The sequence below is a fragment of the Furipterus horrens genome, unplaced genomic scaffold (assembly GCF_987537825.1).
Source record: "Furipterus horrens unplaced genomic scaffold, mFurHor1.1.pri manual_scaffold_4, whole genome shotgun sequence".
NCBI classification, from domain to species: domain Eukaryota; kingdom Metazoa; phylum Chordata; class Mammalia; order Chiroptera; family Furipteridae; genus Furipterus; species Furipterus horrens.
The window spans coordinates 55,271,818-55,397,144 of NW_028327174.1; the positions used below are offsets into that span (position 1 = coordinate 55,271,818).

A 125,327-nucleotide genomic window follows, 5' to 3' on the forward strand; every position below is an offset into this window, starting at 1 on the left:
AGAATATGAATGTGATTGAGGGGAGCATCTGGGGAAATGACCACTCTGATCTTTGAGGACCCAAGGGAAACCCTTGCATCTTGGGGAGAGGGACTAAGAGATCACTTCCCACAGGGAGCCATTTAAACTGTCTCAAGGGCCCCCTTTCTTTGAGCACTGGCTTCAGACCAACGCTTGGAACTTGGCCACACCACCAACGGCCCCCCTCTTGAAGCCCAGCCAGATTTCCCAGTATGAGAAGCCTTCTAAACTCACGCCATGTCCTCCCTCAGTCCTCACCCAACCCCTAACAATTCAGCAGCTTCCGGCCCTGACGTTTAGCCTAGTCAGTCAGCTTGAAGCTTGCTAATTAAAGCTAACCCTGAAAGAGACCTCAAAAGAACAGAAAAATGAGTGGAGAAAAAAAGCATGGAGTTACAGTCATCCATGCTAAGAGAGAATAAACTCAGTGGGAGACTATAAGGAGAGGTGAGCAGAAAGAGATTTCAAATATCAGGACTCATTCTCCATATATGCATGCAGTTTTCTCCATCTCTACCAAAGGCAAGCGCGGCTGAACTTAAACTGCAGCAGAAACTGAGGTTAGACAATAAGCAAGGACCCAGAAAAAGAGCAGCTGGAAGATGACTCTGGAGAGATCAGCTGCAGTCCCCAGATATAGGTGCCCATGTCCTCTGTCCAGCTCTAGGGCAAAGGAACAGCCAGTATTCAGGAGAAGAGGGAGGGGCCGGTGTCTGCAGAGTCCTGGCAATCTATACTGATTGTGAAAATGTCAAATGGTTGTGCCAAGCAGGGTGAGGGTAATACAGCATGGGCCTGGCACTCTCACTAAATCAGCCTAATCTTAACATTTACAGACTCTCCACAGAAACCCCCAATACCAACCTCCCTCATTAGCCCCTGCCCCAAGTCATCATTCTCTGGTACCCCTTCCAGCCCCCGCCCTTCTTTCCCAGGCCCCACAGCTCTAGGAGTGAGACACCAAGCATCTTCCAGTCTGCCTCTATTTTGCTTGCTCACTGCAGTTAGAAGCTGGAGCCAGAGTTGGGGGAGGACTGGACCAGGCAGCCCTGTGATGCTCATTCTTCCCGCTTCTATTGATCAGCTTCTCTCTGGAGTGGAGCCTCTTCCCAAGCACTCCTCCCCTGCCAGGATCCCCTTCAACTGATGCCCAAGCTGGAAGGGCATAGTGGCAAGAGACAGGGTCTCCCCTCCTGGGGTTTCTCCCATGGTGTCTGTAGTATAGTGCTGTGGTTACAATCAGGCTTTGGAGTCAGATACCCTAGATTTGTATCCTAGCTCTACTTGTTGTAAGCTCTGTTACTTCACTGTTCTGTACCTGAGAGTATTCATCTGCAAATTGGGGGTGACAATTAAAACACTTTATAGGATAGTTCTAAAGATTAAATTAATTAATACATGTAAAGTGCTGGAGTAGAGGTTCCCTGGACTCATTGAAATTCTTTTCCTTCCTGGCCTTTCCCTCCTGGCAGTTCCAGCCAGTTCTCAGTTGATTCTCAGCTCCTTCCCTCGAGGAGGGACCTTCAGAATTTTTATTTTGGCACTTAATGCCCTGCTTTATGCTGCCACTTAACCATTTCACTTACTAATCCTTTGATGGTCACACATCTCCCAGGATTTAAGATGCTATTCTGCAAATAGCTAAGTGAATCAAGCCATGAGCAGTCCTCAACTCTTCCTCAGAAAATTAAGGATGTTTTATTCTAATTCAGTCAGTTCCCATTTCTCCTCCCTCTGCAAGTAGATGTGATAAAGTCAAGTTTCAACTATGTAACTGACACAAAATAAGAGAATACCAAAGTTAGAGATAGCTTTAGATATGGTTTAGTCCAGTGATTCTCAACCTTTGATGCATTTTAGAATCACCTGAACAAGTTTTCAAAAAATACTTATGCCTGGACTCCACTCTAGGGCCAGAGCACTTTTTTTTTAAACTTCCCCCAGGTGATTCTAATGTTTAGCTAAGGTTCAGAATCACTGTTTTAATCCAATCCCTTTATTTTACTAAGGAGAAAACCCAAATCCAGAGTGGGTAAGCAATTTGCCCAAAGTCACCCAGCATATTAGTGCACGGTATAGCAAGAGAGACTGTGGCAATAGCAAAAATATGTTGATGATGTTTATAATTTTTTCTTCTTGGAGTTAATCCCGGAAGCATTTTTCTGAGTTCAGAGAGGGGTTATATAATTTACCTTTTACTTTGACAGCAGCACTTATTCTTCTGTTAAGACTGAAATGGGTTCGCATTCCCTGACCACAGAAGGAGAGAGATGGAATTGCATGCACATTACCGTACATAGCCAGTCAAATTAGCAAAGCTCCCCAGGAGGCCGCTTGAAGTGCTTAAAATGCTGCTTCTCTACAAAGATCACCCAGCGCTGAAGGACCCTGGCGGCGGTGAGTAGAGAGAGGGCTGGAAAGGAAAAGAAAAGAAAGCAGTCCCTCCTAGAAGGAAGAAGTGCTAATCAACTGAGAACCGCCCGAGCTGCCAGGAGGGAAAGGCCAGGAAGGAAAAGAATTTCAATGAGTCCAGATAGCCTCTGCTCGAGCAGCCCGGCAACACCAATTTCCCTCCCACCCCCGGCGCCCCAACCCACATCAGGGAGCTTGAGATCCAAAAGAGATGTTAAAAACTGTCTCTGCAGTATGAGTGCTAAAGAAAACTTCTTCCAACACTCACTAAAAAAGTGAACCCTCAATAAAGACAAGAGCTCACCGCCACCAACCCTCTACTACTCCCTTTCTTCCCAGGCAAGATCTCCACTACCTGCCAACCTAGTCTCAAAAAGGGGGCGGTTTCGGGCATCACGTGACAGTGCGGTCACGTGACCCGGGGCCGGGCAGGAACGTTGAGACTTTGGTTCAGCTCCGGGAGTCGGAGGGGCCCGGGTGTGTCCCGCCTCCCAGCCCCCAGCCCGACGCGACCATGCTGTCCCGCCTGCTGAAGGAACACCAGGCGAAGCAGAATGAACGCAAGGAGCTGCAGGGTGAGCCGATCTCGTGTCTGCCGTTTTCTCTCCTGCCGCGGCCTAACCTCAGCCCGGAGCCCGGGCCTCGAGTAACGGCCCAGATCCAGGAAAGAGCGCGGGCTAGTGGGCACAAGCTTCGGGAGGAGGGTAGGGGGAGCTTTTTGGTGCCGACGGGCTCTGGTCGCTTTAGCAACACTCAAGCCCACCTCGCTCGGAAGCCCTGGCCTCCTAGCCCCACCCCCTGCTCATGGAACGCTGCGCGGATTGGTCCGGGCCGCCTCCCGTTCTGGAAGTGGGAAGGGACGCTCCTGAAGGGAGGAGGGTGTTGAGGACTGGACGAGGATGGGAGTCTTGGAAGTCTGAAAACAACGGAACCGACGTGGGGAGCTTGTTTGCTGAACCCGGGCTTGGAATCCCGGATTTAGCAATCCTTAGGCCAAGAAAAAGGGGAAAAGAGTGCCTGGGAGTCTGGAACCCTGGACGCTGCCACTGGCAAGTCGCTTCCCCTTTCAGGTACCAGTTTCTTCACCTCCAAAATGAAAGGTGTTTATGTTTGGCAAAGTTCTCTTCAGCTCTTGCACTCTGTGAGATTAATTGAGATGTTCCCGGAACTAGCAGAATAGCCATGAATGGGTGGGAAACCTTCAACATCACCCCTTAAAAAACGAAGTCGCCGCTCCAATGCCTTTCCTCGTCCCCCCAGAGAAGAGGAGGCGAGAGGCTATCTCTGCAGCGACCTGCCTGACAGAAGCTTTGGTGGATCACCTCAATGTGGGGTATGAACCTCTTCCCATCAACACGAGCTGCCCCCTCGCCCCCAGGTTTAGACACAGGCAAGGTCTAGTCGGCAGACTGCTCTTGAAGGGATGAGATGTTCCACCCATTCTCTTACCTACCCTTCCCCCACCCAGTTAAAGTTTATGGAGAGAGGCTTGAGTCAGCTCTGACCTATAACATTGGGCAGGGAGGAGCAGCTGCAGTGGTTTGAGAAGCAGCCAGATTTCCCCCTCCCCAAAATAACTTCCCTGGTGCTCACAACTTGGTGCCATCTGCCCACCTCCCCTCACCCATCCAAGTCCAGCTGTCACTTTGGTGGGAGGGAGGGTGCCCTCCTTCACCACAGCTTACCACCTCTCCTTCACTGCCTCCCACTCTCTGGCAGGCCTGGGGAGCAGCTGGCAGGAAAGAGATGGCACAGCTGGTGAGGGTGAGGGGAGAACCTATGCCAGGAGCTACAGCAGAGCCAGGCTGTCTCTGCCCTTCCTGCTGGGTGTCCAGGGACCACCTCCTGCTCCAGTCCTAACTGAGAATGCCAATAACAACCGAAAACTTGGGAAGGAGCAAAGAATATTGTCTCTTGACCCTGAGTGATCAAAGAGAGTGCAGAGATGATGATTGGTAGGGCAAGTAGAATGGCACAGTTATGAATTCAGAGACTGAGTCACCCAAGTGAGCCAAGCAGGGGCTTTCATTTTTGTTACTCATGTCTGGGGAAAATTAGGGGAAGACAAGACTGTGGTTGGGGCCTGATCTCCCTCCCCTCCAAGCCTCTCCCTTCACTCAGTATGAATAATGGAAAGCAGGAAATCAATAGGAAAGACTGAGATTTCAGGAACTCCCAGTGGAATCTTGAAACATTGGGAGCCCCCTACTCTTACTGTGTCAGCTCCTACACCACCCACCACCCCCTACTGTGGCCCAGCTGTCCCCAGAGGGAAGAGACAGGGTCTACCCCCTACCCTCCCTCCCACGTTGGCGCCTCCTGGCTCTATTGTGAGGTTGGCCCAGGCTTCTCCCTCTCTTCTTCCTTTGCTAGGGGCCACCCGACTTTCAGTTTAGAGGGCAGCTAAGCCAAAGCCAGATTAGAAAGGGTTTTGTGTTGCTGCCCACGGCTCCTCTCATTCCCCGGAAAGAAACACAAAGGCCCTGTCTATCTCAGCCCCTGTCAGGTGTCCTTCCCACTCTCTCTTCCCCCCTCAACCCTGTGCCCCATCCAGCCCCCACAGATTCCAGTGGGTGGGAGCACCGGATGTCGAGTCTCCCAGCTGACCTAGAGCTTTGGGGTGGAGAATGAAAGATTCACCAGCCAATAAGAGAGAACAATTATTGCAAGAGGGTTAGGGGGAATTGGGGAAGGTGAAGAGTTGAGGATACCAACCTCATGGCAGTAATGGTAACTGCAGCCAGTACCTTGACTGAAGAGGAAAGAAAAACTATTTCATAGAGCAGAAGGAAGGGAGAGAGTGCACGTATGTTTTTATTCACTGTATGGGCAAAAGGAGAAGGGTTGGGAGAGATACTGAGAGCCCAGAAGCGGTCCCTGGGAGATCTTCTCTCCACCCTGAGTTCCTGGGGAGGGGGTTGCTCTCACATCCCACCCCAGATTCAGGGAGCGGCCCAAGTTCCCAACTTCTTGCACAGATCCCTGGGCTTCCAATTGCTGCCAGATGTGTGCCTGCTACTGGATTTTCCCAGCTTCCTCGCACCCCCTTTTTCTTCCCAGCATCCTACCTCCTAGCAGATTAGGCCTAACTTCCTGCCCCCACCCCAGCTTCAGGAACTCCTTTGAGGGGTAGGAGATAGTATGTTTCTAGTTAGCTCCCACCAAGGGTCTCCTAGGAATCCTGGGAATGGGAGGAAGGAGCTGGGTTCATCTGCATGTACTATTTTGCATCCCATAATGGTCAGAGTCTTGAGGCTTTCCCCAGCCTGACCCCTGGCTGGCCTCCCACCCTTGCAGTAGGATATTAGTCCTGGAAGCCACTCCCACTAGTTGGGTAAGCTGGCCTCTCCCCTGTTCCACCCTCTAGTGTGGCCCAGGCATACATGAACCAGAGAAAGCTGGACCATGAGGTGAAGACCCTACAGGTCCAGGCTGCCCAGTTTGCCAAGCAGACAGGCCAATGGATCGGGATGGTGGAGAACTTCAACCAGGCACTCAAGGTGGGCCACACTCCCTACTTCACCAGCCCCATCCTGGGCTCCCACTGACTGCCTCCAGTAGGGTCCCCTCAGGCCTGGGGTTAAGGAAGATGTGGGCATGGCCTTAGAAATCCCACCTGTGGCTCCAGTGTCAGAGAGGGTAGAGAAAGAGGTAAAGGGAGTTGGTGGGTCCAAGCAAAGCCCTTTGTAGGGGATGAGAGCAAAGTGCCCCCATCCATCCTCTAGAGCCACACTACCCATACTGATTTGTGGACTCCCACCCCTTCTCTTTCGCAGGAAATCGGAGATGTGGAGAACTGGGCTCGGAGCATTGAGCTGGACATGCGCACCATTGCCACCGCCCTAGAATACGTCTACAAAGGACAGCTACAGTCTGCCCCGTCCTAGCCCTTCTTCCCTCCCCCTCTACCCTACTCCTACCCCCTCTACCTCCCAATGGGGCAGGAGGGAGGCTGACAGGCCACAAATAAAACACAAGTTTCCATTTCTCTTCGGTACATTTCAAGGAACAACTAGCTCAGCATCAGTGGGGTGGAAATGGCCAGGTCAAAGACTTGTTTCCTTAAGGGACAGGCACCTTTTGGGTAGAGGGTGGAACTAGTTTGCTCTTACTATCCCAACTCTCTTTTCTCCCCTGGCCTGGTACAGATGTCTGTCAGGTAAGCAGAGGTTGGGAGTTTCCCACACCTTCCCAGAGAAGGTCCCCAGCATCCTAACTCAGGACTTCAGTAGACAGGGAGCAGGGCTGGTTCTGGCTCTGGCGCTCTGCCTCTCCACGTGCTCATGACCTCTCCCAGCCTGGTGCTAAGCCGTGTCATGAGTCTGGAGCAGGCGGGAGATTAACTCTTGGGCATGGGGGCACTTTTGGGCTGGGAAGGAGGAGGAATGACCGGTCCAAAGTCACCAACAGGGAGGGGCAGCTGCCACACTTGATAGATCCCTCCTCCTGGGAGTCCATGGCAGAGGTAATCAAGAACCCCAGCTGGAAAAGGTAGCCAAGAAGAGGCTCTGAATATGCCTGGCCTGTGCCAAGCTAGCAGGCTTCAGCTTCCCTGACTCCTCCCAGTCCTCCCTCACATACTCTTAATACTTCTGGCACCCAGTCCACCTGCTGCGGACTTTGGCCTTAGCTGTAGTTCATGTGAGAGCCTGGGAAGACTGGGAGCAAAGTCTCAAACGAAGCAGAAGCGGAAGCATCCGGTGTTATAGTACCCGCTAGCTTTCCTGAGAGGAGGTAAGCAGGGTACTGGGAGCTGAGTGCTAGGAGAGGACTTGCAATATATTACATGTATTGATAACTCAAAGCTTTAAGCTTTTAATGTGCTTCCTCACACATTTTCCCCTTTGATCCTCCACAACTGCCTAGTGGTCATGGTGGGTATTAGTCCCACTTGGCAGACGAGAAAACAGGTTCAGAGATCCAGTAAGACACTCAGATAACACAGTAAGTTTGGAGTTGCCAGGACTGAAATGCAGGGTTCTTTGCCCCATATGTGTTTCCTAAAACAAGGAAACCTGATGTCCCTGGTTTATCCAGAGAGAAGAGGTGAAGACAAGATCTTTCTCCTCCCATACAGCCGGGTTGCACACGGGACCTGGCTCATCTGGTTTTCATTAAGTTACCCACAAACGTAGGGTCTTCCCAGATCTTTGCTTTTCCTAGATAAGGTATGATTTGCCATTGATCTGCAAGCAGATAATTTTTGAAGAGACTTCCAGCTAGAGAGGCTGTTACGGGCAAGGGTTTGAGGGCCAGAGTAAATACACAAGTTTTCCTGCCCAGCCTTGGTTGCCACCTGCAGATCACTTGGGCTCCAGCTATGTGGCTGCCTCTGCTGCTGGGGGTCTTATTCTGGGCAGCACTGTGGTTGCTCAGGGACCAGCAGATCCTACCCCTCAGTGATGTTTTCGTCTTCATCACCGGCTGTGACTCTGGCTTTGGACGGCTTTTGGCACTGAGGCTAGACCAGAGAGGCTTCCGAGTCCTGGCCAGCTGCCTGACTTCCTCGGGGGCAGAGGACCTACAGCGGGTAGCCTCCTCTCGCCTCCACACTACCCTGCTGGATGTCACTGACCCCCAGAGTGTCCAGCACGCAGCCAGATGGGTAGAAACACATGTTGGGGAAACAGGTGAGTATGGCTGGGGCCACTGGGAACATGGTGCAGGATGTTCACTCACAGGAGCTGTGGGAAGCCCAAGGGACTAGGAGGGGAAGCTCTCAGGTCCTCCCAGGAAGGAGAGGGGCCATTGGAATGCCTCACCTACCCTCAGTGTGTCCTGCCTCCCCACAGGGCTTTTTGGTCTGGTGAATAATGCTGGTGTGGCTGGTATCATTGGGCCCACACCGTGGCTGACGCAGGATGACTTCCATCGGGTGCTGAATGTGAACACACTGGGTCCCATCAGGGTCACCCTTGCCCTGCTACCTTTGCTACAGCAGGCCCGGGGCCGGGTGATCAACATAAGCAGCGTCTTAGGTCGCCTGGCAGCAAATGGTGGGGGCTACTGTGTCTCCAAGTTTGGCCTGGAGGCTTTCTCGGACAGCCTGAGGTAAGGGGGCAGGGCCCCAAACTCCCAGGACACTCACAAAAGAACTAATGTCTATCCTGCAGAGGTGATTAAAAGATGTAATGGAATATTCAGAGGAGACAGATTAGGGCTCAGCATGGTTTAGACTAGAGGCATGGGTTCAAATCCCAGCCTCATGCGAGCTTTGTGACCTTACTAGCTTAGTTCTCTTTACCCCAGGTTATTCCTCATCTGTTAAATCAGGATGAAAAAACCTACCTTGTGGGTGTTGTGAGTGAAATGAGGTACATGTAAAGCCTCAACAGTACCTACTGCATAGAATATGCCCCCAAATTTTTCTATCATTGTTAGTGTTATTATTAATAACAGCTATTACAATGAGCTGGTATCTTTACATAACATTTTGTATTCTCCCAGCAACCCTATCCAGTAGATATTAGCACCCCTGGAGTAACATAACTTACCCAGGAGCACTGGAACTGTCTGCTTGCCCACTGAGCCTGGTCATTCTGTTCTGCTGTCCCTCATCTTTAGATAGTAATGTTCAAAGTCCCATGAGAGCACAGTGGAGACTTGACAAGGGCAACACAGGAGCAGGTCCTGAATTCTGAGCTGAAGTACAAGTCCCAGAAGCCAAGCCCACCTTCTGAAGGAAGCCTGCCATTGTCACCATCACTCAGCAAAGAATTTCACTATCGACTTTTGTCCCTATCCCTCAGTCTTTTCATTTTCCAATTGGCATCATGGAACACATACTTTATACTTGAATTTCTATATCTGAGCCAGTGTGGTTGCATGTATCCCCACTTTCCTCCCAGCATATACCAGCCTGCACCTTCCTCATATCCAGCACTCAGTACTTAACCCTCTGTTTTGGGAGCTAAGGAATGGAGTTCTAGGTCTGGAGTTGTCAAACTGTGATTCTCAGGCCAGATCTGGCCAGCTGCCTATAAGCCAATAATGGTTTTTACATTTTTAAATGGTTATATAAGTACCTATATAACATTAATATGTAATCCTGCAGTACCAAAAATATTTACTATCTAGCCTTTTAAGAAGTTTGCCGGCACCTGCTCTAGGTAGTAGAAGAGAATACAGAGGAAAACAAACTTCAAAAATAACCTCCCTTCCTCTGTCCCCACTAGGCTCTCATCCCAAGACAGCAGGGTATACCTTATCGGCAGGACCCCTGTCCCTGGTCCGATACCTTTCCTATCTTAGCCTCCCCCCACTCCATGTCCCTGAACATCCCCTCCATATAAAGGCAAAAACCCAGAAACCTCCCCTTGCCCACACTCCAGGCGGGACATGGCCCCTTTTGGAGTACGAGTCTCCATCGTGGAACCTGGCTTCTTCCGAACCCCTGTGACAAATCTGGAGAGTTTGGAGAACACCCTGCAAGCCTGCTGGGCACGTCTGCCTCCAAGCACACAGGCACTCTATGGGGATGACTTCCTTACCAAGTGTGAGTAGCTGGGCCCATACGGAGGGAAGTGAGAAAGCCAGAAAGGTCAGTCCTGTACCAGCCTGCTGGGAGGAAGTAGGCAGGGCAGTCAGGGAGTGGGTGAGGGTGAACGGGATGCTATACAACACCCAGGCCATGTGGAGCCTGCCCATTCCCCACTCTGGGGACTGGGGCGGCACTAATGACCCCTCTCACTTCTGCTGGGCAACAAGCCCCAGGACCCAGAAGAGGGTCCAAGATGGGCTGGAGTGGGACAGGGACACTGATTGCAACCACCCACTGGGCTGCAGACCTGAAAGTGCAGCAGCGTGTCATGAATCTGATCTGTGACCCAGACCTGGCCAAGGTGAGCAGGTGCCTGGAGCACGCCCTGACTGCTCGTCACCCCAGAACCCGCTACAGCCCAGGCTGGGACGCCAAGCTGCTCTGGCTGCCAGCCTCCTACCTGCCAGCTAGCCTGGTGGATGCTGTGTTCACCTGGGTCCTTCCCAAGCCCACCCAGGCAGTCTACTGAATCCAGACACCCAGCAACCACTTTATTTCTGTCCCCACCTTGATACTGCCTGGTGCCTGGCACAAAATAGGCACTTAGTAAATGTGTGTTTTAAAAATAAAAGTAGCCCTGGCTGATGTGGCTCAGGGCATTGATCATTGACCTACAAACCAAAGGGTTGCCAGTTTGATTCCCAGTCAGGGCACCTGTCTGGGTTGCGGGCCAGGTCCTCAGTTGGGGGCATGAAAGAGGCAACCACGTGTTGATATTTCTCTCCCACTTTTTCTTCCTTCCTTTCCCTCTAAAAGTAAAGTTGTTTTTTTTTTAATTTTTAAATAAATAAAAATAAGAGTAGGTGGGCAGAAATGAAGGTGCTCCATGTAAGTAGTGCTGTAACCTCAGCCAACTTACTGCCCAGGGTCGCCTGTTCGGTGCCTGCAGAACTAGCACCCACTAGAGGGCGAAAGGGAGCTGTCTTGGGTCTCAAGATAGTCTTTGAAGTTGCAACTAAGCAGCCACCAGGGGACACTATCGGACGTCTCCTTTATTTTCTACATGGAGTTACAATTCCTGAAGTGTTTGGAGTAGGAATGGCTCTTATATATTTTTCTTGGGGGACAAGGGAAGGTGGTAAGGAAGAATTAGGGTCACGCTGGGTAGTTCCCATAGAAAAACAAGGCAACACCCACTTAAATTCTATTATCATCTTAAGTCAAGAAGGATGACTGGTCACACAGGTGTCAGAGTAATTTATCACCACCCTGAAAGGAGACAGACTCCTGCGTGGAGGAGGAAGTTGGCTGGGCCCTGCGTTGGACGGAAAGCCAGGGAGATGTCCATAGTAGATGTGGGCTGGCCTCTCACAGGTAGGACCTTTGTAGGGAATACTTTTGATTTCTGCAGGAGATGGCTTCATGAATGTTGCAGCACTGAGCCTGGCAGCGCAGGACTAGGAGACTGAAAGCAGTGGGCCACAGCCTCCTCCCAGTCCCCACTTCCAAGGCCAGCCCAACCAACACCTTTCCCAAACCCCCAAAAATAAGCCTTTCTCTCCTGGAGGTGCAAATAGAACAAGGTCCCAGAGTACAGGAACATGGATGAGGAAGGAAAAGGGATAAAGTATCACTCATTAAGACAAACAGAGACTGTCTTTTTGGTCTGAAAAAATAATCCGTTTAATTGAAAAATGTGGAGTATACTACCCACTCTCCGAAATGAGGGGCTGAAGAGACCAGACCCTCTACATCACTTCATAGCCACTTTGGATGCTCTTCACAAGGCAGCAGGCAAAGACAATTCCCAGGACCTAGAAGGAAAGACAGAAAGGGGGGTTGAGGAGTCAGAAGGACATGGTACCCCCAACCACTCCAGACCCCAAACACACCCAGAGCTCCCCTCCCCAGACCAGTACCTCCTGCTCAGCACTCTCCTTCCCACAGCCCCTACTCCTCAGATGCCCTGGAATGAGTCCCACAGGCACCTCTCACCTCCACAAAGGCAATGCCCAGGGCTGCCCCAGCCACCACCAGCACTCTGTTCCTCAGCCAGAACCCAATCTTCTCCACACAGCCCTGAAGGGTGGCAGGCACACAGGGCAAGAACATATAAGAAACTTCCCACCCCCTTCCCTGGTCCATCTGTCTCTCCACTACCATCTGCACCTTTCACCCACCCTTAGCATTCCCAGATGCCCCCCCACCTCATCCCTGGTCCCCAACTTCTGAGCCCCAACCCTCTCCACCTCCATCCCTGGTTCCACTCACACCGTGAAACATCTCCCAAATCCCCTGCTATCTCTTCTCAGCCTCCTCCCTACCTCAGGATGGATTTGCTTCACATTGAAATTAATCCCACAGCCCTCAGTGACATTGATGCAACAGGAGTCAGGAACACGGCCCTTGGGCTCAAGAGGGATTGTCTCCCAATCTGTGTAGTTAGCAGCCCCACAGCACTTGAACTGGGAAAGAACATATGGGGGAGGTTGTTAAGTGAACCTCTACCTTCAATAATGGAGATGTGAATCTTCTTCCCCATTACCCCTGCTCCCAACAACCCTACTCACATTTTTCTGCATCTCATCCAAGAACGAAATTGTCTGGTTCTGTTTGGGGTAATTCTTCATCTGCTGCCGGAATTCCTCATTAAATTCTGACATCACCTGGAAGTAGGGAAGTTGAGGTCAGAACTCAGGGAACCTTGGTCCTGGAACAGCCAGGCCTCTGAGGCAGGGCCCACCCCTTATTCCCTGCTTACCTTTTCTCTAAACACATAGCCAGCAATGGCTGCGGCCACCTCCACAAGCATGATAAGGGAGAGGAATATGACAAACTGCAGGCACAAAGAACAAGAGTCAAGTTTGGAGTCTGGGTGAGAGAGGCCTGCTGTGGCCCAGCCAATCTCTGGAACACTCACAAAGATTTTCCTCACCTGCCCCTGCCCACCTCACTTCACCCACCCTCCTGAGCCCCCTCCACAGAAGTGACCTTCCAGAAGTTCCACACACCCACACTGGCCCCACAGCCCACTCACCGTGATCATAAGACAATGGTTCTCCTTGCAGGCCCCACAGCAACCCACAATGGCCACCAGGAAGAGGAAGGTTCCCACTGCAATGATGACCACAGGCAAAACGGAGCCAAGAGTGGCCCCTTGGCTGATAGTCTGACTGAGGATGTACTGGGCCCCAATACCCACAGCGATCAGTCCCACCGCACAGGCCTGCAAAGAGGACAAGTCAGGGTTAGACCAGACCCACAGCCCATCATGGTGGAGGGCAGAGGGTGTATCCAGGGAACAGAGGAGAGAAAGAGACTCATCCCTCTGGGAAACTTGACTGTGGGGGAGGAGGATGACCCATCCTTGCCCAGTTTGATCAAATGCCAAAAGAGAAGTTCCCAGAAAGCCTTGATCCCAGGGCACATGTTCCTAACCTAGAGCAGTGCTTCCTAGGGGCCTCATGGGCCCCAGAACTGCCCTCTCATCATCCTCAGTGCCTAACTCATAGCCATCAGCTGTGAATAGGGTTCCTTGAGCCAGCGAGGCCAGGGAAGAGAAGGAGGCAAGAGTGGTGTGCCCTTCCCTGGATAAAGGGGCCTTTCGGGGCAGGAGCCCACACCAGGAGCAAATTGAGGTGAACAGAGCCCTTCTCCACCCGAAAGCAGCTGAAAGGGGTGAAGAGGGAAGATTTAATGGAGAGGAAAGAAGAGGTGGGGAGAGCAGGGTAGCCCTGTGGCATAGCGATAGCAGCGGCCGTTGGCTGGTTGCCCCACTGCCCCTATCACAAGTGGTTGGGTCATCAGACAGGAAGAGGGGTTAGGGTGAGGGTGCTGCGCCTTCACGCTGACCATTCTCATCCCTACTGGCCTCAGAGGTCCCTGAAGGCTGGAGGAGGAGGTGGCCGTGCGGTCTTCGGCCGTCCCCCGCGCTTTCCTTTCACATCTGGTCTCCAGCTGCCTTCATTCCTGGCTCCTCAGCCCTCATACTACAAGCCAGGTCTCCCTGCACCCTGCCAATGCGCCCCCTTCATCCCGCCACCGCACTCACACAAAAGGCCAGCAGAAACACGTAGAGCAAGATCTTGACACATTTCATGCCTCCTTCCACCGCCATGGCTGCCGGGCCTGGGGCAGAGGGGAGGGCAGGGGGATTAGAACCGGCCGAGGGGGCCCTTGGTTTCCGGACTCCCTGCCGGCCCTCGAAGCATTCCTTGCTCGGCCCCATTCCCGGCCCCGCCCACCCGGAAACCGCGGTCAGATCCACGTCTCCCAGCCCCCTCTTTTCCCTGCGCAAGAAGGGTGGGGGCGAGCGCCGCGCAGCCCGGACCCGCCGCCCCCTCGGCCCAGGACAGATCGAGGGTGTGGGCAGGGGCGGGAGCCTGCCGCCCACCGTCCGCCGCCAGCCCCAGGCTCTAAATACCTCCTCCCCGCCAGACCCGTTCCGAAAACGGTCCTCAGCCCAAGCCCGACCGCCGGTCACTTTCCCCGCACTCTGACCGCCCCCCAAAATATAGGTGCGGCCGGCACCCCCACCGCACCCCGCCCCGTCGGGGCCTCTGGAACTTTGCAAAGTTGTAAAGTTGCGAGAGCCTCGGAGCGGCGGGAGCTCGGCGGGTCTTGGCGGACTGGGGCAAACCCGGAGGGGGGCGCTGCCAGCGACCCCTCCGACGAGCAGCGGCCCTGACCAGCCGCCTCACCTGTGCTCCTAGAGGTTACGCGCTCCTCTCCCGCCGCCGCTCCGGGGCTCTCTAGCTGCGCCCCCCGGCTCCGGCCCCGCCTGCCGCACGGCCCCGCCCCGGCCCTCGGCCCCAGCCCCTTCCCCCCCCGCCGAGCGAGTGGACGCCGGCCTCCCTCATGTGACGCCGGAGCAGCTGCGGCCTGACTCACCCAGCCGCCGCCGAGCCGGGGGCCGAGCCCCGCGCTGGGTGTGGGCCACGTGGACCCCGACTTGGAAGACAGTGCCCACCCCCGGCCGAGGGAGGGCCCCAGGGGCAGTACCTCGGGGTGCCTAGGGCTCTTCTGGCGCCCCCAGCCCCGTGCCAACTGGGATAGGAGAGCGGAACGCCTGCTTCTCCCTGGGTCAGGGGAGCAGAGGAGGCGTGTGAGAGAGCCAAAGCAGGGACGAGTGCCCTGGCCGGGTGGCGGAGCTGAGGCAAGGCGACAAGATGGTCGGCCAGAGGTCTCCTGGCCCTCCACCCAGAGCCCACTCCCTTGCGAGGGCTCCATCTTCGCTCAAGCCGCACCCCATCCCCAACTGCAGAGGACGCTGTTGGCTCCCCGCAATCGGGTGGGGCAGAATAAACACCCAGGAAGTCCCCAGTCTCACATCCTGGGAGTCCCCCAACATTCCAGAATGGGTGTACCTGTCCCACTCTGTTAGTCCCTTCTTCATTTTCAAGGGCTCCTGAGTAGTGTGGGCTGAGAAGGGGAGGAACCCCTTCTCCGGTCTATGCCACCCAGTCAGTCATGATCCTTCACAGTGGGGTCCCTCCCTCTGGCAAAGGATTGACAAGGTCTGTGTTCCCACTACCCCTGGATCAGCCTGTCGTGACAGAGGCGTGGGGATGGACATTAAGGCAGGCATGGCATATATCCCCTGCGTTTCCCTGTCTCAGCCCAGCAGATGGCCCTTCTCATCCCACGGGGCAAAGCCAGGTGAGGGCTGGTGTTAACAGGCCAAGGCTGGAACCAACCAGCACATTTCCACTCCCCTGGCCTGGGCCCCACCCCTTAGGTTCCTAGATTCATGTCTCAAAACCACTTTCTGAAAGAAACGAAGTGAAAGGAAGGAAGTCTGGGCTGGCCTGGGCTGGGCTGGGAACCAGTTCCCAGGATTACAATCTTCTAGCAAGACACACCAAGCCCATTCTGGACCTTTCTCCCCCGTTATCACAGCACGAAGGCTGCGGAGGAGGATCGGATCTAAGATGCTGAAGAAAAGGGTATTCAAGGGTTTCTTTATTTTGCTGCCTGCCTGTAGATGCCAAGCATGTGTTAGGCACCGGGGTGGGTGCACAGCAAGGCGGGGAGGACAGTGGTCCTGCCCTCTACCAGCAAGCCCACACTCAACAAGGCAGAAACTCTGGTGTCAGCTGGATGAGCTCAAAGGGAGGGACAGGTGATGGCAGCAGCCCAGGGAGGAAAAAGGAAAGGAAAGGATTTCACAGAGGTGGGTGGTGCTCTCTGAAGTGACTTTAGAGAAGGAGTAAGCTCTCAGTTTCAGGGAAGAGGAAAGACCAAGTGTAAACAGAATTTTGCAACTCCATGGCAGGCTGGGACTGAATGGCTCAAAGGCCTCAGGAAGGAGGTAGTGGTGGTGAAAGAGGAACAGGAGGGAAGGTGGTCTGAAGTCAAGATTAAGAAACGTTAGACACATAGCAACCAATTATAATGCTTGGTCTTGATTGAATCTTTGAACAAGCCAACTGTGAAAGATATTCTGGGAACAACTGGGAAATTTGAATATGAACTGAGCATTAGACATGAGAAAATATTTTTGTTAGCTATGATGATAGTCTGATTATATAGGAAAAGTTATTCTATTTTTTTAAAGATGCATACTAAAATATTCAAGGGAGAAATATCATATCTGTAATTTGCTTTGGAATACTTCACAAAACACCAGGTGAAGCACAAAGAAAACAGTCTAGGTGACAAGACTATTGAGAACATAGAAGGCTATGTTGAGTATGTTCTAAAGAAAATGGAGGGTGGAGGTGGAAGATGGAATAAGGGGGATAAATGGTAATGGGAAAAAAATACAATAAAAATGAATTTTTAAAAATAAAGTCAATGGGGACTGGCGGGTGAACTATCTTGGCACTGGGCCTACAATGAAATGAGGTGGAATGAATGTCAGGAGGCCTGGAAGAAAGCTGGCACCACACTGCCACGGTCCAACCGAGAGCGTGAAGGCTGGAACCACAGAGAGGAGGGAGGTCTGAGAGGGCATTTCAGAGGCAAAACAAAGGACTGCTTACCCGTGGGAGGGGGAAAGGAAGTAGGAAGAGTCCCAGATGACGCAGAGGAATACCCTTGCCCCTCCCCACACAACAGAACCAGGCTGCCACCCTAACCCCTCCACCCAAGGCCAGCAGTAGGGCATGGTGGCCAAAAGTGTCCTAAGTGAGGGTGGTGCCATCCGAGAGCACACAGGCATTGGCCAGAGCCAGTGCAAGACACAACAGCCTGTAGCCAGTGCGTGAGACCTCCTGAAGCCCATATCCATACAGGGAGCCAGGACTTCACCCCTCCGCTCAGCAAGGCCCCTGGGCCCCCTGCTCTGCCCCACTGGGGGGTGGCTTGCTCAGAAAAGTGACTCACAGGTGCCCTGGTAAGAGGCCCTGGAACTCAGAACTATCACATGCAAAAATAAGGGCAGGAGTGAAATGGGATTGGGGGGCGGGGGGCAGCAAGGGGGAGGGGCATGGGAAAGGAGAGGAGGAAAGAGAAAGAAAGAGAAGGGCTGAGGGAAGCTCAGAGAGGGGTGAGGAGATAGAGGAGATAATACAGGGTGGAAGACATGGGATATGAGAGGGGAACATGGGCATGAGGGAAAGGAGTTGTGAGAAGGAAGAGGAGGAGACCAGAAAGGGAGAGAGAGGAAATGAGGGGTGCACCTGCATCAAGGCCATCTCACCAGAGAGGTAGGAAGGGTGGTGGCTGCAGCTTAATGTCAAGAGGTTGGGTCTGAATTAGGGGCCTGAGATTTAAGTCTAGAGTCCCCAGTTTGATATGAGGAAGCATGGGTGCTTGATGGCAGCCCCCAGATGTAGAGTTAGATTAAAACCTATGGCTCTGCAGGTTCTGCTGGCAGAAAGGCTCATGGACCACCCCAGCATAGGCTCCCGAGGGAGTCAGTGATAGACCCCGATGTGCACCACAGCTGAGCGCAGCCCCAACAGGAAGATATGGAGCACTGGCTCTGTGGGGACAGCACCACTGAGATACTGGTTGGTAGAGTCATGGTGGGCAGCTCTGACTTCCCTCAGCTGTCTGGGCAAGACTAGGTCACGTATCACACCACAGTACACAAGAGGACATCATCACTGCCAAAGTCACCTTACATCCTTGCTTCAAGGAAAGTTAGGCTTGAAGAGATTAAGCCACTCACTCAGAGGCAACATGAAGGAAAGAACCAGGGTCTTGACACACGAATTCCAGTGAAGCGTACCAGGCACACTACCAGGAAGAAGCGCTCTGAGATCAGCAAGAAGTGCGAGACAGGTTCTGCCCCTCATGCACCAGGTGGGGTGACTACTAAACTCTCACCTTCCCTGAGCCTTCCTTTCCTCGCCTCACAGGAAGGTTGAGAATCACAGAAGAAATGAAGAGGATCACCCTGACCGGTGTGGCTCAGTTAGCTGGAATGTCATCCTGTAATCAGCGGGTAGGGTTACAGGTTTGATTCCCAGTCAGGGCACATACCTAGGCTGCAGGTTCGACGCCTGGTCCAGGCACATACAAAAGGCAACCAGTCGATTCTTCTTTCTCACATCGATGTTTCTCTCTTTCCCTTCCTCTGCCTCAAAAAAAAAAAAAAAAAAAAAAAAATTGGAAGTAAATTAAAAAGCAAAGAAATGAAGGGAATCAGTTTTGTTACCTTAAGAAAAATAAAAGCTTTATCATACCCTGTTTTTAGACATATAGGAATTTAAATGATTTTGCTTTGAGAAATATCTGGGCTCTACCCTTCTTAAGGTTGCCAAGGAAAGGGTTGAGAGGGGCAATCTGGCCTCCTTCACCCTTTTCTACCCAGTTTGGCCTTAGCCCAGAGCAAGCTCCCGTTACAGCCCCACCACGCCCCACCCCCACTGCCAAGCTGGGTCCTCAGTTCTCTGCCTTCCTTCTTGCCCTTTTCCTTTCCCTACTCCTTGGGACCCCAGCCTCTGACTTCTGTCCCCATGTTCTCCCCCCCACTCTCTTGCCTGGCTTTTGTCCCAGCTTCTTCCCAACCAGTGTCACTATTACCCATGGAGTTCAATCTAGGTGCCCCACGGGTGACTGAGCAGGGAAAGCAGCTCTAGCCCATGGCCTCCTGGTGTACCGCTGGGATCAGGAGCTCGGCTGCTGTGTGGTTCTGGTCCAGGACTGGCTCCGGAGTACAGCAGTCTCCACTGAGAGTCACAGACCCGCATAATTAAGGTTTCTCCTGGGATGAAGCAAAGATGAACATGGGAGAAATGAGAAAGAGGCAAGGCTGGGGAAGGATGTTTACCTCAGCTTTCTGTTCCTTGGGGCTGAGAGGAACAGGACCTCTGCATAACCAGGGGCTGAGGAAGAATTCATGCACTCACTCACTCATTCATTCATTCATTCACTCATCCCATCAATCCATTTGTTTACGGAAAACCTAAACATGCCAGGCACTGGGACTATACAGAGATGAGTAAGGCATGACCTTGCCTTTAAGGTGATTACATCTGTAAGCACAGATTTTAAAATGCAGCTCGGTGAGGGCTATGACAAAGAAAAACTCTGGATGCTGGGGGCCATTTAGCACAAGTTGGGGGGGGGGGTTTACAGCAGGACATCGTAGGCCTTGGGCGCATTCACTTAGACTCCTCTCCATGAATGTGGTTTTGCAGCTGATGGAACTAGGGATGAGAAGATGAAGAAGGGTTTGAATGGAGGGGGGTCACAGACACATACCCACACCCTTCATCTGGCAACAACCTTGACCTTCACCGCCCTGTGCTCTCTCCTGGAGATTAAATTCACCCTGAACATGCCTACCTCCACCTCCCCTCTGCTCCCCACCAGCTCCCCTCACCTGGCAACCCAGGTCATGCTTTGTCATCTCTGGGGTCAACACATCTGCCAGTGTTTCGAAGTCCCTGAAGAAGACATTATACTCACACTCCTCCTTTTCTTGACCAGCAGCTGGAATAGTAGTTTCTCCTGTCAGCGTAGCTGGTCAATGGGGCCAGCTTAGACTGATGGCCCCAAGCAGCCCCAGCAAGGACCTGGAAAGGGAGCAGTAGGTGACAAAGACAGGCCAAGGTGGGGAGGTCTGCCGAGTGAAGAATGAAGGTGGAAAAGAATTGGAGGGCTGGGCCTACCCTAAAAGGATGAGTGGGAAAAAAGTGATGGGGGCTGGTGTCTTCCTGAAGCCCAGAGGCAAAGGAAGATGTGACTCCAAATGATTCTAAGAGTTCCCCATTTGTATCCCACCTCTCCCCCAATGCAAACTCTTTGGCTCTCTCCTCCCAGTCTCCAACTTCTCTTAGAGGGCCTTGGTAACAGGGTGGATCCAGGCAGGATAATTATAGGATTTAGAATGTGGTGTGGAGAGGATGGTAATTAGTGAGGTCCTGAAGGGGGGGCGGGCAGGTTCCTTCAGGGTTGTGGGCAGAGATCTGGAAGAGGTCCACTCCACCAACAGAACACCCCCAGCTCAGAAGTCTCCTTCCCTACAGCACATTTGCACAGGCTTATGCTGAGTGGGGGAAGCAAGCCTTGTAGGGAAGACCCTCTTCCCTCTGCTGCTGCTCAGTGACCCAGCCTATCCCCTCCTTGGAAAGACCTGCCATGCCTGGGGACGAGTCCACTATCCCTAAAAATAGGGCTTTCGGGAGGAAAAATGTAGAAGAGAGAAAACTAGGTATTCTGAGTTACTCCCCATTGAGTCCAGCTCTGATAAACTGACAGTTTGGGCGTGGGGATTGGCCTGTGTGGAAAGGGTTAAGGAAAACAGGAGTCCCTTCTCCTCACTGTGGTTCCCCTTTCTGGGGTCAGCTCTGAGAGTGGCCCAAATGTCTCTGGCTTGAACTCTGGTGACTGGCACCCAGGACCTGAAGTGCCTCTTTCTGAAGGTGTAATAGACCCTGTACCCGGAGCTATACAAGACACTCCTTCCTTCAGCAGCTCCTGAAAGCTGATTCCCTCCCAATGAAACCCTCCCGCTTCTCTCCCTTCATCTCACTCTCCAAACCTCAAATGCCTCCCTTAGGCCCCGACCTACATTTTCTATGAACCAGTCAGGACCTTGAAGGAGGTGGACCCGAAGGTTGCTTGGGTAACGCAAGAAGAGCAGCACCTCTGGCAGGATGACAGTTGCCAGGGAGATCAGGGCAGTGGGCGTGGCCCCGAACCCTGGTTAGCTTGTATTGGGATAAGGAACGATCTAAATGTCCAGACCTCTCCCAATTCGTCTTCCGTAAAGGCAGCGGGGCTCTCTCCTCGGGACTGGGTCTAGGGAGAGAGGAACAATACTTAATGCATTATTATTATATATAGCTTCTTGGACTAGAAATCTAAATTGAAAATATGTGAAGTATGCAAAACAAAAAGAAAAAAAAGGCTTTTAGTCCCACCGCCAAGAAGAGGAAATTCCAGATTCTGCCACCAGATGGTAGTCTTGCCCATTCATTGGATTAGGTGCCGTCTTAGACCCCTTGAGGCGGAAACTAGGAGATGGAAATCTTTTCCTTCTCAGATTGTGCCTGACTTCTGGTATTTGTAGGTACCTGTAACTCCTCACGACCAGAAATATAGTTTTCTCTCCATAACCTGGCTCTGACCAAATCCAATCAGCAGGATTCATTCACTCTTTATTCAAAGAAGCTAAGGACTAGAATACTTTGGTGAAAAAACTAGGGTGGGAAATTGGAGTAACGGTAATAACTAATGAACTCTTTTGGGCCTGTGTGTCAGGCAGTTCATCCTCATAACCTTATGGAATAGGTACAATATTGTTTTCCCCATCTTGTACATGAGAAATCTGAGGCACAGAGCCAAGTTCACAGTCATAAAAGGGGGTGCGCTGGGACTTGAAACAAGGCAGCCTTGTTGTAGTCTAGAAGTTATGTGATTAACCCCCATATCACACAGAATGTGCAGACAGAACTAAGAGGAGCACCTCCTCTAGAAACAGACTCCTGGAAGACACACCTAAAATCTCATCTGCACTGTGAACTAAAGAAAGAATGAATTTGGCCAAGAAACTCTGTGTGGGGGAGAGTGGAGCTAGGAGGGAAAGTTGTTCCAGGAAGAGAAAATAACTTGTACAAAGACTCAGAGATGATCAAGAGAAAGAAAATGAAGGCCCCCTACATCCAGGTTTCTGTCCTGGATGATTGAGTGTCATTCACTAAAAATGAACATCAGGATGGGGACAGATTTTAGCAGGACAGGAGTTGTCCTCTATTTATCCTGTTTAACTTAGGATGCGTGAGTTGCTTTGTGACTTTCTGAAGGAGATATCAAGGAGGTATCTGGCCTGGAGCTTCGGCCAGGACTGTTCATCTAGTGTCCTTTCTAGTCTGTGTGTCCCCTAAGGAAAGAGGCTGTCTTATTTATCTTTGCATCTTTCCTAGACTTACACTAGATACATGTTTGGTGGGGAAACAAAGGATGGGACAACTTCTCTGAGAAAGGAGAAGGAGGTGACACCACTTCTTCTCTCAAGGAGTTTGCGATTTTGCTCAGGAAATGACATCAGAGGAACATTTTGTGGGACAGGATATGCAAGAATATGTGTTCAAGGCAATCACTGCTCTGGGAGATCAGGAAAGAAAGGGGAAAAAATCATGAGGAAGAAGGAGCCCATGAAGGCCACCGTTGATCAGTAACTATGTAATCCTCACGATCAGTTGAGGGTAGGTAGGCAGTGTGATCCCCATCCTATAGATGAAGAAACTTGATGAAAGGTTGAGATGCCCATATCTTAGACCAAAGCAAGGAAAGGAATCAATTGTCTAAGCTGTTGTGGGTTTTTTCCCCATTCTGCTGCATAGAAATGTTCCTGTCCTCCATAGAAATGTTCCTGTCCTCCATAGAAATGTATCATCTCCTTATAGCTTCCCAGCGTGGTCCTCTTAATCCCTACCCAACTTTCCTCCTTCATATCTGGAACCCTAGTTTCTTCCTCCGATCCATTCCAGTTCCCCAGTCCAACTCTGTTTTTACACGTAATGCTCCATCAGGACAACTTTAAGACACTGTATTGGGCTCTAATCCACAGAGGAAATGAGTATCGCTCCCTTCTGCCTGCCCAAAAATGTTCTTCCACTGATTCAATAAACATTGTGTATGCCAGGAGGCCAGCAAGATCCAGTCCCCTCAAACTTTTTCAATCTATTGGTTTTCTATTGACCTCTACGGCTTCAGACTCAAGAAATAAGCCTGGAGAAACCGAGGTCTGGGAAGAGGTATCCAGGACTAGAAGCATTTCAGGAGCATTTTAGTAACTTGGCAATCTTCTACTCTGCCCTCTGGTTGTACCCAGGGTCACACTTGAAAGTTAGGGTTGGTCCCACATCTGGGTTTCTCCCTTTACAACTTGCTCTCTCCAACTCGGGCATCTGAGGGCAAACCACTCTCTTCTCACCCCTAAAACTACTAGTTCCTTCTCAGATTTCTAAGACCTAAGAACCTGCAGACCCAAAAGTATAGTTCAAAATGCAGAGATCCAGATTCGTCTGTAAGTATAGTGGTCCTCACCCCTCCTTGTTCCCATTCAGTCCCCAGTGGTCCCCAGTCCCTGCATCTTCCAACCTGCTTGTTACCTTATCCCTTTCAAGTGTCAGTTTCAAGCTCATGAACTCTTCCCAGCTCTAAGTCTTCCTCTTGTCTCAGGGCTTCCCACCCACCTCTCCACCTTCTCGGATTGTCCCTGTCCAAAGAGACTCCTAGTCTCCCTAACTAACCAACTCCCCACCTCCCTCCCCGCATCCAATCCCCTCCATCTCTTTCGTTTCCTGATTCTGCCCGAGGCTCCCACCATGACTTATTTAAACAGCTTCTTTGGGCACCCCTTGGTATCTAGAGCTCTTCTGGGCTCAGATTCTCCACCTCCTCCCCATCAGGCTCTCCGTGCTCCCGCTAAGGCTGACTCTTGTCACTGTGCTGCCTCTTCTTCCCTCAGGAGTCTGTCTCCTCATCTCTGCCTTCCCTTGATCTTCTGTGTGGGCCTTCCTCAGGGGCTCCCTAGGTATCTCAAGTCTGCCCCTCTCCCTCCGGTCCCCCTTCTCTTTCCCAGGGCTCTGGTCCCAGTCCCATTGGTTCTGCCTCTGCTCATCTTTCTGCACACCTGACCTCTTGAGGTCTGGCTCTGCTAGACCTGCCTCTCCCCCTGTCTTAGCCATACCTGTCTCGTCCCTCGAGTCTCGCTCCTTTATCTTTGTCTCTGACCGTCCCCACTCCAGCTCTCCTACTAGTTGTGCCTGTCGCCTTCTTTCTCTGTCTCTGCCTCTCCAGCGAAGTCCCTGCTCTCTGCCTGTCCCCCTCTGACTCTCTTATTCCCGATCCCCTTTGTCTCTCTCCTCCTCTTCCTGCTACTCTGCCTATCTCTGGGTCTCGGATCTGCCTCTGCCCTCTTTACCTCGATGTTTTTCCTTGGTCTCTCTGAGTCTCTCGCTCTCCCTCTCGCTTCCTCTCCCCCACCCCAATATCTCGGTCTCCCCGTCTCTCTCTGGGCCCTCACTCCCTCCCTCTCTCTCTTTTCCACGGCTCTCTCCGGCTCCCTCTCTCGCCTCGGATGACAGCGCTGCCTCTTTTGTTGGCTCCGCAGCCAATCGCGGCCGCTGACGACACGGGGGCCGGGGCTATAAAGCGCCTGGCCCGGGCTCGGGCCCCCCCAGCCGCCCGCCCCGGCCGCCCGCCCGCCCCGCCCGCGCGCCCGCCGCCCCCGGCCCCCCCCCGGGCCCCCCCCCTCGGCCGGGCAGCCCCCAATCCCGCGCCGCCGGGACCCCCTCCTCCTCCCTCCCTCCTCCCTCCGCCCCCTCCCCGCGGGACTCCGGCGTCCCCGCCCCTCAGTCCTCCCTCCCCTCCCCTCCAGCATGGTGCTCGCGGCCCCGCTGCTGCTGGGCTTCCTGCTCCTCGCCCTGGAGCTGCGGCCCCGGGGGGAGGCGGCCGAGGGCCCCGCGGTGGCGGCAGCGGCGGCGGCGGCGGCGGCGGCGGGGGTCGGGGGGGAGCGCTTAAGCCGGCCGGCCGCGTCCGCGGCGCCCGAGCCCGACGGCTGCCCCGTGTGCTTGTGGCGGCAGCACAGCCGCGAGCTGCGCCTGGAGAGCATCAAGTCGCAGATCTTGAGCAAACTGAGGCTCAAGGAGGCGCCCAACATCAGCCGTGAGGTGGTGAAGCAGCTGCTTCCCAAGGCGCCGCCGCTGCAGCAGATCCTGGACCTGCACGACTTCCAGGGCGACGCGCTGCAGCCCGAGGACTTCCTGGAGGAGGACGAGTATCACGCCACCACCGAGACTGTCATTAGCATGGCCCAGGAGAGTAAGTGAATGGCTGGGCGCGAGCGGTGGGTGCTGACCCGGACTCCCGGAAAGCGAGCGCCTCCCGCTCCGAAGCGGGGCGCTCCAGGTTGCTCCTGCCCGGAAGCCTTTTCTGCAAAAACTTGACGGACTGGGGGGCGGGGGCTGCTCCCTAAAAGTTTTTCGAGCGGTGGAAACGGGCTTTGGAGTTGTGTGCACGCCTCGTTCCTGGAGCTGGGGGGCGGTAAATCGAGAGGGTTGCCTGATACCGCCTTCTAACCCGGGATGTGCGAGAAAGACCTGCGTTACCGGGAGTCTGGGAAAGCCGGGGCCCGCCGGCAGCGGTGGGGAAGGGGCAACACCTGAGTCCTGAGGCGTAGTGTTAGAGAGGCTGGAGACCGGAATCGGGAGGCTTCCGGACCCCCGCAGGACTGGCAGGGCTGCAGAGTTCTCGCCTCCCAACGTCCCCGGCACCAGCTCTCCAACCCCCTTCCACCCCGGGCTCCGCAACGCGCCCACCGGGCTACAGAGAACTGAGTGCCCCTCTTCGTCTCCCAGAAATGAGATCCCAGAGCCCCGTATCTCCCGGTACGTAGCCCAGTTGGCACGCATTCCACTCGGAGACCTCTGACACCCGGTCTCCCGAAGGGACCGAAAAGCTGTGCCTTCTCGACACTGACGGAGCTCAGAGAAAGCTCCATTTGCGCTGGGGGATTACGGGCATCCGTTTGACTGCTCAAACCTTAGTGTTCTCTCCCTTATTCATCCTCCCCTACTGCACACAGACTTGGGGAGAGAGAGGAAGACCTAGGGAGAAAAAGAAAGAAATAGACGGGGAGGGTGAAGGAACCCAGGCATCCAAGCCCCTGGCCAGATGGAAGATGAACACGTTAATAGACTTAAGCTGCTTTGAAATTTTATGACCTGGAAAATCCAGGCCAACACTCCCCCACAACACCCCCAAACTCCTCGGTCCTCCCTAGGGTCAGATGACTACCTTTCCCCTCCCCCACTGCAGTCTCCCCCAGCTCCAACTCAGGGGAACCAGGCCCTCTCTTATTCCCTAGAGGTTTGGCGAAGTGCCCCCCCCTCCGCCCCCCACACCCGCCAACACACACAACTGCTTGGTTTTATGGCTCTGAACAGAAGAGGGGGGAGACTTTTATTGGCAGACGGGTCATAAAACTGGGGGCTGAGGGAGTCCTAGTGGCCCACCCCCAGGGGAGGCACAGGAACCCAGGTGCGTATCTGGGAGGCAGAGTGCCTCATACTGCCACCGATTTTTCTACAAATCCGAACTCCGCAGTACTTGGTCAGGGCTGTAAAGAAAGGAGAACTCAAAGAACTAAAACTAATTTGGGAGTAGGGTGGAGGTGAAGTCCTGGGATCTGATCTTGGGTTCCCTCAGTATCCCTTCTGTTCTTAAGGCTTCTGCTTTATAGAGGCTAGGTTAGTCTGCGATTGACTGAGGAAAGCTTGGTGGGGGCAGGGGGTTGTGAAACGGAGTTGGTAAAGAATTTCTGAAGAAGAGTTTGCTAGAAAATGAAGGGTATGGAGGGAAAAGATCCTCTACTCTGTGTGGTATAGTGTATGTGAGGATTTGCCGATGGGCGATAAAGCTCTGGGCTTCCCCTTGCCCCATTCTGTCCTCAGCATCCTTTAACCAGCGGGCTTGAGTCCGGAGTTAGCCCTGGTAATGGGGATGCGGGAAATGAAACGGACTCTGCATGCCTGGATTGGGACGTGCAGGATAGGCTGGGTGGAAGGGAAGGGAGAAGGACCACAGCAGGTGGGGTTCCACCCCAGCTTCTGCCCTCATGCCACCCCAGGACTTGGATAACTAGAGACTGGGTCTCCGGCCAGGTATTGTACGTCCCCTTTAAGAACCTAGCTGAGCTCTTATGAAAGGGAGGGGGAGCGGAGCGGAGGAGAGGAGAGGGGAGGGAGAGAGGGGAAAAGGAAAAAGAGACTTTTATAGTCTAATCCCCAGGGACCCGCTTTAATAAGAGACTTGTGCTCCGCTAATCGGGGGAGGTGTTTGTCAGCAGAGATGGCCTCCGATCCCCTCCCCCTTCCTCCCCTCCCCCAACTTCAACCCTGGACCCCAGCCCCCACCTCTCCTAGGCTGCAGTGCCTGCCCTAGTTCCCTCCACCATCTCAGGCTCTCCCACCCCAGCCTTCATCCTGGGAACCCAGCCCCCTTGCCCTTCTGGGAGCCAAGCCCAGCCCCTCAGTTTCTCTCTCCTCCCTACACCAAGAGGCCCCTGTCCTCTCAGCCCAACCTCCTGCCCCTAGGCCTTCCAGCCAGGGTAAGAAGAGTGTGTATGGGGGTGGGGGAGAGGGCGAGGTGGTGAGCAGTAGGGGGTTGGGCTTTTGCTGAAAATAGTGCAATGACCTCTCTCCAGACCAGCACCGCCTACTAAACCTGACCTGCCGCCTGCCACCGACCCGATCGATCCAGCACAGATGTGGCTCCTTCCCTCCCCTGGGAGCTGGGCCTATGCGTGTGTTGGGGACTCTCCGAAGCCCCTTGTTTCCCTTTGGCTCTACCTGCTTCTCCTTTGTTCCTCCCTGTGTATCCTTCTATCCTTTCTATTTATCCCATTAGGTTAGCTACCACTCTCCTTTTGCTTTGTAACCTCCACCCACTCTTTAAATTCCCTTTTCTCCCAGTGTTCTCTAAATTCCTGTGATTTCTTCTCCTCCTACCGTGATCTTCCCTCACTTCCTTCTCTCCTCTACCATTGTCTCCTTGTAGTACCTGACTGCACCCTCATCCACTGGGTGAGAAGGGTATGGTGATTCCCTGGGGTAGGGGGTGGGGGGGACTTAGAGGGATGGGGCCCTGGGGCCCAGTCTCCTATCCAAAGCCTTGGGTCAGCTTAGAAAACTAACAATAAACCAACATTTATTGAGAAGTTCCTATCATTTTCACATTCTTTATTTAATGCTCAGCACTACTATGGAGCAAGGATTATTATCTGTATCACTGAGAAGTTTGGTGGGTAAGGTCAGATGCTGGCTAATGATAAGTCAGAGAGTGATTAAACCCACTTCAGTTGTAGTCAAAGAACAGTGTTCAGATGGCAGGAAGAACTTTCAGGCACTGGCTAGTATAATTTAATATTGGGAGCTAGGGAGTCCCTTCAACACATTTATTGAGCACTGCGGTAGGCACTAAAGCAGTGATGAGCAAAACACAGTATGAAGTGTCCACACTCACTGAGATTAGTACCTAATGGTGAAGACAGGCAGGAAAATAAGATGATTCTTATGCTGAGATTAGGCATAGTATAATTTGGATTGTTGTTTGCACTCCCCCCAGCTTCCCTGCCCCCGCTCTCCTGGCCTCTGAATGTCCACTCCACAAACCCTGCCCCACTGCACCATCACTGCAGCTCCAGGAGGAGGGTAACTGGGAGGATGACCAGTGCCCTGGGGTCTCAGAGAAGAACCAAGGGAAAAGAAGCTGCAGAGGAACCTGGTGTCTCATGTCCTGAATATATGAAGAGCAGTAAGCACTTTCCTCCCCATCTCATTTGGAGGATCCTCCTTCTCCTGGAGTGGAGATCAGGAAGTGCTGATGGGAGACTGCAAATGCAAAGCCCACTGTTATTATGCAGAATACAGAGACCTGGGCATGATACATAAGGGCCTGCACTTCCTAATCATACTTCCATGGCTCAGGAAGCTCCTTCCTGATTTGTCCTCTCTTGATTTATTTAGAGTGAGAATGGGTATTCCTGTCCAATGGAAACATGATTTAAGGCATTCCCAACTAATTTAAGGGATTGGAAAGGGGAACTGAGAGGAGCTGCAATGGAAGCAGAGGCAGGTATTAAGAGTCATCCTTTAGAGCCATGAAGGGTCAATTTATATCCAGAACAAGGGAAAATAGGCCAAAATGTAAAGTTGGCATGTTAAGCCTTTGTGAAGACTTACTGGCACTGGACAGGAAGCTCAGGGGAGAAAAGAAGACTGATTACAGCTTATCTGGTGTGTTGAATATTATTTCTGATGCTTTGGGCAAGTAGGAGGAAACCACATAGAGCTAGTTTTTCCCTTCCTCAAAAGCTGAGGTAGTAATGGTGATGAGGGAGGAGCTGAGGAAACTAGTTTTCGGGTTAATGAAAGAGTCAGGTGCACAGTAGTGCTTGAACAGGTACATTCTCCTGGGACTGTTATTTCTAGAGGAAATGATGCCGAGAAACTTAGATCTGAATTCTGGTTTATTTCACAGAATAAGTTTGGCCCATGCTCTCATCTGGACCCTAAGTTATCCACCCTCAAAGGCCATCTTTTGTGTGTGTGTGTGTGTGTGTGTGTGTGTGTGTGTGGCGGGGGTGGGGGTGTGGGGGGCAGTACTATTCCAGGCTCCACCTGGCCACCAGACAAAACAGATAAAAAATGGGGAAAGGTGACCTGAGGAAAGCAGGTGTGATAGGAGGTCTGGCTTCTATGAAGAGCATCAAAGGTTCAGAAGAAGTTGGAGCCCTGCACATTGGGAAAAGTTGGAGAAGAATTCGCTAATAACTATCTTTGCAGGTCATCTGGTAGAGGAGAACCTGTGTGTTAGGATGAACAGATTAGGGAATGGATACAGATCAGTAAAACCTGAAAGAGCATTCATCCTTAAGGGAAAGAGAGGAGACACTGTTCTGGGTACCAGTGACATGGTAGTAAACAAGACAGGTATGGGAAAAGGAGGAAGAACTGGAAAACTTGTGCTGAGGAGCACAAGTTGCCAGTGCCACCCAGGGCTGCTGACCCTCTCCACAAACACCCTTTGCTGACCCTGTACCCCCTTTTCTTTTATCAGCGGACCCTGCAGTGCAGACAGATGGCAGCCCTCTCTGCTGCCATTTCCACTTCAGCCCCAAGGTGATGTTCACAAAGGTACTAAAGGCCCAGCTGTGGGTGTATCTACGGCCCGTGCCCCGCCCAGCCACAGTCTACCTGCAGATATTGCGACTGAAACCCCTAACTGGGGAAGGGACTGCTGGGGGAGGGGGCGGAGGCCGACGTCACATCCGTATCCGCTCACTCAAGATTGAGCTACACTCACGCTCCGGCCACTGGCAGAGCATCGACTTCAAGCAAGTGCTACACAGCTGGTTCCGCCAGCCACAGAGCAACTGGGGCATCGAGATCAACGCCTTTGATCCCAGTGGCACAGACCTGGCTGTCACCTCTCTGGGGCCAGGAGCTGAGGGGCTGGTGAGCAGGGAGCCTGAGATGGTGGCGGATATGTGTAACCTGGCTCTGAGGAGGTGGGATGTTGGGAAAGGTAGACCAGGAATGTGAAAGGGGTTGGGGACCAGCATTATGTACCTGGGGCCAGGAACTATTTCTAGAGGACGAGTTTGGGAGGGAAGAAGGGGAGTAGCAGCTATCACTTTTCAGTGATCCAAGCCAGGCAACAGCTGACAACTGCATTTGGGGTGAAGGTATGAGTTAATGGGAGATACATGGGAATACAAAAATGGGCTGTTGATGAGGTCCTGGGCCAAGGGGCTGATGAGGGTTAGGTTGCCAGGAGAGGAACTGTAAAGGTGAATTGAAGGAGAGATGGCCAGGTAGCAAAAGAAGTGGGTAGAAGATGTGGGCTGGGAATGGGAAAGCTGAGATGTCAGTGGTCTCTGTTCTCATGCCCCCGTTGAGGAGCAGGTGAGAAAGGAACATGGAGTAGGAACCCTCCAGGACTCTCATCACATCTCTTTCTCCTCTTCCATCCCAGCATCCTTTCATGGAACTCCGAGTCCTAGAGAACACAAAACGGTCCCGGCGGAACCTGGGCCTGGACTGCGATGAGCACTCAAGCGAGTCCCGCTGCTGCCGATACCCCCTCACAGTGGACTTTGAGGCTTTCGGCTGGGACTGGATTATTGCACCTAAACGCTACAAGGCCAACTACTGCTCCGGCCAGTGCGAGTACATGTTCATGCAAAAGTATCCGCACACCCACTTGGTCCAACAGGCTAATCCAAGAGGTTCTGCTGGGCCCTGCTGTACCCCCACCAAGATGTCCCCAATCAACATGCTCTACTTCAATGACAAGCAGCAGATTATCTACGGCAAGATCCCTGGCATGGTAGTGGATCGCTGTGGCTGCTCCTAAGGTGGGGGACAGAGGATGCCTCCCCCACAGACCCCACCCCTAGATCCCAGCCTTGACCCCCATCCCCTCCAGGCCCTAGATCTCCCTCCACCTCTTCTCATGAACATCACACCTTGTTCCCTGCCCAAGCAGTGTGCAATACAACAGAGGGAGGCAGGTGGGGGTTGAGGGGTGAGGGGTTTGGGGGAAAGGGAGAAGAGGAGGGGGCAGGTCAGGTGGGGAGTGTTTGAGGTTTGCAGGTGAGAAGGTTTGGCAAGAAGACAGAGAGGCATAGAGACAGAGGCAGAACACTAAGCGCAGCAGCGAGAAGGCAAAGGGATAGAGAGGCAGAAGAGACAGAGATAGGCAGAGAGAAACAGTGAGAAAGAGACCGAAAGGGAGTAATAAGAGAAAGCCCCATAACAAGCCTCTTTCTTTCACTGGCAAGGTGAGAGGCTTGGTATGGTTTGGGGAGACCCCCTGACTACCATTCTCAGTAGGAGAGGAAATCAAAAATCCATTCTTAGTTTCTTCCCTTCCTCTCTCCAGCAGTGGCCTGGGGAAGGGAAGTGAGAGCAGGGGCAAAAGTGAGGATTTTGGAATTTTATTTATTTATTTATTGTGACTTTTCATTTTTTGGTATTTGGCTTTACTGAAATAGAAGGGCCCCTGCCCACTGTGCCCCGTTTGTCCCTTATTCCCCAAACCCTGTTATCCCTCAATACCCACCTACTTAAGCACTTGTATAAAGCCTCCAGGGTGGGGAATGGGAGTAATGGCAAGAGGGCTGACATATGGTGAAGCTTCCAATCCATAATCACCCTACTTAACCTTCCTGAGCCAAAGGGGTTGAATTGAATTCCAGTGGTCACGGAAACAGTAAGAGGTTAGGGTTTAGGAGCTGGCAGTTGGGGGACCAGCCCTCAACATCCAGGATCTATATGAGAGCCACTAAACTAACCCTCAGGTCCACCCTCATAGAACTGAGTTATTTAGCTAGAGGGTGTGGCCTGCTTATCCCCAAATTCCCCCCAGCCGAGAAAAGAGACCAAAGAGCCTGTGGAATGCCCCTGCTCCCAGCCTTTTTCTTCAGGTCAATAAAAAGAAGAGTATGGAGATCCCAGAGTTCCTGGGTCTGGGGAGGATTAGGAGTGGTCAAGAAAGGAGTAGTAAGGAGGCTGGTGGTTACAGGGCATTTGAATCCAAATCACTGCTCTGGGCTAGGGAATAGACCAGCAGACCAAGGTGGAAGGGATTCTTGGAGGGGGGACATTTTAGTCCTCTAACCCCAAAGCTCAGGGTGGAAGGGAAGAGAAAAGGGAGCAGAGTGTCTAATTATTTTTATGTTTTATTTTTGGAATCTAGCAGTACCTGGTATCAGGGATGGGGACAATGCAGGGGGGGAGGGAGTATCTAACAAGGCCAGTTAAGAGCAGAGGATGGGAAGGAAGGAGAGTCCCTGGTTTGGAAGGCTAGAAAGCAGGCAGGGGCTGGTTACCATTCCAAGTCACTAGCTGGGCCTATTCATGCCTCCCACAATCCTGACCCACCCTCCTCTGGACTCACTGTGCCTCAATTTCTTCCCCTCGATGGAATGGAAAATAGCAGCACCCGCCACAGCCAAGAGATGAATTCTGAGCACTTACCACGGGCACTTTATGGACATAAAAAACCTCTCGCTGTGGGACAGATAACCAGGGCACCGGAGTAGTGGTGAAGAGATGTGAGGCTTTGAGGAGTCGCAGGCTTCAGAATATAAGTTTCCCTCTGCCTCCCAGCTGGACAGTGCCTGAAGCCAAGGAGCAGAGAATCTCCTGATCCATACCCTATCCATACCTCACCACCAGACCTCTTGGCTCCAGGCAAGAGCCTAGAGGGTCATGAGAAGAGGGGGAAACAACCTTCAGTAAAATTGTTATTCTTAAGTAGAACCAGCAGTTACGGTTCTGATACAAATGGTACTGAACTCAAAGTAAGCCCTAGCTGGTCAACTGGCTAGGAGGGCTTGTTCTTCCCAAGAGCATGACTCCCACCTGGCCCAGCCAGTGGAAGGGGCAAAGGTATGTGACCACCCTTGGGCAGGTGATGTTGGTGAGCTTTAGCATCTTATTCCCATTGTGAGAAAGTGAGATAAGGTGTTTCAGTATAGGAATAGGCAGGGGCTATTAAGCATTTCAACTAGCCTCATCCCATACAGCAGCTATGCTAACCCCCACCCACCCAACCTCTCCTCTGACCCTATTCTTCATTTTTCTGGCCCAGTCTTGGAGAACCACCAACACCATTTACCTTTACTTGGTGCAAGGAGAGGAACAGAGAAGTGAAAAGAAGATGCCTTCTCCAAGGTCAATTGCCCATATCTATTGATCTTGGCACAGTTTGGGCAATAGGCATCAGGAGACTTCTCGCTACAAATTCTAGAGAGCTGGAGCATTAGACTTGGGGACACTTAGAATGTGCCCCTTTCATACCACCAAATAAAGACCTTTGGGGGAGGGTCTTTCTCTTAGACATAAATCTGTGAGTTGAAGTCTCCTTTCCCAGGTCCTCCCCACCCCCAAAGAGGCTGGAGGCATAGCCCCGTGGCTTAGTGGGAACTAGCACCACCCCCCAACCACCTTAAGATGTGTGTGGACCTCACCAGTGCCCTCAGATCATAATTAGTGTCATTATTTACTTTATGTATTTGTTACACTGTGTGTGAATGCCTTTGTTAAGGGTGTCTGAGAAGTACGGGGCTGACAAAGGCACTGGAATGCCGGGAAAGGACTTTTTCACTGAGATCAAGGATTCCTGGAGGGAACCATTGCAAAAAGGCCATCAGGCAGTTTTCAAGTTATGTGACAGAGGGCAAAGATGGCCATAGGGTGCTCTGAGTTTTGGAATGGTCACATGACACAATCCAGCACTTGAACCTGAAAAAAGAAAAATAAAAGCAGTCAAAGAATTTGGAATTCAGTGATGAGCTCTTCTCCCTAATCAAGTACTACATTAATACCTCAGAAACCAGGAACAGAAGAGGATCTGAGGATGAAACCTTACACTCAAGAACTAAGAAGACTGGGGTCTTTGGGGCAAGGGAAAAACACTAGGGTATCTGGGATGAGGGCTGGGACGTGCAACCCAAGGGAGGGGACCTAGAACACCTCTCTAGAGCGCTTGATCCAAAACTGTCCCAAATATTACAAAAACCCTCCTAGCTTCCAGGGGACAGAAGATCTAAAAGTTCTCATGACCCACCTAATGTCTATCCTATTCTGCAGTTCCATGATCCTAGGTTCCCTTAACAGTTTTACCAACATCCATAAACCAGACCTTGCCAGTATACCAAGAATGGTTATCTCAAAAATGTCTCCCATGTACCTAGAGCACACTTCCAAGGCATAAGGGAGTTGGGTGTACCCAAGGAATCTTGCTTTTTTTATTTTTTTAAAGGAAAGCTATTGTAACATTGACCTGATCCAGAATAAGGGGACAGGGCCATTGAGGGTTCATTGTGCCACCATGCCTTCCCTGTCCTATCGGTTCTATGGACAGGTTGACTCCACCTCAGAACAACAAGATCGAGGTAGAGGACAAAAGTGCTACATGCTGTATCCTCCCAAGCAACTGCTTTACTCATACCTACCCCAAGCTTTTTACCTGAGCTAAAAATAGGTTGTCTCCCCTCCTGCTCGTTGTTTCCAACTTTGAGAAGACACCCAGAAGAAACTGCAAGACGACTTAACCCCAAACAGCCTACAACCCAATGCATGAGTAGCTATCCTATCCTCTGTTCATTATTTGGATGTCAGGTGCCCCAAGCTAAGTACCAGCAGGCAGTGGCATTTACAGCCTGTGCTCTCCAGTGAGGCAGAAGCAGGCAAGTCTTACCCCCAGGCAACAATGTCAACTTTCCTGCCAAGAGCTAGGGTAAGGCAGCAATTAGAATTCCTCCCACCTCTCCGAACTCTGAACCTCCCAATATACTTGCACACGTAATGTGCATGCACGTACATACACACACAAATTTCACTCAACCCCCTACCCTCTAGTTGGAACCTACTCAGGGTAAAGAAAATCTTCCCACTGTGTATCACCTAGTAAGATTAAGAACTAATATTTATTGAACGATTACTATGCAAACTATGGTAAACAAACTGCCAAGTATATAATAGAACAGTTCTGAGTTGCTAGAAATCATATGTAAGTAGTTGCTACCTAATATTCCATTCTAATATATTCTATTATGTGATCTGAGCCCTGGCTGGTGTGGCTCAGTGGACTGAGCACTGGCCTGTGAACCAAAAGGTCACCAGTTTGATTCCCACTCAGGGCACATGCCTGGGTTGTGGGCCAGGTCCCCAGTTGGGGGCGCGAGAGAGGCAACCACACATTGATGTTTCTCTCCCTCTCTTTCTTCCTCCTTTCCCCTCTCTCTGAAAATAAGTAAATAAAAAAATTTTAAATAGTGATCTGAGAGGTGGAAAAACTAATGGCAGGGACAGCTGAGAAAGGAAAAGAATAAAATTGGGAGCACCCTGGACCAAAGGGTCTGCCAAGGGTGTGAAGACTGCCATTATTTTGCAATTCCTTTGGAGTTTAAAAACGAGTGTGGACATGTAGCAAGAGGCAGAGGTTAGTTTTTGATGGATTTCAATGATCAGGTGAGTGACTGCCTGTCAGAGGTCCTCACAGAAGATAACAGAAAAATAGTTAAGTTCCTTCCTTCCCCTTCGTTTGTTTCTCATTTCTGACGTTGCAACAGGACTCAACACCAAGTCCTGTTCTTATTCACATCTGCCTTCCTATACCCCTCACAATCACAGAAGCGTCTAGCCTCATTATCTTCCGAAGTTCCTGGGAGTTGGGGAAGGGCAGTTTAGAATAATGTTGGAGAAAGAGAATGATCCTGAAGAACCATAAAAAGTTGCAGATTTATAGCTGAGGAAGCCAGTTCCCTCCACATCTTTTATAGACTCCCTCATTAAGAGCTTCCAGGTATGCAGAGAATGTCACAGCTTCAGGACAGGAAAGAGAAGCCTCAGTCAGCTAACCACACCTAGATCTTGGATGAGCTACATTAGTGAGACTAGGGTATAGGAAAGAAGGGTACCAGATTCCAGATAAAAGAATTGGAGGCCTGTTAATACCTTTATAAGGGGCTTACTATTTAAAGACTAAATTAATTTAAGAAGACAGGCATCTTGAACTATTCATGCTCAAAATCTATGTGTAGCCCTAGCTGGTGCGGCTCAGTGGACTGAGTGCTGGCCTGCGGAGTAAAAGGTCGCCGGTTCGATTCCCAGTCGGCACATGCCTGAGTCACAGGCCAGGTCCCCAGGAGGGGGTGTGTGAGAGGCAATCCATCTATTTATCTCTCACATGTACATGTTTCTCCTTCTCTTCCTCCCTCCCTTCCCCTTTCTCTAAAAATAAATAAATAAAATCTAAAATAAAATTACACAATTAAAAGAAAACCTATGCATAGAATGACTATGAGACAGAAAGAGAAGCATTTGGTGATCACCCTTAGAGGTGAAAGACTTCTGACCAACGTAAGAACAGCTGCTGGAATGAGATGAAAAAATCAGAAAAAAATCGACACTATTAAGGATTTGGGGAAAGTGAGTTCAGTTGGGGAAAGAATGATTAGGCTTTAGGAAGAGAATCCTCAGGGGAAGACTAAGTGCTTTTATGGAAGGTTATAGAGGAGGCAAAGTGAAGAAAATTTTTAAAGGATCCACTGCTCCACTCCAAATCACCATCTGTTCCATTCCTTTACCTATTACTTTTTATCATCCTTGGGTAGAAAACCCTTACTGAATCTATAACCTCTCTCAAGCTGCAAGACAGAACTAATTCTCTTGGTTCTGTTTTGGAGTAGAGAGAGGAAAAGCTAGCCTCAAATTAGGGTCTGGAAAAAAGAAAAGGGAGGCAGGCAGAAGAGGCCAGAAGAAAGGAAAAGTTTAACCAGGAACCCCTTTTGTTTACTTTCCCAAAGTCTCAGAATAAGGCAAAATTGACAACAAATAGGCAATCTTTGGATTTGCTCTCCAAGGTAGTTTTCCTAAAGTGTCTAAACCTAGGTCCCTGCCCTCCTCAACAACCAACCAAAGAGACTTTGTGGAAAGATATTCTTGTTAGGAAGGGGATCAAACCATTGCCTATTAATCACAAAACAAGGCAGAAGGTTTTAGCAGAAATGGGAACAAGGAATTACACCACAGCAACATGGGATCTGATTATGGGACCAGTCTTCAGTTAAGGTTCCAGGCTCTTCAGATTAAATAGCAGGTCTCAGATCTATGTGAAACTTCAAATGCAAACAAGCAGCCTACTTAGAGCAAGCCAAACCTTTCTAAGTAGGAGGCTCGACAAGTATAATGGATTTCAGTAATATCTAAGAAACGTTAGCACCAAAACTGCAATAGTATACTTCTGTAACAGCAGACAAACTAGCAAAGGGCTTGATTAGAAAGTAGAAGCCTCCAGTCCACTGCTATGTTCCCAATGATCTAGCAACAATGTTGAACACCCCTGACATCCTGTCAGGCTTTGAATCCCTCCACTTTCTTCTAGCTCTGAGGGGTACCCAGCCCATCTCCTTTACTGAACTGCCTAACCAACAGGGTCCCACATATTGGCTTTGGCTGAAACCAGACAGTTATCACACCAGGTCACTTTCAAAAATAGGGCCCTTTAGGACTCCAGAGAGGGACTCTGGACTCAATTCTATAACAGACTACCTATCATTAGCCCTTGTATTTAAATCCTTTGCAACTCCTGAAACCCACAGTGTTCTCTCTATTTCATCTCAATGGATCACATGAACTTGCCAAAGCAAAGACAGGGTTACAACCAGAAGTTCCAGAAAATCAAACTGCATGGAAGTCCAGCAAACAAAGATATGAAGAAGAAATATTTATCCAGACAGACATCAGCAGCTGTAGCTCCTGTTTAACCAAGGAAAGGACTGATCACAAGAAATTGGGCAAGTGTCAGCGACTCCTATCAGAACCAACAGAAACACTGCCTGCGCATCCTGTTCCCAGATACCAGCAGTGAAACTGCGGATGGAGCGATGACACTACATGATGACAAATGCAGGAGATAACACTGAAACCACCCAAGAGTAGAGCTGAGAAACTGCATGGTCCCCCTATATAAACTAGCTAATATGCCTAAGATGCTAAGATGGGCATTGAGATGAGAATCGCTCATCTTCCAGGTTGCCGGCACCTGAATAAAGCTACCTTCCCTTACATTAAAAAAAAAAAAAGAGACTCATGGTGAAACCTGGCCCCTTCAGGGAGGATAGAGGGAAAAGGATGCCTGTGAATATGAGAATATAAATAGCCTAAAGGGATGGACTCTATCCTTTTTCTTATCTTCTTTCTAACGGGTAAAAAGGTATTATGGCTAACTCTCTCTATCTGTCCCTGAAGCTCCCCATATGTGATCTCATTTGGCCCTAAGAACTCAAAGGAGCACTTAATAAAACACACTGTTTTCTATTTTTTTTATTAACAAGCAAAATAATAATAAAAAAACAACAACACAACAACAACAACCTTAAAGTTGGAACAGCAATAAGTCAAACTGTTACTGTAGCTCATAGGTATGCCTGGGGTACATGCTCTCTTCTCATGAGGCAGGACCTCAGCACATAACTGTGTATTTAGGTATATACGTGACTAAGAAGAATCAGAGAGATGGAAACCACTGGAGAACAGAAAACATTAAATCTCTGATCAGGCAATCCCAAAGCGCTCTGCTCTTTTCCTCTTCTTTGCCTATAAGGAAGCAAAAAGAAAAAAAAAAATTAGATTGTAAGATGACAGTGGCCTGGGTTCCTGGCTGCTTTAATCCAAACTCACATAGATTGTCACAAGGTCCAAGAAGGAGGGAAGGCCCGGGCTTAAGCTTGGCAGCCAAAGATTTCATTCCTGAATTTTTCTTGTTTCCCACTTAAGTGCTGGGGGAAGTTTGGTGGAAAAGGAGTATGAGAAGAGGAGAAGATTATAAGGAGTGAGGGTGAGGGTGTGGGAGGGAGAGGAGGAAAATAGTGGTAAAAAATGGAAAAATTCTCGAAGAAGAGAGGGCCACTCAGCCTTGTAGCAGCTAGCTTGGAAACAATGGACTCCTAAGAGGCTAGGGAAAATCTAGTCAGTTAGGAGATGGAAGATTTCACAGGACAAAGGGTGACCAACACTGTTTCGTGGAGGTGAGGGGAATGCCCTTCTGGGCCCATGCAGCACCTATTCCTTAGGCCTACAAATCCAAAGAGACATAAAATACCAACATAATAAATTGGGAGATGAGGGAAGTCCCCAACTAGGACCTCTTAAGGGAGAAAGCATTTGAGAGAGGGTACAAAAGGAGTGGGGAGAGAAAGACCTATTTGTTCTAAGAGTGACTCAAATAGCACTGAATCCATCTTTACTCTAACCACTGCCCCCAGCAAAGGGGAGCTTCTTTTTCATTCTATTCACACAAGAGGTTTAATTTAGATTAAAAAGAAAAGCTGAGCCCTGGCTGATGTGGCTCAGTGGATTGAGCACCGGGCTGCAAACCAAAAGGTCGTCAATTCGATTTCCTGTCAGGGTACATGCCTGGGTTCCAGGCTGGGTCCCCAGTTGGGGGCGTGTGGGAGGCAACTGATTTGTTATTTCTCTCCTCTTTCTCTCTCTCCCTATTAAAAAAAAAAAAGGAGGAAAGAAAAGAAGAGAAAAAAAAAAAACAAAGAAAAGAGAAAAGCCAAGTGTTTACAGGCCCAGACCATTTAATCTGGATTATTAACACAATTCTTTAGAATCAAATGAAAGTTGTTTTCTTCCTTACGCACACGGACTCTCTCAACAAAAGCCTGATATTCCTTGTCACTCAACAAAATCTTAAATCTGCCTTATTTGGAGAGGCCAAATGAACCAGCTTAGTGACCATGTCTAGTTTAACAACAGTTCCCTTGGGAAAAAGGGAGTAATTTTAACTAGAATTAAAACAAACCTAGGTATATGGTTTACTTCTAGCTCATTCTGGCTAGTCACTAAGTAAGCAGGTACTTACAATAGGTAATGATTTATTCTGAATTAACACAAAAAAAAACCACAAACCTCTCTAGTTTTTAACTAGTGAAGAATGTGAACTGATCAGACTCTAAAATTTTCAGGGTTTATTTTTATTATTCATAAAGAAACTTTTTAAGATTCTGAGTGTGTGAGGTAATAGAATTTCAGAGGGTATCTCCAGAGGTAGATGGAAAAAAGGAAGTAAACCTCTCAAATGAGAGAAAAAATATTACAAATTCCTCACCAACCAAAAAATCTCCATAATTCGAAACATATTCATTATTTCAAATGTTCCTTATGTACACCTCAGGTGACATTTGGCATCCATTATAATGGGTTGGCCAAAAAGTCCATTTAGTTTTTTTCTATAAAATAAAAAACACATTTTGCATTTTTACCAATAACTTCATTGATTTGGATATTTTGAGTATGCCAGCTATCTCCTGCTATTGGCTTCTAGTGGATAAATGCCAGGGGTGCTGCTCAACATCTTCCAATACATAAGACAGCCCCACAACACAGAATTATTTGGCCAAAATGTCAATAGTACCAAGAAACTTCGCAAACCACTTTCAACACATTCAATCAGTCATAGCAACTTCTCCATACACTGCACAAATCTTTTCTGTGGGTTTCAGCTGCGTTTTTACCTTTCTTGAAATAATAAAGCATAATACACTTAAAACGTTGCATATTTTCTTCCATCTTCAATATTAAAATGGCTGCACAGAAATTCACCAATTTTGATAAGTATTTTTAAAAATGCATGCTGATAGACTGTGACAACTGTCCTAACAAAATTGTCTCGAATGAAGTCTTTAAGCATTACTAGAGCCATCATACGGAAAATACTAAACTAACTTTTTGGCCAACCCAATATATACTCTCAAATCAGCACCTCAGTATTGTCTGTCAATACTCTGAGCAGTCTTCCAATGCTTAACAGTCTCAGTCAATGTGAGTTACTCCAGGGGAAGCTGGGATATGGATGAATACATCTTAAAAACAAAAACAAAAAAAAGGAGAGACTTCTGGGCAAGATGGTGGCATAGGCAGAAAACCACATTGAAATTACGACTACAATATAGAACAACCATCACTCAGAACCATCAGAAATTGAGTTGAATGGAAGTTTGACAACTACAGAATTAAAAAAACCACATCCATCCAGACTGGTAGGAGGGACACAGATGTGAAACGGGCTGGTCCCACACCCACTATGTAGTGGGATAAAAATCTGAGAGGTATATCTTGAGAGTGAGGAGTCCTAGCCCCACACCAGACCCCCCACCCAGGGTTCCAGTGCCAGGAAGATAAGTCCCTACAGCTTCTGGCTGCAAAACCCAGGAGGGAGTGAGCCAGTGGAAGAAACCTCTGGAGCCCTAAGCAGTTCCTCTTAAAGAACCCACATGGACTCATCTACTCAGACTCACTCCCACTGAGCTCCAGCACCACAGTAGCAGCTTGAAAGGTACAGTGGCATGCTGGGAGAAACTAAAGTGTCTGGCATCAAGGTGAGCAGAGGCCACTGTCTTTTCTAAATCCTCCCCCTCCAGGTGCTGTACCTAAGATTCCATCAACCTAGCTAACACTGTTTGACCCACCTTGGAGATCCCCAGAGGCTCTGCTCCACCCAACTTACTGGCCCATCCAAGCTGCTTTTCCATATGAGTGGCAGGTCTTGACTCTTGCTACACAACTTCCTAAATCCAAACAACAGCTGGCCTCAGTGAGCCCCAGGCCCAGTACTCACAGCAGTCAGCCTAGATTCATAGCTTGGCTTTGCCTGGAAATCTTCAAGTAACAGTCATCTCAGATTGCTTTATAGCTCAGGTAGCGTGGTCCCAAGCAAAACACAGGTGGGGGCTGACCTTGCCCTGCACCACCAAGGAAACCCTAGGGCCAGCGCACGCAGTGGACAGCTAAAGACCACGCTGGAGCACCACCACCCTGCCCCTGCATAGCTGATCTTCCATGGAGAGTAGAGTTTGGTGGTCAGTGATCACAGCCAGTCCTTGCAGCTGACTGGCCTGGGTAAATCCCTCCCATTCACCTGCCAACAACAACCAAGGCTCAACTACAAGAGGAGGGTGCACTCAGCCCACATGAAGGATACACCTTGAGTACCCAGCTTAGGTGACAGGGGAGGCTGTGCCACTGGAACCTATAGGACACCTACTACACTAGGCCACACTACTAAGACAGGGAGTCATAGCAGCTCTACCTAATACATAGGAACAGACACAGGGAGTTGCCAAAATGAGGAGACAAAGAAGCATGCTCCAAATGAAAGAACAGATCAAAACTCCAGAAAAAGAGCTAAACGAAATGGAGACAAGCAATCTATCAGATGCAGAATTCAAAACACTGGTTATACGGACGCCCAAAGAACTTAGTGAGAACCTCAGTAGCATGAAAAAGATCCAGTCAGAAATGAAATACATTAATTGAAATAAAGAACAATTTACAGAGAAACAACAGTAGAGTAGATGAAGCCAAGAATCAAATCAATGCCTCAGAACACAAGGAAGAAAAAAACATCTAGTCAGGACAAAAAGAAAAAATAATACAAAAAAAAAAAGAGGATAGTATAAGAAGCTTCTGGGACAACTTCAACAGGTGCAACATTCACATCATAGGGGTGCCAGAAGAGGAAGAGCAAGAAATTGGAACTCTATTTGAAAAAATAATGAAAAAAGACTTCCCTGATTTCGTGAAGGAAATAAACATGCAAGCCCAGGAAGCATAGAGACTCCCAAATAAGATGGATGCAAAGAGGCCCACTGCAAGACACATCATAATTAAAATGCCAAAGGTTGAAGATAAAAAGAGAATCTTAAAAGCAGCAAGAGAAAAGAAGTTAGTTACCTGTAGGGGAGGCCCCATAAGACTGTCAGCTTATTTCTCAAAAGAAACTTTGCAGGCTAGAAAGGATTGGCAAGACGTATTCAAAGTCATGAAAAGCAGAGACCCACAGCCAAGAGTGCTTTACCCAGCAAAGCATTCATTCAGAATCGAAGGACAGATAAAGAGCTCTCCAGACAAGAAAAAAACTAAAGGAGTTCATCGTGACCAAACCATTATTATATAAAATGTTAAGTGGACTTATTTAAGAAAAAGATCAAAACCATGAGCAATAAAATGGCAGTAAATACATTAGCTTTCAACAATTGACTCTAAAAATCAAACTAAGCAAACAAGAACAGATACAGAACCATGGATAGGGAAAGCGTTCTGATGTTTGCCAGATAGGAGGGGCATGTGGTGGAATGGGCAAAGAGGTAAGGGTATTAAAAAGTACAAACAGGTAGTTACGGAATAGCCATGGGGAAGTAAAGTACAGTACAGGAAATGGAAAATCCAGAGAACTTATACGCATGACCCATGGACATGAACAATAGTAGGGGTATTGCCTGAGAAAGTGGGGGTGTGCTAGGTGGATGGGGGGCTAAGGGGAATAAATCAGAACAACTGTAATAGCATAATCAATAGTTTAAAAAATTTAAATAAATTAAAAGCAAAAAAAAAACAGACACATACACACAAAAACCACTCTTTCCTTTTAAGAAACTTTTTGTAAACAAAGCAATAAAAACAGGAGTTTCAACTTAGTCCACTGTCCTATTCCAGAGGGGACTTAGGCACAAGTATATCTGTTTCTGGGTTGGATACAGCCTCCATTAAGTGACCAAAGAAATATGCCTGGCAGGTTATCAGAGACATTACTACTTATTGAATATTCACAGTATGACAGGTGTCATCATGTCAAACATTCTACATGGAATCATCCCTTTTTACAGAGAAACATTTCATGCTTAAAATACCACCTCAAGGTAGGTATTTCTATCTCTACATCCCAGATGATGAAACTGAGGCTAAGAAAAGTACCATAATTTGTAAATATTACTGTAATACTAAGTGGCTGAGCCACTTTTCAAACCCAAGCTTATCTGATTCCAAACTCTGTGCTCCTTCCTACTAGATTAACTGGCTCTAACATTGAATAAAGTATACTAATAGAATTCTGTGGCCACTTTATCCAGAAAACAGCTATCAAGCAAAGGACAAAAGATTTTTGTCATTTGGGCACTTAAGAAGTAGGCCAGGGAAATAATAGTGTTTCTCCACTGAGTTTGTTCACCCTCATTTCCCTTCAAGGGCTCCATGAAGCATTTAAGTATATTTTTACCTCTGTATCCTCTGTGGTTCCTGTTCCAGCTGAACTTGTGACAATTCCAAATCGCTCCTTCCTCTTTTTCAGTTTCTCATCATCTTCAGACTGTTCAAGGACAAAGAAAAGGGTTGAAACAAGCTAGCCTCTATTCACAAGGGAAATGGGAATTAAACTAACTTATGGATCACAATATGCCAGCCGACCTTGTGATAAGAACTAAGGATCACACAAACAAACAAAAACAGACAAGAAACTGAATAAGTTAACATACTGCATGTTGTTCCTAGAATAACTAAAAACTATTTTAAGAAGGGCCTCAGCCCCGGCTGCTGTGGCTCAATGGACTGAGCGTCAGCCTGCAAACCAAGTGTCACTGGTTCGATTCCCAGTCAGGGCACATGACTAGGTTGCACGTCAGGTCCCCAGTTGGGGGCGCATGAGAGGCAACTACACAGTGATGTTTCTCTCCCTCTCTTTCTCCTTTCCCCTCTCTCTAAAAAAATAAACAAACAAACAAATAAATAATTTTTTTTAAAAAAAGAAGGGCATCGAAGATGGTGGACGACCCCAGTGCTGCTGACAGGAACCTGGAGATCAGGAAGATCAAGAAGCTGATTAAGTAAAAGCTTGCAGGCGGCCCTCGGCAAAGGCACAAGCCATGATATTGATCATTCCTTCCAAAGACCAGACTGCACGAATTGCAAAAATGTTAGCAGGTGCGTTTGGAACTGCTGGTAACATTAAGTCACAGGCAAACTGTCTGGGAGCCATTACATCTGTATAACAAAGACTCAAACTTGAAAACAAAGTACCTCCAAATAGCCTGGTTGTTTACTGTGGTACAATTTTGTAAAAGAAGGAAAGGAAAAGAAAGTCAACATTGACTTTGAACCTTTCAAACCGATTAACACATTATTGTATTTGTGCGACAACAAATTCAATACAGAGGCTCTTTTGGCACTACTTTCATATGATGGTAAGTTTGGATTTATTGTAATAGATAGTAGTGGTGCACTTTTTTGGCACACTCCAAGGAAATACAAGAGAAGTCCTGCACATATTCACTGTGGATCTCCCAAAGAAACATGGTGGAGGTCAAGACAGCCTTGTGTTTTGCCCGCTTAAGAATGAAAAAGTGACATAACCATGTAGGAAAGCAGCTGAGACTGTTGTGCAGCGGTTTATTTCTGGGGACCAAGTGAATGTGGCTGGTCTTATTGTGGCTGGTTTCATTTTGGCTGGATCAGCTAACTTTAAAACTGAACTAAGTCAATCTTATGTTTGATGAGAGGTTGCAAGCAGAAGTTTTTAAATGAGGTGACATATTCTACAGAGATGAAAATGGACTCAACCAAGCTATTATCTACTGAAGTCCTCTCCAATGTGAGATTCATTCAAAAGAAGAAATTAATAGGATGATACTTTAATAAAGTCAGCCAGGACATGGAGAAAATTCTCTAACCCCAGAACAAGAGAAGGATAAATTTCATTTCATGTACAAAAAGACAGGACAAGAACAGGAACCAACTGAGATCATGCTCCTGAAGGACTGGTTTGCTAACAACTCTAAAAATTTTGGAGCTACAAGGAAAATTGCCATAGGTAAGTCACAAGAAGGATCCCAACTTGTGAAAGTATTTGGTAGAATTGGAGGTATCTTGCAGTACCGAGTAGATTTCCAGGGAACTGAATACCAAGGAGACAATGAGTTTTTTTACCTTAATGACTACCACGAGCTGACATGGGTCTAGCAAAATGTGCCTCACCTTCCAGGATCCAACCCCAAGGAGCATACCCATGGTGGAATCCAAACAAATCCCTTCCTTATTATAATTGGAACATTTTCAGAACTTAATCCATGAATATTGGACATTGAAAAGAAAACCAAAACAAAAATCCAATCCAACCCTACTCTTTGGTTTGTCATGGTATCAGCATAGCAGTCTACTAAATTCCTAAATATGACTTTGGACTAATTTAAATAAGAATCCCAGTTGTTATTTAGTCAATGGTGAAAATGGTTGCTTTTGTATTTTATGAAAGAAAAAAAAATTTTTTAACCTTCATACACAGAAACAAAAATAACTGCTGTAACCTTCAAAACTTAACAGAAACAAGATTTTTTTAAAAGGTAGGGACTTGGTAATCACAAGATGAGTAAAAACAAGAAATCCAAACAAAACAGTAAGAAATATCCATAAAACAAATTTCTATGTTAAAGAAATTTTTGTAGTTCAGAGAGCTGGGCTAATTAGTTAAACAAATTGAACAAGGAAAGCTGTATAGTTGCCCTGCTTTTGACTGAAGAGGTGGGTCGTCTGATCATAGGAGCAAAGGCAACTTCTTGATTGGGGTCAATAGTAGAGGTATTTAAAAATTCCTGTTTTTGTAGATCTTGATTGCCTTTCCTTTTGATTCTGTGAATTTTGGGACACCTAGACACAGTCTGCCTGCAAACTTCAGAAATATGAACTCTTTGGGGTTTTAAAAAAAATCCAGGTCAGGATTGTTCAAAATTTTGTTTGGGCCCTGGCTGGTGTGGCTCAGTGCACTGAGTGCCAGCCTGCAAAAGAAAAGGTCGCTGGTTCAAGTGCCTGTCAGGGTTGCGGGCCAGATCCCCAGTTGGGGGTGTGCAAGAGGCAACGAATTGATCTATGTTTCTCTTATACATCAATGTTTCTCTCCCTCTTTCTCCCTCCCCTCCCCACTCTCTAAAAGTAAATAAATAAAATCTTTTTTTTTTTTTTGAGTTTATTTGGTCCTGGCCAGGTAGGTCTGTTGGTTGGAGTGTTTCCCCGATATGTCAAAGTTGCAGGCTTGATCCCTAGTCAGCCCACATCCAAGCATCAATCAATGACTGCATGAATAGGTCGAACAAGAAATTGATGTTTCTCTCTCCCTAATCTTCTCTCTAAAACCAATTTTTAAAAAAGTTTGAAATCTTTTGGCCTGACCTTATGTTGGTTACAAAGAAACCAATACTGAGGGTGGGTATGTGTGTATGGATTAGAGGGTCTCTTGAGGTATATGAGAGAACAGATTCTTTGTCTAGTTGTGGCAAGTTCGGGAAAAGGTTTGTGGTGGGGAGAGACAAAACACCCAGGAGCACACCTAAGTCTAGATGTTTGCTAATCCTAGGGCTGGGCTTTTGATTACCGGTGAGTAGGTGTGCAGGGAAGGTGGAAAATGAGAAAATATCTGTTAAAGTGGGATAAATAAAATGGCAGGTTTCAGGCTCTGATGGGAATACGTATGAGACTCTTACACTGAACAGTATTCGACGTGAACAGTAGTAGCTCATCTTTATAACAGTTCTAAGAGAATAGCCACCTTCAATCCTAATTTAGTGAGCTGAAAGATCGCCTCCAGGTACAGGGCAGACATCATGAGTCTCTTGAATGCTTGGAAAAGATCCAGAGCATTTGTCTCTTAGAGTGATGACTGCAGCTGGTTCCTTGACACACCTTATTTCAAAATCCTTTCAAACTATTCAGAGCTCTTCCAGCTGGCGAAACATGTTCATTTTCTCCATTTTGCTGCACCTGCCTTCTAGTGAGTAAGAAAAATCCTACATACAAGTTATCATTTAATTATAATGTATAACTAGAATAGAATATAGCCTACATAGTTTTTCTGCCTTTTTCATGTATAACCAACAGCAAATCCATAGTGGCTGCATAATTAATGTAATCTAAATTATTATAAAATATTGAGCCAGGTTTCAAGAAAAAAAGTATCTTATCTTTAACTTTAATAATCACAAATTAAAATAATTATTATAGCCACTAACAGATGAGTGCTTACTATGTGCCAGGTATTATATGAAGTTCTTTACATGCAATATCTCATTTACTTCTTACAGCAATCTTAAAAATAGTAGGTACTATGACATACATAGTAGGCAGGTACTATGACTAAATTCATTTCCTAGGTAAGAAAACTGAGGCTTAGAGATTACACAATTTGCCTAAAGCCCCACAAATTGTCTTACAAAATAAGTGAGAGAGGCAGGAATGGAACCCAGGACATTTTAGCCACTTTCTCAACTATACCATCTCCTCAGGTATCTCGCATAGGCATTTCTTTGGAACAGTAGTAGCAGAATGGAAGAAGTGCTTAATTCCCAAGGGACAAGGGTTAGTAGGACTCTGAGCTAAAAGTAGCTGTAGACTATTTCAACAACTTCCACATCATTCAATGCGACTTCATGCTAGGATCCTATCCCATTTCTATCATACCAAATGCCTCCTTTGCAACTAGTAGGCATCTAAGGATGTAGGGATCTAAGGAAAGGACTGTTGTTAGTAATCTTACACTAAAGATTTTTCTCAACTAAATTTGTTTCTAATTCTGGCAATTCCATCTACTGAACTGTAATAAAAAAATTAGGAGGGCCCTTGCTGATGTGGCTCAGTGGATGCGAATCAAAGGGTCACTGGTTTGACTCCCAGTCAGGGCAGATGCCTAAGTTGCAGGCCAGGTCCCCAGTTGGGGGCGTGCGAGAGGCAACCAACCACACATTGATGTTTCTCTCCCTTTCTCCCTCCCTACCCCTTTCTATAAAATAAAATAAAATCTTTTTAAAAAAAATTAGGAGGGTTTCCAATGAACAGAGGCCTCACTACATTTTTCCTTACCTAAGGCAGTAGGAAAAGCTTTGTCTACCTCCACTAAGATAAAAGCGAGTAAGTAATGGAAATGGAAATTTCAGAATAAAAGCCTCTAGAGAATACTCTAGCTATAGATAATGTGTCTTCATTTCACTGTCTCCAGGACAAGCAGCAAAGTTTTAAGGGAAATAAAAAGAACGTTCTATATTCTTCTTGGGGAGAGGCAGGACTAGACCGTATCTTTCTAAACTACCACACTATGTACTTTTTTTCATTCAATGCTAGGGGCACTCCAGTAAATTCGAATTACAGAGGGAGATAGTACCCGAAACCCAGCCATTCTCTCAGCACAAATCCTGGGGTCACTCTCTTCACAAATCTCCATTCAGAATGTGTGGGACAACCTTTATTTTGGTTCCCTATCTTGCTATATCCTGAAATGGGAATTTTGATTTCTAAATTAAATTTCCTATGTTTCCGTTTGAGCTCAAAGGTGAGGCAAGAACAAGGGAGGAAAAAGAATGGAAGGAGGGGAGAATATATTTCTCTAGCCATTAGGGATAGTATCAGAGATCTCCCCATGAGCTTCCTTCTTTTTTTAAATCCTCACCTAAGGATATATTTATTGATTTTTTTAGAGAAAGAGGAAGGGAGAGAGAATGAAACATCGATTAATTGCCTCCCATAAGCACCCCAACCAGGACTGAACCTGCAACGTAGGTATGTGCCCTGACCAGGGATCAAACCTGCAACCTTTTGGTGCACAGGATGGTGCTCCAACCAAACGAGCCACCTTGGGCACGGTGTGAACTTCTTTTTAAATCAAATCTTTGGTGCCTTGTCTGGAGATCCAGGCAGAGCATCTGCTCCAAATCTACCAGAGGCTCTAGGGGGTAAAAAAAACAATACAGATCCCCCTACTTTCCACTCCTTACAAACAGCCTGTCCACCCCTCTCCCACACAGACCAGTGAGGGTTTATTTTGTGCATGCCTGCTCTTCCCTCGCCACCCAGCACCCCTCAACTCCCCTCCTAAAGCCTCTTTCCTTCTTGCCCTGCAGGGAAAGTGCACAACAGGCCCAGTAAATCAACATAGTTCTAATGATCTCTCTCACTTGACCCTTCTAGCATGAAGGTGTCGCAGGGAAACAAATGTACAATGAACACTCCATCTTTAGCTCCTTGCTGACAGGCTTTGATTCATGGCATGGTGAGACCCATCTGAGGGAAATTATCTCGATCAAAATGCATCTCTCTCTGCATTCATCAGGCCAATGCTCCCTTAGGCCATGCTCAAGTGCACAAATGGGGTTATGCATCTGCAGGCTGCACAGAGCCCTCTAGCTCAGTGTCACATGCATGTGCAAACCTTTCTCTTCATCCCCCTCCCACTTCCCTCCTGCAAACCCTCAGCCACTAGCAAATCTTTATTCTTCCCATGCATGCCCCTGTGTCAGAATAATAGTGCTGGAATCTGAAGTGCCCTTATTTCCTATCAAGGGAAAACTCCTAAAAACATACAACACATCCAAAATCAGAGAAGAAACCTGTTCCATATGACTAAACACAGGCACAGGATGTTCAGATTAATTCATATAGTTCACATCTCCCATCCTGTCACTCAAGATTTAAACAGCAAGCGAAGTGGCTAATGCCAACACTTTTAGCATACATAATAATCCCATTTCTCCAAAACAGCCTGTTCTTTTTAAAAGCTCATTGATAAAAATGAAAAAGAAAGTGGTGCAAAAGAGAGAGCCCACATATAAGCAGCACAGGACAGAAAGTATGATGTATATATATTTAATAAAGCCAAACACCCCCATGAGTCATTATCACTGTATTTTCCATCACAGAATAAGATAGTTCCAAACTGAACCCTTCAGAAGACATCTTCAACTTTTCAAAATTCATTTTTCTCCTTGTTCCTCTTTATTTGCAAAATCCTCAGGCAATTTAAAGAAAATAATACCTACTCAGGGAAAAGGTTGAGAAATTCAAGGCAAGAATACCAATCACATGTGTGAACATGCTCAGTACACAGGAACTATCATATAGGCATTCAATAAATATTAGATATTATTTTTACTGCAACATTCTTCCTAGTCCTTGAAACAAAGTCTGAGACTACCAACAATTTGAAGCTAACAATGTCATACATTCTTCTACACTAGAAATTAAGTCACCAAAAGTTGATAAGAATCAGACCCATTACCAAAGCAATAAGGAAATTCCCTTTAGATACAAAGCAAATGAGTATTTGGACAAATGACTAAATTTAGGGTTAAAGTGCAGCAGAATAGTAGCTGGACAAAAACCAGAGTCTTCTCCACCAAGTACTGTTAACCATCTTCTCTTTCTAGAACCCTAAAAAATCTAAGTTGCCAGGTTTTACTGACTTCATCATCCCTAATAATTAATGACTACAAAAAAAAAAGATATCTACATAAAGAAATATCCAAGGGAACTGAGCAAGGATCCAATCTCTTAACTCTGTGGACCCATTCCCAGGTACTCTAAAGGCATCTGAGGAACTGCTTTCACTGAATTACCTGACATCAGTTTCCATCAGCATTTTTAAGAACACAAACTGTAAAATTAATTTATTCACCCACTAGTCATTCAAATGTCCACTGAGTGTCTATTTTTGGTCAGGCATTGTATTGGGAGTAGAGAAATGAATAAAATAAAGATCCTTAACCTCATGGGGCTTATAAAATCAAAATTGAGTTACTGTAAAGATGGGTACCATTATTCGCTATAGCACTGCATTATGAAGACTCATGGGAAATTTTTCTTTCTGTTCCCCAGACCCAAAATAATTATGCTTTTGCTGAGTAACTTGTTAGTTTTTAACTCCTGACCCCTGTGAATAACTGTAGACAGTACAACTATGTTTTCCTTTTTCTACTGAGTGCTATAAAGTTTGAAGCCAAATGTGTGGCCTCTCTCTGGCAAGTGATTTTTAAAAGATTTCTATTAGAAAAGAGAGGCCAAGTATTCCAGTGAAAGAGAAACATGAGACCCAGAGATGGAGATCCAAAATCCAGATCCCAAGGTAAAAAGAAGCTTAGCAGACAAGATGAAGTGCAGTTGGCTACATGGTTGCTGCTGTACCCTTAAGAACTTATTCTCTAAATACAATGAGATTAATTTAAAAATACCTTAATGCCTCAAGAAGGAAAAGGAGAGGGAAGGAGGTGCTGGGTTATGACTAGAAAATTTTAAATTAAGGGCTCTTATCAATGGTTTCTATGGCACACACAGTATAGCCAGGAATTAAGTCCCAAATGGAAGGTCACTGGAATAATTGGCAGCCTGGATATCACAGATGCTTTTTCTAAAGCAACTGATTATCTCTTTTTATAGCCAAGAGTAGCAAGAATAAGTTATCTACCCAAAATGAAATTCTACCTTTATCTTCCAAACCATACTTGTGTCTTCAAGATGCAAATTCAAGAAAATATTTTTCAAAAAAACTTACTAATTTTATCCTAACTACAATAATTACTACTCTTCCAAGCTTTGTGTTCTAGGGTTACCTGCTCTGCCAAAAGGAGTCCACTTTGATTTAATTAGCAATAACACCCCATGGACTGTGTGTGCTGAAAGCATTTACTTTCTTCAATCATATTACCAGTGCCACTGTGAATCACAAAGAAAAACCAAAAGAAATAAAACAGTGACCCAACTGTAACCTAGGCTTATTTAGAGAATTTGAACCCAGTAATTCCCAAAACACAAAGCAAAAATATTTCTGAATTCAAATAAGAGATATACTCACTATTCTTAGAGGAGACCAAAAGCATTAACCAAGCCAGGCATTTTTACTGGTCAGTGCTACAAGCTCACTCACTTACTTGTGTAAGAAGCAGAAACTGCAATCTAAAGAATTCATTCAGAGATATCTTTATTAAGTAGAAAGGGGTATTTCAGGGAATCTCAGGTACTGCTGTGAGCTGGAGCTGGCCATTCTCCTATAGCTGTTTTAATGACTGAGTTACTGTTCACATACAACACTATTCAATGTAAAAGTCTCATATAACACATTCCCATCAGCACCTAAACCCTGCCACTTTATTTATTCCACTGTAAGTTATTTCCTCAGAAGTCTTTTCCCTGTAGTGATGGAACAGAGGCTAACAGTGACCTAAGATGGTCACAATTCACAAAAGTAACAAGCGAGTAACTGCCCTCTTTTGTAAATGAATTACCATACTCTGTTAATAGTTGGTAATAGCTCTCAAGTCAATCTGATTTTTCAAGGAAATGTAAGGTAAGAGTGAGGCAAAGAAGGAAAAGAGGGGGGCCTTATGGTCATATCCTGACTTTCACTGCCACGTGACTGGTGGCAAGATGAAAAGCAGAGCCTGGGGGCTTTCAGGCAATGGTAGATTAATAATGACATAGCCTTGACTTTGCAGAGGTAAAGGTTATGAAACACTCCAGGGTAAGTGAGCTTCCAATTTCATATCTCATGGTGAATGACAGCAACCAATGGCTTTTCTCTCAGAAACACTTCTATGCTTAAACACACAGCTGTCACCTCCCTGCCCCCGTTTCTGAAATTCATCTGTACATGTTTACTCCTGAGCCTTATGCCAGCCAGACCACAAAACATGGGGTGGTCCTAAAAACCACTGCACAGAGCCTAAGGGAGGACTAAAGGTGAAGGACTGGACTAGCAGAGGTATACCATCTTAGCACATACATAGTAGAGACATTTCAACACCCTCACACACATACACATAATGTGCTGCCCAAAATGACCATCTTAGTTTCAACAATCTTTCAACACTGAGATCAAAATCAACTTTCTAGGGCCAAAAAGGTGTCAGGAACTTTAGAGCTACACCAGAATAAGAGACCACCGGGAAGTGTCTATCTTTACAGGATCTGAAGCTCCCAAGCACAGCCAGCTGAGCACCAAACTCCCTTCTGAGTCACTAGCTCCTTTTACTTTTCCTTTCTCTTGTCCAAATCAAGCTCTTTCCCCGACTCCCATTCCTCTCCAACCCCAGAGGAGGTCGTCTGGGTCTTGCTCTAAGTGATTGTAGGACAAAGCAAGGCAGGTGGAGGAAATGAAGGTTTCACACTTGAGACCCCCGGAAACCACATTTCTATTAAAAGCCAGAAAGCTGTTGCTTTTAAGGATAAGCAGTGCAGAGCTTGGAAGAAATGTCAAGAAAGCTAAAAACTTCTGAGGGGAGAGGTAAATGCTGCCTTGGTCAAAATATACAAAGAATGATGAGAATTACCTAAGAATTTACAAATTTAAAATAAGCACTAGGAAAACGGATTATTTTCACCTACAATATTTTAAAATGCAGATTTCTGGCTTCACCCAATCTATTATAATTCTGAATCTCAAAAGGAAGAGCTTAGGAAGCTAAACTTTAAAACGGGTACCCTGGTTAATCTTATGTGCAGCCACAGTTGATAACAATTGCAAACAGCTTTGAGAAAGTATAGACAAAATGTGTATTTTTAAATTTCTCACCTACTCCCAAGAAGGCTGCTACTGCATTCCAATCCCGCCCCCAACCAAAAGCACTAGGGGCCTTCCTACAAACAGGGTATCTCAGCTGCAGGGATGTGAAAGGGAAAAAAAAGCTAGGAAGGAATCACAGCTGGCTCTAAGGAGCACACCTGTCTTGCTGCCTTCCTAGGATTCAAACAGAGGAACAGAAAGACTTGTTACTCAGAGGAGTTCAATAAAGAACATGCCAAAACAAGATTAGGGAGCACCTCAGGTATGTGGAGAAAAGAGGGAGGCAACTAGGTTCAAGCACACAAAGGTATTTTTTCCTACAGAACTGATACAGAGTAAGAGAGAGGATGTCAATAAAGTGAAGAACAGACAGATTTTAAGGCTTATGTGTTTTGCTTGTTCATTTAGAGCTCAAAAAGGGGCCATCATATAAGGACTCTCATCTTACAGCTCTGTCCATTTCCACTTTCCTTTCCTGCTCAACCATTTCATATCTAAACACAAGCATAATAATGAAAATTCTTTAACTGCTTCCTCTATTCTATAACTCAATAAGCTCTTAACCCAATAAATATTTTCTAAAATCCAGACACTAATAAGCATTTCAAACATAATCTTCTCAATAATAACTTTCACTGCCAAGGAGTTGAAAGAGTCAATATTTGATATAAACTCCAAATGTGGAACACCCTGAAAATACGTTTCTATTTCTGTCTGAAGAATCTGCTCTGAGGATGAGAAGGTAAGATTTGGTTAAAATATTTTTTGAAAAAGTGAGAAAAAGAGTAGCAAAGAACCGGATGTCAGGAAAGGAGTGGAGTGAACATTTTCTAGATCTTTAAAAGGACCTCAGATATCATTAAAAACAGGCCCTTTGCTAGTTTGCAAACATCACCACCAAGTATTCTCCTATAAAATATCTCCCAATTTAATACCCTGCTTCATCTTCATCTCTATCTCTAAAAATACTATAGAATTTCCTCTGACCAGCTTCAGCTATCAGGCATAAAAAGCAATTTCACTCTTCCAGTGAGTACATAAATAAAATGAACTATCGTATAATTATTAAACCTTTATCGATTGAACTCATAAGCACTTTTTAAAAATAAAATATTACCTCTCCTAATCAACATCAACCCAAATAATTTAACATCTCAAGCATTAAAATACGTCTTAGCCCTGGCTGATGTGGCTCAGTGGACTGGGAGCAGCCTGCGAACTGAAAGGTCGCCAGTTCAATTCCTGTTCAGGGCATGGGCCTGGGTTTCCGACCAAGTCCGCAGCTGGGGGCGTGTGAGAGGCAACCAATCAGCGTTTCCCTCACACATTGATGTTTCTTTCCTACTCTTTCTCCCTCCCTTCCCCTCTCTTTGAAAATAAATAAATAAAATCTTCAAAAAAAAACCTTAAACATTTCTGTACTGGTACAGCTCTCAACATCATGAGAAACCTTTTGAACATCAAAATTCTCCGCTCCCAGTAAAAACAACACCCACACATTGCAAACAAAACAAAAACAAAAAAACCCATTTTCCCCTCCAATACAGATTTTGAAGGATGGACAGACAGACGTGGATTCAGTTAGCTCACATTTCACCATAGCCAAGAAGAGCATCTGAGAGTGATCAGACAGATATTGCTCTGCTTAGAAAAGTCAGGCCAGCTACTGGTCACCCCAAAATTAAACACACTCATATATAATGTGTTTACAGGTGGGTTTTAACAATTATTCATCTTATGTACTCAAGAGCAGCACTTCATAAAAATAACCTGACACTCAAAAGAATAATCCCATCCCAAGAACTTGGCTAGCCAAAAACAACTAAAGGTATTTAAAAGTAAAACAGACTCAACAAAATCCAGCATTCCCCTCCTTTTCCAGGCTATGTTTACTCTTGGAGCAAAGACTACAGGGGAACCACAGAGAGGAATAAAACTTGTTTTTAATCAAAGTCATCCGTCCTGACATGTTAGAAGAAGGAATTCAAAGACATTAGTGGGGGGGGGAGGTATCAAGCAGGGGAGATAGGAAAATGAGTTTTTTACCTGACTATAAACTTTCTTACCTACTAGTTATTTCAGAAAAGGAAAAATCAAATGAAAAGGTACAAGATTCTAGTAGTCTCAACTATGCACCTTAGGAAAGTATAAACCCTCTATTACAAACTTCTCAAGGATCCAATTTATAGGAAACAAGGCAAAACACCAGCATCAAGATAGCATCAAAAATTTCATCTTGCTTCCCCAAATTTTTAAAGCTTTTTCTCTTAAAAGGGTTCAATTTATATTCCTAATAATTCATGTCCAATTTTCCCTCATACCCAGCTAAGTAAAAAGTCTGTGTTTAAAAGTTAGGGCATAGTGGGAGAGTAGAAGTTGTTGAGCAAAGAAAAACCTGACTCCTACTTCTCTAGTTAAAATTAGAATACATTTTCAAGAGCCCGGGGCAGCAGAGAGAAAAATTCCATTCTGCCTCTTGGCTCTTCCAAATTCTTATAGCCAAATGGTTCAACAACAGTTGAAAGGCATACATAATGACATCATTGACTGGAACCATAATAGAAGGGAATGAGAAGAGCAGGTGGGGGGGGGAGTGGGAAGGGAGGGAGGTGAAGATGTATTTGAGTTACAGACAAAAGACAAGTTCTGTTCCTCAGCAGGGACAAATGAAGAAACAGATGAGGGGATAAAATGAGGTCAGAGAGTTTTCCCTATTGTTTCCTCTTTAAACAGCTACTTCACCACTCCCTAAAGGTTTGTTCCAGTGGCTGGGTAGAGAAATAGCAGTACAAGAAATGCTAAACATTTATTTTCAAATTATGAATTAGAAGGGGACTTAAAGGATTGGTTAAATTTGGCTGCATCCGAAAATGCTCCAATAATTGTTGAAGACTATGAGGGGTTGGGTCTTGGTATTTCCTGAAAGTGATCCTTTCTAATAGCCACTCTCAATTGCTATCTCTATCTCTCATAAATACAACCCATTTTTATCTTGTTTTCTTATTGGTTAATATAAAAGAATAGTTTTTCAAATGGAGGAATCATTTTGAGAAAAATGACAATCTAGGATGAAGTAGGGGGACTGCCCCCAAAGCCCGTGATCAATGAAATATAATGACTAAGAGGATCATACTGAAGCTTTTTCCATCTATAATTCTACACTGCACTTTTCTTTTTCTTTGTGTGTGTGTGTGTGTGTGTGTGCGTGTGTGTGTGTTTTGGGGGATTTTTTCTTGGCTTAAACAACAAACATTCATTTTCTTATGGTTCTGGAGGCTGAAAGTCTGAGATCAGAGTGCCAGTATGATTGGTTTTTGGTGAGGACTCTTTCTGTTTTGTAGTCAGCCACCTTCTCGTTGTGTCTTTACAGGCCCTTTCCTTGGTGCATGCATGTGGAGACAAGAGACAGAGAAAGAGCATGCGAGTGCATGCATGCGAGCAAGCTTTCTTGGTCTTATGGGGTCCTATGAGAAATGAGAATAGAGAAGTTAAATGTTGTACTTGGCCTAGGTACAACTGCTTGAGTACATTTAGATGAATGTAAGAACCTAAACCTACTCATCAGGCTACTTTCCCAGCTTATCCTGAGATCTAAGTCTTCTACCACTACCCCTTTAAAAAATATTCTACCGAACACCTTACACCTTGCCTTAGCTTGCTTATGTCTCCTCAGTGTTCTTACAGTTTCATGTTAGCAATGTCCTTCCTGTTCATTGCCCCACAGTTCTTCCTTTGGAAAAGGCTTGTACACCCATAGGTAAATTCTAACAAATCCCAATGATAGGTTCTCTGGGAAGGCTAATGAATTTCCTTCTCTCCAAATCTCAACAGCTAACCTCTATTCCAAAGCCCAGTGCTGAAAGGGAGGAACAAACAAATATTTTCATTTATTTCAGATAGTGGAAGGGAATCTTGATATAATCAAAATGGGCCTTCCAGAAGAGAGTGGCCTACCATCAGTTAGCCACAATGAAATTTGTATGCTAGGAGACACTGGTGCCTTCCTGTGCTCAGAACTGACTCTTTATCCCAGCTTTTTCTTTGATATCCCATCCCATTTAGGTGACAAGCTCCTCAAAAACAAGGCAGGTCTAATCTCTCACTCTGAAGTGGTTTATCCCCAACCAATAGGTGAGCAAAAATATACAATTATATGAAAGGCTCATAAAACTAATCACTGCAGCTACCTAAGAATCTTCTAGTTACCAGCCTTATCAACAAGAAGATGGTCACTGGAGGGATAGTTTGTTTTTAATCTATATATTCTGACACTGTGTAACTTAAGACCATATTATCAGAGAAGAAACTGCCAAAAATCACAAACCTGGGAGTGGCCCTCAGGGTTTATAAGCCTTAAGATAAATTACTAGCATAGTTACCTATATGAAGAGCTACAAGTAGGGAAAACACAGTTAATACTCTAGTAGAGAAGGAAGAGGTACTAAGATTAACAGGGATACAAAACAGTTATATTTCCTACTGCTATTAATGAATAAGTAGTAACACATGCCCCTCAGATTCCCAGGGTGGGAGAAGAGTATAAACTACACTCCAGTTTTCTGCTCAGAGCCTGGGCCTTTTTTTTTTTTTAATACTTACCTAGCTGGATTTTCTGTACTTGATACTAAAACATCAAGTTTCAACTTCCCAAATGTGCCAATATTTGAAAACAAAATAAAACAATCAACTCATATTAGCTATTTCAGTTAACACCATAACTCTAGACCCAGACTTAAATTTTTACAAAACTAATGTCCTATAACCAATATATGTTAACTGATCTGGCCTCCCATCTATTCCTTCTATCCATCTTTCTCATTCCTTTCAGAGGTGAATTTTTTCTGTGCCAGGCCAAGTCCTGCCCTTCACCAACAGGACTAACCCAAACACTCTTCCCCTTGGGAGGCATGGAAAAGTGATGGGGAAAAAAAAAAAACTAAACAAACAAAACAGTCAAGCACAAGACTGAAAACCTAGCAGATAATCAATCAGAACCAATCAGGCAGAGGTTATTTATCTGAGTTTTGTTTTGTTTGCGGGGTGGGAGGTTTCTTAGCCCACAGTCACCATGAGGTTTATATGAGAAAAGGCATGCATTCCATCCTCAAATAATCCAAAGTGTTGGAGGGGACAATTTACAGCCTCTTATGTAAAAAATATCTATAAATACCAGTGCCATTCTTTGCCCCATCACTTCCCATTATCCTAAACCAACAGGATTTTATTCACTGAGACTTGAGGTGAAAACATGAATGGACAGGCCCTTCTTGGGCAAGGCAAAAGAAGGAAGATGACTGGGGGGTGCGGGGAGACAGATTTCTTTACGTTTCTGTGCACTGCGCCTAATGTGTATAGTATACTAGTGGAGCTGAAAACTGAAATATTATGTGTAGTCATGCAAAAGTCAGCCTAGGAAGAAGAACCAAGATTCAGTATCCTCAAATGTGTAATATGCTCAAGCAAATCTAAAATATGAAGATAATCAAACTGCCATAATTTAAAAAAATAGTCATTAATACCATTGATCCATGGCTCACTTCCTCTCACATACTTCCTCTTTATCACATATACTGGTCTGCAGCAAAATCTACTAAAGAGGAAGCAACAAGTAATCAGGGTCTTAAGCTGGACCAAGTAAACACATACCCTGTGAAATGAGAGGACAGGAGGTAGGTTTCTCACTGTACTCTTTAGGACACTAGGGTGAAGAAGCATCTCATACCACCTACTAAACACACCACTATCAGCATCGTATCTAAGTGAGTGAGAGCTGTGCCAAATTATGTAGGAGGATGCTGTACTAGAACCCAGGATCCCAAAATAAGATGGACAGAGTGTGCTGATCTGGCTGTACCATAAATATAAACTTAATCATGTCACAACCTTGGCCAACCAACCAAATACTAGGTAACAGATCATCTCCGGTGATAAAGAATAGTTAAACATATGACTGAACCAGGTAACTCTCACCAAAAATGTGTCCAGTTTGCAATTTCAAGATTTGGATCTAGGACACTAAGTTCTAGAAAAGAAGTCACTTAGAAAAAAAAGAAAAAGAAAAAGAAGACTTTCTTTTACCTTCTTTTCCTCCAATTTCTCTCCTTCTTCAGATTCAGTTGAAAACTGCTTATGTTCTACAAGTACTGAAAAATTCTGGGCTACAAAACAGTGCTTCAATTTATGTAGTCTGATAAAGGAGTCCTATGCTACCTTGAAGTGCAAAAGCTGTGTGGGAGATATAAGCTACATTTGAGTAGTTCAACAAACACATGGCTATTTAAGTTAATTAAAAATTCAGTTCCTCAGTCTCACTAGCTACATTTCAAGTGATCAATAACCACATGTGGCTAATTACTACTATATTAAATAACAAATTATTCAATAAAACAATGTTATGTAGAATATTTCCATCAACACAGAAAGTTCCACTGTTCAGTAGTGATCTAGACAGCAAAATATCAGCATTTCTGGGACATTTTAATGATTTATGGGGAAAATTAGAACAACCTCTTAAAATTAGGATGATTCTAAAAATCAAGATTTATGATCAATGTATATGGAACCTATACTCAAAGAAGACATCTCAAAAAGTCACAAATCTCAAAGTAGTGTGGTACCAGGAAGAAATCACATACTCTAATACAGTGCTACTCAAAATGTGGTCTGCCTCCTGATGCTGGTCCCCAAACTGTTATCATTCTGAAATTTAGAGTGTTCAGAAACTTCCAAAGTAATAAAACACTGCTGTGCCATTTTTATTGTATTTTTACACAAGTAACACTTTGCAATAAATTGCAAATTTTAAAAACCTAGTCTTGGCCACAGAATTTGAGAAACACCACTCTAGAACATATGTGTGACAATGAATGTGATGAGAGAACAGAGCTCATATAGTCAGTTCTAATTATAACCCTTTAGAGATTTAAAATGAGAAGTGAAATCTTATCAATGATCAAATAAAATACAGAAGTTAACTAAGAAAGGAAGAGCCTTGGACTGGTGGCTCAATTGGTTGGAGTGTTGTCCTATACACCAAAAGGTTGCAGGGTCCATCCCTGGTCAGGTCAGGGCACATACAGGAGGCAACCAATCGATATTTCTTTCTCTCTCTCTCTGTCTCTCAGATCAATAAACATATCCTTGGGTAAAGATTAAAAACAGAAGAAGAAAACTAATATTTATTGAGGGTCAGTGTCACTATGTTAGGAAATTTCAAATATACAATTATTTACTCTTCACAAACATGGTGTTAGATATTACTTCCATTTTATAGATGAGGACCAAATAAATTTAATACTTTGCTTAAAGTCACAAAATAAATTAAGGTATATCTTCATGTTTTACTCAGCCTCCTGTGGACTGAAAATAAAATCAGGTAAAATCTGGAGAAAGACTCTAGGGAAGGGAAGAGAGAAGCTGATATCCTTGTAATGAAATGCTATCAAAATAACTTAGTGGACAGTATAGGTGAGGGACAAATTCCTTTCAGGAATGTGTCCATGTGAGCTGAGTAACAAGGGGTATGATGTTCAATTTAGTTCATTTTGATGGAACACACACACACACATAATTCCTTACAAGAGTGAAATTATTGCTGAGATTCTCAGACCCTAGCCCTCACATAGAAAAGTAGATAGATGAGAACCAGGGTCACAGATCCAAGGCACCCTTTCTTGGTCACCTAGAAAAACACAAATGACTAGGTTTATAATAATTCCTCCCAATTAAGCTGTATGTGGTTTAAGAATCACATATTCTGTCCACCTCACAACTCCTAATTTTTAAATATGTCACATAAATCAGCAAATACTCCTACTGACTACCTATGGTCTCAGCAACAAGCTGGGAAGAGCTACGGTTTTATTTCTGATAAACACCAAATATGTAACCTGAAAGAAAGGAAGATGAAACACAGTTGTAAGCAAAGTTATGAGTCCTATAGGAGTACAAATGTTTACTTTATAGTGTTCAGTTTTTTTCCGGAGCAAAAATATAGCCACTGTTAGGTCAATTTTTTCCAATGAATTTCCAGAGAAGTCAATATTTCCATACTCAAATGGGAAATAATCATTTTTTTAAAAAGATTTATTTTTTTTTAGAGAGGGTGAAGAGGGAGAGAAAGAGGGACAGAAACATCATTTGGTTGTCTCACAAGCCCCCACACCAGGGACCTGGCACACAACCCAGGCATGTGCCCTGACCAGCTATCGAACCAGTGACCTTTTAGTTCTCAGGCTGGTGCTGGATCCACTCACTGAGCCACACCAACCAGGGCTAATCTTTTTTTTTTTTTAAATGATGGTTTTTCTGGTTTGAAACATTCTTCACTTAACCTTGCTACCACTTCAACAACCAAGAGAAATATAGAGCATGTTCATACAGCCTGAGTAGAAGCTATGAAAACAATGTGTGGAAAAAAACAATTAGGTTTGTGAAATAATGCCTGTAATGTAATCAATACGCAGTGAGAGGAGATGATAGTCAAAAGATTGTGTGAAACAAAGTGTTACACTCTCAGCCTAGTAGCCCCTAAACTGCTCTAATGTTGCAAAAACAGTACCTTTCTGGAGATTGAAGAGACATTCAAACCAAATCTTTGAGCTCTTTCCTTTAGCTTGTCCAGGTTAACCTACAAAAACATAGGGGGGGGGGGAGCCTGTATTGAAAAATCAAAACAGAAAAATACAGAAGGCAGAAACTATGGTCCAAAAATAAGTTAAATAAACCTACAACATCAAAGGTACCCTATGTGCCAAATTAGGAAACTAAGCAGTACCCATCATGCCATTAATTATTAAAAAGCCTCTTCTGGAATGCAGTGAAAGATTCAGCCCTGCCACCTTCATTCATCAAAGGTGGTAAGAGCCTAAGGAGGGGATTTAAGATCAAAGCAAGAAAAACACTTCTGGAAAAAGGAAACAAATGTCTAAATCACCACCTCCAAAAAAGCCCACCATTCACAGTCCAAAATCATTCATTCCTATAGTCTATGCAAATAGTTCTTAACTCTTATCTCCTAGCAAAAAGAAACAAACACTACAGACCCATTTTCCTCAGAAGATAAATCTACCGTCAGTACTCTACTCAATTTTCTTCATTTTTATTGGAAGCCTTGATATATCAAGACTTATGGAGGATATTTGGGACGTTTTCTTTCTTTTTTAAATTAAAGTAGATAAAGGCTATTTTGAATGATTAATGTATGTAATTGCTATAGCCACTATGTACAGTTAAGAGAGGTGGGGCTTTATTTCTTGGTCTCTTCCTCTTTGGCCAGACTCTTGATGATCTTCTGCTTCTTGACCTGGAGCCGTTCTACACAGCACTTGTGTGCTTCCTTGGTCTTAGACCCGTGGGTCTTAGCCTGGTCAGCCAGAAATTTGTGTGTCTTGTCTGCCTTCAGCTTGTGAATATGTTCCGTAAGAATCCTTTTTTTAAAGATTTCATTTATTTTTAGAGGGAAGGAAAAGGAGGGAGAATGAGAGGGAAAGAAACATCTATCGGTTGCCTCCCATACGTCCCCAACTGGGGACCTGGCCCACTACACAGGCCCAAGCATATGCCCTGACCAGGAATTGAACTGGTGACCTTTTGATTTGTGGTATGATGCCCAACCCACTGAGCCATACCAGTCAAGGCAAGAATCCACTTGTTTTTGAACATGTTACCTCTCACTTTCAGGTATAGGCTGTGATACATGTGGAGGTCAATCTTCTTAGATTCACGGTCTCTTCTGAGCAGTGGGCAAAGAATTCTCATCTTCCTCATCCACGTTACCTCCTTAGGCATTTTAGCATTAGCAATACTCTTTGCCATACCTCGCTCATATGTCTGCCTTTCTTGCAGGCCAAGGTGTTTTCCTGGCATCAAGACCAGAAATGGATAATCACAGGCTTCCAGATGATCAGTCCATCTTTGCCCAGCTTCTGAATCTGCTGATTGGAGTTGGCTTTGGCAATTTCATTGGTCTTACTCAGGTCCAAACCGAACTTCTTTTTGCCAACGAAGGACATTGGAGGTAATAAGCCTCTTCTGAAGCCTGAGCACACTCATGAATGTGGCCGCAGCAGCAAAAGTATTTGAGACATTTTCATTACTACTATTACTAATAAACTGCAACCCAAAGAGCAAGATTTCACAGAACTCAACATACTTCACCTCATCACTTCTTTCAATTTTCTAAACATGCTTACTAGTCACAATGGCCCAGAAGTCTTATTCTACTAGTCTTTATTTTGATTTTACATTTATTAGGTAGTATTTAAAAATACCACTATCTATAAATAGAACTCATTAAGTTGCTTTCACAGATTCTCTTGTGGTATTAAGAATTAGACACTGAGGACTTCTGGCCAAGATAGAGGCCTAGACAGACACGCTGAGGTCTCCCTCCACAACTAAGAAGGAATACAACTACCTCAAAACTAGAGACAACCAAAAGTTCTAGAAAACCAAGCTGCATGGAAGTCCAGCAAAGATATAAAGAAGAAATATTCATCCAGACAGGTAGGAGGGGCGAAGCCGGCATGGAGAGAACGAGGTGTGGTGTTGGCAGCAGCAGCGGCAGACCAGCAGAAAACACAGTCACACGTTTTAAGAAGTACGGAGGGACAACAGGGGAGCGCTCCAAGCTCCTGACCAGACCGCGCAGCTCTCGGTACCAGCACCAGGGAAAATAGAGCCTCACTGCTGCTGACTGTGCAAACAAGTGGGGGTTGCGGCGGAGAAAGAAACTACCAGTCTCTCAGCAGAGTCTGCTTGTTTAAAGGGCCTCCACAGTCCTAGAACATCCCACCCATTCTGGAAACAATGGCCAGGGCAACAGCTAGAGAGGCGCCAGTCCCATACCAAAGTGGGAGAAGTGCCTGGAAAAGGGGCAAGTGCTGTGCAAGCGGTGTTGTTCCCTCTCAGACCCCTCCCCGACACACAGTGCCACAACATGGTGAAAGGGGTCGTCCTGTACTCACGAATACCTAAAGCTCGGCCCCTTACAATATATCAGGAGCGGCAGCTCTACCTAAGACACAGAGGCAAACAAATATAGGAGCCTGCCAAGATGAGGAGACAGAAAAGTATGGCCCAAGATGGGGAACGAATCAAGGTTTCAGTGGGAGAACTAAGCAATGAGGAGATAGCCAACCTAACAGACGCAGAATTCAAAACACTGGTGATAAAAATGCTCACAGGCTTGACAGATATGCTTGAGTAGCAGATGCATAAGGGAAGAAGTGAAACGAAGGAAAATCCACACAACACTAATGGTGAAGGGAAAAAAACCAGGGTTCAAATCAATGATTTGGAACATAAGGAAGGAAAAAACAGTCAAGCAGTACAGAATGAGGAAATAAGAATTGAAAAAAAATGAGGAGAGGCTTTGGAGCTTCTGGAACAACTTTAAATGTGCCAACATCCAAATCATAGGGGTGCCAGAAGAAGAAGAGGAAGAGCAAGAAACTGAAAGCCTATGTGCAAAAATAATGAATGAAAACTTTCCAAATTTGGCAACGGAAATAGACATACAAGTCCAGAAAGCACAGGGAGTCCCAAACAAGCTAGACCCAAAAAGGACCACACCAAGACACATCATCATTAAAATGCCAAAGGTGAAGGCCCTGGCTGCTGTGGCTCAGTGGATTGAGCATCAGCCTGCGAACCAAGTGTTGCTGGTTCGATTCCCAGTCAGGGCACATGACTAGGTTGCACGCCAGATCCCCAGTTGCGGAAGGGTGAGAGGCAACCGCACATTGATGTTCTCTCCCTCTTTCTCCTTTCCCCTCTCTAAAAACAGATAAGTAAAATAAAATAAAAATAAAAAATAAAATTTAAAAAAATATGCCAAAGGTGAAAGATAAAGAGAGAATCTCAAAAGCAGCAAGAGAAAAGAAGGGAGTTACCTACAAAGGGATACCCATAAGACTATCAGCTGATTTCTCAAAAGAAACTTTGCAGGCAAGAAGGGGCTGGCAAGAAGCATTCAATGTGATGAAAAGCAAGGACTTACAACCAAGATCACTCTATCCAGCAAAGCTATCATTTAGAATGAAGGGCAGCTGAAGTGCTTCCCAGACAAGGTAAAGCTGAGAGTTCATTATCACCAAGACATTATTATATGAAACATTAAAGGGACTTAATTAAGAAAACAAAGATCAAAACTATGAACACTGAAACAACAAACACACAACTATCAACTACTGAATCTAAAAAACAAAAACAAAATCTAACTAAACAAACCAGAATAGGAACAGAATCATAGGTATGGGGATCACCTGGAGGATTACCAGCTGGAAGTGGGGAGGGGAAGAGATTGGGAAATGGTACAGGGACTAAGAAGCATAATTGATTGGTACAAAATAGACAGGGGGAAGTTAAGAATAATATAGAAAAGGGTGAAGCCAAGGAACTTACATGCACAACCCATGGACATGAACTAAGTGGGGTGGAATTGCTGGGGGAAGGGGTGTACTGGGCAGAGGGGAGCAAAGGGGGAAAAATTGGGACAACTGTAACAACATAATCAATAAAATATACAAAAATAAAAAGTAAAAATTTAAAAATTAAAAAAAAATTAAGACATTGCCCTGGCTGATGTGGCTCAATGGACTGAGTGCCATCCTGCAAACTAAGGGTTCGCTAGTTCAATTCCCACTCAGGGCACATGCCTGGGTTATAGGCCAGGTCCCCAGGCGGAGGCACGTGAGAGGCCATCACATACTGATGTGTCTTTCCCTCTAAAAATAAATAAATAAAATCTTTAAAAAAAAAATTAGACATTATCAAAAACCATTTGACAAGGCCTAAAAGTCCAGTACCATTAAACAAAGAGTTACATGGACTATGTCCTCTAACAAAATCTATTCATTTTTTCAAGAGGAGTGGTAGGAAGGAAGATTGTGATAGCATTTTTGAAGATGTGGCAATTTTCCTGACCTCTCAGTACCTCAAACAATTCTCTTTATTCAGGACATAAAACACTACTGAAAACAGTCACCAAGCTCATATGATCTCAGTTTCCTCTGACCTGGGGAGAAGGAGGAGGAGTCTCTAAGTTTTGGCTCTTAAGGTATAAAAAAAGATTTCTTACCATAGGCTTGGTGTCAGATGACAGACCTAAAAAAGAAAAAGGTTTTATTTAATATTTTTAAAAGTTATAAATGAAGCTCACAGTCTTCAAATCAAATTAGATAGCACAGAAATAGTATGTAAGACAAATGTCTTTTATGGTGAGAAAGAAAAGGCAGACTGCATCTGGAGATCCTATCTGCATTCACTGAGAACATAAAATGACGTATCCACTTTGGAAAAGTTTGGCAGTTCCTCAAAAAGTTAAACATGGTTCACCATGTAACTTATCAATCCCATGCTTAGGTGTACACAAAAAAGGAAACGAAAACATACATCCATACAAAAACTTGTACATGAATGTTTACAGCAGCATTGTCCATAATAGCCAAAAAGTGAAAAGAACCAAAATGTCCATCAGCTGATGAATGGATAAAATATGGTATAGCCATACAATGGAATATTACCCAACAATAAAAAGAAATGAAGTACTGATACATGCTACAAAATGGATGAACTCTGAACACATTATGCTAAGTTAAAGAATTCAGTCACAGAAAAAATAGGAATTATATGATTCCATTTATATAAAGGCAAATTTACATATATAGAAAAAAACTGGTGTTTGTTTGAGAGGAAGGAATGGGAAACAATTGCTAATGGATACAGGGTTTCTTTTCTGGGTAATGGATATGCCCTAAAATTAGACTGTGATAATGGCTGTACAACCTTATGAATAAAAAATAAAATAAAAAAACTGAACTATGTATTTTAAATAAATTATATAGTATATGAATTGTATCTTAATAAGGCTGTTAAAAGAAAGAGAAAAACATCATATCTGGAAAAAAGAACAGAGCTACTATCATTGAGTTAAAATTATGGCCTCTTTAAGACAATGTTATGTACTGAAATTACCACTAAGCAAGTAGTAAATTGGCCCAGAGGATCAACCCTGATCTAGTCAATAATTATTTACGTAAAACTTACAAAATTTTATTTTAAGCAATCTCAATTTTGTAATTGGTTCCCTAACTCTCCACTGTAAACATTTATATATGGGTTCAACCTTTAACACAACCCATGTGCTAGGAACTGTTAGGCGTTTTTATGTTCTCACTCATAAAACTGTAACTCCTTTTAAATGTTCTTTTAAGAGCTATTCTGTAGTTCTATGATGTCAGGATTATATAATAACACTGTAAATGTCATATATACATTTTTTTTTCTTGATCAGGTTTCCTTTTTCAGACTAGGTATTAATCCGAACATCCCTTCTCTCTTCAAATAGCAGCATCTAATGTCTTTAATAATTTTTGCTGTACTATCACCAATCCTATCATATCTCTTGACATAACTAAAAGCCAGAAAATATCTTATTCCTAAGACACATAGTGATAGTAGCCAGAATTTTTTGGTCTTTTTAAAAAGCACAGCAAAAACACTGTAAGGTCTTCGGAGGGCATTTTCTTAACATACTTGAAACTACAAACAGGTTACTATGAAGACTGAACTGGATTAGGAGGCTACATTTAAATTTTAAGTCTCTGAGAACAGGGATTACATGACTTTAAAAAACATTTTTCCTAACTTATTACAAAATGCACATTTAAAAAACATAGACAAGCAGAAAGAAGTCACTCAAAACTGTCCCTACAAAGAGATAATGAGTAAACAATTTAGTATATATCCTTCTAGTCTTTTTTCCTAGCCATTCATGCACTTTTATTACTAAAATGGGAACACACAACTAATTTTGTAATTTGCATTTTTCACTTAATATCTTTCTGACAAATATTTTTCAATATAGTTTTTAACATCTGCATGGTCTTCCATTATACTATAGAACACATTTATTTAAGCAATTCTCTACTGTATATCACATAGTTTCCAGTTACTGACCACTATAGTTAATGTTTGATAATCTTTGTGCCTAACTTTTTAAGTATATCCAAGATTACTTCCTTGTAAATTCCTAGAAGTAAGATTGTTGAGGTAAAAAAGATTCTCTTTCCCTTTACCACTACACTAGGCAGTATAACACTGGATAGGTATATACAATTATATGCTGATTTGAGACACCAGAATAAGCAAGATACTAGAAATTTCTCTGAAAATGTCCAAGAAAAGTAAAACAAATGTTGGCACTTCTTCCTATTCTCGTAACTTCAGTACCTTCTCTAAATTTCCCAGGAAGGCTTAAGTATAGTTTGACCTAAAGCAAAGAAGGTAAATGTTATAACCTCTTAAAGGTTTCTAGAGCTAACAAGTTTACCTTAATTAGGAGAAATCTGTTGTGCCAGAAAAGACTGTAGAGGTAACTTTCTCAGAAGTTTCTGGATGCTTACCTTTTGATGGAACTGAAGAAATCCCAAATCTGTAGAAAGAAAAACAAGCTAAATTTTAGGAAGCTGTTCACACTCCTGGTCTCCGTGTCAAGTGTACATATGGCACTTCTTGTGATCTCAAGCCTCGCAATCATTAGCTAATTCTAACAACCCCATGAAAGAAGTCCCTTTTACTCTTTCTCTCACCAAGAGTCCAGATAATAAGCTAAAAGGAAGCCTTACCAGAATTGGGATTATCAATCAGTTTCTGACTTTTACCTATTACAAAACCCTGCCTGATAATAAAACCCATCTGTAACTACTATAGCTAAATCAATAGAGTTCTGAATGGAGCCAAAAAAGTGTTTCTTTTCAGCAAGGCCTATATTCAACTGAAAGTCGGTAATTATATTTATGCCCTGGTTAGTGTGGTTCAGTGGGTGAGTGCCCACTTGCAGACTGAAAGGTTACTAGTTCAATTCCCAGTCAGGGCACATGCCTGGGTTGTAGGCCAGGTCTCCAGTAGGGGGCATGTGAGAAGCAACTGATCGCTGTTTCCCTCACACATCAATGTTTCTTTCCCTCTTTCTCCCTCCCTTCACCTCTCTTTAACAAATAAATAAAATTTTAAATAAAGTCAACAATTATATTTAAAACCTAGGATCACAGCTCTTCGTCTTCATACCAGCGCTGTCTCAGGTTCAAAAGGCTGGGGACACTCACCTAGCTGCCCGGGCAGCTTTCTTACTCTCCAGGCTCACAGGTACATTGAATCGTTCAGCTCTCTTCTGCATTCTCTAAGTGATAATGAACAAAAGAAGGGGAAAAGAAAAATTCAATTTCTGGTTTCTTTCTTTTAAGAGAAAAGTTGTTTAGAGGGGTGTATCTTTAGAACACCAGGAGTAATTTCTTAAGGTCTAAATTGAAAATACCGACAATCCTAGAGGATATCAGGTTATAACCATCTGAGGACTTAACTCAACAGCCTTTTCCAAAAAGCAAACACAAAAAGACTATTATTACATTCATATCCTCAAAAACAAAAGAGAAGGAATAAAATAAAACCCACATTCTTCATGAAGCCAAGAAGATAAAAAGCTGTATCTGGTTGACCTTTGAAAAAGGATCAAAGGAACAGTTTGGTTCCAACACTTGTGGTACTCTTTCTCTTTCAGTTAGAAATGAGGCAGTGTTGTCCATGCCACCTTTACTTTAAAGGTACAAAAAGCAACACAGATCTCAAATGGAACCCAGCTTCAGAGATCTTAAGACAGAGTCCAGAGAAATTTCAATCTCGTCAGCTAGTGATTTGTAACTTAAGGTGACACCTTCCCTTGTTACTTTTCATCTCTTCCAAGGTACAATCCTCCCAGACTCCAATCCTAGTTTGTAAATATCCTAAAGAGAGTTACCACTAAGACCACAGTACTATATACAAAAAGACCAGGGCTTCAAAGGTGATTTTCTCAAGTGTAGTTGGGGAAAATATATCAATACCAAAATCTGTCTCTGTTTGAGTAAATTTTTTAGTGATAATACAGATAGAATAAAGGGTAAGAAACAGAAAGATTCTGTATAGAGACTGCTCTTCTACCAGGGAACAGAATACCTACCTCAGTCTGTGGTATTTCAGATGTAATTTTTACCACTTTCTTTTCTGCTGCCCTGGAAAAGAGGAAAGAGATTTTTTAAATTAGAAAACTGATATTCTACACCAAAACGTTAGAATTATATAAGAATTCACCCAAGTCATGTCCTCTGCCCCCATATCTCTCTGCCACCCACTAGTCAAAAAAACCATAAAGCCCATTAGAACTTCGGTTCCTTAGACTGTCATCTATTGATGAGTTCAAATAACAAACTAAGCTACTTTGGTAAAGTACATGAAAGTTATTAGGAAAGAAGTCTGGTAAAATACATTGGGCTGAAGGGAAATACTAGGATACTGGAAACCATTTGATTTACTTTTAGGAACTTTAAATTTACTTCTGGACTAATAACTATTCCTCTAACCCTCATTTAAACACCAGCTCTCAATTTTCATCACAGAAACAATTAATGTGTGCTCTACAAGCTCTGTTTATTTTCTTTTACAAATCCCTTATTCCTCCCATGGGGACTGTAGCTTCAGCTGAAACAGTCAAAGTGGGACAAATAAAAATGCCAAAGGGAGTGAGGAGAAAAAAGACTAAGAGTGTCTGAATTAGGAAAACATGTTAAGTTACCAGTCAAAAGGCTTAAGAGAAAACAAAAGAGGGGGGGACCACTGGGGCGGGAGACAAAGTTCGGAAATACCCAGGATAAATGGAAGGGCATTAACTCTCCACCAAACAACTCCCATAAAACTGTGGGTCATAACCAGTCTCATTAAGGTCCCTCATTTAGAGACATGGGCGGCTTTTGTTCCAATATCCCAGACATTTTTCCCATTTGATGCCCTGAAAGGTAGTAATGGTTTAATGGCATTTTCAGAGGAAGTAATTCTGGAACAGGAACTTACTTTCTCTTCTATTCTTTTGTTGGAGGTCCCAGAACCGACAAATAAGCAATGGGTGCCCCCTGCTGACGATAACTAAGTCCTACAATATTTAACTGATTTGACAAGGAAGTAAGAAAAAAAGATCAAACTGCTGTCATAGGAATATTTTTGGAGACCCTCAAGCCAAAGATGAAGCAAGGGGACCTCCTTTTGAATGTTCAAAGGCCCTAAATTAGCCCTTAATATTCTGACTTTTAAAGAAATTTCTGAATTCTTCCCATTTCCTGAACACTCTTCCTTAACTAATCCTCCTGTCTTGTTCAAGCAAAAAAGGACACTGAAGTTTAATGTTTTTCTTGTAGTCCAATTCCATTAGGAAAGCAGTCCTTTTCACCAACCCTAGGTTAATGACTTTCTGCACATTCCTGTCTTAAAGCACAATCACTACAGTACACCTCAGCAAAAAAGAAACCCCAGAGAGAAAGCCTCCTCCTGTTTCATTCTAACTCCCTTAGGCACAATTAAGCACAAGCAAAAAGAAAAACATATCACATTCTGGAACCCATGAGAAATTTCGTCCCTTTACTAAGAAATTTCTCTCCGACCCATAGTCATATACAAAACACTATCTAAAGTAAAGGGACCATTACTTCCCTCTAAAAAACAAAATCACCACTCCCACACACATTCAACTTCCCTGTTTATAAATTAATAAAATTAAAGCGCTTTAAATGAATTACACATTTTACATATTCAAAAGATAATGAACTTCTACAAATTTTCAATTTCATTAGTTTTAAACCACAAAATCCAATAATCATTATATTTACCTGATCTGCCTTCTTGCCCCAGAAGTCCCCAAAACATCTATCTACCTATTTATTTATTTTAGAGAGAGGGGGAAGGAGAGAGAAAGCAGAGAAACATCAATGTGAGAGAGAAACATAAATCAGTTCCCTCTCGAATCCACCCCAACTGGGGACTGAAGCCTCGACCTAGGCATGTGCTCTGACAGGAATCAAACCTGTGACCTCTTTGTTTGCAGGACAATGCTCAACCAACTGAGCTAAACTGCTCAGGGCAAAACATCTCTATTTTAAAGCTATCCCATAAACCATTTTTTCAAAGCATTTATTATAATCTAATAAAACATTAAATGTGCATTCCCTGTAATACAGAAAATCCAGGGGTTTATCCTATGGACATACTTGCATAAGTATAAAAACAGTTCCATAAGGACATGTAGCACTGCATTTTTTGCTATTATGAATAATCTAAATGTCCATCAACAGGAGACTAGTGAAATTACTGTTCATTCCTGGAATGGAGTACTATTAGCTGCTAGAAAGAATAAAGTTCAAAGCTGATAACTACTATATGTGGGTAAATGGGTTTCTGAGGGTCTATTATACTATTATCATAACTTTTACATATACTTACAATTTCCCATAATAACAAGCTAAAAAAGAAAAGAGAGAGACCTACTACTTACTAGGATAATTATCCCTATTTCACAGGATTGATATGAGTAAGTGAATATATATGCATAACATTTAGAACCTTGCCTATTATATAACTAACATTTAAATAAGAACATTATTATATGATACAGAAAGCTCTCCAGATGTGGGGAAGGGGGAGGGAATCAAGAAACCAACAATATGCATAATATATATATATGTAACTGTATACACACATATATACACATGCTATATAAAACATTAAGAAAGAATATACTGAGCCCTGAGTGGTGTGGCTCAGTGAATTGAGTGCCAGCCTGTGAACTGAAAAATCACTGGTTCAATTCTAAGTCAGAACACATGACTGAGTTGTGGGACCAGGTCGCCAACTGGGTCACACATCAGTTTCTCTCCTTATCTTTCACCCTCCATTCCCCTCTCTAAAATTAAGTAACTTAAATATTTAAAAAATATATACTGAAAACCGCTATGAAATCAGATGGAGTGAAAACAAGGTGTATTTGAATATGTACTATTTAATTTTTTTACTAGTCCACATATTGCCTTTTATAATTAAATGCGTTAATACAGTTATGAAGAACAAAAGTGTTAAAAAGGACTCCACTGGGACTTCTGGCCAAGATGGAGACCTAGACAGACATGCTGAGTCTCCCTCCACAACTGAGAAGGAATACAACTACCTCAAAACTAGACAACCAGAAGTTCCAGAAAATCGAGCTGCATGGAAGTCCAACAAAGATATAAAGAAGAAATACTCATCCAGACAGGTAGGAGGGGTGGAGCCAGGGCAGAGAGGACGCAGTGTGGTGGCGGCAGCAGCAGTGGCAGCGACAGGACGGTGGAAAGTAGTGTAGTCACACATTTTAAAAAGTAGGGAGAGACACCTGGGGAGCGCTCCAAGAATCAGACCAGACAGCATAGCTCACGGCCCCAGCACCGGGGAAAATCAAGCCTCACTGCTTCTGACGGTGCAAACTAGTGGGCGTTGGGGCGGAGGAAGAAACTACCAGTCTCTCAGCAGAGTCCGCTTGTTTAAAGGGCCCCCATGGTCCTAGAACATCCACAGCCACACCCACTCTGGGAATGATGGCCAGGGCAGCAGCTAGAGAGGCACCAGTCCTGTACTGAAGTGGGAGAAGTGCCTGGAAAAGGGGCAAGTGCTGAACAAGCAGCATTGTTCCCTCTCAGACCCCTCTCCCATATCCCCACATACAGCGCCACAACATGGTAAAACAGGTCTCCCCTTACTGAAGAATACCTAAGGCTTTGCCCCTGACAACGTTAACAGGTATGACAGCTCTACCTAAGACACAGAGGCAAACAAACATAGGAGTCTGTCAAGATGAGGAGACAGAGAAGTATGGCCCAAAAAAGGGAACGGATCAAAGTTCCAGTGAGAGAACTAAGCAGTGAAGAGGTAGCCAACCTCACATGTAGAGTTCAAAACACTCGTGATAGATGCTCACAGGCTTGACAGATATGCTTGAGTACGGCAAATGCATAACGGAAGAGTGAAGGCTATGCTAAATGAAGCGAAGGAAAATCCACACAAAATCAATGGTGAAGGGAATGAAACTGGGGTTCAAATCAATGATTTGGAACATAAGGAACAAAAAAAGTCAACCAGTACAGAATGAGGAAACAAAAATTTTTTAAATGAGGAGAGGCTTAGGAACCTCTGGGACAACTTTAAACGTAGCAACATCCAAATCATAGGGGTGCCAGAAGGAGAAGAGGAGGAGCAAGAAATTGAAAGCTTATGTGAAAACACAATGAAGGAAAACTTCCCTAATTTCGTGAAGAAAATAGATATACAAGTCCAGGAAGCACAGAGAGTCCCAAATAAGCTAGACCCAAAGAGGACCACACCAAGACACATCATCATTAAAATGCCAAGGGTAAAAAATAAAGAGAGAATCTTAAAAGCAGCAAGAGAAAAGCAGAGAGTTACCTACAAAGGGGTGCCTATGAGACTACCAGCTAATTTCTCAAAAGAAACTTTGCAGGCAAGAAGGGACTGGCAAGAAGTATTCAATGTGATGAAAAGCAAGGACCTACAACCAAGATTACTCTATCCAGCAAAGCTATCATATAGAATGGAAGATCAGATAAAGTACTTCCCAGATAAGGTAAAGCTAAAGGAGTTCGTCATCACCAAGCCATTATTATATGAAATGTTAAAGGGACTTATTTAAGAAAAAGAAGAGCAAAGCTATGAACATTAAAATGACAGCAAACTCACAATTATCAACTGAATCTAAAAAATAAAAACAAAATCCACCTAAGCAAACCAGAATAGGAACAGAATCACAGGTATGGGATTATTTGGAGGGTTATCAGCTGGGAGAGGGAAGGGAGAGAAATGGGAAAATGGTGCAGGAATTAAGAAGCATAATTGGTTGGTACGAAATAAACATGGGGAAGTTAAGAATAATATAGGAAAGGGTGAAGCCAAAGAACTTATATGCACAGCCCGTGGACATGAACTAAGGTGGGTGGGATTGCTGGAGGGAAGCGGGGTACTGGGCATAGGGGAGCAAAAGGAAAAGAAATTCGGACAACCGTAACAACAAAATCAATAAAATATACTTAAAAAAAAAAAGCTCAACTGTTTTTTTGTTGTTGTTGTTGTTAAGATTTTATTTCTAGAGAGAAGGGGAGGGAGAAAGAGAGGGAGAGAAATATCCTCTCTTGCACCCCCCCCCCTAGAAATAAATAAATAAAATTTAAAAAAATTTCTTAAATAAATAAAGATCTACTTTCCACTCTAGTACTTTGTCCTCCCCTACTCCCCTGTAAATCAAAGAGAAAGAATAGTGTTACTTGAGAAAAAAAAATCTGTGGTCAGCACCCTCCTCCCTTATATGCAGAGAATCTTATGATTCTCTACACAGAATGAGAATCATTTATTACAGGAGGCTAGGAGACCTACACTTAGTCTGGGCTTGAAATCTCCAGGTCCTAATCATCTATTATATAACCCAGAGACAAACTACTTTCTCTCACTGAGACCATGTACTTGAAATGAAATATAGACTCCTCTGAACATGTATGATCTAATGAAAAATTTTTTAAAGTCATAAAAGGTAAATAAAATGAAACACTACCCTCCCGCCCACACCAACCCGCACCCCCTGCCCCAAGCTGTCTGCTCTGTACTCAGATTATAAAAAAGAAAGTTACACATCAACAGTTTTTTCAGGGGGTTCTTCCTCTTTGACAGGCAGTTCTATGGGCTTTGGTTCTTCTTCCTAAAACCAAATGAAACAAGATGGTTAACATAAATCAAGAGTAAAAACCTGTCAACAGAAGAATATGAGAACTCCAAAATGAATCATTCGGAAACTTCATTTCCCCACTATACTCCCCTAGAGAGTTAGCATTTAAATCCTCTAATGATTGATGTTTAAACAATGTGACCAAGGTAGTGGCCCACTGCCAGGCCAGTCACTAACCTTACTCTCTCCAACTCACCTCCGTTTCATCTCCCAGTACATCTTCTTCATTTGCCTCCTCTTCAGCTAAAGAATATTAAAATATTCAGATCAATCCCTTCTCCATGACCATATTGAATACTGTACTCAGACTAAAATTATAATCATTTTTCTTTCTCAAAATAAAATTCAATAATAAATGCAGAATTAATGCACATAAAATTTGCTCCACATGGAGAAGATACAACTGTTTCTCTACCTAACATTAATACAAAGTTGAACTCCAGATGGACTGAAGAACTAAATCGATGAGGTCAAATTTAAACACTAATATAACGTAATGTGAGAAAATACTTTTAAGATTTAGTGGTGGTGGAGGATTTCTAAAAACAAATTTTTAAAAACCCAGAAGCAAAAGCAATATGGGAAAAATTTCAAGTTTTTCAAAACCAAGAAAAAACCATGGAAAAAGAAATAAATGACAAAGAAGATACTAGTGTCTAAAACCAACAAGGGAATAATTATTAGAACATAAAAGAAATGGCTTGCAAACTAACAAGTGAATGATGGGAACCCCAAAAGAATAATGAGCAAAGGAGAAACCCAAAAAACCATAAACACAAGAAATGTTTCAATTTTCTAATAACTAGAGAAATGTAAATTGAAACAACCAACAGATTAGCAAAAATTAGGCCACTTCATAGATTTGTGCAGGCAAGACAAGAACCCTCATTCAGGATTTATAGAGCAATTCTGGAAAGCAATTTGGCAGTGCTTAGTCATAGCAAGTATACATTTATAAACAGGTATTTAGACTTCCGGCCAAGATGGAGGCCTAGACTGACACACTCCGTCTCCCTCCACAACTACCGCAAAATCAGAAATAACCAGAAGTTCAGAAAAATAAAGCTACATGGAAGTCCAATGTATGAAGTTGTAAAGAAGTGGTGCTCGTCTGGACAGGTAGGAGGGGCGAAGCCCGGGCAGAGAGGTCAAGCTGTGCTGGCAGCAGCAGTTGAGGCGACAGCGGCAGGACAGCGGTAAGCACAGACATCCGTATTTAAGGGGAGGCAAGAAGCGCCTGGGAGCACCCCAGGCTGCAGACCAAAGCCATCAGCTTGCGATTCCAACACTGGGGAAAGCAGACCCCCATGCCTCGAACTGTGAGGGCCAGAGGGGGTGGGGATGGAGGAGGAGGCTCCCGGTCTCTCAGCGGAGAGTGAATGGCAGGAATCCATCTTGACCCCCGCCCCCACAGAAAATGCCACAGCGTGGTGAGAAAGGTCACCCAGTAGTGATGACTGCACGGGGCTCCATCCCCTATAGTGTAGGAGGTGTGACAGCCCTGCCCCGGAAGCAAAGGTAAACACAAAACTGTCAGGATGGCACAGGTCATGATAGAGATCCCGGTGACACAGCTGATCAGACAGCAAATATCTAATCTAACGAAGCAGCAGATAGGAAATTTTTCTGAGGCTCAGTTCAGAGCTTTGGTTATACGAATGCTTACAGACCTAACAGCAGATCTTAAACAAGACGGGGAAGGAATGAAGGCTAGTTTTGCCTAGATGAACGAAAACACATACGACACTAGTGGTGAGGGAAAGAAAACCAGGGATCAATCAACAAATTGGAACATAGGGAAGGAAAAAACAGTCAACCAGTGCAGAAAGAGGAAAAGAAAAGTGAGGAAAATGAGGAGAGGCTCAGAAACATCTGAATCATAGGGTTGCCAGAAGGTGAAGAAGAAGAACTAGAAATTGAAAAATCACGTGAAAAAATAATGAAGCAGAACTTCCCTAACTTAGGGAAGAAAATAAGACTTACAGGTCCAGGAAGCACAGAGAGTTCCAAAAAAACTGGACCCAGGGAGAACCACACCAAGACACATTATAATCAAAATGTCAAAAATTAAGGATAAAGAGAGAATCTTAAAAGCAGCAGGAGCGAAGAACAGAATTACGTACAAAGGGGTCCCAATAAGACTGTCAGTTGATTTCTCAAAAGAAACTCTGTAGACAAGAAGAAACTCTGCAGACAAGAAGAAACTGGCAAGAAATATTCAAAGTAATGAAAAGCAAAAACCTACAACCACGATTACTCTATCCAGCGAAACTGTTATTCAGAATAGAAGGGCAGAGAAAGTGTTTCCAGGACAAAGTAAAACTGAAGGAGTTCATCAGATCCAAACCACTGTTGCATGAAGTGTTAAAGGGACTTGTTTAGGAGAAAGAGGATCAAAACTATGAACATTAAAATGAAAACTGTTTCACAACAACCAACAGCAGAAGCTAGGGAATCGAAACAAAGGCCAACTAAGTAGGCAACTAGAGTGGGAAAAGAATTATAGGTATGGGGAACATTTTGGGGGGAGGTTAGTGAGGAGGGGGAAAAGGGAGGGAGATGATGTAGGAATTAAGAAGCATAATAGGAGAGAGTGAAGTAAATAGGAAGATGTTGAGAAGAACTATATGCACAACCAATAGGCATGGACTAAGCGGGGGGGGGGACTACTGGAGGGAGGGGGAGTCACTTGGTCGAGGGGAACAAAGGGAAAAGAAATTGGGACAAATGTAACAGCATAATCAATAAAGCATATTTAAAAAGAAACAACAACAATAACAACAAAAAAAACAGGTATTTATTAAAACCCTAAGTATATATCCCAGAAAGTCTCTCACAAAGGAATATTAAGAAACACAAAATAAGTAGTTCAGGAGGCAAGACAGGTGTCTATCACTGGGTGAAGTAAAACGTGGTGGATTCTATACATCATAGAATACTTTGCCGGAATTGGAATGAATAAACTACATGACAACACAGCCATAGACCACACAAATACATCTTTTTAAAAAAACAACGCAGTACTTAAGAGAAAAAAAGTGAGAAACAAAGCAATATTATAGCCTTATTGCCAATTATAAAAAAATATTGTACATTAAACAACATTACATGGTCTTTACAAGGACAAAGACAGAAAATATGTATCAAACACACTAGAACAGTTGTTTAAGAGAGATGGGATAAAAGGAATGGGAATAAAAGGGAATAAAAATTAAAGAGGAAACTTTGTACAACCTGAGATGACAGTATGCCTTAAATAAAGTGGTTTTTATTCTGTTTAACTTTTTAAAATATCCCCACCTGAGTAAATGTTTATTGATTTTAGAGAGGAAGGGAGGGAGGGAGAGGAATGGAGGGAGGGGGGTAGACATAGATGTGAAGAGAGAAACATTGATCGGGTGCCTCCCATACATGCCCCAACTGGGGATTGAACCTGTAACCTTTTGGTGTACAGGAATGGTGCCCAACTGACTGAGACACCAGGTCCAGGCAATGAAATTGTTTTTAAAAAGGTGAAATTGCCCTGGCTGGTGTGGCTCAGTGGATTGAGTGCCAGCCTGCAAACCAGAAGGTCTCCAACTCAATTCCCATTCAGGGCACGTGTCAGGGTTGAGGGCCAGGTCCCCAAATTGGGGGCATGCAAGAGGCAACTGATCAATGTTTCTCTTGCATATCATGTTTCTCTCCCTCCTTTCCCCTCTCTAAAATTAAATAAATAAAATCTTTACAAAATAAAATAAAAAAGCAGAATTAGAGAATGTGAAGAGCTAGAGGGGACCAGAGGTTTATAAATTTCAAGGGTAGAGACACTTGTCCCATTTCATTGATCAGAACAGACAAGTATAAACAGTAAGCCATGTCAACAGTGACTACCCAAAGTTATCTAGTAAATTTCTGGCACAAGAGGAATCAGAATTCAAATCTTCCAATTCTCAGGCTAATGACCCTTGTTTCACCATACTTCCTTTTAAATAATTTGCCAAAATAAAATTACAATGTATTAAAAGGGGGGGAGAGGAAGTGTTTCTCTGCATAGGAGTTTTCTTGATATAGTTAATTAAGAGTTTATATCACCAAAAATATAAAGGAAAAGAAGAAATCTTCCATATGGCAGAGCCTAAAAATTAATACCCTTAATCACACCACTCTGCCTCCACAAAGCACTCACCATGCTCTTCAAGATAGGCCTGGAGCCTGTTGATGAGATCTTGTTTTATTCCTTTGGTCTCCAAACCACGAGCAAGACATTCCTGCTTTAGTTCAGCAAGCTGAGAAAAAAAGAATAAAACTCTTCCTCAGTTAATACAATGAAACTGGTAAAAAAAAAAAAAAAAAAAAAAGGAAAAAGAAAAGAGGTACAGTTGATCCTTGAACAGTGCAGGGTTAGAGATGCTGACACCCCCATGCAGTCAAATACCCATGTATAACTTCTGAATCCCTCTGAATACTGCTTTCGCCGGTATGGCTTGGTTGGAGCATCCTCCTGTACACCAAAAGGTTGGGGATTCACTTCCAGGTCAGGGCACATATGAGAGGCAACCAGTTAATGTTTCTCTCTCACATTGATGTTTCTCTGTCTCTCTAATATCAAAAACATATTAAAAAATCGTAACTACTAATAGCCCACTGTTGACTGGAAGCCTTACAATTAATACACATTTTGTATATTATTATATATTAGATTCTTACAATATAGTAAGCTAAAGAAAATGTTATTAAGAAATTGTAAAAGAAAGTATATTTACAGTACTGCACGTAATTATTGAAAAAAAACCCAAGTACAGGTGGACCTGAGCAGTTCAAACCCATATTGTTCAAGGGTCAACTGTAGTTCTCACAAAAACGAAAAAGAAAGTTCAATCCCAAACAACTGCTCTTAATCTCACCAAGCTTCTAGGTCCATGAAAATGGTCCACTTCCTTCTAATATTCAGTATGCAAGCAGACTTTTCTAACACATGATGAATAATAAACATCTTACTTTAATAAAATTCCAATTGTTATCCAACTACTTATCACAAATCTTTATAGCATTTCTGATAGAAAAAGACGACCCCCCCCCAAATTACTGTACCAGCTAGTAATGGAAAGAATTAATCTTTAAATATAAAATCTAAGTATCTAAAAGCAGATTCTTCTGTTATTCCAGATCTTTTACTGAAATCTACCACAAATATGCAGTCAAGTCTGACCACTGTAGAATTAGGTAAATGTGTTAGCCAGCATAATGTCAACAATGAATCAATTAAAAGATCTACGTGAAAATGAAAAAAATATCTAAATGCATGCCACAGAATTCTGTTGAAGATTTTTAAAAATCAGTACTTGACTAAAGATATAACAGGTATGCTTATCAACTTTACAGACAGTAGAAGAAGGAAGAATTAATGGATTACTGACAGAACTAAGCTGAGGGAGGGGGGAGCTCTTCAGGCAGAATAAGAAGTCAAAAATAAAGATTCAATTTAGAAGGAATAAGATATACCTATAAAGTACTATAATTATATTCAAAACTTAAATTGTTCTAAATCCAGATGAGCAAGATCTGGCTCAACAGTAACTCAAAGGATAAAGACCTCAGGGTTTTAGATAATTACAAGTGCAGAGGGTTAACAGTATGATCTGCAACCAAAGTAATTCTAGGTTATGGGTAACTGAAAAACAGAATATGTTAAATGATGTAACAGCCTTACAGGGCTCCAGATTCTTATTTTTAAATGCATAATCCAAAGAGAACAAGAAGGTAAAGGAAGGCTCCAGAAATCCTATACACAGATCAGTGCACAAATATCTCAGATGTCTGGCCTGAAGGATTTTACTTGTTTTGAAGTATACATTAAACATCAATCAGTAGAAGTTAGAAAGCAGATGACTATAGAAGAACTTTACAACTAGAGAATATGCTGGGCATATCTAGAAAGTTTACATCCAAGGGTGCATTTGAAAATGGAGAGGGGAAGCCTTTCTCCCCCCACTACAATTGGTCAGATGGAACATTCAGTTGAGTGGGACAAGCACGCAGGAATAATATAGGGTGAAGCAAAAGTAGGTTTACAGTAGTAAGTGAAACAGACTTTATGCTTGTATTGTTATTTATTATTGTATTATTTTCGATATGAACAACCGCAAACCTACTTTTGCCCCACCCTATATGTGGAGAACTGTCCTACTCAACAAACCAATAGCACTCTCTATTGAGAAACATGGTAGATAATCACTTATTAAAAGTTGGAATGGCAGGGAGGTGACTCCAGCTGAAGAGGACTAAGCAGAATGAGCGCCATGCAAGTTTCCCAGGCACTGATTCACTCCTTCAGCTCAACTGCCTGGAACCACTTTGGAGAACCTAGTGACTAAGAAACAGAAACTCCTTCAGGATGACAATGAGCTTCTGGGTGTATTCACAGGTGGGGGAACCAACAACATTCTGTACAAACTGCCTATGGCATTGTGGGCACTGTGTCTGGGAGGCACCACCTAAAGGATGTACTCCCTTGGCTGGGCTTCCTTCCCCCAGAATAAATGTAGACCTGAAGAACTTAAACAAGCATTAATAAATGTGCTGGCTTCTTGGGGGAGGCACGGTGGTGAGAGGAGTGTGGAATGACTGCATAGGCTAATATGGCCTCTGAAGCCAGACTACCTGGGTTTAAATTCCATCTTTACCACTAAATGCTGTGTAAACTTAAATGAGTAACTTAACCTCTCTGTGCCTCAGTTTCTCATGAAATGGGTATAATGCAACAGTATCTTTACCAAAGAGTTGTTATGAAGATTAAATCAGTAAATATTTATAAAGCATTTATTGTAGAATAGCGCTTGGCACCCAGTAAGCACTTATTATTAAGTGTTAGACAGACACTGAGTGGAGAATTAGAAAAGATTATACCTGAATAGCATTAATCTAGAATCTAGACTCTGAGTGACCTCTAAGTTTCAGTTCTTAAGATTCTCTCTATCTTTAAACTTTGGCATTTTAATTATGATGTGTCTTGAAGAGGTCCTCTTTGTGTCCATCTTGTTTGGGACTCTCTTCCTAGACTTGTATGTTTCTTTCATTCACCAAATTAGGGAAGTTTTCTTTCACTATTTTTTCAAATAAGTTTTCAATTTCTTGCTCTTTCTCTTCTCCTTCCAGCACCCCTATGATTTGAATGCTGGTACATTTGAAGTTGTCGCAGAGGCTCCTTAGCCTAGCCTTGTTTTTTAAATTATTTTTTCTCCTTGCTGCTCTGAGCGAGGGTTTTCTTCCTTATGTTCCAAATCACCAATTTGATTCTCAGCTTCATTCACTCCAGTGTTGATTCCCTGTAAATTTTTCTTTATTTTACTTAGTGTAACTTTCATTTCTGCCTGGGTCTTTTTTATGTTGTCGAAGTACCCAACGAGTTCCTTAAGCATCCTAATAACCAGTGTTTTGAACTCTGCATCTGATGACTGCTTCTCTCCATTCTGTTTAGTTCTCTTTCTGGAATCTTGTTCTGTTCTTTTATTTGGGTCATATTTCTCCGTCTCATTTTGGCAGCCCCCCTGTGTTTGTTTCTATGTATTAGGTACAGCTGCTTTGACTCCCTGTCTTAGTAGCGTGGCCTATTGTAGAAAAGAGCACCTGTAAGCCGGATGGGGCAGAGCCTTAGCTAATCATCAGGGTGGGGCAACCCATGTGAACCAGGTTGATGGAATCTCAGATATGGGGGAGGGCTCAGAAGGGAAAATGGCCCCTGCCTGCCCTCTGGGGTTTTGTCCAGGAGAAAGCTATCCCCCGACACTCGCCTTGACGCCAGACACTTCAGTTTTTCCCCATGTGCCACTGGTGCCCTTCCAGTTGCTGCCCCAGTGCTGGAACCCAGAGGGAGTAAGTCTGTGTAAGTCCCAGGTCTATTTCGGGCCCTTTAAGAGGAGACGCTGAGAATCCCAGTTTCTTTACCACTCCAACCCCCATTGGTTTGTACAGCCAGAAGTTACGGGGACTTATTTTCCTGGCACTGGGACCCTGTGCTGGGTGGCCAGGTTTGGGCTAGGATCCCTTGTTTCTGAGGTATACCTCCCAATTTTTATCCACCCCACATAGGTATGAGACTGACTGTTCCATGTCTCCGCACCTCCTACCCATCTCGATGAATGTGACTTAATTCATGGTTGTCAGACTTCCATACAGCTAAATTTTCTAATGATTCTGGGTGGTAGATGTTTTGTATTTTAGTTGTAATTTTTGCTATGGTTGTGGGAGGAGGCAAGCTATATTTACCTATGCCTCCCTTGAAGTCCTAACATTTTAAATGTATCATTTTGTGTGTGTGTGTGTTTAGATGGTGTTGGTTGTTTGTCTGCAAAGCAATATAGCTTCTTTATTTTTTGTAACTCCTAATCTGCCTCAGAAGCCTCAATTCCTTTTTCTCCCCTCGCGTTTAAGTAACATTTTCGGTAAATAGTTAGGCAATTCAAAGTTCAAATTTTTAATAAGAGAGTTGTTTCCTCCTTTTCCTTTCTTCCCAAAATTGTGCCTAGGCAAAAGTTTACAAAAACTTCCAGATGAAGGGTAAATGTAGAGATGATTTTTGTACAGGGTGCTTATCTGATATAGTCTGATCTAGACTCAGAGCTGACAGAATGGTACAAACTGGTTGTCCTCTTGTAACACTTTGCACGAGGTTCACTCCTTGACATCATCTTCTCAATGAGGCTTTCCCTAGTCACCGTATTTTGAATTACAATACCCTTCTTCCCTATCCTGCTTTCCTATTTTTCTACACAGAACTTATCACTATTTGACATCCTATAAATTTTACTTTATTGTGCCTTCCCCCAATAAAACATAGGCTCCACAAGAGCAAGAATTTTGTCTGCTTTGTTCATTGCTATATCTCCAGCACCTATGTTAGCTGGCACATGGTAGGCACTATATAAATTTTTAAATAAGTCCAAAACCTTTATTATCAGCTCTCAACTCTTGAGCAGAAGACCCATATCTCCAACTGACTACCAGACATCTCCAAATGTATGTCTCAAAGACACTTAAGCCCCAAACTGAGCTTATCTTCTCTACTGCACAAAATTGGATTCTTCTCTTCCTCCCAACCTGGACTAAATGTATCAATACTCAAACTTGGGAGTCATCTTTCATTACACCCACATCTAACTGATTCTATAAGTACTTACAATTCTATATCCCAAATTTCTTTTAAATTCATTCCTTTCAAAGTAGCCACTACCTTACTTCAAGTCTTACTAAGTTGATTCACTTGACAAATAGCTATTCAGTACCCCCGTCATGTCAGGTATTATTTTAGGTATAGGGAAATAATCATAAGCAAAACAGAGTTCTTGCCCACAGGAAGCTTACAACCTAGGAGGGAAACAGGCAATCAATGATCATATACATAATACTTAACTGATTAAAAAAAAAAAAAAAAAAAAGTCCTATGAAGGCATTAAAAAGTGATCTGACCACGTGTGAATAGGATGAACCTACCCTACCTAAGGGTTCCTTGGGTAGATGTTTGACATCTGAAGGACAATTAGTAGTTAATTAGATGAAGATACGGGGAATGGAGGTGGCAGGGGCACTGCAGTCAAAAGACGTTGTAAGGGTTTTGAGTTCTGAGGTAAGTAGTGCACAGCAATTAAGAACATGAATTTTTCCTGGCTGCTGTGGCTCAGTGGATTGAGTGTCGCTAGTTCGATTCCCAGTCTGGGCACATGACTAGGTTGCACATCAGGTCCCCAGTTAGGGGTGTGAGTGAGAGGCAACCACACAGTGATGTTTCTCTCTCTCTCCTTTCCCCTCTCTCTAAAAATAAAAATAAATAATTTTTTTAAAAAAAGAAGAACATGAATTTTGGAGACAGACTGCTTGGATTTGATCCACCACTCATTAGTTAGGGGAACCTAGGGCAAGCTACTCAGTTAACCTCTCTGGGATTCCTTTTTTTCATGTGTTAAAATGGGGATAATAGAAGCATTTACTTTCCAGGGTTATTGTAAGAATTAAATGAGTTAATATATGTACACAGCTTTGACCAGTACTTGCCACATAGCAAATGCTATGTGTTAGTAATTAATGAACACATTCATACTGAGGACTGAAATAAAATAAAGCCAATGTGGTTGGAGTGTGAAAAACTAAGCTGGAAAGATTGGCAGGTATAAAGTTAAGTTTTTAAGCAGGGAAATGAATTGTATAATAAAAATAAAACTGTTGAAATTTCTCCCTCTCCAGACCCCATCCTCCATATTGCCAAAAGAACACACATGGATCACATCAGCTCCTTCTTTCAAATTTCCAAAGGCTCCCCACTTTCTGCATACATGACAAAAACCAAACGCCATTCAAAACTCAAAAAGCCCTTTTCAATTTCACGCCAATCTACCTTTATAGTCACACAATTCACATAGTTCCCTTTACAAAGGATCTGCAACCACCAACATATATGTACTTTATACTTCAAAATTACATGTCCCACTGTTTTTCAACACTCTCAGACTAGTATACCCTTCTCATTCTCTCCTCTGCAGTAGACCTTTTTCTCATCATTGATAGGAAATCTGGTACTATTGCAGTTCAAGGCATTTTCACCCACAATTCAGCCTCTATACCTGTTAAAATGTTGGCATGTCTACAAAATCTGGAGAAACCTGCAGTTGATGTGGACTTACATATCAACTCCGATATTTTTCCTTCCTACTTGAAAGCATGTTCCTTTTCTCTGAGATCTCATTCTAAAAGTCCAAAATTTCTTTATAAAAATGGAAAGGCTTTTAAAAAAAAAGATAAAAACCTTAAGTCAATCCAAGTCAGGATTATCCCATCTAGATCAACCGTGGAACCAAACATTAACTGTCCTGAAAGTCAGAATTAAAGGCATGGATTCTTAACCAGAGGTCCAAGGACTCCTCAGGGCTACAAGGTAATTTTAGGAAGCCCCTCAAACTGCATGCAAAGTATGTGTACATGCCTTTTTCTGGGGAGAGTTTCAAAGATATCTGTGACCTCCAAAAGGTTAAGAAGTGCTCTAGAGAAAAAGCAAAGACAAGCAAAATGTGATTAAAAGAATGAATCTTTTTTCAGGCTGTCAGGAGTGCCTTCTGTGCTCTTAAGACTATGATCCTTGAAATCAGGTCAGAGGACATTAACCAATCAAAATAAAATTTAATAAGTCCAAACAAATACAGCTTTTATGGAAGGTGGACCTCCATAAACCAATGCAAAAACCATAAAGGTAAGTCACAAGGTTGGTGCCTTACTACTGGTGATTCAATAAAGGAACTAATAGGAAAAATTTTTGATTTTCTATTCGTTTTTCCTTTTTATTGCACTCAAAAATTCCTTTTCTGTGTATATTCTGTAACATACATACCACCACAGTAAAACATATTTCACATAACTATATATATAATGGAAGTGGTTGATCTGTATTTTTACTTATGGTACTAGGAGACCACTGATATAATCCGCACATTTCAGTGCCACCAAGTTAACAGTAAGTCCAGAATGACACAAAAACTCCCTAGTACAGATTAGAATCCAAGAGTGAGAAATCCATCAGCTTTCACAAAAAAATCTAATTGATGTCAACTAAAACGTAACTAAAAGACTTCTCCCTACCATTACTCTCCCTACTTCTTTTGTTTGTTGTTAAGCTCTGCAAGCTTTAACCGGTCAGTGTGCAACTCAGCTAAATCACCTGGTTTGCCCAAGGTTCCCAGGATGATGTCACCAAAACATATAATGAGAAAGCTACTTGTGAAACCACAAATGGACAAAATATTTTCATAATTCACCCTTAAAAGAAACCAATCTTTTCTTCCAGGAAAAAAGTAATCTAAATGTGAGAAAACTACCAAGGTTCCCAAGACACAACTTGAAACAGATGATTCAGAGTGTCGTCACCCAGTGGTGATACCAAGAGATGCGGGGTATATCCGTGATATGAAATGGGGACAGAGATAACTCTAACCTTGGAAATGTTTTTCCAAAATATTACAGCTACAAGTGAGTTGTCTGTATGGCGGCAGGAAGTCGAGGGGTATGTGGAGGCTGGCCGGCAGAGAACCGTGTGAGAGAGAACTCGAAAAACTTTTAAGTTCGAGCTATCTGTGCCTTTACTAACTCTAAAAGGCTCCAAAACCCCAAATTTCTATGGGGAGGCCTATATTCTGAGGCCTCTCCTTAGGTTTCAAAGTCCTCCCCTGGGGGCGTAACCCCACCTAAACAGGGTGGTGGTGGGAGTATTTACTGGATAATGTTTGATACCTAGATAGATAGAAAACACAGATGCCAACCTCTGCTATAGGGAGTCTCAGCTTGGGACAACAGATAGGAAAGCATCAACCTAGGAAAGCATCAACCTAGGAAATAAAAAGGGGTGCTCAGTCCGGCATGGGGCAGAGGGGACCACTGACGTAATGCATTTCTGACGAGAAACAAGGAGAGAACAGGTTGAAGGCACTTACACAACCCGATGAAAGTGACGGACGATACAACGATGAAGAAGGGAGCAGAAATAACTAATACAGATACAATAAAACCGTGAGGAGCATGGGAAATTAAGACAGGCGTAGTGAGGAAGAGGAAGGCACAAAAGAACTACAGAGGGAGCCGGTAGAAAGTGGAAAAGCCTCCAAAAAAAACACGTAGGAAAAAGGAACAAGCCACTCCGCAAAAGTCAGTCCCCAGAAAAGTTCAAGTCAGCCCTTTCCCCTCTTCACGGTACCTTCAGCTTATGGAGCTCTACCGTCTCCGCCGCCATCTTGTTTCCCCTCCACTCCACAAGGTCCCCACCCGCTGCCTCCGCTTCCAGGAGCTCCCGCCTAGGAGCCGACAACCAGGGCCAACCAATCACTGCCACTCTTACTACCCCCTCATTCCATCCACTCTTCTCATTAGTCAATAGCTGGCGTCCCTCTAACTCCTCTAGGCAGCTTTCCCCACCTCTCTCAAAAGGTGGGGCAGGGAGAGGGGCGGGTTCTGCACCTTCCGAAGAACGACGGAAACGATGACCAATTGTGCGTCTCCGTTGCAGACCTCCAACCAATGGGTGGCAGCAGCGCTAACTCTGTTCCACCAATAGGGAGACTGCAGATGGGCGTGGGTGGCTGCTTCCTGGAGACCACAGGTGTTGAAGTGAGCGCTGCGCCCCTAGTTGACCCGCCTCTGAAGCTTGCAGGTAGGGGCTTCCGAGAGACTGGACGTGGTGCTGAGGGAAAAGTGGTGGGAGGCGGGCGTAGAGTGACAGCTAGTTAAATACTAAGAGAAGAGCGCTGAGGAGAGCCGATTTACGAGAAGCATGGGGCAGGCTCAGGATTAGGGTTTAGGAATTTTAGGTAGAGGACGGCGGGCAAAAGCTGCTTCCTAACTAGACATGATCAACTTTGACTAGCACGATTTTAAGGAGTCAAGCTTAGATTATCTGAGCCGCCCCTGGATTCGGGGCTAGGGCTCCAACTGGAGGTTTTCAACTCAGGTTCCTTCCTAGCTCAATCCAAAACCCTGGGCAAATTCTTCCAATGCCTCACGCTGAAAAGGAATTGGGATGTTGACTGCTTACATGCTAATGGGATGTGAGACAGAACAGGCAAGCCCCAGATTAAAGATGGGGATTGGAAGTAGCTTTACCCCCTCACTCCTCAGTGAATCCTTGTTTCCCATGACCCTCTTCTGAAATGCTGCATGTATGTGACTTCTTCATGCTTCCTTATTAACTTCTTTAAAAAAGTGAGATACTTGTTTCCGTTGTTCCTTGAAGTGGGTGCTCAAGCCTAGACTTACTCCTTCAAGTTACAGCTGAAGTGGAAGAGTCAGAGTATAAGGGTATCATACGTCTCTAAGACGTAGAGAGAACTCTTCTGGCCTTTTTTTTTCCCTTATAGTCTTCCGTTTTTCCTTTGTGCATGATGGGGATATTTTTTCATTCCAAATAGAGTACAAGGCATTTGGATTATTCAGGAGGCAATGTTGGGGGGAAAAAATCAAAGGGGTTGAGAGGAAATTGAGGTGGACTCCTGCCTGATCCCCCACTGGTAGGATGAATGTGGGGGTGGCACACAGCGAAGTAAACCCGAACACTCGAGTGATGAATAGCCGGGGCATCTGGCTGGCCTACATCATCTTGGTAGGACTGCTGCATGTGGTTCTACTCAGCATCCCCTTCTTCAGCATTCCTGTAGTCTGGACCCTGACGAACGTTATCCATAACTTGGTGAGCACTAAGCCACACCCTTATATCACCCCACCCCCACCCCCGCCAAGCCTTTCCTCAACCACATTTTTGGGGGATATATGTCTTCCTTTGGGGATCTTAATTATTGGGCTAAAGGTCTACATTATGCCCCTTCAAACTGCTCCCTTCTCTTCTCCCAGGCTATGTATGTCTTCCTACATACTGTGAAAGGGACACCGTTTGAGACTCCTGACCAAGGAAAGGCTCGACTGCTGACACATTGGGAACAGATGGACTATGGGCTCCAATTTACCTCTTCTCGAAAATTCCTCAACATCTCTCCTATTGTACTGTGAGTCTTGGGGGAGAGAATGGTAAATGCCCCGAGAGCCAGGTACAAAGGTCCACAGGGAAGCTTTCAAAAAGTAGAAGGTAATAATCAAGCATTCCTTGCTGCCTCCTTGATAGTAGGAGAATGGAGAAGGGACAGAAAACCAAGTAAAACCAAACAATTTCACATTTCCAAAAGATGTAAATAAATTAAGGCAGAACTGATATAAATCTGTGAAAACTGTGGGGAGTGGAAGCAAAGAGGACTTAACAGTCATACGGCTGAAACTGCTTCAGCTGTCATTTGTCGTGTGACATTAACAATTAAACACTATATTACAAATCTCCAGTTAAAGATGATTATCTCCCTGACCCCTAGGATATTTTCAGATATTTTAGGACTACATGCAATAAAATCGGTCATTTAAAAGAGAACAGAAAGTCACTGTAAGGGCATGAATATGGATAGGGAAGGCCAACTTCACTCAACCTATTTCTTTTCTCCCCAGCTACCTCCTAGCCAGCTTTTATACCAAGTATGATGCTGCTCACTTCCTCATCAACACAGCCTCTTTGCTCAGTGTTCTGCTGCCTAAGTTGCCCCAATTCCATGGGGTTCGTCTCTTTGGCATCAATAAATACTGAGGGATGGGGCTGGGGACGACGTTGGAACAAGAGGCTGTAACAACTTTCCCTTCTCCGTACTGTCTTCTATACCTTGAAAACCTGAGAACTATACAACCATTCCCAAACTCCCAGGAAGAGAGCAGAATGGGAAATGAGGCTCCCTGGGCCTAGCTATACTAGGAGGAGGCTTATTTGAATCAGTAAAGGCAGGTGAGGTAACGGACTATTCAACTCTCCTCCACAGAAGGCCATCTTTGGACAGCTTGTTTGGTGATTAAGTTTTTCCATATCTCCCACCCCATCACCTTCCAGCTTTGTTTGCTGTGTATTTTCCTTTTTAATAAAGGTACTTTTTTTCAGATATGGCTGCTATTTGGTCAGCATGGAAGGGTAGGGAGATGTCCTTATAAGGCCGGGGAAGAAAGATGTAACAGTGACTTACTGCACAAAACTTCCTATGTGTTTTTTATCCTCTCTTCCTCGGTGCAGTAGGAGGTGCCCTTCATTCTCAGCTAACACTTAGAGAAAGGATTCTCAAATGAGAAAAAGGATACCAGCTATTATAAGAGCAAAGAAGAGAGAAAAGAAACAGGTTGCCAGTTATATATTTATAGAAAGATAATCCCCTGGCTTTAAATAGATATGTACATACAAATATGAACAAACTTAAAAAAATACAAACCCTTGGATCATAAGGGGGCTGCCAGAAGCCCCTTTACCCTTCCCTATCACCCAAGGGAGGAGGGCATAAGTCTGATTTTTAAAAATTATTAGTTTTGGCCATCACTGCAGCAACAAGCATGAAGCTGGGCAGTTACCCACAAGGTGAAAGTCAGGAAAAATTCAGAGTTCCCACTCTCTGAACTCTATGTATCTCCTATAATTAGAGCTACATATGTTCTTGTTCTGTCTTTTAACTAGTCTATTGGGCTAAAGGAGGGAGCTCCCTCCTGAAATGGGTCAAGAAATAAGACAGACTTACAGTTTTAAAAGGGGGGGAGTGTCATCTGCTGTAGAAGCAAAAGACAAGACAAAGGCATACAGACATCAAGGAAATACCCAGTTCCCACCCTACTATGGGAGGTGTTATCCAGTTCAGGTCCATGTCTAGGTTCTTTGCTCTAGCTACCCCTGTTTCTTTGGTATTGTCAGAAGACAAGATTTAGTTCCTGGGTGCTGGTGGAGGAGGGAGAGTGGTTCCGGGGCTTCCAACAAGTACTGAGTGAACAATTTGAGCTTAAAATTTTCCCTTTTTAAAATATTTTTTAAAAAAATCAAACTCCATTCTCTGCTGTACACAGCCCTTTTGACTCCCTGACATTGATTTAAGGAAAGAAGAAAGCGTGTCAACGTTGGAAGGGCCTCCTCACTTTCTTCCGCCTCTTCGGTTTGGCTTCTCCCTTGGGTACTGCACTGTTGGGCTTGGAAGCTGCAGTGGCCCCAGAGCCAGAATGAGGAGCTGCAAAGAAGTTCCCATTGGACATCTGTCCTGGGGGTACTTGAAAGATCCGGCTCAAAAAATCCTGAAGGTCAGCAGAAGGGCCATCTGGGGTGGCTCTGAGAGGAAAACAGAATAACGAGACAACAGATTAAGAGTCAAATGGTTACCTATGTTGCCTATTAATACCTAATTTAAAGATATATTGAGTCAGTTACGAAACTTCTTAAAGGGTGAGACATCTAGGTGCCCTAAACACTATGTCATCTGAAACCACATTCAAAACAAGAATAGTGGCTAGATTATTGAAAGAAATACCACCTACCTCTGTCGCCCACTGGTGCCTGGGATACGAGAACCAAATGAGATGTGATAGGGGACTCTGTGAGTATCTGGAGAGATGCCCACACGCTGGCATCCAGCCCACTCTACAAGAATGAGAAATCATTACCAACACATCACAGTTTTAAGCATATATGAGTCCATATTTCTAGAGAACAGAAGTGTACCTGTGATGTCATACACCTTCCCATCCATCAGCGCAAAGTAGGTGATCTTGAGGCCCAACATGCTTGACTCTGCCCAAAAGTCTCCTTCTTCAGCAGGATGCAGTCTATTACACTCAGCACAGTATCTGGCACTCTTAGGTTCCCGGTCCATTTCAAACCTTCTGCAACCCAACAGAAGGATAATTCCTTAATAATCTGTTAAGCTTGTGATGTTGCTATAGTCTCATTAACTGACAAATGTCACTGAAAGATCTAAAATTATCTCCACTCAGTTGTTACGTATGCCTACACATACACTGTTCTCAATCTTCTTTCTTAAAACTAAAAAGTTATCTTTTTTTCCTACTAATTCAAATCCCCAATCACTTGACAATATGGCAGAAGTGGAAACCTAAGGGTTTTTTAAATCATCATCTGTATCCCACAACTACCAATACTACTCACAAAGAAGGTCTTTGACTACCCATTCCCTAAGCTGTGGCTGTCCTATTCCTGTCTATTTCATACCTATGCTTTCCCTGGCATCGGCTGCACATCATAGTATTCATTGCCTCTTTGAGGTCATCTTGCAGCTTGGACAGAAACTCATTCACTGACCGGCTCAGCTCATTTTCTGCCATGCGTTTCCTAAGAGAAGAAAGGCTTTGTAAATCAGAGGGTATTGAGCAAGGGATAAAAGAAGATGGACCTATTGGCCTCTTAAGGCCTGTGGCCCGCTAGGCAGACAAGCAACCTCAATTCTCTCCATTTCAGAGAGCCTCCACCCACAAGTCCAGGGACCTCTGCTATTGAAGATTATTCATTTACCCCACCTGACAATTTCCCATTTCCAACTTACATCTCATATTCCTTCCGCCTTTCAGGGTTACTGACAATGTCCCAAGCTGCCCGCAAAACCTTGAAGGCCTCTTCAGCCCGGGGATGATGATTTTTATCAGGATGAACCTACCAAGACAAAGTGTTCATTACAGATCCATCCCAACCATCTGCCCATCTTGGGTCAAAACCTCACATTTTCACCACCCTTTTGGAAAGTCAATATAGCTTAATAATTAATTGCCCGGTCTCTGCAGACAGATCTCAGTTCAAAGTCCCAGCTCTGTCACTGTTAGCTACATGACCTAGAATATTTTATCTGTCATGGATTGTTGGGAGTATTAAATGAGAATACATGTGAAGTACATAGCACCATCCAGTGCACCTGGGATTGTTCCAGTTTTAGCACTGAAACTCATGTCTCAGGAAACTCCTTCATCTCAGGAAAACGGATGGTTGCTCACCTGACCTGGCACATGCATACTTTATTGTCAGTTACAAACTAAGAGTTTGAAAGTTACTACATCCTCACTTTTCTAACTAGAAAATTCTCATATCTACTCAAAACTTCTACAATAGTTTCCTTTCCTGTCCCAGAAATGAAATAGCATATCATGATACAGGCTTTTTACCTGCTTTTCAGCCTTTTCTCCAAGACAAATATCCTCTCTTACTATACTTATTGTTCCCATCCTCATTCCCAAAAAATACAGAGATAAACCTAGTCTCCTGACTGATGTCAAGTAAGCAGAATGCTGTTAAATCTCCCATATTCCCAAGCATATAGGACAGCCTTTTTAGTCATGGTCACTCTGGGGCCTAATAAAAGTGGTGAGAGGTTCTATTAAAGAAGCCTACACTCTTGATTCAGAACAAGGGAGAACTTTGGGGTATACGGTGGGTGTCTGGAGAATTGGAGAATCTGACATCATCTCTAAGAAAGTTGAAAGTTTTTGGAAGAACGATGTCCCTCAAGAGAGGATATCTGCTAAAAGACAAAGTGAGAAAAGAGCTCTACTATTAGTAACAATTTGAGTGTAAGTAGTTGTTCCCCACTCTAAGAATACCTCAGGCTATCCACTAAGGGGCATGCATTTCCCACTAAACTAACTCAGTCTTCTGGTAAGTTGAATGGTTAATGGAAACCATGGTTGCCCTGGTGTCATCAACTGTTGAGGTAGTCTGCATACTATGATACTTTACCAGTCCAGTTCCATACATTCAGTCAAGCAGACCTCCAGTGCAATCTACACACATTACTTAATATAGTTTTACTTGTACAGAAATAGCAATAAGAATCATATCTAAAAATAGCAACCTAATATCAATTTCTAATAGCAATTTGATTACATGCTTTTATTAAATTATTTCCCTCAAGCATGTGGTATGTCACAATTCCCACCTGCAACTCCCCTTTTATCAACAAAAGCAACCATATTTTTATGTATGACATATATATATGCACATGTCTCTATGATTTCTAGTCCCTTCTCCTTCCCTTTCCCATTCCAGGTTGCTGGTCTTGAAATAGCTTGTTTTCTTTCACCTGATCCTGGAATAATCACTTTATATGCACTCCCTGAACCGTCCCACACTAGGTCCACAATTGCCTTTCTGGGACAGGTTGTTGGATTTCCCTGTGTTCAGAAAACACTCCTCATTTGTGCCAGGAGAGGAACTGACAAGCGTTCTACCTAGGTCTCTTCTCCACTCTAGTCAGAGGGACTTCATCTCAATATTTCAGGGTGAATGAATCCAATACTGCCCAATATATCAGGTTCATTTCGTTTCATTAAGAAAAAGAATCGCATGACAAAAAAACCTGAACGGAAAGCTAGATCCCATAGTAGAGATGGAAAGTCTTTATGACTCTTTTCTAAGAATTAGGTTATTCTTCAGCTTAAAATTGACTTTCTTCTCTGCCTTCCCTTTATTCTAATCTCCCTAAAATTAGGAAATAAAATGTAGGGACAAAAGAGGAACAGGAAATAGGGTAAGGATACTCACCATCACTGCCAACTGCCTATAGGCCTTCTTTAGTTCAACATCTGATGCTGTGGCTCCAACACCCAACACATGGAAAGGGTTTAGCTCATCTTCAGGAACCCCAGCCATGGTCAAGAGTCGAGTCACTTCCTCTTCAGGCTGGCAGCAGCGACTATTAGCTACAGGTGCATCCCCCTGCCTATTAGTCCTCTGTTTGATCCAAGGCAATTCCAGCCAATCCCATTGAACGATTCTTACAAGCTGCTGCCATGGCCTGCTACCTCTCAGCAGAATCAGACAACGCTGCAAGGTGGGAGATTCCAGCCAAGAGAAGAGCCAGGTAGCTTTACCCCTCCAACCTAACCGGTCACCCAGTCCCACAAGAAACCGCCAGCCCAATTGCAGACAGCCCAAAAAGAGGGCCAGAGCCAGGAGCAGCAAAGCACCCAGTAGCCTAAGAAAACGAATGAACAGCACTGCCCCAGAGCAAAATCCCTGGCTCAGAAACTGGAACATCACCTGGGCCCAAACACCCAACCGCCCTGCCCAGACTCCTGCCCAGACTCGAAAAAGGTCCAAATCACTGCCTTTCAGCTGCCTGCATGCATAGATGAGGTGGCCACAAGTTTCCACATACTCTCCCACCAATACCAGCAGTTCAATCAACCACCAGAAGCCTGCCTGTCCAAGCTGACACAGTTCTTCTGCTCCCCATAATCCCAGGCCTCTGCGCCTATCTGCCTGACTTCGTTTCCGACCCAGCCGATGTCGGCCAGGGGACCTAGGATCTCTGCGTCCACCCTCCCGAGTATCCTCCTTGGCTGGAACACGGTGCCGCTGTCTCCGGGGTGGAGGTTTCTTTCCACTGGGGACACGTGAAAAATCACTGGGGAACTTGGGTTCCTCGTCATCATATTCCTCTTCGAACTCATCTTCCTCCAAAGCTGGAGAGGTATAATGGAGGCAAAAGTTGCTAGAAGAGCTATCTCCTCCCCTAGAGTAAGGCCCTTCAGGGATTCCAGGGGTTCCCTGGCAGTTGAAAGCAGATGGAATGGAAAGGAACGGATTCCCATCTTCCTGGTGCCCAGCCTCATTCTCTCTTGAGAGTTCCTGGTCCACTCCTGATTCTTCTTCTGAAGATGCCTCACTCCGATCAGGGTCCTCTCCCTCCCTAGGGGGTCCTGGACCCCTGGGGGGGCCATGGCTTGGATCCGACCAGTGAGCTGGGGGCTGTGTGCACTTAAGACTAGAGTGCTCTGTGAGGCAGCGGGTACCATTAGGAGCAGGCCTCGTTGAGTCCCTGAGTCCTGAGAATGAAAGTACTTCAGGGTCCACAGAGGGTCCTAAAGTCTTAAGAGAGGCACCACCACTGTGGTGGGCTCTACACAACTCTCTTTGTCCGGGGTGCTTCCGGACCATGACCCCGGAGGTTCCTGAAGATTTTAAGTCACAGCCATCATGGTAAGTTCTGATGCCTGTAACAGAGGTATCAAGGTGGGGATAATTAAGGATTGGACCAAGAAAGGGGTTAAATAATCTCAAATTGGGGATATATTTAATGCATCCACCTCCCTGGTTTTCCCAAGTTCCTTTGCGGCATTCATTACCCCTAGCAATAAGCCAATACTACCTTAACCACAACACTGCTCCCTGCCGCCTCCTCCAAATCCACTTAAGTTTTTCTTCTCTCCCCCTGAAAGATACAGTCCTGTATCGGAAAAAGAGGAAGGTACGGCAAAGGATGTGGTCCTGCGATCACTCTTGGGAAAGAGAGACGATCGGAAAGGAGAGCCGTAGGCTGCCTGAAAAGGGTGGGGACCGTGCAGCCCTTAAAGAAAAGCGGGGGGCGGAACTTGGGGTTGCCCCTGAGATAGACAACCAGAGGACCCTCGGGCTGGGAAAAGGGGGAGAAAATAACGTACCGAAGAGCGGCAGTGACTCCTCCCCTGGAGCAGCTGGGCCCAGCGCAGTAACGCCTCCCCTGGAGCAGCTGGGCCCAGCGCCAGGGGGAGCTATGAGAGCTGCTACCCCGGCTCCACCTCCCGCTCACGCTCTTCTTCCGCCTTCCGTCTCCGCCGCAGCCCTACGCCTATTTCCACTTCCGGGGTTACCAGGGAAGGGACAGGAAGGAAAAGAAAAAGCGGTTGGAGGAGGCGTGAACAAGTCTAGGCAGCTGAGGTTCAAATCAGAGGAGGCGGTCCAGGGGAATTACTGGCCCTGCCCCTTAAAGGGCCCTCTACTGCGGCCCTCCGCGTGCTGGAGTAGAATCCTCACAAGTTGCACCGCCGGAAGCCAAGCAAATGGATGCTGCAGCAGTGTCTGCGGTCTGGGGGCAGATTCTTAGGATTCCTCTGGTTGGATTCTTGGGCTTTACCGAGACTGGGAGATAAAGGACAGCCACCGAGCCACAGGCTTTCTCTTGCAGACACAACTAGGGAGCGTTGAGGAGCCACCGCCCTGATCCCTTCACTGCCGGCAGTAGCGAAGATAGAAGCCCTTTTGTATAAATGTCGTCTTCTTGCATCGAGGAGAGGACACCCCGGACGAGCCCCCGCCCTGGTCCCCCTTACCCTGTCCCCCTATCCCTTCTTTCCCAGCAACCCTCGGCCACCCCAGCTCCTGACACAGCTGGCGAACTGCCCCGTATAACTGCAGCTCCCACGGCCAGATCCGCCTCTTTAGACGCAGCTCTCAAGCCCGGGACAAGAGAGCGTAGCTCCGCTGGGCTCAGGACCAGAGCGGAGTGCCAAAAGACATTGCACTCATCAGCATGCTGCTTTACATCTCATTTGCATACCGAGCTGTTCGTCGATATCGACAAGCGCCCCCTCCCCCACGCAGACCCGGGTCGGGTGCCCTCTCTGTGGGTCCCCTTCTCTACGCACGCCTCTCTTGTTAGTCCCCCTTCCAGACTGTCTTAGTCCGCAAGTTTATCCACCCATGCACCTCGTCGGCGCCCCCAGAGCGGCAAGACCCCGTTCCCCGAATCCCCAATTCCGACCACCAGACTCTCCAGAAGACAATACTCCAATTCTCTGGGAAGTGGAAGAAACCAACCCGGAGCTAGAGGGGCGCTGAGACCCCAGTTGGGGAGTTGAGAGCTTCCAATTGTCGAGTTATCGCCTAGTATTCAGAGATCTTTATCTAAACCTCTTAACTAACCCAAAACCCTTCCCTGCTATGGTTGGGGGGGGGTTTCTGGTCCGAGCCTCTAGCAGTAGGCAAACTGGGTCCCCCACACACAAGGAAAAGAGTTGGAGGGGCCCGCTCCGTGATGTCACCCACCCCCACCCCCGTCCCCTTCCTCCACCCCCACCCCCCCAAGCTGGTTGCATTTAGCTCACGGGGCTTGGGCTACGACTTGCAAGAGTTTAGGGGGAAACGAACTGAGTGGCCCTCGGGGTGCCCTCGCCTGACAGCCGCCCGGACACCTAGGATCTCCGGGCAGGGATGCTGCTGGGGGTCTAGGGAAGTACTTCTACCCCCTTCCTCTCCTCAACCCTGGCAGGGTGGTGAGTAGTTAACACCTCCTTCCTAACCTCTCCTTATATAGGGTCCCTAGGCTTCCAAGAGGATTGAGAAGAGGAGCCCCAGGGATTCCCCAAGCCAATCCTTCAAGGACCTTGATATCCAAAAGAAGATAGCTGAAGGAATGTACCTGCATCCACCCTACCCCACTCCCAAAGTGCCCCCAGTGCCAGCCTCTCCTTGGTGTTCTCTCAGAAGCTGAATTCTAACCCCACTGGCAGCACTGACAACCCTGGGGAAAGGGAGGGGTAGGAAAGTCCCAGTGTCCTGAGGGGAAGAGTAAGAGGCTAACCAGTATGTGAGATATCTGTGGGCAAGGTGCCTGCTTATTCCATGAGGGGTCATTGGAGTTGGATTGTGGCTGGATGCCCTTTTCCCGGAACATTCCATCTCCTCAAGAAACAGAGGCTTCAAAACCCTAACAAATGTGGACTACTGTCTCTACTTAATTCCTTGTCCCAAACTCTTTTGGTGCTTGTTGTTTTTTTTTTTTTTTTTACCTCTTCCCTGGGGTTGAAGCAGCTGTCGGGAGACCCCATGATGACTCATTCTCTCCTCTTTCTCCACCCTTTATTAACCTCACCCTTTCTAGTCCAGTGGGGTAATATTGAGTCGCAGCTGCAGATGTGGGCAAGCTTACTTTTCAGATAGAGCATGCTGACTGACATTTAGCCCTCAGTCCCACGAATGCTCCTGGACACCTCCCTCCACAGACCTTAGGACTTCCTCCCACCCCACCCTGGAAAGCTAAGGGACAAAGGTTCATTACTTCTTAAGATTTTCATTTAAGTTTTATTTAGTTTACTTGTTGCAGAGAGTAGTAAAGAGACAGCCAGCTCCCCTCAATCCCAGCAGGGCCATGCTCCCTCCTGAAATTGGCCTTTCTTTAAAAGGAATTGAGATACAAGGGTCACAGGTTCGATTCCCAGTCAGGGCACATGCCTAGGTTGCAGGTCAGGTTCCCGGTTAGGGGCACGCAAAAGGCAACCACACATTGATGTATCTCTCCCTCTTTCTCCCTCCCTTCCCCTCTCTCTAAAAATAAATAAATAAAATCTTTTTTAAAAAGACTTAAGGATTAAAAAAAAGAAAGAAATTGAGGTACAAAGTCCTCAAGATTCATGGGCACCTGAGTTCCTGCCCCCTACCCCCTTGCAGGTTTCCCAACCCCCTCGAGACATTCATGGATGGATGAGAGGAGCTGACACTGACCTCCCTCTTTGTGATCACCTTTTCTTTCCACCATGGAGGAAGCTTTGCTGCCCCTGGCCATGACCTCTGACCCCAGGCCCTTTAATCAACAACTCCCAGAGCCACCAGACCCAAGATGTATCTTGGAACCCCAGGACAATCCTGAACTGGCACCCGCCCTGGTGTGTGCTCTCTGCTGCTGCTTTGGAATCATCTACTGCTGCTTCGGTGAGGGCAGAGCTAGGGTTCTGAGGGGCAACTGCCCAAGGCTGTCGCCCTCAAGGATGATTTTACTTTCTCCTTTGCTTCTGGGCTACCTCTACTCTTCTATCGGGATGCCTACCTTCAGTATGGCCCATGCTGCTCTTGCCAGCTCTTCCTGTTTATTCCCCCACCCATGCCCTCCAGCTCTGACCCCTGGCACTCTCACTTGCCTTCCCCTTGCCTTCCACCTCAAAACTCCATTCCCAAATTATCCTCCATGATTAAGGCTTCTTCACCCTTCCCCAGTAACCTGAATCAGCCTATGCCAATTTCTTCTCATCTACCATCCCTGAAAGGACTAGGCTTTCTTCCTATACTTACTCTTCTCAATGCATCCATCTTACCTTCTGGTTTCTCCCTCCCATCCCCTCACAGTCTCTGCCCTCTCTAAGGTTATCCCTTTCTGCCTCTTGCCTTGAGGTCCCTGGGTGTGCCACTGCAGTTATCTGGTTCTCTGCTTATCATCAGAGCCATTCCTGTGGATCCCCCCCGCCCCCCGCCCCTTCTGCTTCTCAGTGCCTCCTGCCTCCCTTCCCAGGTTACCGCTGCTTCAAGGCAGTGATGTTTCTCTCCGGCCTGCTATCAGGAGCTCTAGTGATCTTCCTGCTATGCCACAAGGAGCGAGTGCTAGAGACACAACTAAGCCTGGAGGTGAGCGCAGGCATTGCGCTGGGCATCGGACTCCTCTGTGGCCTGGTCACCATGCTGGTTCGCAGTGTTGGGCTCTTCCTGACTGGTCTCCTGCTAGGCCTGACCCTGGGCGCCGGGACCCTGCTGGGCACTGAGCCCATCTACCAACCACCTTCAGCCTGGGTGCCGGCTGGGGGGCTGGTGGGGCTGGCACTGCTGGGAGCCCTGCTCACGCTTCGGTGGCCACGTCCATTCACAGTTCTGGGCACAGCCCTGCTGGGTGCTGCGGTGCTGGTGGCCTGTGCTGACTACTTCCTGGAAGGGTTGGCATTGGGCAGTCGGCTGGGACAACGCTTGCAGGCACTTCCAGCCTTGCCTCCTCTCTGCTGGTATAGCTGGGTCTTGCTGGGGACCTGGCCAGCCCTGGGAGCCCTTGGGGCCCTGGCCCAATGGAAACTCATGGATGAGGAACATGGAAGCCATGCCAATGGTAAGTTAGTACTATGATACAGCAGCAAATCTGTACCTTCTCATGTCCCCAGGTCCCAGACTTGAGGAGGGGAAGGGGGAAAATACCCTTGAGAAGAGGGTGGAGGTATCTAAGGTGAATGGGGCAGGACTTTGAAAGGAAGTTAGAGCTGGAGGAGCCAACAGTCTGGGTAAGAATGAGAAGAAAAATTGTCATGGGGAGTGGGGAAGAGTTATTGGAGACTGTTATGGAAGAAAAGAGAGAACTCAGGAAAGTCCAGGAGAAGAGAGTAGGAAGACTCAAAAGAAGGGTTTCTTTTAGGAGAACTGGGGGGAGATGAGGTTTGATAGAGCTGAAACAAGGAGATCAAATGGATTTCTCTTAAAGTGTGAGTGTGTTTGGGGGTGGGATTTGGGGTCTAAAGTGGCCTCTCTCAGTCTGTATTGCCCCCTCCCAAGCAGTGGTCTTGAGCCACCATCGAAGGCACCTCCAAACCCTTCGGATCCGTCAGCCAGAGGCCAAGTGGCACCGGACCTCCCCTGGGATGGGGCTCTGTGAGGGCAGCTGCCGGCGCCAGCCCCCTCCCAACGCCCGGAGCCCTGCTGACAGTCTGGCTCCAGTGAGTTGCGGGGAGGGAGCACTCTGAGGGAAGGGGCAGAGGGCACATGGGGATGGTTGGGGCAGGGAGGGACTGACCCAGACCCTTCCTTCTGTCCTTTCTGCCCTGTATTCCTCCAGAGTTATCTCCAGAGTCTTCGAGAGCATCAGCTGGCACCAGGCAGCCAGGCCACAGCACCCCACACCATCTTGGACCTGGATTCTGACTGTGGTTCCACTGCACCCCTCACCACACCTTCAGGTTGCACCCAGACCTGAGCCTAAACCTCCACTCATACCTCTACACCCCTAGCAAGTGCCTGGGAACACTGGGTGGGCAGGGCCTGCGCCCACAGGACCCACACACGAACTTCCCCAGCTCTTAGACTTGGGGATGGAATCTGTGCTCCAAGCTAGACCATCCCTGTAGGGATAGGTTTCAGAGACACAGAGGAATCTTAGGGAGGGGAGAGGAATGGAAGTATGAGTAGCTACCTCTGTCCAATAATAGAGGTGCCCTGGTCCCTAAAGTAACTAACTCCCTAATTCCCTCCAAATCAAGGGGAGCCTTACCCAGATAGCCTTTTATATACCCTCAGCAGTATGCCACACAAGGTAAAATAAGGAGTTTTATTTTTGTAGGAGCTATGGAAAATCAGTAAGCCTACTAAAGCACTTGACAGCTTTTTGAATGGGAGAAGAGCACAAAGGAGCTCCAGAATCTCCCAATCCTCATGGCCCTCATTAGGGGATAGTTGGGTTCCTGATTAGCCTTTCCCCCTGGGCCCCATAGGCTCAAGCCGCCTTCTACCTCTGTCAGGGGTATTGTCCTCGATGGTGCTTCCCTTTCTCTCCTTCTTGACATGGGAAATACCATGGGGCAGTGCCTGGCTCAGTCCCCGTCTCCCCCCAAAACTGGCTTCTTGCTCCAAGGAGGGAGCATTGGCCCACATGCCAGAGTGTTGCCCTTTTGGCCAAAGGAGCCTGGTCTTCGGGCTGCATGGGAGACAAGTGCCTTCCCTGCCTCTCATTGTAGGTGATGCTAATCTTCCTTAACCAGAACTTTGTCCCAGCCACTAACCCACTCTAACTCTCCCTACTGTGATTCTCCTGTCCAAAGTCAGCTCCCAGGTTCCCTAGACAGCATGAAAGGAGGTATGTCCCTCTCCTGGGCAGCAAAGCTATGATGGGAGGGAGGAAGAACATGGGAGCACATGAATAAAGTGGCATTGAACACTGAATCAGAGAGTCTGGCCTCTACTGTTCCTGCTGTTTTCTTTATTTGCACCCCAAAACAAAGAGTTATCTGTACTGACAAGTCCTCTGTCCACTAAAGATTTGGTAAGGGTTCCCTTAGCAGACTGGGCGACTGTGGGAGCTACACACAAACAGCCAGAGGAAGAGTTGTTCAATCCTCTCTAATGAACATGGAGTTAGCCTTTATTAAGCACAAATGTGCCAGACACTGTCAGGCACTTCACATATAGTATTTCATTTAATGCAACAACCCTGCTGGGTTGGTATTAACCTTATTTTGCAAATGGGAACTCTGAGGCTCAGTGAGGTTAATTTGCTCAAGTCATAAAAAAGCAAATGTGATTCTCAAGGATTGCAAAACCCTTGCTCATTTTACTGGCCATGCTGTTTCCTTGCACTTTATCTAGGAAGAACAGGACCCAGGCATTCAGCTTCCCAGCTGTTGCCTTTTGTCAGGCCTGATTGACAACTTCTCTTTAGCGCTGTGTTTCAGAGAGTAGATAACACTTTTGCAAGTGCTGTCTAGGGCAGGAAGAAATGGATAGAGCTGGGGGCTGACCCAGAGCACAGGGGAATGGTGGTTAGGGCTGGGACATTTAGAAATCTGAGGTCTATGGCCCCTGCTCCAGCATGGGCCTGCAGTCTGGTGAGTAGACATTTGGTTCATGTCTTAGGCCTCTGGAAGGGTGACATTACCAAGGAATGAAAGGGTGATGGAGCCTGTGGCTGAGGGGGTCATATCCAAGATTGTGTCTCTGGGTGAGTGATCAGTGTTCAAGGTGGTAACTAGGGATGAGGAAGTGATATCCTAGGTTGTTCCTGTGACTAAGGGTCAGAGCCTATGGCTGAGAGAGAGAGGTGTCTCCACCTGAGGGGTTGTGTCTGACATCCGGGGATGACAGTGCATCCAGTTATGAGCAACATCTCTGGGATAGCCTTTCACTACTTGAAGCTGCTTGTTGAGGTGCCAGTACTGTTTGCCCTTGAAGAAGTAGACGTGGCCATCCTGCCTACTCATAGCAGCTGAGGGCTGGTTTGGAGCTCCTGTAAACAATCCCTTGATTGGCTTGGGGTAGTGGCTGAAGTCAGTTGGGGCCAGCTCGTCCCACTGCCAGTACTTGGAGCCCTAGGTGCAAGATGGGTAAGGAGAAGAAGACAATGAGGTGAGGGCTTTGGGACCCCAGACATCTACCCTCAGCCCACTGCAGTTGCAAATCTCCCTTCAGGAGTGATAGCTTCTCCATGTGGGGCAGCCCAACAGTCCTAAGAAGGGATTTGCCCTTGCTTTGAAGTACATATATACCTTGAAGAGGAACACTTTTTGGTTGACTGGCCAATAGAGAGCTGCATCCAGGTTGGGCTCTACCCTACTCAGCTTCCTGGGGAAGCCGGGAGACATCTTGAAATTAATGTAGCGCCACATCTTGTCTCCTGAGAACATGTATGAACAAGTCACCTCTCTCCTCAGATAATAGTTTTTTTGATTCTTCCATTGCACCCTCTCAGAAACTTCTCATCTTTCCTTCCCCTTCATGGCTTCTTTATTGGCAGGCCCTCCTCAGGTAAGACACATAAACTAGTCCCTTTACCCTTAAAGAAGTAAATCCATTGTGTTCGAGGAGAGTAGACGGCAGCATCCAGGTTCCCTGGGAGCCCCTCCCAAAGAGCAGACACTTGAAACAAGGGACCCAGCCCTGAACCTGTCACCGTCCACACGTAGCTCCCCTTGAAGGCATAGATCTTTCCGTGGGGACCTGAGAACAAAAGTGTGTCAACAAATTAAAAAGACAGAGGTCAGCCCTGGCTGGTGTAGCTCAGTGGATTGAGCGCTGGCCTATGAACCAAAGGTCGCCAGTTCTACTCCCAATCAGGGCACATGCCTGGGTTGCGGGCCAGGTCCCCAGTTAGGGGTGTGCAAGGGGCAACCACACATTGATGTTTCTCGCCCTCTCTTTCTTCTTCCCTTCTCCTCTCTCTGAAAATAAATAAATAAAATCTTTTTAAAATTAAAGTAAGAGATAAATAAAAAAATTAAAAGACAAGGACCCACAGTTCAGCCTCTCCTTTTTTCTTCAGAGCAACTGAGTTCTGGTCCACTCAACAAAACAAAAGCCCTGCAAGGTAGCTGCTCCCACTTTGGGGACCTCACTTACTACTCCAAGTGACTTTCAAGTTGTTCCTCCATACAGGTATAATACTGTCTCTAATAGACATTCTAGTTAATACAGTGTTTTCCATCTTATTCTATTTCCAGATGTGTTTGGGTGCCCTTATAGGGTAGCAGCCAAGGTAAATGCCTGCCTAGCCCATCTTTAATTTTGCTCTGAACCCTCCCTCCCCATACCAGATGCCTCCTTCTGTGACCATTACCTCCTTCCTAGTGTCTAACCTCCATTGCTCATGCTGTGGTCCCATGTCATTTCCATTTATCCAGGTCTCGAGGTCAGCAGGCAGCCCCTACTACTTGCTTATAGCCTGCAAGGGAAGGGCCTCACCCAACATGATGGCATCCAGCTCACCACTGCAGGGGTCTGGCATGGGACTAGGTTCTGTGGGCATGTGTGGTACAGTGAAGAGCTCCGTCTCTTCTTCCTCACCCCCTGTCTCAGCGCTCTTCTTGCCTGCAAAGTAATGTAATGCTGCTCAAAGAGAGAACTCGAAACTCCTGACCTCCTCACTCTTCTGTAAGTTTGACTCAGACGCCCCATAGAGATGGAGAAAGGGAATCCTAGAGTTTCCCTTGGGGGCAGGCAAGATCATATTGATGTTAGCAGGAGACATGTTTTAGTTTAGGAGGAAGGAGCTTTGCTGGAATCTTCATTCTTAATCCCCAAGAATGGGTCTGAGGGGAGAGAGGCCCCAAAGGAAGATTAGACATGGAAGTGTCAGAAAAACAGTTCCTGAAAATAGGAGTGTGAATAACTGGGCAGTAAGAAGAGAAATAAGCCAAACCATTTCCCTCCATGGAGATTAGATCGGCCTCTTTAAGCCTGAAGACAAGCTGGTCAGACTGAGCCTCATGATCACTAGGGGAAAGGACTACCATAGAGAGCTTGTATCCCCGCCACGTCATCTGGATGCAGCTTGAAGTGGGGCCGGTATCCAGAGTAGAAAGGGGCCATGAGGGCTTGGGTATATCGTGAGTGCCCAAGCCCCAGGGCATGGCCCAATTCATGGGCTGCAATGATGCGAAGGTTCACCCCCTTGTAGGTACTCTCAGTCCAGAGCTCATCTTTATCAAAGTGCACGCTGCCCAGCTCCGGGATGTCGGCATGGGCCAGGACCTTCCCTGCACAAAGGCAAAGGTGAACAGGAAAGAGGTCAGAGTTCCTAGGCTAGAGCTTCCCTGCCTGTTATAAACCCCAATTACTCTCTTCCCATAAAATCCCCCCATCTATGGTCACAGTCTCTTGGATGCCTCTCTCTTTCCTTTCAGATTTCCCTGTCATCACCCAGTTCTTACAGGGATGCCCACATTCTTTCACTGTACCTCCTAACCACTCTTTCCTCTTGGGCCCAGTCCTCTCTGGGGTGTGCCTTGAGCAGGGTCCCACAGAGGTGATCAGCTGCTCCCCAAGGCAATGTTAGAAGGTGGCTAGAGAGTGTAGGGTGCCGTTGGGCATGAGGGTCAGCTTAAACATTAAAGTTCCAGAGTCTCTGGCTCAAGGGGACAGAGATAATCTCAGTGGTCTGTTTGGTGAGAGCCAAGAGTTGGTACCTACCAGGCCCATCAAAGGCACTGGAGCAATACAGACTTTGACGGCCATGGAAGGAGAGGCGGATGTCAGCCCAGCCAGCCTTTACCTCCCGGAAGGTAAGGGGGGCCACATCGCTCCAGTACCGAAAGGCTTGAAGCAGAGCTGCCCGGGCGGTGTGGGGTTGTGGGGTGGAAGGCAGGTTCAAGATGCGAAAGGTCAAGTGCTTCTTTCTCCAGCGGCCTGGTTATTGGACCAGAAAATAGATTAGAAACACAGAACCTTCTGCCAACCCCAGGGAGCTCCCCTGAGTTTGTGCATTCACTCAGCAAAGCTATGTAACAATCTCTCCAGGCAAGTGATGATCAGGGAATCATCAGGTGGCCATCCATTCAACATTGAGCTAGTCTAGGCTGTTCATGTCACTCCTGCCAATCCCTCCATTTCCCAGGTTCAGGCCTCACCCAGCAGTAGGTATTTAAGGGTCTTCTGGTTGAAGGGGTCCTGCAGACCACAACGGGGCTGCCTCATGCGGGCCCTTGTGGCATCATCCAGCTGGCCTGAGACTGGAAGCTCAGATGCTTCCTGAAAAACTCTGAAAAGAGGAGGAAGGATAGGTCCAGCAATCTGGAATGACTGGGAACTGGGGGGAGTTCTTTGGCCCCCTGCTGCCCGAAGTGATAGCTGAGAGGGCACAGAATCTCTGAAACTGGTATGGTTACTCCCATACCCAGGCCTCATAATTGTGACTTTCTCTTCCATTCTGGAGATACAGCAACATTCCAACTTTAGCTCCCCATCTCCAGTTTGTTATCTGGATAAGGATTCCCTCAAGTGTAGCTCTCGCCGCCCGCCCCCACCCCACCACTGCAATCTAAGTTGCTCTGGGGACATGTCCTGATCTCCTACTCTGGACTTTCCCACCACTGCTCCCACCTGAGGGCCTATTTTCCCTCAGCCTTCTCCCCTCCTTGCTGGATACCCCTCCCAGCCCAGTCTGCTCTGGAGCAATTTCATTCATCAGGCACTGCAGGCACTGTGGCTTTTCAAGAGACTGTGAACATATGTGAGAGCAAAAAGAAAAATGATCCATTAAAGACAAAATATAAAAAGAAAATCTCAAAACAAATAAATAAATGATGAATTAAATGTCTACAAAAGGCAACATTATGTCAACAACTCAACTCCAACTCAACTCAACTCATAGTTTTACATATAAATTATATTTAATGTAGGATGTGACTCATTGTTAGTATTTGAATATATGTGGAGTCTCCAAAGGAGTACTTAAAGCCTCAGAAAATCCAATTACTGCTCCTCAACTTTGAATTCCCATCCCACCCCATGCCCATCAACCTAATAGTGATAACCACTCACTCCCTAGATCCCAACATGGATTTGGTCAGGCAGAGGTGGGCCTGGGGAGAGAAAGGGATGAAAAGAGGGAAAGACTTTGCAATCTCAACCCTGAAGGCATACACCTTATGACCTCTCACCTCAGAGCCTTCGTGATGTCTTCTAGCCTGAAGTCATCAGGTCCTTCTAGAGGCCTCTGTAGGTACCCATATTGCAAAAGGTAATCCTATGATAGAAGTGGGGGCTAGTCTCAGGGTAAAGCCTCTAAGTGACCTAACAGGCCCGTGAGGATAGGAGGGGACTGACACAGAAGGATTAAAGGAGAGGCACCTCAAGAAAGGGGCTCAGGTGGAATAAGTGGAAGGAGTGGGAGATGGGCAGGGATAGATCACTGGAGTGGAGGATGGAAGGGAAAGGTGGGCAGGCTGCAGGTCAGGAGGGAGGCTCAGATGAGACTGTGGAATAGTACCCCAATCCCTCTCCTAGCCTGGGTCCCTCTTACCCAGGGGACTCACCACTGCTGCCTCCTTTTCTGCAAGCCCCAGGGCCTGGCCTGTGACTGTCACAGGAAGTAGGAAGCCCAGCCACAGCAGCTGAAAGTTCATGGTCCCACCAAGCAAGAGTTCCAGAAGCCCTCGGTGGCCTCTGCCCTGAGATTTCTGGGAGCCTGGGGGAGCAGGGTTTGGTGTGGTGGTGGGGCTCTTACCTCTAGTACTTTTCACTTTCCAGTCTCTGGTCCTCTTTATAAAATGTCAGGGGAGGGGAGTGGCAGTGAGAGGTGACTCAGCCCAGAGATATGTTGTAATTCGCCATTATTAACCCCTGACCTGCCAGAGTGCAGAGTCAAAAAGATGCCCAACCCATGCCCCAGAATCTTCTGCTGGAGATTAGTTAAGATGTTTCATGCTGTCCTGGGGGTTCGCATCCTAGAAGGATGAGAGGCAAAATCTCTGTAGAGACTAGGAATAGGGACCGTGGCCAACCCCTGGAGCTAGACATTCATGTGCCCCAAGGGACCCTAAGGCAGCAAACTCCTCATCTTCAACTTCCATGTCTCCCTGTCTACTCGAAATAGGGAAATAAAATAAAATAAAAGCTAGGCGGTAGAAAGCAGCTTAGGTGCTTGAGTTTCAGGTGAAGGAATCAAGGTTGAGGTCTTAGATTTTTTGTACCCAAGACTAAATTGGGTATTAAAGCCCACTTGTGTCTGCTTTAATAAAAAGTCATGATTTCAAGAATTTAATGAACCTGGTATGGGGGCAGAGGTTAACAAGGGGCAAAAAGAAGTAAATGGCAGGAGCGTGTTTACAGGGAGTTTACAGATAAGGTCAGGCCAATCCAAGTGTCTGCAATGAGTGGAACCAGGATGCCAGGCAGGAGGTGCCATCCTAAGGGTCATGGGGCTGTGGAAAGGTTCACTGAGAAGGCCGACTTTGGAGGCTGCCTACAAGGTAGATGGTGTGAAAGGGTACTAAGGGACAGGGGCAGTGCCAGTCTCGAGTAAAGTGCAGAGCTGAGAAAAGCAAGCTGTGCTCGGTAAGTGCTGAGGGTCTGTACTACTTCATTCACCACTGAGTCCCTAGTGCCCATCCCAGGCTAGCTCAATGCTTCAGCTGCTGCTTAATAAATCTTTGTCAAATGAATGACCAGTGTAGGAACCAGAGTTTAGAGGGTCCTGAATGCTATATAAGGAAGAAGAGAAAAAATTAAATTTTATAAACCTACTTTGTGTTAGTTGATTTATATTATTTCATTTAATTCTCACATCCCTCCTAGAAGGGAAGAATTATTCCAGGCTTTTTTTCTAAGAGGAAATGGAGATCGAAAGAGGGAAACTTGACCAAGGACCTGGAGCTCCTAATTAGTCTGGCCTGTATTCGAATCCCACTGCCGACTCCCTAACCCATGCACACTGAATCTTAGAGTTTTGCTCTTTAAATGGTTAGGAGCCTGGGAAGTTTCCACCATCATTTATGCACAACATTTGCATACCATTCAAGTGCTCAGGGAAGTAGTGATAGGAATGGCGGAAAGGGTTACTGAACTCATATTCTCAATAGAACTCCAATTTTGAGCCCTTTCCCACACACCAACCTGAAAGGCTGATAGACTACAGGGGAACCCTTCAAAACCCAGGATCGAGGTGGGGGATACTCCTGACTCATATTGTTTCCCTCAATGATGTTGGTCACTTTGACCCACCCAACTGGGTAACAATCAGGTGACTAAGTCCCAATGGCCAGTGACAGGCAAGGGAGGACAGAGAGCATCTGACTAATGAGTCACAGAGGCCATGACTGAGGCCACCACTAAGGTTGATACCCCCAGGAAATGATGGAGTTGGGGAAATGGCTCATGCTCAGCCCCCTGCAGGGCTCCTTCTCTGCCCCTCCCCTGAGTCCCTCTTCTTTTGAGAACAGGACATGGACCAATTGAAAAGTATAATTTTTTTCTGATTAAAGTTTTCTTTTTTTTTTTCTGAATAGAAGTTATTTATTGCTTATTGTAGTAAATTTGGAGAATTCCAAAATAAACAAGGAAGAAAATAAAAATCACCAGTAAATTCTACCCAGAAGGGAACCACTAGTAACATTTTGATGTGTTTACTTGACCTGTGGCTCTGAGTCTGACTCCAGTTCTGCCTGCCCTGCCTTAGCACCTGGAGACTGGCTAGAATGGAAGAGAAAGCAATAGGAAGTAGTAAGGATAATGGGAGAGGGACAAAAGCTGAGGGTGGTGGCAGAAGAGGAGAATACAGACAAGGAGGATGGATACAAGGAAAAAGAGTAAAGTAAGATTAATGTGATAGCAGATTATTCTCTCTCCTTAGGTACTTCATATAAGAAAAAAAAAAGGACTTGGGACAGGAAGGTAAAAAATAAATAAATAAAAGGTGGGGGATGTTTAGGAGTATGTTTTAGTGAGACAGAGATGGTGCTTATCATGAAAGGTGACCAAGTGGACAGTGGGCACTCACTCTGGCCTTGGAAGTCCACGGGGTATGGAATCACAGTCTAGATACTAAGGGTCCAAGAGAAAATAGAGCAAAATAGTACATAAAAGCTGCCAAATAGTTTATTCATTTAAATCTCAACAACTCTGAATGCTGGTATTATCCCTGTTTATAGAAAAGGAAAATGAGTCTCTAATAGGTTGCTTTGGGTCACACAGCTAGAAGCAGCAGAGCCTCAATCTCAACCTCTGATCTTTGCAGCTTCCCAGGAGTTTCCACAGGCACCCACACAAAACCCCCTGCAGCCAGGAGCGCAAGCAGTGCATGACTAACCCACAATGGTGTCATGACCGCCCCTCTGTCAGACCCCTGAGCCAGGCTGCCTGACCCAGCTCTTTTCCTCTCTGAAATTGTCATCTCACCAGAGAAGATGTGGTAATGTGTGTGAAGGGTTAGAACATGTGGTCTGCCTACCCACAAGAGAACTTGACTCTGAGAGAAAGAACTGGGTTCTTTGGTTTACTTGCTCCCTTTCTGAGATTCTGTTTCCCTCTCTGCCCACAGATTGTGGCAGAAGAGTTTGTACAGAAATATTTTTAATTAAAGTACATTAAATGGTCACAGAAGGGATTAGGTGAGATTCTGAGAGTTTTTTCTAATGATCAGAGGTTATGGGTGCTGTGGGTGGAGGGCAAAGGTTTGCGGAGGTCTCAAAGCCCAAGAGTAGCCAATCTCTAAACCTCACCCACCCCCTCTGACAATCACCCTTATTCAAATGAGGTGGCCTGAAGGGCTACATCTTGGTATATAAAGGACAAGTCTGGGGCCTGAAACTGGAAACTGGAAGTGAGAAAAAGGTAAGTTGTAACCACGCTAGCACCGGCCTCGGCACTGCTCTTGATCTTGGATTTTCCTTTCCCTGGCTGAAAGTCATTCATTGAGTTCTCTCCAAGTCGTTACTCTGGAAACCTTTGTTTTTAAGAAGAACCCTGTACACACACATGAACTTTTTAAATTAGTCATGAGTTCCTAGAAGCCAGATGGGAAGCCATGGCTAGGACTGTGCACAGCTGTAAGTGGTTAGGGACCAGGGAAGTGGGAGGAGCTTTCGGATGGCTCAGGGCGTGAGCCAGCACATTCTGTTTCTAGGATGCCTCAAACTTCCTCAACTCCCATTAAGAACACTTCCTTGTGTTCCCACCGAGTACACTGCTCCTGGAACACTCACCAACTCTGGCCCTGGCCTCAACTGGCTCAACTGAAAGGACATCAGACCCAAATCCTTAAATTCTTCAGTTCCTGTCAAATGTGTGAGGGAGACCAATATCTGCTTCCCTTCTCCAATTCACAGAAAAATGTGTCACCCCCTGGCTCCCCTGGAGATAGCTATAGGCTTCTGCTGGTGGTCCCATAACCCAGCAGAATGCCTAACAGATACATGAAGGGATAAATTCTAGCCTCTGGAACATGATGGGGAATAAAGAAGTAAGGAGCACCCTGGCTGGTGTGGCTCAGTGGATTGAGCACCAGCCAGGGAACCAAAGGATCACTGGTTCAATTCCCAGTCAGGGCACATGTCTGGGTTGCGGGCCAGAACCCCAGTTGGGGGCATGCAAGAGGCAACCACACATTGACGTTTCTCTCCCTCCCTTCCACTCTCTTTAAAAATAAAGTCAAACATTAAAAAAGAAAGAAGCTTAAGTGTTCTTTCAGCATGGGGAATGATTAGGATAATGGAAGTAACAAAGAATTTTTACTCCTTCTGGGAATGACAGCCTTTTTCTTAACAAAAACCAAACTGATCTTTATTGCTTTTCCCAAGGGAAATGGAATGTAGGGGAGCATTTTGGCTTCCTGTCCTCATTGTGTGACCCCGGGAAACAGATATGTCCTAATATATGGGGACTGTCGTGAGCCTGGAAAGTTTATTTTTGGCTCCTTTTTTGTTGGCAAAAGGGTTTGACAGGGGATTGGCAAGGGAAGGAGTTCAGCACTGACTTCCCCTTTTGAAGAGGTTAGTAACTAGATGGGGGAGGGAGACCTGGAAAAGACCCAATTCTGTTTTCTGCCAGGCTGGCAACGCAGAGAGGGCTGTTGGGGTGAGAAGGCTGCCCTTGATGGGGGAGCTACGTAGGGAAAGGGTTTGCCTCTGTATCTCCTGTTTTGCCCCTAACTTACTTAAGGAAGATAGTGGGTGTTTGCCTGTGTGTGTGTGTGTGTGTGTGTGTGTGAATTCATTAATTTAACAATGAAGGAAGTGTTGACATTGTGTACAAGTATACCCTCACATAGCAAAGAAGAAAGAACTAAAGGCTTTTAAAGTGCCAGAGGGCACAATTCCAGTTTGAGTTTGAGCTGCATGCAGCTTTGGCATAACGAGCACTGCCCCTCAGCTATGAAAGAAGTTTTGGAACTGGGAAATAGGAAACGATAGCTAAGGGAGAAGACCACTGATTCTAAGACTGTGTCCTCAGATTTTTTATCCAGAAGCTAATCTAAGGATGGGTGTGCTTGCCTACTGTTCATTTTTGTAAGACCCATTATAGTGTGTGTGTGTGTGTGTGTGTGTGTGTGTGTGTGTGCACTTTATTGCAGGTGTGATGCTTCTGTGTTGTAAAAAAGTGAGATGATACATAACTGTCCACCTGCTTTCAAAAGGAAGCCAGATATTGACAGGATAAGAGCACACTGGGAGGAAAGATCTGAAAGATCTTTGAAAACCAAGTGCTAGAACAGGAAAAAAAAAAAAATCCAGTTAATTCCTGATCACAAAGCAAGGTTAACCACTGACCAGAATAGCTAGGGTGTCAATAAGATCAGAAAGAACTGATCAGCAAGGGGGTTAACCCCCTACTATGAGACCAATGATGGTAGCCAGTGGCAAAAAGAGAGTAGAAGAGAAGCAAGTAAAAAAGTCAGTCAGGTGGGGAACTGAAGAAACATGGAAAACCAAACCCAGCTTGGATTTAGGTCATGTACTGAGGGCAAATCAAAGAGTTTTTTCAATTAAATTATTTTTTATTGTTATTCTATTACAGTTGTCCCAATTTTTTCCCCTTTGCCCTCCTCTGCCCAACCCATTCCCGCTCCCATAGTAAATTCTCACACTTTTTTTTCCCCTAGAAGACAGAGTGTACCCTTGCAAATATAAGGAACAACTATTGGCAAAGTTGTATTCATCCATCACTCACTGTTTCACTAATTGAATCTACCAGTGCTTCTAAAACTTTTCTGACAAAATTCCCCGGGAAGATTATAAAAACATATGCTCAGAGGGTAGAAGTGTGTGTACATAACTATGGTGGTCACTTTCTCAGGGTATTTGTCCATCTCACAATGATTATCGCTTTTCTGTTCCCCACCCACAGGGTTAAATAGTGGCTTCCAGCAGCTATGTTTATGCTATGTAAAACTAAATATAGAATTCTAGGTTAATAGTTTTCTCATCTTTCAGTACTCTGAACTGCCTTCTGATCTCCATAGTTTCTGGTGAGAAGTCTGTAGTCATTCAAATAATTGTTCCTCTGTATGTAATGTGTTATTTTACTCTGTTTTCAAGTTTGGTTCTAATTTTTGGTTTTCAACAGTTTGACTGTGATGTGCTTTAATGTGGTTTGCTGAACTTCTTTTATCTGAAAATTTGTCTTTCAACAAATATGGGAAGTTTTCTGTCATTATTTCTTCAAAGACTTTTCTGCTCCATTCTCTCTTTCCTCTCCTTCTATGACTCTAATTACATACAGTATATTAGATTTCTGATATTGTCCTGCAGGTTTCTGAAGTTCTGTTCATATTTTTCAATCTTTATATATATATATATATATTCTTCAGACCAGATCATTTCTCTTGAGCTTCAAGTTCACTGACTTTTTCCTAGGTCATTTCCAATCTGCTATTAAATGCATTCAGTGACTTTAAAATTTCAAATACTGTATTTTTCAGTTATAGAATTTTCACTTGGTTCTTTTTTATAGTTTTGATTTTTCTGCCAATACTTTCTATTGTTCCACTTATTATGAGCATATTTTCCTTTACTTCATTCAGTATTATTACAATAGCTGCTTTAGAGTCCTTCTCTGATAGTTCCAACATATAGGTCATTGTATAAGTCTGGGTCCAACCAGGAAAGAGAAACCACACAGTAATTGAAACAAGAAAAGTTTAATACACTGAATGGCAGACAAGAAGCTGTTGTACCATGCCCACAGGACTTGCTGGAAGCTTGACCTCTATGGGTCAGGGAAAGCTGTTCATGGGAAGAGACTCACCTTTCAGTACCCCTGCAAAGGGGGGGGGGGTTGGTATGGAAAACTGCTGGCTTCTGGGTGCTGCCAGCTACCATGCAGTGGAGACACCATGTATAATACAGGAGCCTGCTAAGTGAGCACATCAGAACCAGGAAGTAAAAGGCTTTTCTCCTATAATGTCTCTCTAGTATCTTCTACTAAGAAAAGTTCAGTGCCCACTGGCAAAGGGCAAAATGTTCAAAGGGCCCATCCATTTTTTGAAATTATATTTTATTGATTATGCTATTACAGTTGTCCTGATTTTTCCTCCTTTGCCCCCCTCCACCTCCAACTCCCTCAGGCAATCCTCCACCATTGTTCATGTCCCTGGGTCATGCATATAAGGCTTTGGCTACTCCATTTCCTGTACTGTACTTTACATCCCCCCGGCTATTCTGTAACTACCTATTTGTACTTCTTAATCTCATCCCCTCTTAGCCCATTTCCCCACACTCCGCTCCCATCTGGCAACCATCAAAACGCTCTCCATACCCATGATTCTCTCTGTTCTTCTTGTTGGCTTAGTTTGTTTTTTAGATCAGTTGTTGATAGATGTGTATTTTTGTGTTTTACTGTTCATAGTTTTTACCTTCTTTTTCTTAAATGAGTCCCTTTAACATTTCATATAATTATGGTTTGGTAATGATGAACTCCTTTAGTTTTTTCTTGTCCAGAAAGCTCTTTCTCTGTCTTTCAATTCTAAATGAATGCTTTGCTGCATAGAGCACTCTTGGGTGTAGGTCTCTGCTTTTCATGGCTTAGAATATTTCTTGCCAATCCCTTCTAGACTGCAAAGTTTCTTTTCAGATATCAGCTGATAGTCTTATAGGAATTCCTCTGTGGGTACCTAACTTCTTTTCTCTTGCTGTTTTTAAGATTTTCTCTTTATCTTTAACCTTTGGCTTTTTAATCGTGATGTGTCTTGGAGTGGGCCTCTTTTCATCCATCTTGTTTGGGACTGTGCTTCCTAGACTTATATGTCTATTTCCTTCACCAAATTAGGGAAGTTTTCTTTCATTGTATTTTCAAACAGATTTCCAATTTCTTGCTCTTTTTCTTCTACTTCTGGCACCCCTATGATGAGAACATTAGAACTCTTGAAGTTGTCCCAGAGGCACTTATACTATCCTCATTTTTTTGGATTCTTTTTTTCTTCTTGTTGTTCTGATTGATTTTTTTCTTCTTCCTTATGTTCCAAATCATTGCTATGATTCTTGGCTCCATCCACTCTACTGTTGTTTCCCTCTAAATTGTTCTTTATTTCAATTAGTATAGCCTTCTTTTCTGTCTGGATCTTTTTAATGCTACTGAGGTTCTCATTAAGTTCCTTGAGCATCCTTATACCCAGTGTTTTGAACTCTGCATCTGATAGATTGTTTATCTCCATTCTATTTAGCTCTTTTTCTGAAGTTTTGATCTGTTCTTTCATTTGGGCCATGTTTCTTTGTCTCCTCATTTTGGCAGCCTCCTTGTGTTTGTTTGTATTAGGTAGAGCTGCTTTGACTCCATGTCCTGGTAGTGTGGACTAATGTAATAATTGTCTTGTAGGGTCCAGTGGCACAGCCTACCCTATCACTCAAGCTGGGTAGTTGAGGTGCACCCTTCATGTGGGCTGAGTACACCTTTCTCTTGTAGTTGAGACTTAGTTGCTGTTGGCAGATCAATGGGACAGATTTATCCATGCCAGACAGCTGCAAGGACTGGCTGCAACCACTTACCACCAACCTCCACCCTCTGTGGAGGATCAGCTGTTCAGGGGCAGAGTGGTGATGCTCTAACGTGGTGTAGCTGTCCATTGGGTGCACTGGCCCTGGGATTTCCTGGGTCGTGCAGACCAAGGTCAGCCCCCACCTATGTTTTGCCTGGGGCCACCCTGACTGTTATAAAGCAATCAGAGATGGCTGCTACTTGCATTGGGCTTAAAGATTCCTAGGGGAAGCCAAGCTGCGAATCTAGGCTGACTGCTGCTAGTGCCAAGTCTAGGGTTCACTGAGACCAGCTGTTGTTTGTTAGAGGATTTAGGAAGTTGTGAAGCGTGAGCAAAGACCAGCCATTCATATGGAAAAGTAGCTTGGGTGCAACCCCATCCATTTTATAGAGCAGGCAAAATGGGTAAATTTGGAGCAGAGAGGCAATAAATCAATAACCAGCAAGGTCATCTTAGGGTTGATCTCTATTGATTGTCTTTTTCTTTTTAGGAATTAGTCACATTTCCCTGTGTGTGTATATTGATGATTCTTGTGTTGTATCCTAGACATTATGAATGTTATATTGTGGAGACTATTTTCTGTTATATTCCTCTGAAGAATGGAATTGTTTCTGTATAGACAATTAACTAGGTCAAAATCAAGCTACACATTCTACACCTGTGGTGGGTGGTAGCTCAGCTATCAGTTAAATTACACAGGGGGACAATTTTTAACACAATTTCTGTTGAGTTCGATTTTTCAGCTGTTTTAAATAGGCATGCTGATTTCAAAACTGCAGTTAGTTTTCTTCAATCACATCAAGTTTTTTTCTGTATAGCTTATCTTAATGTGACCACTCTAGGCTGGAACGAGCCTGGATAGAGGGAAGCACTAGTGCTCTCCTATTGGCTGAGAGCAAACTTCCCTCGAGTGGGGAGGGGTGGGGGATGACCTTGGAGACAAGCGACAGGTTCATACTTATCTAAGCTATTCAGTTACACATGAGAGTGTGGTGAGAGGTTGTGTGCCACTCTATATAGTGAATCATATTTCAAAATGTAGTCCGAGTTCTTGTCTGTATAGAAGGAGTTAGCAGAACTTATTTTTTTATTTACATATGTACTTATTTCCTTTCCTTCAGGTAACGTCTGCTTCTGCTATTTCTCGTCATAAGTGCCTAAACAATCCTGATTCGTTTCGTAATATCTGTGGCAGTTCCACCATTCCCAGTCAAAGAACAGTGCATTTGTCAGGCAAGCCTATTTTGCATATTTTAAGTAAAACTTCGTGATCAAGATAAGTCTTGGGCCCCTCACAAGGTGTGCAAGCAGTGTGTCGAGAGTTTACAAATGTGGACAAAGGGAACATGTGGTAAATTGCCATTTGGTATACCTATGGTTTGGAGAGAGCCCAGAGATAATTCAAGTCACTGTTACTTTTGTATAGTGAAAATGTCAGAACATAACAATAAAAACCAATGTAAAATAGAGTATCCTAGTCTACCATCAGCTATATGCCCAGTGCCTCATTCAGCTGAAATCCCAGTGCCAGTTTTCATTGAACTACCCTCTTTCAAAAAACAGGAGTATGGTGAAGAACTAAGTGACAGCAACAATGAAGATTTTGAAATTGAAGATGACTCAGTTCATAAGGGATTTAATCAGCCTGAGTTGAGATTTGGCATGAGATTTGGGACTATCCAAAAATGCTTCAGAACTCCTAGCATCAAGACTGCACGAGAAAAACTTGCTTGAAAAAGGAGTGAAGGTATCCTACTTTCGATCAAGAGAAACTGCATTTCTGCAGTATTTTCGAAGTGACAGTGCCTTTGTGTACGGCCATAACATACATGGTTTAATAGAGGAATTGGGGATTCCAATCTAGAATGCAATTGAATGGTGACTGTTCATCGATAGCTCAAAGCAGAGCTTGAAGTGTGTCCTCCTCCACAATGGCAATTTATTTGGTGCAGTTCCAATTGGCCATTCAGTTTGTTTTCGTGAAGAATATGAAGACATAAAGTGATTCATTGATCTGTTGCAATATCACAAGCACAATTGGATATCTGTGTTGACCTTCAAATGATCTGCTTCCTTCTTGGTCAGCAACAAGGATACCCCAAGTATCTCTGTTTTCTGTGTATGTGAGACAGCAGAGCTCGTGAGAAGCATTGGGTGGATTCGAATTGGCCTCCAAGATCTGACCTCAAGACTTCCGGCCAAGATGGAGGCTTAGACGGACACACTAGGTCTCCCTCTACAACTAAAGAGGAATACAACTACTTCAAAACAAAGGATAACTAGAAATTCCAGAATATAAAACTACACGGAAGTCCAACATATGAAGTTATAAACCAGCGGTGCCACTTGGGCAGGTAAGAGTTAAAGAGGGCAAAGCTGTTTGCGGTCGCACCCGGAGCGGCGGGCGGGAGGAGTCCCAGCTGCGCAAGCCCCTGGCGGTGCGCGACCCCGGCGAGGAGTCCCGGCTGCGCAGGCCCCTGGCGGTGCGCGACCCCGGCGAGGAGTCCCAGCTGCCGCCAAGCCCCTGCCGGTGCGCGACTCCGGCGCTGGGGAGAGCGGCCGCCGCATCGCCTTGAACAGTGAGGCCCAGGGGGGCGGGAGGACGGATCCTGGTCTCCTGGCTGAATAACTGTGTGAATCCATCTTGGACCCCCGCCCCCAAAGAAAGCACCACAGGGCTGCGAAATAGGTCGCGGACAGGCAGGCGCCGGCCGGTCGCTGATTTGTGACGCGTACACAGGCACTGCCCCCGACAGCCAGCCCAAGAAAACAAAACGCATCTGTCAAAATGAGGCAGACAACTATAGAAATCCTGGTGGCGCAGCTCACCAGACAGCAGATAGAGAACCTGACAGATGAACAGATAAGAAACCTGTCAGAGGCTCAGTTCTGGGCCATTGTTATCAGGTGGCTTACAGAATTCACAAAAGAGCAGGAAAAAGATATGAAAGAAGCGAAAAACTTTCATAACGAAAGGAACAAAACCACATACGAGACAGAAAGAAAGGAAATAAAATCCAGAGTTCATTTCAACAAACTGGAATATGGAGAAGGAACAAGCAGTCAACCAATGCAGCGAGAGGAAATGGCAAGCAACAATGAGAGGATCAGAAACCTCTGGGACAGCTATAAAAGGCCCAACATAAGAATCATTGGTTTGCCAGAGAATGAGGAAGATGAACTAGAACTTGAAAAATTGAGTGAAAATATAATAAAGGAGAACTTCCCAGACTTGGGGAAGGGAATAGACTTGCAGGTCCAGGAAGCAAGGAGAGTTCCCAAGAGACTGGACCCAGGGAGAACCACTCCAAGACACATTATAATCAAAATGTCAAAAATTAAAGATAAAGAGAGAATCTTAAAAGCAGCAAGAGAGAAGAAAAGAATTATGTACAAAGGGGTCCCAATTAGACTATCAGCTGACTTCTCAAGGGAGACCCTACAGGCAAGAAGGGACTGGCAAGAAATATTCAAAGTAATGAAAATCCAAAACCTACAACCACGAATACTCTATCCAGCGAAATTGTCATTCAGAATAGAAGGACAGAGAAAGTGTTTCCAGGACAAAATAAAACTGAAAGAGTTCATTAGATCCAAACCACTGTTATATGAGATGTTAAAGGGACTGGTTTAAAAAAAACAGAAGCTACGGAGATGAAACAAAGGCAAACTAAATAGGCAACGAGAGTGGAAAAGGAACTGTGGGTACGGGAAACATATTGGGGGGAGGTCAACAGGGAGGGGAAATGGGGAAAGGGAGGGAGATGATATAGGAATTGGGGATCAAGGTAGGAGGGAATGGAATAGACGGAGAGAGGTTGGGAGGAACTGTATGCACAACCAATGGACATAATCTAAAAGGGGGGGACAACTGGAGGGAGGGGGGCCACCGGGTGGAGGGGAGCAGAGGGAAGGGAAATTGGCACAAATGTAATATTTTAATCAATAAAACACATTAAATCTGAAAAAAAAAAAAAAAGATCTGACCTCAAACCTGGTGATCCAAACATTCTACATGAACCACTTGTTGACGAAAAGAACATTATATTCCCACCTCTGCACACAAAACTGGGTCTTATGAAGTAATTTGTTAAAGCCTTGCCGACTGAAGGAGACTACTTCAAGTATCTCATTTGGCATTTCCTACACTGTCGCTTGAAAAGATAAAATACCATAATATGTATGTTTGGTAGCAGAATTTTACTACTTGTATACAATTTGACTTACAGTAATAATATATAGCCTTTATATGAATAAAATAACTCTAAATAAACAGAAAATTCAGGTAATTTTTTCTTTATTTTCCTTTGTACGTACATTTTGTATGATTTTTGGGACAAAGGGAGGGTATCTTAAAACGTTGACATGATAGAGAAAAACTGGGGTCATTTTTGGATTCAGATGCCAAAAGTTAGTAAAAAACAAGTATCAGATCTAACTCAACAAAAATTGTGTTCCCCAGTGTTATTTTAGCTTTAACTGCTGTTGATAACATACTGTTTTACTTAAAAAATAAGGTAGTTAGCATTACATACAGTATGATTAAAGTTCTGTAAAAGTATTTACTTTCTTACAAAAGAGACTGTAAACAAGCCAAAATGGTGATCATGGTTATCTCCGGCTATTGGGATTTAGGGTCACTTGAAGTTTCTTCTTAGTGTTCTCAGTATATTCTATGTTGCCTGATTATTGCCTCCCTCTCACTTACCTACTTTCTCAAGTGTGCCACAACTCTAGTGAATGCTCTTGCATCCTTGTTGCCAAGTACAAGAGACACCTACTCACCTTAATCTTACCTGACCTGAGCAGCAGCTGACACAGCTGACCTCGATTTCTTTGTTTCTGAACTCTCCTGGGTTTTCCTGCTACCCTCAGGACTTCTCCCTCTCCTTGCTGGCTCCTCTTCCTCTGACCCTGATTACATTTTAATCTTCAACAGGATACTGTTTTTTCTTTTTTAGCTTTTTATTTTATTTTACTTTTTAAGTATATTTTATTGATTATGTTGTTACAGTAGTCCCATTTTTCACCACTTTGTTCTCCTCTGCCCAGTAACCCGGTTCTCTCCAGCAATCCCACCCCCTTTAGTTCATGTCCATGGGTCATGAATATAAGTTCTTTGGCTTCACATTTCCTATATTATTCTTAACTTCCCCCTGTCTATTTTGTCCCAAACAGTTATGCTTCTTAATCCCTGCACCATTTCCTCATTTCTCCCCTTTCCCCCTCCCAGCTGATAACCCTCTAAATGATCCCCATACCTATGATTCTGTTCCTATTCTGGTTTGCTTTAGTTAGATTTTGTTTTTATTTTTTAGATTCAGTTGTTGATAGTTGTGAGTTTGTTGTCATTTTAGTGATCATAATTTTGATCTTTTCCTTAAGTAAGTCCCTTTGTCATTTCATATAATAATAGCTTGGTGATGATGAACTCTTCTAGCTTTACCTGGTCTGGGAAGCACTTTATCTGCCCTTGCATTCTAAATGATAGCTTTGCTGGATAGAGTAGTCTTGGTTGTAGGTCCTTGCTTTTCATCACATTGAATACTTCTTGCCAGTTCCTTCTTGCCAGCCCCTTCTTGCCTGCAAAGTTTCTTTAGAGAAATTAGCTGATAGTCTTATAGGCATCCCTTTCTAGGCAACTCTCTGATTTTCTCTTGCTGCTTTTAATATTCTCTCTTTATCTTTAACCTCTGGTATTTTAATGATGATGTGTCTTGTTGTGGTCCTCTTTGGGTCTAGCTTGTTTGGGACTCTCTGTGCTTCCTGAACTTGTATGTCTATTTCCTTTGCCAAATTTGGAGAGTTTCCCTTCATTACTTTTTCACATAAGTTTTCAATTTCTTGCTCTTCCTCTTCTCCTTCTGGCACCCCTATGGTTCGGATGTTGGCATGTTTAAAGTTCTCCCAGAGGTTCCTCAACCTCTCCACGTTTTTTTCAGTTCTTGTTTCCTCATTCTGTACTGGTTAACTGTTGTTTTCTTCCTTATGTTCCAAATCATTGATTTGAACCCCGGTTTCCTTCCCTTAACCATTGATTTTGTGCGTATTTTCCTTCGCTTCATTTAACATAGCCTTGATTTCTTCCCTTATGCATTTGCCGTACTCAAGCATATCTGTCAAGCCTGTGAGCGTCTTTATCACCAGTGTTTTGAACTCTGCATCTGTTAGGTTGGTTATCTCCTTGTTTGCTAGGTTGGCTATCTCCTCATCGCCTAGTTCTCCCATGGAACCTTGATCTGTTTCCTCTTTTGGGCCATACTTCTCTGTCTTCTCATCTTGACAGGTTCCTGTGTTTGTTTGTCTCTATGTCTTAGGTAGAGCTGTTGCTCCTGTAAGGGGCAAAGTCTTAGGTATTCATCAATAC

The 125,327-nt window shown here is 45.0% G+C and overlaps 9 protein-coding genes and 3 pseudogenes across 14 annotated transcripts; 7 read left to right on the forward strand and 5 right to left on the reverse strand.

Annotated features, from left to right (window-relative positions):
- The first annotated feature begins 2,831 nt into the window (after positions 1-2,831).
- Positions 2,832-6,421, forward strand: BLOC1S1 (biogenesis of lysosomal organelles complex 1 subunit 1). The gene is made up of 4 exons (XM_090273332.1): positions 2,832-3,008; positions 3,694-3,766; positions 5,801-5,933; positions 6,210-6,421. The coding sequence occupies exons 1-4, from the start codon at positions 2,948-2,950 to the stop codon at positions 6,318-6,320; spliced, it is 378 nt and encodes a 125-aa protein (XP_090129458.1). The 5' UTR covers positions 2,832-2,947; the 3' UTR covers positions 6,321-6,421.
- A 74-nt stretch (positions 6,422-6,495) lies between these two features.
- On the forward strand, positions 6,496-10,596 carry RDH5 (retinol dehydrogenase 5). Its single transcript, XM_090273331.1, has 5 exons — positions 6,496-7,167; positions 7,736-8,063; positions 8,226-8,484; positions 9,765-9,928; positions 10,219-10,596. The coding sequence occupies exons 2-5, from the start codon at positions 7,754-7,756 to the stop codon at positions 10,440-10,442; spliced, it is 957 nt and encodes a 318-aa protein (XP_090129457.1). The 5' UTR covers positions 6,496-7,167; positions 7,736-7,753; the 3' UTR covers positions 10,443-10,596.
- Positions 10,597-11,571: 975 nt separating this feature from the next.
- CD63 (CD63 molecule) lies at positions 11,572-14,699 on the reverse strand. Its single transcript, XM_090275607.1, has 8 exons — positions 14,614-14,699; positions 13,965-14,041; positions 12,951-13,139; positions 12,675-12,749; positions 12,484-12,579; positions 12,238-12,378; positions 11,909-11,992; positions 11,572-11,727 (listed from the first exon to the last, which is right to left on the reverse strand). Exons 2-8 carry the CDS (start codon positions 14,028-14,030, stop codon positions 11,662-11,664), a joined length of 717 nt encoding a protein of 238 aa, XP_090131733.1. The 5' UTR covers positions 14,031-14,041; positions 14,614-14,699; the 3' UTR covers positions 11,572-11,661.
- A 9,997-nt stretch (positions 14,700-24,696) lies between these two features.
- On the forward strand, positions 24,697-31,386 carry GDF11 (growth differentiation factor 11). The gene is made up of 3 exons (XM_090273334.1): positions 24,697-25,138; positions 29,936-30,333; positions 30,854-31,386. Exons 1-3 carry the CDS (start codon positions 24,697-24,699, stop codon positions 31,232-31,234), a joined length of 1,221 nt encoding a protein of 406 aa, XP_090129460.1. The 3' UTR covers positions 31,235-31,386.
- A 7,501-nt stretch (positions 31,387-38,887) lies between these two features.
- Positions 38,888-90,114, reverse strand: SARNP (SAP domain containing ribonucleoprotein). 2 transcript variants are annotated; one of them, XM_090273336.1, is made up of 11 exons: positions 89,875-90,114; positions 81,331-81,430; positions 77,359-77,405; positions 77,068-77,135; positions 71,538-71,589; positions 70,648-70,721; positions 69,946-69,974; positions 67,620-67,645; positions 63,099-63,167; positions 44,453-44,542; positions 38,888-38,988 (listed from the first exon to the last, which is right to left on the reverse strand). In XM_090273336.1, the coding sequence occupies exons 1-11, from the start codon at positions 89,908-89,910 to the stop codon at positions 38,947-38,949; spliced, it is 633 nt and encodes a 210-aa protein (XP_090129462.1). In that variant the 5' UTR covers positions 89,911-90,114; the 3' UTR covers positions 38,888-38,946. The 2 variants fall into 2 exon arrangements, with proteins under 2 accessions (XP_090129462.1, XP_090129461.1); XM_090273335.1 differs by lacking the exon at positions 63,099-63,167 and having other exon boundaries at positions 89,875-89,958.
- LOC150011928 (eukaryotic peptide chain release factor subunit 1 pseudogene) lies at positions 44,992-46,188 on the forward strand (annotated as a pseudogene).
- LOC150011929 (large ribosomal subunit protein eL19-like) lies at positions 63,190-65,250 on the reverse strand (annotated as a pseudogene).
- On the forward strand, positions 83,435-83,768 carry LOC150011930 (cytochrome c oxidase subunit 7A1, mitochondrial pseudogene; annotated as a pseudogene).
- Positions 90,115-90,242: 128 nt separating the features above from the next.
- ORMDL2 (ORMDL sphingolipid biosynthesis regulator 2) lies at positions 90,243-92,636 on the forward strand. Of its 2 annotated transcripts, none has more exons than XM_090273340.1 (4): positions 90,243-90,327; positions 91,082-91,359; positions 91,521-91,672; positions 92,160-92,636. In XM_090273340.1, the coding sequence occupies exons 2-4, from the start codon at positions 91,186-91,188 to the stop codon at positions 92,293-92,295; spliced, it is 462 nt and encodes a 153-aa protein (XP_090129466.1). In that variant the 5' UTR covers positions 90,243-90,327; positions 91,082-91,185; the 3' UTR covers positions 92,296-92,636. The 2 variants fall into 2 exon arrangements, with proteins under 2 accessions (XP_090129466.1, XP_090129465.1); XM_090273339.1 differs by having other exon boundaries at positions 91,185-91,359.
- A 230-nt stretch (positions 92,637-92,866) lies between these two features.
- DNAJC14 (DnaJ heat shock protein family (Hsp40) member C14) lies at positions 92,867-99,561 on the reverse strand. 2 transcript variants are annotated; one of them, XM_090273338.1, is made up of 8 exons: positions 98,949-99,561; positions 98,657-98,719; positions 97,048-98,501; positions 95,063-95,169; positions 94,732-94,851; positions 94,225-94,385; positions 94,041-94,143; positions 92,867-93,834 (listed from the first exon to the last, which is right to left on the reverse strand). In XM_090273338.1, exons 3-8 carry the CDS (start codon positions 98,443-98,445, stop codon positions 93,624-93,626), a joined length of 2,100 nt encoding a protein of 699 aa, XP_090129464.1. In that variant the 5' UTR covers positions 98,446-98,501; positions 98,657-98,719; positions 98,949-99,561; the 3' UTR covers positions 92,867-93,623. The 2 variants fall into 2 exon arrangements, with proteins under 2 accessions (XP_090129464.1, XP_090129463.1); XM_090273337.1 differs by lacking the exon at positions 98,657-98,719.
- A 739-nt stretch (positions 99,562-100,300) lies between these two features.
- LOC150011933 (transmembrane protein 198-like) lies at positions 100,301-104,044 on the forward strand. Of its 2 annotated transcripts, XM_090273345.1 has the most exons (5): positions 100,476-100,538; positions 101,713-101,973; positions 102,548-103,129; positions 103,567-103,727; positions 103,847-104,044. In XM_090273345.1, exons 2-5 carry the CDS (start codon positions 101,799-101,801, stop codon positions 103,982-103,984), a joined length of 1,056 nt encoding a protein of 351 aa, XP_090129471.1. In that variant the 5' UTR covers positions 100,476-100,538; positions 101,713-101,798; the 3' UTR covers positions 103,985-104,044. The 2 variants fall into 2 exon arrangements, with proteins under 2 accessions (XP_090129470.1, XP_090129471.1); XM_090273344.1 differs by lacking the exon at positions 101,713-101,973 and having other exon boundaries at positions 100,301-100,538.
- A 1,232-nt stretch (positions 104,045-105,276) lies between these two features.
- Positions 105,277-110,727, reverse strand: MMP19 (matrix metallopeptidase 19). Of its 2 annotated transcripts, none has more exons than XM_090273343.1 (9): positions 110,529-110,727; positions 110,154-110,239; positions 109,122-109,252; positions 108,685-108,900; positions 108,006-108,251; positions 107,482-107,583; positions 106,552-106,716; positions 106,266-106,393; positions 105,277-106,088 (listed from the first exon to the last, which is right to left on the reverse strand). In XM_090273343.1, the coding sequence occupies exons 1-9, from the start codon at positions 110,616-110,618 to the stop codon at positions 105,795-105,797; spliced, it is 1,458 nt and encodes a 485-aa protein (XP_090129469.1). In that variant the 5' UTR covers positions 110,619-110,727; the 3' UTR covers positions 105,277-105,794. The 2 variants fall into 2 exon arrangements, with proteins under 2 accessions (XP_090129469.1, XP_090129468.1); XM_090273342.1 differs by having other exon boundaries at positions 107,458-107,583.
- Between the last annotated feature and the right edge of the window lie 14,600 nt (positions 110,728-125,327).

Excerpts from the sequence above, each read along its gene's own strand:
- BLOC1S1 (XM_090273332.1), top strand. The coding sequence starts at position 2,948 with ATGCTGTCCCGCCTGCTGAAGGAACACCAGGCGAAGCAGAATGAACGC. Across the intron at positions 3,009-3,693 it reads TGAACGCAAGGAGCTGCAGG|AGAAGAGGAGGCGAGAGGCT; the intron begins GTGAGCCGATCT and ends TCGTCCCCCCAG. Across the intron at positions 3,767-5,800 it reads GTGGATCACCTCAATGTGGG|TGTGGCCCAGGCATACATGA; the intron begins GTATGAACCTCT and ends TCCACCCTCTAG.
- RDH5 (XM_090273331.1), top strand. The coding sequence starts at position 7,754 with ATGTGGCTGCCTCTGCTGCTGGGGGTCTTATTCTGGGCAGCACTGTGG. Across the intron at positions 8,064-8,225 it reads AACACATGTTGGGGAAACAG|GGCTTTTTGGTCTGGTGAAT; the intron begins GTGAGTATGGCT and ends GCCTCCCCACAG. Across the intron at positions 8,485-9,764 it reads GCTTTCTCGGACAGCCTGAG|GCGGGACATGGCCCCTTTTG; the intron begins GTAAGGGGGCAG and ends CCCACACTCCAG.
- CD63 (XM_090275607.1), bottom strand. The coding sequence starts at position 14,030 with ATGGCGGTGGAAGGAGGCATGAAATGTGTCAAGATCTTGCTCTACGTG. Across the intron at positions 12,580-12,674 it reads GCTATGTGTTTAGAGAAAAG|GTGATGTCAGAATTTAATGA; the intron begins GTAAGCAGGGAA and ends CCCTACTTCCAG. Across the intron at positions 11,728-11,908 it reads TGGGCATTGCCTTTGTGGAG|GTCCTGGGAATTGTCTTTGC; the intron begins GTGAGAGGTGCC and ends CTTTCCTTCTAG.
- GDF11 (XM_090273334.1), top strand. The coding sequence starts at position 24,697 with ATGGTGCTCGCGGCCCCGCTGCTGCTGGGCTTCCTGCTCCTCGCCCTG. Across the intron at positions 25,139-29,935 it reads CATTAGCATGGCCCAGGAGA|CGGACCCTGCAGTGCAGACA; the intron begins GTAAGTGAATGG and ends TTCTTTTATCAG. Across the intron at positions 30,334-30,853 it reads GGCCAGGAGCTGAGGGGCTG|CATCCTTTCATGGAACTCCG; the intron begins GTGAGCAGGGAG and ends CTTCCATCCCAG.
- SARNP (XM_090273336.1), bottom strand. The coding sequence starts at position 89,910 with ATGGCGGCGGAGACGGTAGAGCTCCATAAGCTGAAG. Across the intron at positions 81,431-89,874 it reads TAGAGCTCCATAAGCTGAAG|CTTGCTGAACTAAAGCAGGA; the intron begins GTACCGTGAAGA and ends TTTTTTTCTCAG. Across the intron at positions 77,406-81,330 it reads GGCCTATCTTGAAGAGCATG|CTGAAGAGGAGGCAAATGAA; the intron begins GTGAGTGCTTTG and ends AATATTCTTTAG.
- ORMDL2 (XM_090273340.1), top strand. The coding sequence starts at position 91,186 with ATGAATGTGGGGGTGGCACACAGCGAAGTAAACCCGAACACTCGAGTG. Across the intron at positions 91,360-91,520 it reads CGAACGTTATCCATAACTTG|GCTATGTATGTCTTCCTACA; the intron begins GTGAGCACTAAG and ends CTCTTCTCCCAG. Across the intron at positions 91,673-92,159 it reads AACATCTCTCCTATTGTACT|CTACCTCCTAGCCAGCTTTT; the intron begins GTGAGTCTTGGG and ends TTTTCTCCCCAG.
- DNAJC14 (XM_090273337.1), bottom strand. The coding sequence starts at position 98,445 with ATGGTCCGGAAGCACCCCGGACAAAGAGAGTTGTGTAGAGCCCACCAC. Across the intron at positions 95,170-97,047 it reads ATAGGCAGTTGGCAGTGATG|GTTCATCCTGATAAAAATCA; the intron begins GTGAGTATCCTT and ends TTGTCTTGGTAG. Across the intron at positions 93,835-94,040 it reads GGCACCAGTGGGCGACAGAG|AGCCACCCCAGATGGCCCTT; the intron begins GTAGGTGGTATT and ends TTTTCCTCTCAG.
- LOC150011933 (XM_090273344.1), top strand. The coding sequence starts at position 100,301 with ATGTCACCCACCCCCACCCCCGTCCCCTTCCTCCACCCCCACCCCCCC. Across the intron at positions 100,539-102,547 it reads TCCTCAACCCTGGCAGGGTG|GTTACCGCTGCTTCAAGGCA; the intron begins GTGAGTAGTTAA and ends CTCCCTTCCCAG. Across the intron at positions 103,130-103,566 it reads ACATGGAAGCCATGCCAATG|CAGTGGTCTTGAGCCACCAT; the intron begins GTAAGTTAGTAC and ends CCCCCTCCCAAG.
- MMP19 (XM_090273342.1), bottom strand. The coding sequence starts at position 110,618 with ATGAACTTTCAGCTGCTGTGGCTGGGCTTCCTACTTCCTGTGACAGTC. Across the intron at positions 107,584-108,005 it reads GGGGATACAAGCTCTCTATG|GCAAGAAGAGCGCTGAGACA; the intron begins GTAGTCCTTTCC and ends ATTACTTTGCAG. Across the intron at positions 106,089-106,265 it reads AAAAAGTGTTCCTCTTCAAG|GGCTCCAAGTACTGGCAGTG; the intron begins GTATATATGTAC and ends TCTTGCACCTAG.